Source organism: Lagopus muta, chromosome 2 (assembly GCF_023343835.1).
Source record: "Lagopus muta isolate bLagMut1 chromosome 2, bLagMut1 primary, whole genome shotgun sequence".
Classification (NCBI taxonomy): domain Eukaryota; kingdom Metazoa; phylum Chordata; class Aves; order Galliformes; family Phasianidae; genus Lagopus; species Lagopus muta.
The window spans coordinates 63,525,054-63,669,232 of NC_064434.1; the positions used below are offsets into that span (position 1 = coordinate 63,525,054).

General features: G+C 37.7%; 2 protein-coding genes across 5 annotated transcripts; both read right to left on the reverse strand.

Moving 5' to 3' along the window:
• Window positions 1-13,674: 13,674 nt before the first annotated feature.
• Window positions 13,675-87,655, reverse strand: ADGB (androglobin). 4 transcript variants are annotated; one of them, XM_048936745.1, is made up of 36 exons: window positions 84,725-84,760; window positions 78,542-78,706; window positions 75,611-75,746; window positions 73,929-74,021; window positions 71,972-72,043; window positions 71,194-71,382; window positions 70,571-70,710; window positions 68,369-68,455; window positions 66,516-66,703; window positions 65,260-65,388; window positions 63,353-63,447; window positions 61,335-61,512; window positions 60,299-60,389; window positions 59,079-59,223; window positions 55,536-55,566; window positions 51,880-52,048; window positions 50,865-50,928; window positions 49,504-49,606; window positions 47,762-47,903; window positions 45,678-45,792; window positions 44,086-44,253; window positions 42,731-42,869; window positions 40,104-40,238; window positions 39,673-39,766; window positions 39,106-39,240; window positions 38,749-38,902; window positions 33,845-34,032; window positions 32,730-32,914; window positions 30,327-30,523; window positions 29,007-29,118; window positions 24,645-24,832; window positions 22,859-23,014; window positions 20,841-20,949; window positions 19,469-19,577; window positions 17,971-18,154; window positions 13,696-16,382 (listed from the first exon to the last, which is right to left on the reverse strand). In XM_048936745.1, exons 2-36 carry the CDS (start codon window positions 78,610-78,612, stop codon window positions 16,188-16,190), a joined length of 4,686 nt encoding a protein of 1,561 aa, XP_048792702.1. In that variant the 5' UTR covers window positions 78,613-78,706; window positions 84,725-84,760; the 3' UTR covers window positions 13,696-16,187. The 4 variants fall into 4 exon arrangements, with proteins under 4 accessions (XP_048792701.1, XP_048792700.1, XP_048792702.1 ...); XM_048936744.1 differs by lacking the exons at window positions 78,542-78,706; window positions 84,725-84,760 and adding an exon at window positions 87,422-87,655 and having other exon boundaries at window positions 13,675-16,382; window positions 51,880-52,045; XM_048936743.1 differs by lacking the exons at window positions 78,542-78,706; window positions 84,725-84,760 and adding an exon at window positions 87,422-87,653 and having other exon boundaries at window positions 13,695-16,382.
• Window positions 87,656-96,249: 8,594 nt separating this feature from the next.
• RAB32 (RAB32, member RAS oncogene family) lies at window positions 96,250-113,833 on the reverse strand. The gene is made up of 3 exons (XM_048937073.1): window positions 113,460-113,833; window positions 99,287-99,564; window positions 96,250-97,783 (listed from the first exon to the last, which is right to left on the reverse strand). Exons 1-3 carry the CDS (start codon window positions 113,686-113,688, stop codon window positions 97,634-97,636), a joined length of 657 nt encoding a protein of 218 aa, XP_048793030.1. The 5' UTR covers window positions 113,689-113,833; the 3' UTR covers window positions 96,250-97,633.
• Between the last annotated feature and the right edge of the window lie 30,346 nt (window positions 113,834-144,179).

Below are 144,179 nucleotides of genomic sequence, written 5' to 3' on the forward strand. Positions count from 1 at the left end.
CCCCTTTAGTCTTAAATCTTGCATGCCTCGTGCAAGTTATTCTATGTGTGTATGTATAGACACAGAGGGAGATCTAGACAGATGTACACAGGCTGGTTCCAGTCATCTCTGATTTTTCAGGCCTCTGGCTGGTGTTACAAAGTGAGAATAAACAGCTTTTAGTAGGGAACAAGTCTGGTGGCCAACTCCTTATCTCACTTACTGATCTGTGAGTGGATACCAGTAGGAGCTGTGAGCAGCTGTTCCCCTGATGTCCCACAGGTAGCAAATATAGATGCAGTGGATGGGTTTCAAGATTTACACCCTAGGCTTTTTAAGGATTGCAAGAGGGCTTTCTTCACTAATAGACAATGAACTGCTATAGTCCCCAGCTGCTGGGATGGAAAGCCCAAACACAGCTCTGCTAAAACCGCTCACTGTGCACAGGATCCACAGCACTGGTTACTCTCACACTCTTGGATACTTTGGCCCAGTGATCTAGAAGGACACTGGTGGCCAGCCCCATCTCCACTGCATCCTGTTCTTGCTATGCCAGCCACTGCTTGTCTCACTTCATGTCCATCCTGAAAAACCTGTTCTTCATACTTTCAGTCAGTTACCTTCTCCTCTGTCAACTGTCTTGGTGCTTAATTTAGATGCAGATTTAGGTGACTGGATAACCCTGTGGGATCTGACTGAAACAAAGGGTCCTGCTAGGACTTTGCTTTTATATCCAGTTACTGCGTTTGTGAGTAGCAAAGTCCCATGGGAAAAAATCAGCTGAAATAAAAGAAGAAATGTGTTAGCAGCTCTTGCAGGGAACACCTGAAAATGAGAAGCTTCACTCCACATCAAAACCTATGCTAGACATGCCTGCATTGTACAACAAAAAAGCTTTCAGTTGGATCCAATGAGAACACAGCTAAATCTAGATTTCTCAGAAGACTTCCCACAGTGAATTCTGTGGCAGTGAAATGATGATTAACCAAGAGACGACGGAGGGGCTAGACCAGCTTTTGAATTTCCTGAACAAAAATCCAAGTCAAGGAAAGAAAAGCAACCCAGAGGTTATACAATGCTAAGCCTCCATGATTACCTAAAGACCTCCTGTATAATATGAGAGACTCCTGTTGTTGAAGCAAGATGGCTGTGCTGGTAGCCGGGGAAAAGTTTTCTGCTCCCAGCCCCAGATGCAGCAGAACCACCCCAGCCAGAGGCAGATAGCAGGCACTGGGGCTGGTCCTTGCACAGAGGGTGTTTCTGATGAACGCAACTTTCTTTTCATATTTGTGATACCCAAACAGGTGTTCTGCCTGGAAAAAGGCTTTGCAGCACACAGTCAGTTATAAAGGATCAAGCAATAAGGTACAAACCTCGGTGATGAATTTTATTTTAAGTAGTCTTATAAATGGCAGAACAACCAGACTTGCTCTGCCTTGACAATTTATGAGCTAGCTGACAGGCGATAGCTTAATAATATTCCTCTAGAGGGCATGAAGTGTTTTTTTTTGCCAAAATGAACAGTCCTTCAGAGGTTTTTTAACTTTTCTAAGCAAGGCTTTTCCTCTCAGGCTTATTAGCAAAGACTGCCTGCCCACTTGGGGCATACTCTAAGGGCAAAAACATGGTTTGGGATAATTTCTGTATAAGGATATGAAATGCAATTTGACTGGACAGCACGATGCCAGGCAAAATAACTCATTTCAAGGGAGGATTTGCCATGACAGCAGTTGAAAATTTAAATGTAACCACTGGACAAAAACTCAGTCGAGAGAGTATCCCCTTTCTGGGCTTACTTTTCATATCATATGCAGAGTGCAGGCATCTTTCCCAGGCAGTTTTCCACCAGCCTCTGAAAATTCAGCTAAAATTTTTTGTATTCAGCAATGGCTTAAAAAAAAAAAAAAAAAAAAGACAAGTTTTTGTTAAATAATCTTTTGCTGATGAACTCTGCAAAAATTTTGGAGAAAGAAAATACACGTCCCAAAGAGAAGCTCACTTTGCTGTCACAGTTGCTCCTTCCCTGCTTCCAGGTGAGTCAGCTTTCTGAACTGACCCTTCTGACTGCAGCCCCATGGTCAGCCCAGGGCTGGCACCCCAAACAGGCGACATTCCTGCAGAGGTCCCTTTGTGGCATGTGGGAGATCCATGCTGATGTGTTGTGCATGAGGCAGACCAGGCACTGTGACTGTGCATGCAACCCATGTATCTGGAGGTCTGCACAGCATTTGTAGACAGACAAACAGCCTGATTCTGTTCCTACATATAAATAGCATAACTTATGTGGATGAGTTGTTTCTTCTTTTTCCCAAGCTGAGAGCACAATCTGTTGTGTCTTCAGGTCCATTTAGGCTACAAAGATAAAGACCTTGCAAAAGAGCCTTGAGCTAGCCACAGCATTTTCTCAGTCTTTACTGAATTTCAGTGAAAAGAGACATACTCCACTGGGGAGCAAATAGGAGTAGGAAAATAATGTTGCTCTCATTCTAACAGCAGGTAAAATGCTGAAGAGGAGAAAAAAAATCAAATTGTATTTGAGCTTTACAGTAACACAGGAACTGATTTAATGTACACTTTCTTTGGATGTAGACCTGTGTTTGCTCACTCTGCTGATGAGGGAAGTATCAGGGACTGCTCCTCATATCACCAGGAACCACAGTTTCAAGCAGTTGTCATGCCCTCATTAGCAGGGTCCTCACTGGATAGAAGCATTTCAAATCTCAGCTGGGTAGTGTGGGACCAAGCACCTGTGACAAGCAGAGCTTTATGCTTTGGCTCAGATGAGGGAAAGTCTGCATAGTGCCTGCACGGTGCTCCTGCATTGCCTGTCTCTTGCCACATCTCATCTGCAGACAAGAGACTAGCCCAGCCACTTAACCCACCCCCTGAGTATCACTGTAGCACAGCTGAATGACATCTGCCTTGTGGCAACTTCTTTACAGTAGTCCTGAGCCAAAGTCCATAGGGGATGTGCTGTTCCCACCCAGTACTGCAATGGTCCCATCCTTCTAAAAATACACTCTTTTCTAGACTGAGAATACCACTTGTGAGGTGCTGTATTTTTTTGTGGGTGGTTTATTCTTTTTTTCCTGATCTCATTTATTTCCCATCACTGTGCCTGTGATTACTTTCACTCCAAACCCTCCCTCTCCCTCCAGCCAGCTTGCCTTGCCTAATTCCTCCCGAGACATTATCAGCTGGGATGATGAGCAGCTGAGCTCCTGTATTACTGCTGACGCAGGCAGGCTGGCAAACAAGGCAGTGAGCACTAGGCTGGTGGGGTTATGGCACTGAGTGAGGGAAGGAGGGAGGCTGATAGGCTGACACACAGCAAGAGCCTGTGGCTCCTTGTCACCCCTCCTTTGGTGCTTGGGCACGGGGGGGGGGGGGGGGACCTACGTGCTGCTCTGCCTTCTCCATGCCAAGCAGCTCCTGGATCCCTGGCAGTTCTGAGCTCTGTGCACTCTGTTACGCTGGCAGCTTTGCAAATGGATTCAAGGCCTGTTATTAGTTGTTTTTTCCCCCTTGCGCACTCCTAAGATAAAGAAATGTGTGTAGCTTAAGTTCATCAGGCTGCTCTAGCAGAAAATGCTGTATGGCAGTGGGAGGTGAAATGCTGTCTGAAGCAAGATGGAGCATGCCCTGGGCCCTTTTATAAGGGCTTTGATTGGATCCTCAAATCTTTGCAGCACGCATTCTGTGATAACAGTGGCTTTGGATCCGGAGAAAAAACAACGAGCAGCCAGAGATGTGGTTTACCTCAGGAGCCTCACCAGCATCTGGCATGCAATGTGTTGCTGACACAACACACCAAGAGTTAGAGCAGACCTGAAGATGGTGGTGGCATGCAGCGAAAGCACAACAGTTAGAAAAGAGCAGGGTGATGACCCAGGCTCCCAGCTTCATGCACCTCCAGTCTGTTTCACTGCTTGACTGTAAGCATTTGACACTTGATTTTGTACAGAGTAGTCAGACCAAACAAACTCTGAGATTAAAATGATGATATGGTTCCAGATTAAAACAGTCTTCACTGTGGCAGAAAACTATAAAGGATATGTGAAGGTGAGGAACGTGATCCTTAAGGGCGGTTGCAACCACTTGAAGAAATGGCTACATCCTTCCAACCTACCAATCAGTGTAGATGAGCACTCACTGATACCCCAATAAATACTGAGAAAACAAAAGGGTGCAGACTCTAACTGTTGCAATACCAGGAGAATTCAAGCACAGCCTGGGACGGCAGCCCTAGCCCCTCACCCCCTGTCAATCTGAACAGGCTGTTAGGGCTGTGCAGCATCTCCTGGGATTGCACTTCCACTGCTGTGGTTGTAAGAGGAGAGATGGTTTTTACAGCTTAGCAACTGATTATAGAGATAATGGGAGCAATTTGTCAGCAAGCTAACCTTTATAAAAACTTCCTAATGTGAAGATCTTCCTCTCATATAGTACATCTTTATATGAATAATAATTGTCTCATGGATTTCACTGTTCCGGTCTTTCCCTGGGTTACAGTCTTTATTTCCCATTTTTCTGCAGAAATTGAAAGCTCCTTCCCAAACACATCCCCTCCCTGTAGGAGCCTGCAGTGCTGGCCAGGCAATTAACAACTTCATCCACAATCGATACACACAGTTTTTCTGAGTACGTGATGCCATGAGCAGGGAGATGAAGATAGATTTTTCCTAGGTAAGCTTTCCACAATATACCTGAGTGTTTACATGTCTCACAGTAAATCTACTTACTTCCTTCTAATCATGACAAAGAAATCAATTAGTGATATTTTACTTGTCCATTCAAAAACTAATATGGAGAAGATTTATAAGCAAACAGATTGTGCTTGACAGTGAATTACTGAATGGGAACTCAAGAGACTCGGGCAAGCCCCTGGCTCTACCATTCTGAGAAGCCTAGTTAAGACTTCTACTGCTCTGGACAGGTGTGAAAATACTCCAAGCTGCCATCAGTCCCCTGGGCTTTACTTTGTTCCTGTGGCAACAGAACAAAGAAAATGCTGTGTTTGATTAGCACTATTACCATACAAAGGGGAAACCAGTCCATTTCAGGGAGCCAATTTACAGGAACAGTTGGTTTACTTCCTGACAAGCAGTACTGCCTCTGAGAGCTTGGTCTCAAGCACAGCTCCTGCTGACTTCAGTAGGAATGTGGTGTGAGTCAAAAGAGATGGCTCAGTTGTGCTCTATAGAGAAGCACGATCATAATTATAGTAAGCATTATAACTGGAGATTTCCAAAGTCAATCCGACCACTTCTGTTAACATCAATAGCTATTTGGTGGATAAATTCCCAGACTAATTCTTTTTTAACACTTCAGCCATAAGATTCATCGTTAGACAAATGCCATATCCTAATATATACTACTTCTTAAACACAATGAGAGCTTCAATCTGTTTTATAATCTCTATGATATTCTTGTTGCCCACATACTAGGGAAGAAAATTTTATTGTAGGCAGAAGACTGCACGGATTGTTCCGCATCAGAAGGTTCTTGGTCTTCTTGTCTCTGAAAAGTGATAGGCTCATGCCAACTTCTGCTGCATGATGATATTTGTAAAATAAGTACTAAACAAATTTAAGAGATCTGCTGCAGCTTTCAGTGCAGCAATTTTTTAAAAAGTGCTGAAAAAAAAAGCATACTAAAACATACCAAATTCATAAGTTAAAAGGTCAATAAGCTGTTCAAAAACTTAAGTAGTGCAGAAGTTGATGGTCACCAGCCAACCAAAAAACCTGTTATTTTCTTCCATGAAATCAAATTTGACAAAGTTAACAAAGTCCTTCAATCAAAGAGTTAACCACAAATGAAAAAACCTATCTCCCTCCCCCAGCAACAACAGAAGTCCCTGCCATACAGTGAAATGTGTATCAGGGAATTTTCTTCAGTTGGGTATCATGGAGAAGCACAAGGCATAATTTGCTGTGGAAGAAGGCTGAGTTCCCAAGCTCACAGATCTGAGGATTCAATCCTGATTCTCAGGATTTAAGTAGCATTTCTCTACTGCTTTCTTTGCTCAGCCTACAACATTTTAAGATTTTTAGATGTTGATCAACGTGCCCTCTGTCAATAATTACTTATGAAACCTCCTAGGTTTCAAGGGGTAGATAGCAAAATGCTAATGTTACGCCACTATGGACTATACCTACATCAGTATCTCATGTCTAAACCCAATGGCACAGCATGGCTTATATCCAACCAGTTCAACTTTCTTTCCCTTAGAATCATAGAATCATAGAATCACAAGGTTGGAAAGGACCTACAAGATCATCTAGTCCAACTGTCCTCCCATTACCGTTGCTACCACAAACTAAACCATACCTCGCAGCTCCTCATCCAGATGCCTCTTGAACACTGCCACTCCACCACCTCCCTGGGCAGCCATTGCAGTGCCTGACCACTCTGAGAGAAGAAGTTCTTCCTTATGTGTAATCTATACCTCCTCTGGCGCAATTTGTGACCATTTCCCTGGTCCTGTTTGTTGCCTGGGAGAAGAGGCCAAACCCCTCCTCACCCCAACCTCCCTTCAGGAAGTTGTAGAGTTCAATGAGGTCTCCCCTGAGCCTCCTCTTCTCCACACTAAACAATACCAGTTCCCTCAGCCACTCCTCATAAGAGGAATGCTCCAGACCCCTCACCAGTTTAATTGCCCTTCCCTGGAATCGTTCCAGGGCCTCAATGTCTCTCTTGTATTGAGGGGCCCAAAACTGAACACAATACTCAAGGTGAGGCCTCAGCAGTGCTCTGTACTGGGGGATGATTACCTCCTTGCTCCTTCAAATGGGTTAACTCTACCCAAAGTGCCTACCATCCCTCTGGGTACTTTGAGTACTGCCCCTGTCATACACCAACACCTTAACCATGTCAAGATGCTCTCTGGCACAGCACTCACTGGCTTGGGTCAAAACCAAGCCAGGAACTGGACCAACAATACAACATTACACATGAGGGCATAGCTCTGGTGCAACTGAACTTGCAAGAATTAATGCAAAAGAACTGACCTTTGCTTATGCCAATTCCCCATTTTCCTTTTTAGCAAGGTGCAGAGTGTGGACATGGTGACCCCAAATGAAGAACCTGTCCACAGCCAAGCAGATGCACATCCAGTGGAGCTGGTACCTGTATGATGCCTTCACTACAGAATCATAGAATGGCCATGGTTGGAAGGGACCTCAAGGATCACGAATCTCCAATCCCCCTGCCACATGCAGGGCCACCAACCTCTCCATTTAATACTAGACCAGGCTGCCAGGGCCCCATCCAATCTGGCCTTGAACACCTCCAGGGATGGGGCATCCACAACCTCTCTGGGCAGCTGTTCCAGCACCTCACCACTCTCATAGTAAAGAACTTTCCCCTGACATCCAACCTAAATCTTCCCTCCCTCAACTTAAAACCATTTCCCTTGTCCTGCTGTTATCTACCTGTTCAAAGAGTTGACTCCTCTCCTGTCTGTAGGCTCCCTTTAGGTACTGAAGGGCTGCAATGAGGTCACCCCACAGCTTTCTTTTCTCCAGGGTAAACAAGCCCATCTCCCTCAGCCTGTTTTCATAGGGGAGGTGCTCCAGCCCCCTGATCATCTTTGTGGCTCTCCTCTGGACCCTCTCCAACAGCTCAAGACCCCAGGTCCTTATCTGCAGGGCTGCTCTCACGGATGTGGTGGGGGACCATGTCGAAGGCCTTGCTCAAGTCCAGGTAAATGACATCAGTCGTCTTTCTCTTGTCCACCGATGCTATCACTCCATCATAGAAGGCCAGCAGATTGGTTAAGCATGAACTTCCTCTGGTGAAGCCGTGCTGGCTGTCTCAGATCACACGCTCATTCCTCATGTGATCATGCATGTTGTCCAAGAGATCTTCGTTCATGGCAAGGGCCTTCAGCTCACGTTCCTCACTGGCACAGAAAGGTTCTCTGTCACCGAGCGGCACCCTCAAGTTCTCTGGAGTATTTTTATGCTTATTCATTCCCTGGGAATGTTTTAAAACAAGAGCATTAAACTCAGGGATGGCAGCCCATGTTTTCAGAGGCAGACTCCCCAGTAGTTAGTTCAAAGTAGCCTGATTTTTGATGCCTCAATTTGGAGTGAGTTCCTCAGCTTCTCACAAAATGAAGCCAGTTTAGTTAGAGACCTAACTTTCGGAAACTGATTGGGAACATCACGATGTGACTTGAAACTGTAATGTGTTACAAAATTAGAGGGGTGATTTATGGGACAGCAGATCCTTCCTTTTGCGAGTTCCTGAGTCTCTGGTGCATTATATCCTTGTAATGAGTCAATAAAACAAGCCACAGCTACAGCACAATGAATGTCAGGAGACGCAATGGACAGCAGGTATTCCTAACGATTTAAGTCTATTAGCCTCCTGAACAAGCACCTGTACTTTTTTAAGTTTATGGTACTACACTGAATGAGGCAAGCAATTATTGGTATTTTAGCTGCACCTCTTGTGCTGCAGTGAGATCAATACTGTGTGCCATTGTCAACCCTGCTGGAGGAGAAGGGCTGGCAGAGCCATCATCTGGCCCAAGGGTAAGCACTGAAAGCAAAACATGCAGAAATCTTCCAGGACTCAAAGGCTCAGGTCAGCTAACTGCACACAGAATGTGTTTCATGGGGGGTTGTGGCAGCGAAGCTTCACTTTCTGGCTGGATTAACTTTGCTTGAGATTGTTTGCAGAGCGGTCACACGTCCTGCCTCTGAACAGACAGAGGGGCTGAGAGCCACGCAAAATCCTTTCAGTTCACACAGATCCATTCTCCTCCAAAGAAAAGTAGGGCAAGCTGAGGTGCAGGTTTGAAGGCCCAGCTGAAGGCACTGAGCTTTTGTTATTTTGCAGACCAGTGCCTTTCAGTTATTATTTCTTATTTTATTTATAGCACGACTCCAAACTGAGTACATATTTTGCTGTGGGGTAAGTAAAAGACTAAAGAAGCGCCTCCGAAACCAGCCGGGGTCAAGCACAAACCCAGCGCTTCCCCAGCGTAGCTCGGAGGGGAAAGCTGCAGGGCTGCGTCACGGCTCTGGCCGTGCCCCCCTTCCCACAGGGAGGTGCCCACAGAGCCGCACGCCCGCCCCCGCCATGAGGGAGAAGGCCGCGCGGGGGGCTTCGGGAGCAGCCAAGCTGCGCTGCCCGCCCGGGAACCCGCAGCCGCGTTCCCGCTCCGGCGGGCGCAGGCACGGAGACGTCTCCCTCTGCCGAGCCGCTGCCGCAAGTGCAGCTGGTGCATCCGGCCCAGGGTCCCGGCGAGCCGAGGGCTTTTTGCAGCCGCTCTGGAAGAGAAGCGCTGAGAGTGCTCAAACGTGTTGCCGCGGGACTAGGAAACAGCGAATATGAGCGGAAAGCGTTTTGCAAAACGGCATGTTTTGGTTTCATAGATACAAGGTTTTAGATTTTATGCACAAAATCAGCAGCGTCCACAGCGCACAAAAAACATACAAATGATTTAGTAAAATACACACTCTCAACTACCTAATTCACAACACTTATTACCTGTTGGCATCAACACAATCCAGGCTTCTCATTTTAGAAATCTCTCCAGGCAACAGCCATCGTTATGAATTGTTAGAACCGGCTGAGTGACTCAGCATCCAGACTGAGTTGGCCAGTTCTGCATTGCCCCCATACTATCACTGTGTGCATGAGAAAAAAAAAAACACAACTGGGGCACAACTGTTCTATAGGCTTCTTTAAGAGTCAATTAAATACTTAATTTACACTTTATTCATATTATTTTCCCATCTATCAACATGAAAGCAGCAATAAAACCGCTGGAAACCATGAAAAGGAATAGAACGAGGCAACCTGGAGTCCTGTTATATCTGAAGGCAATCAGTCATCTCAGTACCCTATCTTCATGCATGCTACTGGTGAAGTCCCAGAACTCCAGCAATACTCCAGCTGAATTTCCCTGAGCAAGGACACAGCCTAACAAAATGCCTCACACCTGATTTGCAGCATTAACCTTGTTTCAGTGTGCTAAATTATCTGGATGATAGCAACACAAGTGCTGATAGGTCCCTTGGGGAAAATAATAGATTCTTCATTTTTGCTAAGGTCAGTGAGAAGACTGGAGATAGAACGATACCTCATCTTGACTTGTTTTTCTGTGCATCTCTTTTATAAGTGATGTGACAAGGAAGTACTTATTCTTTTACCTTAGCCAGATTTCTGGTGAATAAATCAGATTCATTAAGAGAAAGCAGATACATAAATAGACATACACTCACCATAAACAGTGCTTGAATTTATCCACAGTCTATCTACAAATGGTATTTAAGAACATCAGTTGTCAAAAAAGTTTCCAAGTTTCCATCTGCAACACAGCTGCTGCAGCGTTAAGGCTAATACATGTGGGGAAGAAAATAATGAAGGGGCAAAGATACTGATGGAGTCTTTGAAACTGCACCACTGATCAAGTTATGTGAAAGTCACTCAAGCAATTGTGAGAGATGCACTGCTAGGAAAATCACCTTTTGCACTGGCACAACAGAAAAGTAAGGGAAAATGTTTTCAGCGATGACAGGCAATTATGCAAAGGTGAGTGGGAGCAGCTTCTGATTTCTTCATTAGCTGAAACTTACACCTTATGATACATTTCTGTATCTGAAGAAAGATAGCTACAAATCCAGTGCTTATGCTAATTCCTACTCTCATTTTTTTTTTTTTCCATTTTCCATGAGAGGTGTTTTTAAAGGAATGTGTACGACACTGTGACGTACAAGTTTGGATTCCCTTGTCTACTGAGGTGGGAGGTTCAACTTCTAGGGTTCTATCTTCTGCTAACCACTATCTCCAGAACCAATTCAACTTCTAGCTGCAGTGCAAAAACGCTTAAAAAACTGAAGAGTTGGAGCTGACTGGCTACCATATGGACAAAGCAGAGATGAGGAAAGATAAATGGATAGATTTATTTTCCATTTTCCCCTTAGGCGGTTTATACTTTCTGTATGTTTGAAGCAGTCCTAATGATGCCACCGCCGATAGCTTTGACTGCTTGTAGCTGATGTCTTCTTCTAGTATATTTTCCATCTGTAAAATATCCAGTTAGTTTTTGCCCTTAGGGAGAACTGTTGGGCAGAGGCACCCATGTTTAAGGAAAGAGTGAACATCCTGACCTGACACAACAGGTCCTCACCATGCTCATACCTGTGCCTTTGCTCAGTCTCAGATTAACCTGCTAGCTGCTGAACCGCCAATCCTAAGCACATTCTTACTAAGGTCCTCAGTCCTACCTCAACCATGTGCACACCCCACATCTTCTCTGTTATCTCAGCTTACAACATCTTCAAAGCATCTTTCCTTTATGCTACTGCATTGCTTTCCATCTTTGTTCTCCTTTGAGATGGATACTACAATATTATCTTTTTTTTCTGCAAATAACAAGAATAATTAAGTCATTGAAACATTACCTGAACATTGTTAGGGCTGCATTCATTTCTTGAATCATGGAAAGAAGAGCTCCAGAAGTGAGATTTCTCTAATTCTGCAAGCTGCTGTGTGATTATGCAAAGCTATTCTCTTATGTTTTCTGCCAGACAAAATATGTAGACACTTTTCTTGCCTTTTGGAGAGGAATTGCTGTGCATGTGCATAAATGCTGTATCTCTTCCTTGAATTAAAATGAGACCTTACATAGCTGGTAAATTGCACATTGCTGGGGTGAGCAGACTGGAAACTCAGCACTGAGCCTCATTTCACAGCACATCATTGCTTGTCTCAGCAGTGAGGCATCCTGTAACGGACTTGGTCTGGTTTTTCGTCTGTAACTCATCGTGTAAATGCCAGCCAAATTAAAGCAAAGCAGATGGGACCAGTCATTTGAAGATTAATGAAGCTACTTGCATTATAAAGTAACTTGAATATATGTATTTTAATGAAAAAGGATCCTCTCTGGTTCCTAATAGCTGGTCAAGAGAAAAGGATCAAGCAGTGAAAATAGCTGAAGCTTAGCAGAACACACCTACAAAGAGTTATTAAAGTGATTAACTCGTTACAAAGTTAATCCCCATTAAAAGGAATTATCAGTCAGGGACTGATAATCAGTCGTTTCTTTTTCAGGTGCCTACATGACTTTTTGAATGCCACCATTTTTCTTGAAACACTGAAGTAAAGCAAGCAAATGTGGAAGAAATCATCAGGGATTATTCACCATCACGTTGAGAGGCTTTCATTCATCTGTGGCATTCAGAGTGTCCTCTGAAACTTTCCAGAACTTTAGCTGAACGGAAGTTACTGAATGTTTTCCTCTGTATGATGGCTATGGAGGAGAACAGGATATCAGAAAATAGTACAGCAAACAATTCTTTTTTGTTTTACCTCTTCAAAATGAAGCAAGCCCCTAAACAGGCCCTGAACGTGTTCCCCTGCACTGTAGAATCACTGGTTATCTTTAACCAAAATTAAAACCAATCACAAAGAATAACTACAAAATATTTCCAGTGCTGCCCTAAGCTCTGAGCTCACCATGGCTCTCAGTCTGCACAGATGATCCATACATCACTGTGCTGACTCCTCAAACTGATTCCTCTTGTGCAGCCCTCAGGAATGAGCAGGTGCTAAAAGCCTGTCCAGCAGCTTTTTAATCAGAGATTAGAAGGAGCTTTGTGTTGGTTCATTAGCTGCAGGTGCTGAAGGCACATACAGCTGTGGCTATTGCCATACCCTTCCTCGGGAGTAGGACCTGGCATTTCAGAGAAGTACACGACTCTTTAAGTCATTTAGACAAATCAACTGCAATGTTGAGAGATCAGTGTAGGTATCTGGGCTGTTCTTCATATATAGACTGTACCACAAACAAAAATTGTAAGCTGAAGAAGTAACAAACTCAAGATTTCTAAGTAGCATTAGAAGGAAGTTTTTAACAAGAAATAAAGGAAGTTTCTTTAACAAAAAAGCAATGAAACCTAAGCCCACCCTTCTGTGTCTCGAAGCCAAGGAGCTCTGACTTGAAGTCAGATAGATAGTGAAGTATCATTCCACGCAGCCATTTCTCTATTGCACTTCTAAAAAGAACATAATCTGGAAAGATCAAGCAATCATGCCTTGATTCTGTAAAGGCCTTGACCCCACGTTTCAGTCTCTTGCTGAAGTCCTTTGCTGAGTAAGAAAGAAAATAATTTAAAGCTTGTTCTTATGCCTCTACTGAATCCAGCACTGAAGGTCGAGGAGAATATAAACAGGAGCAACTGCCCATATTCTAGAGATTTTAAATTTTATTTATCTTTTTACAGGAAACCTAGGTGTAACAATCGAAAAGACCAATGCAGTGGAACAGTGACACAGGAGATACAACGACTTTCTATCACTCCAGGCCCTTTGTTATTACAAAGGAAAGGTACTCACCCATCTCCAAAGACCTAGGCTCACAGGGAAAACTCCACAAGGGAAGGACCTCTAACTACAGACCCTTCCCCAATTTCTGTCAGCCCTTAAACCAGGTCTAAGAGAGGTGCAGCCAGGCTCCACCTCTTCTGGTCACACAGCTGAATTGCCTTCACCTGTGTTCCCAGGGCTGACTGGGTCCTTTCCCCACAAGTACAATCAGAGGTTGAGGCTATGACTCAACAGTTCCCATACACTAGGGGAAATGCAGATGCTTGATGAAATATGACATATAGATATGATATAGATATACTCATATAGAAATATGAGTGCCATCTGTAAAAATAGAACTTGAACTACTGTACTGAATACAGGCAGCAAGTTCCTTTGATATAAGGGCTAATTTCACAAAACTGTGGTACTTAAAAGCAGTCTTCCTGCAGAGGGTAAAGGGACAAAAGTGCTTTATCCCTGTATGAGCACAGTTTGACTTTAGGACAACTTAGGCTAAAAATGAGAGGCAAAAAAACCCTCATTTTATACACATCTGATATTTTTTCTTGTCTTCCTTACAGTAAAGTGCTAAACACGATGGCTTCTTGTATTATTCCAGAGAGTTTCTTTGAAATACAGGCGTGTTTTGTTGTAATTTTTGTTCTCATCTACCCACTGACTCAGCCTGCAGTGTAGTGCACGATGTAAGCTGTTGTGTTGATGTAAAACTGAGCTTTTAGAAATTCCATTCATTGCCTGTTTCTGGGTCCAGTGTATATGAACTCTTTGGCACAATCTGGACAAGGCCGAATGTCTTCCTGGCTCCACTACAGAATATGTGGATTTTTTGTTGTTGGCTTTTTTGTTTGGTTGGTTGTTTTTTGTTTGTTTGTATCTTTGTTTTTGTTTTTGTTTTTCTGGACTATCCACAGGGATTTAATAAAACCACAACTGTGCTTTTCTTAAAACATTGCATGCTCCATAGTACATGCAATTAAACGGTGTGACCTTTTAATCATCATACCCACATCATTGAATAGACAAATAAGCCAACAGAGACACAGCAGATTCTGACTATGCCACATTATTCTTTATAATGAGGAAATTATGAAGCTTAGAATTGTGAATAACGGCAGAATTACTAGATTTGTTAATACAGATCTGAGTACACTGTGTCTGAGTTCAAGTCAGTTTATAACTGTTGTGATCATGCAGATTATTAGCTGCATTTTTTGACATTTAGATGTCAATTATGCTGGCTTCTGGAATTGGACTGATTTTTACAACAGAATGTCATTATAGCACTTGCAGTGACATCAAGAACAGAACTTCAGCTTGATCTTCCTCTACAGAAGCTCATTAGAGATTCACATAAGAAGACAACCAACACGTGCTATTGCCATGGAAACAAGTTGGAATATTACGAAGCAGTATAGCCCATATTCCAAAATAGAGAGGACAAAGTCAGAGCAATTATAGCACAAGACTGACAGGCTTTTTATTTGCAGCCTGTATGGGTCAAAGCAAAATCTAACTCCTGCTCTTTGAAATAAACATCATCAGTGCAGTTTTAGGATTCTGGTTTCTGTCCTTTATTTGCAAACACAAAAACAATCCAGTGAGTTTAGTTTATGTTTTATGGGACGGAGGAGGCCAAATGAAGGAAGATGCATCACAGCAGGTGTGTAGGTGTGGCAGTGTACAAAGAACAGACATCACAGACTGATAAGAGAAATGAGTCAAGTTCAAGTCAAGCAGTGAGGTTCTAATAAAACGGAGGTGAGCAAGACCAGCAGAAGCTGAACCTCTGGTGTGTCATTACGATTCAGAAGAAAGACTGGTTTCAAATGTGATGGCTACCCAGTATCAGTGGCCAGGACACAAAGGGTAACATTCCTTGTGATCTGTATTAAATAGGTGACTCACAGTCTCCGATGTTGCCTAGATAGTGGAATGGACATATTGTATGTATACAACATGTAGGCAGTCTAGCTTCCCAGGCGTCTGCATGTGAATACGAAGACAGAGAGTTCTTTAAGCCATTTATAACAGCTCCGTCTGGACGAGTTTTCAGTGTTGTAAGAGCTCTAATCATTTTCTCTGAGTATGGAGTGCCAGCTATTGCACATGTATTTTTTTTTGTTTGTTGACAGTACTAAAAAGTTTAAGAATTCTGAGCAGAAGTATTTTATCCTTCATGCAAAAAGCCACGATTGCCACTTCATTCACATACAGGTTCTACTTTTAGGAAACACTTAAGTTTCAGCTGAGCAATCACTTCTCCAAAGACACTGTAGGGAAAAATAAAGCTTAGGAAAGAGAGTAACAGGATTTTAGGGAGCATTCGAGAAGCCTTGAATGATTGTGCCATGAGTTTTCCACTACAGAGAGTTACTGTGAGATTCAAAATCACTTATCAGAATGACGCCACATGTGAATGAGAACAAATACTATGGTACAGGGATAGTCCATGTCTATTAAAGCAGGCTTTGGGAAGCCTTCTAATGACTGCATATGACATATGTGGTATGCTGCTATTTAATTAATGACTTAAAAAACGGATAGGTTACATTCACTGTAACAACTCCGGCTTGTTTTTGACTGGATTGGCTGGAAAAAAGCAGGATAAGAACATGATTGTGGGAGAAAATGGAATACAGTATAGATATCTGTTGCAAAATTTTATTTCCAGTAAAATGTACAAAAGTTAATAGCAATGAGTACCACTTACGAAAAGCAAAATATCAGATACTAGAGCCAAGCAGAGAGATATAATGTGATACACTTGACACAAACACTGGAAAATAGCAATTAGTCTTTTTAATCTTGGCATATAAATTTAATTTCCCAAACAGTTAAGTTAAATTCTGTAGTACTTCCTACTGCTTTCTTTTCCCCAAACCTTTTCCTTGCTTTTTTTGGCGTGCATCTTGGCTTTTCTTCTCTTGCTCTGTTTGCAGCATTGCTTCATGAGCTGCCAGCTCTTCACGTTTTCTGAGTTCAGCCTTTAACAGCTTGCTTCTGTATGCTTCCCGAATGCTGTGAACTCTGCCTCGCATTTCATCTAAGGATGCCTAGGTAGGCAGAAACAAAAAGCAACATCCTCACTCTAACGCATGAAACTGTGTTTCATCACAAGCAACTGCATCATTGAGGTTGTATTTCACTGTCTGACAATATAAGTACAGGTAAGGCACATCTCCTTTCCCTTGGAGTTGGTAATGCATTTTTATTGATGGAGACATGGAGACATAGATATGTGTCAGTCTTTTCACAGTGAAGGAAAAAACAAAGTTCATGAAAATTCTTTTTAAACTGCTGGCTGAATAAAATAATTATGGGCAAGGAGAATAGGGCAACATAGTTACCCATTTGGATCAAGTATAGATTCAGTCACTGACTCGTTTCGTTGTCTTAAGCAATTTCCTTAAAAAATAATTTTCAGAAGTACTCAAATGGTTTAGGAGATCGCATCTCATTTTCAAGAGACTCAAGGAGCCTAAATCACACTGACCTTCAATGAGACTTAGGCCAAATGAGACTTGGACACACAATTTTTTTTTAATGTTTCCATCCTGGGAAATGGGGATACCTGAAGACATTTAACATAATTTTCTGCAGTCTACAGGTGAAAAAAACTGTAAAAGTACTAATTAGCACAGTATGCATATTCACAAGTAACTCACATTTTAAATTACTACTGTGAAAGATTGTAAATGCGTTTTCTAGAGAAAGCTGAGAAATTACTTAAGAAATATTTGCCTATAACATATGTTTGTCATCCAAAATTACAGCAACATCTGAAAACTTGGACATGTTATTATCAAGGATTAGGGATCAGTCAGTCACTGGTAGAGGACTATGGGTTCTTTCAGGCTTGTAGCTAAGTATTACAAATGAAGCCGGGTGTTTGTTCAGGAGGCATTTTCAAGTTATTTCTGTTAAGAAGTTGATTAAATCCAAAATTATTTTTACTGTTTACAATTTTATGGGTTCCAAAGAGTTACTAGACCATTTTTATTAGTTACTGTATCGCCTCTATGTGGCAAAACATTTTGCTCCTGTCAACAATCTAAGGTTAAGCCAATTTTGTTAGGATATTTGTACCATGTACGATGCATTGATCAAGTTAATCTTAAAAATGGTGCCTTCACTAATGATACCAGAATATCGTGTCTGTTGGTATCATGCATATTCCAAGAAGGCTCTATTCTCCAACTTTGCTGTAGGACATACAAGGAGAAGCTCACTCTCTTACATAATTATCTTCTTTTTTTTTTAAACTACTTTTCCAAACCTCACAGTTCCATAACAAAAACCAATCAAACAACAGCAACCACCACCAAGCAAAAGAGAGCACTAGTCATATTATAAAACACTCAATTTATTCTCACTTTAAACAATACTATTATGGTGACAGTCTTAAAATTACACATTTGCAAGGAACTATAACAAGAATGTACTACAAATATTTAGAACGTTGTATAGTATATTAATATATTTTTTTCTTCGAGGCTTTAGTTTTAACCATTGTTCAAGTTAAAGCTTGTATACTAATTACTGATACCAGATACAAATGTTTAAAGAATTGTTGATCAAGATATTCATGATAGTGGTGGATATTACAGGAACAGTTACTGGAATGTAATCTGGAAAACTCACCTGTAGATTCTCATACATTTCAAGCAAATTTTGCTTCAACAAAGCTCTAGCATGTTGATCCATTTCTCTTTGTTCCAAAGCCAGCTCTCGAAGTTGCCTAAAATGGTTAATTTTTTCCACTTTGCATTTCTCTTGCTGTTGAATTATAGATTCATTTCTTAGCACGGATTCAGACGTTGTTTTTCTGAAGGAAATAGAAAGATATTTGTCTCATTTCAAGTACAATTTCAGATGGTTTATATTTACCTATATGCATATATTTGGTTTATATCAAGCAAAGTAGGCACTGTACAGTTCAATATGATTAAGGGATCACTTTTCCTTTCTTGTACATAACACTGATGAGGAAATATATTGCTGAGGCCAGGTCTTCTTATACTTGAATGTCTACTTTAAAATACTGGTAAAATCATGCTCATCTTTGAGCATATGAAAAACTCCTACATGTGACACTTATTTTTAATTTGCAAGAAATATCTTAGTTCAAGATGTTTTAGATATTATAATTTAGCACTAAGACAAATGTATTTTTTTTCCATGGGCATAATGGCAGTTAACTGGATAATATTTTGCAGTAATTTGACTCAAATGACTCGTGTTACAGTGGAGGAGCTGAAGAAAAATTAAATTCTTCCAAAACTCGAGCCCATGGAAGATATTTTGACATATTTTCTGATCTTCTAGTGTTATTAATTTCAATATAACACCATTGTCCCTTTAAATTAAAAACTGAACTTGAGGAATTTTTCAGCACATTCTGAAGTCTTTTAAGAATGAGTGAGTTGCATAAATGCCACACTGAATACAGATGGACTTAAGCTTGAACTGGGTTCTGTCTGCAGAACAGCAAACATACAGGTATATGCTTATGAGGTAGATCCTGACACATGCAATAAAGAAAGTATTTATTTTGAATAAGGAATATACTTTTTCAGTTATTGAATAAATTGCATTTGTTAAATATCTTATTAGAATATACCATCATATAATGACAAACTTCATATGTACTGCTTTCAAGATAACCCTGAAATAAACATATTTGGCTGCATATGCGTTTCCTTAAGGATTTTACGTCACATTTTCATTACAGCAAAACAACTCCTTTAACTTGTGTAACCTTAAAGAAGGGGCATAAATTATAACAGGATGTAGGAAAGCAGAGATTTAAAAAGAACCTATGTCAGGTAAATCAAAGTGGAAAACGACCAGGATGCCATCTACACTCACTACTACATGATTCTTTGTATACAGCATAAAGGACAGACAAAACGCAGACTGGATTTTCACAAAAGACATTAACAAGAATGTGACAGCATTGTTGCTTATGCCAATGACATGTGAGGGACAAAGTCTAAATTCACATCTATTACATTGTATTCAAATATGAAGATATTGTTTATAAATACATCGCATTTACTAATTTCTATATATTGAAACCCTTAGTCAGCCTTTCAATTTGGCATCTCACAGCCATTAATTTTTCCTTGACACAGGGTACCTCATGTAAGGACTAAGATCTATAGGCTCCCACTTTTTTTGCTCCATTGGTAAACTTGAGTCAATTGCTGTTTGTGATGCTGTCTTTTCCACAGTAAGAGAAAAAGAACCTACAACAAACGAGATTCAATTGGTTACTCAGTATTCCAGGAGGGTCCACCTAAATTGTAACACAGTCATTTTTCTCTTTTGGCTCAGCAAAATATCTTACTAAATGAGAACATGGATTGGACATGTTTTTTACTTCTAACACTTATAATAGACTCAAAGATACTGGAAAAAAAAAAAAAAACAACTACATATGCTAGAGTGAAGCTTGTATTTGTACTTTAGATAAATCAACACAACACATGAGCGACTAAGACAGAATTATCAATTTTAAATGCCTAAAGAATAAATTTTAATCAGCATGGAATCACATTATTTTATAAACAACAACAATAACAAAAGATCTATAAAAATTGGATCACTCCTGTCTACAATTCAAAGAAACTGTATTTTCTTTTGGGCATGTTTTGTTTAGGAAATGCCAATCTCCAAAAAAAAGTCCCATGAAAATTTGTCAGTCTTCTTCTTAGGATGATTTAACCACATGGATGGTAACTGATTTATATTTTAATGCAGACTTCTCAAAACACAGTGACACATTTGATACTAAGCACGCCACGGAGTTGCATTGTGATTGTTCCAGCACTTTTGTTTTCCAGTTCACTTGGCCGTATCAGAAAAGCCTGTGAAATTTGGTGAGATTTTATGATGTCTGAAGTAGATTATACCATGAAAACTCTTATTACTCTATTAATTGTAGTAATCAATTGAAACAACTACAAATCATTTAAAAGATATTTCTATACTAATGACCACTGCTTCCAAATTTGAAATTGAATGAGTATTTCCCACTGAACTTCCAGAAATGTCAGCTTAGCTTAGGGTTGGAATTCTAGTGTGAAAGGACTGCCTAAACTTGGCTTAAGGGTAACTTAGCAGCCTATGAGGGCTATGAGGCTGTATCTGTGTCTGAGGCTGGAACAATGCAGCAATTAAAACAGAGGGTATAAAGAAGGCAGAGACTAAGCATGCAATTGTGGATTTGGACTTCATTATTGAGGCTGCTCTCTCCATTTACTAACAGTATTTAATGCAAATGCCTTTATTAAAAAACTGAATGATTTATGCAGAATGCTTTAAATTATATTTAATTTCACATTAAAACACTGGTTGTGATATGCATACAGTGCATTTGAGACCTCACAGTAGGAAATCCTGTATCATGGACTTTGTTTGTTTTTTTTTTTAAAGTGATTAATATCCCTTTATATTTTAAAATTATAATGCTCAGAAGGAAGATGACATGCTGAAAGTTACACCCTTACCTCTTTCTTCTGATTTGGATGATAAAGTGGCAATGTCCATCCCAGCTATGGGCTCCTCAGAATCTTTCGCAACATACTTATTAATAAATTGCATGCGTTCCTGAAAAGCCTACAGATCAAATTTTTAATTGAATACTTTAATTCCAAACCATTTTCTGAAGTAGGAATCTTTAAGTGATCAATGGTGCAGTAAATCTTTGAACCCAGCACATGTTGAGATATGATGCTACTTTATTATTGCTAGTGAGTACACTTCACTGGTTGGATCTATGACTCTATGATCTATGGAAACATCAGTTTCAACAACATGAATAGCATTAGTGAGACAACAGATAGGAAAAAAAAGATAAACACAAGAGGACTGTGCTTCGTGTCAGTCATATTCAAGTCATCACTGCAGTAGATTTTTTTTCTGAAATAATGACCTGTAAACATTAACCATCTAATTTTTCCAGCTATAGGTAGTAGGTATCCCAAATGATAAAACGATGCTGTCACTAACAAACCTAACACCAAAATGCACTATACAACTCTGCCTGAGGCAGGAATTAGAAAGGATGCTAGAGTTCCCATTACAAGAGGCTTTGAATACATACATTAAAGATCACAATGAACTACTGGAAAAGCCTTTATCTCTCAGTAGTTTAAAATAATGTTTGGATTTTTAAAAATAAAACTCTGAAAGTAGGGTCTGTTCCCTCATAGCATAGAGGTTCAGAACTCCTCTCACTGCATCTCCTTAGGGAGCTAGCACTTCCTCCTAAGAGCTCCTGGTGACTTGGACTTCCTCCTGAGGAATGGAAGCTATGGGTGCAAACCCTTTCAGGCTCAATTGCTTCTGATGCTTAAATACAGACATCACCACTCTGCTTGTCCTTTCAGATGGTGATTTGGGCTCACTGGGCTTTCTCCTAAGGGTTCAGATTGTCAGAATGGGCAGAGGAGCCAAATGTTACCCTGGAACCAGGGAACCAATTCCCAGAGTGATCAGGTGTGTGATGTAGGAGACAAGCGATCAGGAGGAACAGAGAAAGGAAGCTACTTAGAACAGCAGACCCTCAAGTTAAACCTTTTTTCATTGCATTAGATGAAGTTGCCAAAATTTTCTTAGCAACTACTTTGGAATAGTATTATAGACCTAAGAGGCTACTAAAATAGAAACCTTTAGCTGTAATTAAGTTGATTTTCAGAGTAAATAAAAGGCAGTGAAGATAGAACCACTATTCTGGAGAGACTGTGCACATCAAAGGGGAGACATTTCCAGCTCATCTTCAGGAAGCTGAAGATTTTCAGTCTCAGCACAGCCAACCAAATCTGCAGAGTAATGCATCTCTTCTTAGACCAGAATGTATAAAGTAATTTTGGAACGTTTTATGAACTTTGGATATGCTGAAAAGAAATGAGAAAATTTGCAAGCATAGCTAGGGAAGACTCATGACTGAGGCTTCACTTCTCAGAGCTAGATACCTTTAACACTGTTGTGCCAAAGGAGCCAACTTGCATTTGACACATTTGAACTAGTACTGCTTCTCTAAACAGTGAATTCATACAGAGCAGTATATACTGGCTCACAGGTACCTGCAACTTGGAATGAATTTGGGAATTCTAAATGTAGGAGACAATTAGATTGATGATGTGACCAGGTGCCAGTTTATCTTTCTATTACATTTATAAAAGCGTATTTCTTATTATATTCTCATTATGTTCAGCTTGCCACAAGTGACAGCTTTGCAGTTGTGTAGAGGCAGTGGGTGTTGTAAAGAGAAACATTTTCTGTTCAGTAAATAGAACCTTAAAGTCTCAGTAATGTCAAGAAATCTAAAGTAGACAGTGTAGATTCCTGCCCACAAGTCATGCACTTTTGATTCTTTAGGCTGTGTAAAATTCCCTGTCATCCACAAAATGATGAAGAGAGGAATCATATGAACTCGTTTCTCTGTTGTGAAAACTGCTCTGTTATCACAACAGCTCCTGCAACTTGTGAAGACACATTAGCATGCAGATTGCACTTTGATTACCTTGACAGCTCTTCCTGGCTCTGCAGACTCCCATGCTTGCTTCATGGCTTTGATCTCATCTGCTCGCTGTGTGTCTCTCTTCACCTCCAGAATTTCCATCTCTCTCTGCTCACTAACGAGACGTAAAGTCCAGTATGGCTTGTTTATAGCATCTTGCTGAAAGTGGAAGTACCATGGACATGATTATTGGTATTCATTGGTATTTACCTATGACCACTATTTAAGATGAAGCTTTGTACTCTGGTAATTTTCATTACTGGCAGACATTATACATCAATAGAATTTGTCACGCATTGCTAGACAACAACTGACTGCCAAAGGAAAGGAAAGGAAAATTTCTCTGGAATACTCCAAACTTCAAGATCTTTTGTATACTTCTTTTCCCCTCTACCCATACCCGATACAGCATGCTCTACACTCCAAGCTCTTCTCAACTGTCTGAATAAGAGTATTTGCAGCAATTTTATTCATGCAGTTATCTGTCAAGCTTTTTTTTTTTTTTTTCCCTTTCATTACTTCCAATTGCTTTTCTTTTTTTCTTGCCAGAAGTCTTATTATTTTTAACCAGAATTTTTGTGTAGAGAAACATCTTGTTCTGTCTTCTCTAATATCAGTTTCTTTCCATTCACTTCCCAAATTCTATAAATTACTTTGATGTGTGGTTTCTCCAGAATCATAGGATACAAGTAGTACTCAAAGGGTAGGAGACTGTCCTGTTGCCTGGCCAATGAATGAAATACTGTGCTTCTCATGCTTTTGGAAAGTGTAGTATCTCTAGAAGCTTGAAGCCCAAGGCTTAGAAGAAGAGATGAATTGCTCAGCTTTGATTTGAGACTAAAAACAGGCATCTTCCTAATATGCGGGCAGTATCCTCTTGAAACTTGCTCCTGTTTTGGCAACAAACTGAAGAACTCATGCAAGCTATCTTCCCAGCACCTGTAGCATAGCCCATCACTGGAGCTGAAGGCAGAAATCTGACACAGCCTGAAGTTGTATGACATTTACATGGCCAGCTTTCTCAAATGCAGCCACTCTGACTGCTCTGCCAGAAGGGTTAAGGCACTGTTCCTGAAATGTGTATAATTAGGTGTGGATGTGAATCACAGAGAAGCTTGCTGTTCAACAACTTAATCAACAAAACAATACAGTGGAGATTTCTTCATGAAAAAATCTATGGAAATGCCCTCTTCATGAACTACTTCCCATGAACCAGGAAAAATAAAAAACAACCATGAGGACCTGTAAATTTCTTTGCCTTTCATTAATCTCTTTGCAATCCATAAAGTCAATTACTCCTTTAAAAGCTGGTCAACCACAGCACAATCAGATCATCCTACCACAAAGTGACGAATTTGCAAGTAGGCAAGTAAATATCAATTTTTATGCCACAATATACCCACAAAATAATGGCAATTGGAAAGACCTATTTTATTTCTCTGATGATTCTGTGAAAACCAGTACAACCAACTCCAATTGGACATAAATATGGCAAATTAATGGAATTTAACAAACAGAGATTAGAGACAGAAAATAAACATCCAAAAGAAACACTCAGTGGTTGCTTTATACATTAGCAAAGTAATGAGCGCATCTCTAATGTAGGATATAGGTCTTTTGCATCTGTCATTCAATCATCCTCAGGTGCGGAACATAAAGGTGATGAAGCAGGGCATAGAGAAACACAGGAAATACACTAGAAGTGCTAGTAATTCTGATCTGCAGAAGCTTTTACACTTAGTACAATGATTTCACATTCAACAAATCCAAGTTTTTAGATTTTTCTCACCTGAAATTCAGGTTGAAATACAAGAGACATAACTGATCCTTTTTCTTTATTGGACTTCTCCCTTTCTGACTTCTCAGTTGCTTTATCTTTCGATTTTTTGGTTGATTTTGGAATACTTGCAGACCTTTGTCCTTCAAAACGATTGAGCTTTAGGAGAAAACTGTGGTCCTCAAGCTTTTGCCCAGGTGCTGTTCACACATTTTTATGATGCACGATGAATTAGAAGATACCATTGTCATCCATAAGTGTATTAACCCATGTAATATCCAGGATATAACAGCACAAAACAGCCACAGGAAAGACAAAGAAAAGTCTTATGTAATTAGCTGACACTGTTAAGTACTACACCAATATTAATTGTTGGAGCAAGAAAGAATCTGGAGACAATAAAGCTTTTGAAAGCAGGCTTCTGGAAGTAGACTTATTACAACAGCTTCCCTTGTCCTTAACAGCATTTTACCCAGGAATTAATTATTGGTTTACCGTGGTTCATGCATGTCAATAACTGCCCTATTGTTCTGTGTATAAACCAGTCCAAAGAGGAGAATGATATTCTGTAGCTAGCAATCTGATTATTAGTTTTCTTACACAGTCTCTGTCACAAAGGTGAAAAGCTCAAAGTAAAGTCAATGTTCTCACTGCCTCATGTCCCTGTAAGCCTGAAAAACTGAAGAGCAGAACACACACACACGAATAAAAATCGAAAAATGTAAGGCAATTAAGGCAACAAAACATATTCAAGACTCAGTGCACATCTGGGAAAATCAAAACAATCATTCTCGGATCAATCAGAGAAATTTTTAAAATTAATTTTAATTAATTAATCAGTACATGCATATGCTGTATGTATGATCTTTGTTAAATTGCATAGTTGATAGCTAACATACCACTTTCATTCTTCACTGTCTTAGATGGTAAGAACCATTAACAAGCTTTTTTTTCATGCAGTGTTCTTTTTATAAAAATAAAAAAGAATAAGTAAAGCCTGCAATAGCAAACAGCTTTAATAGCATGGGAACACAGCAAATGAAACAAGCTGGACTGGATTCACAACAGTACAGGATTAAAGATCAGAGTCTGAAATCTCTATTTCACTTCACCTTCATGCTGCTTGAAACATTAAAACAAATGCTGAAAAGTGGGATTTGATCTATGCAATCAAACAGGCAATTTCTCTTGGAATAAAAGAGAAAATGAGTCTGAAGATAATAATGAGGTATCTTTCACTTAATGCTGTGTTTCTAACCTCTTTCCACTGAGGAAAGATCACTGTGCTGCTTGATTTGATCAAAAGTCCGCTGAAGATAATCCACTGGCTTTAATGAGATTTGGATCAGATATTCAATGTCAGGGTTATACGAAAATATAAAATGGTAAATTTGAAAGATATACTAGCAAATTAATAATACACTTATACTAACTACATGCACAAATACATATGATATATATGTATATCATATCATACATTATACACATGTATATGTATACTTTACATTCTTACCTCCTTATGTTATTTATATAACATACATTGGTACCAAAGAGCTATGTTTAAATTCATTCAGTGCAACCAAAACATACAATAAAGAATGAAAGCAAAAATTAAAGCAGTCCCCCCAAGTACTGAAAATAATAAAACATCTCCAGAAAAAATGCAAATATAAAATAAATACTGACGGCATTATCTGAATACCATTATATAAAAACCTTTCCATTTAATTTCACATTGCCATAACATATTAGGAGACAAAGACTATCTGTGTAAAGAGATGCTACAAACTTTGGCTTCTATAAAGATTTTGTAACTCTTTTAAAATTTTGCTATTCTAGACTTCCATACATTGAGGAGTTATTAAATAAATAACATAGGAACAGATGAAACAACAGGGATAAAATGATAAAATGCCAATTTCTTAGTTAATGCCTTTTTAATGTTTTGTTTACACAAAGTGTTATTTAATAAAACATGTTATGAGATATCATATACAAAAATTGTGATTAAATATTAGTAATGAAATAACATTGCAAGCAGTTTGTCTTACAAATATTGTCAAACAGCAATATTAAGGGTTTATGAAAAAAGAAAAAGGAGAAGCATCAATAAAGAAAAAATACAAAACTATTATTGGATAACTTAATTTCTACCAATTTTTTTTAATAATTACTTGTATTACCAGTGAGTAATATGAGTCTTCTAGATGGAGATTACAATTAAAAGATTGGTAAAGGATAACAGAAAGCAGAAATATGTTTTTGACACAATAAATCAGCTTTAACACAAAGCTAACTCCAGATGGCACCATTGCCTTACATGAAATATTAGTGCCTGAAATTTGAGATTTGCTCCAGGAATTTTCCACTTGTCTCACTGCAGTTTTCTTAAAAATCACACTGAGTGGACATTGTTTTAGATAAGCATCAACACTGCTATAGTACAAATTGTATGGTTGATAAGTGATGCTGACAGCCTTCAATGGTAAATCTTAGTATTCAGATCACTTTAATTTGAAAACTGGTTCCCAATCAGCACAATATTCAGAGATTAAATGTTGTTTACTCCAAAATATCAACCTGTACAGTAAGTGCTCCAGATAATATTGCTGCTGGTAGGGAGTACATAACATAAGTACTAAGCAGCAAGTACAGTAAGTGTTGAGATATGTTCTCTATAAATTCTCTTAGTGGCCTGAACAATCTAGTTTTTATTCCATGTGAATACAGTCAGATTGTATTCTTGTATAAAGATAAACATTCAGTTAATCTGAACAGTGAAATGAGTTTTGTTTACTTTGAAAAGCAGCAATTATAGCAGGACACAGAAATCACAACTTTAAAAACATCCTACTAGGAAATTTCTCTTTTTCACAGATAGTGACTTGAATCTAATTGACTGTATATGGGACAAAGTACCAGTTCAAATGGTAAGGGAAGCTATGAATAGTAGTACTGCTACTGGGAAGCAAAGATTAGAGTACCCATGCTATTGACAAGCTCCAGTATCAACAGCTGAGAACTAGCAAATTAATTTAGTGATCAAATGACCTCTTTTGAGCTGCGGCTTCACAGACCATTGTGGTGGTTGTATGAAAGGGTACACATCAAAAGCATGGCTAGTATGTTATGTGCAAGCTGCAGCCAAGTCAGAAGAACAACTGTGTAATAGAGTGTGATTATGTGAACAATGCAACAACCTAAAAGAGGGTGAAGCAACAACTGAAAAAGCTGCCTGTACAATACATCTGTGAGGCACAGCTCCTTGAATATTATTATACCCGTAACAGAATGCAATCTATCACACTTGCAACTCATGCAGATGCCTCTTGCCATACCAAAAAGTCAGATATCAATCCACATTTTTGGTGCTCTCTCTCTCTACATGTTATGAAACTGATGTTCTGTTAGCTGTAGTGACAAATAATGTCTAGTACTATCTAAATTGAAATTGAATGCATGAGTTTGCAAGCCAATATATTATAGTGGAATATGTATTCTAAATGCCTTGAGAAATTTGCTGTGATTTAGAAGCAAGTACAATAGATCTTCATTTCAAAACACTTCTCAACTAAACAAGAAGAATATGAAAATAACAGGTCTTCATTTAGGCCATTTAGTAGGATTTTACACACATACTGGTGCAGTTAGCACGTGGATGGCAGGACAAGCCCATTGGTGCTGTCTGTATTCACATCAGTGCTTCGAGTGCCTGTCTGGTCTGCCATGTCTGTACATAGCATCAATGCCATGTTCCACCTGTGCATGCCTGCTGGGAGTGCACCATCTGCCTCACTACGGGTTGGACCTGGGGACGTGGAGCTCCTGCAGCCTCACCTCACTAGCTGACGTAATTTCTTCTACAGTGTTAAAAGTCTAAAATGTGTGTTGACACTGGTAAAAGGAGAAGCAAATATACAATATTTACTTAAGACTCCTCTGTCCACTTCCTAATTTGTACACAGAGCACTTTCTAGTCTTGTCTCCTGCCTAAATTCATCTCCCAATACTACAGAAGTAACGCAGATGTGGAAAGAGGCCTTTTTTTCCTCCTGCTCATTTTCTTTTGTCATAACACTGTGCCTTTATATTTACACTTCATTGGTCTCTTAGACTGCTTTGGCAACTGTTCTAAGAAGTTTAGGTACATTTTGCAGAGTATCCTTTTATTTCTGTATCTCTTGTTAACTGAAGGTATAGAAGTACATAACCAAACCCTAGTTCTATGAGCCACAGAACAAAAAAGCATTATTGCTTAATTATTTTACTCAGGAAGCAAATAAAAGAAATGCTGTATGGTCTTAGTTTTTAGCTATATAAAAATTTAAAAATAAGTAATGTGAAGCATCCAAGTACATACTGAAGGTGGCATACCTTTGAGTTCAGTTTTCTCTGTTTCTTTCAGTGACTGGACAAACAGAATCTGGCTCTCAGTGAGTGGCCAACTATTATATAACACCAATGCCTGTATGATATACCTGTGAGGCTGTGAAAGAAAATGTGATACGTGAACATGCTGAGGACATAACAATTACAGTAAGTATTTAAAAGTCCTGTAGGTTAGTAAAGTGGCAACTGTTGAACTCAGCAAATGAAACACATGATTACTTTACAAGCTTGTACATAACAGTATTCACAAGAAGCTTAAAAAATTAGTGTTAATTCCACAGATTTTATTTTAATTCCTGTGAAATTAAACAATTACTCATGTGTTTATCAACTGAAAATAAACTGAGCTGTACAATAAGGAGCTACATTCTTTAAAGACTTCCATGTAACTTTCCTATGTATGCCATGTGCTAAGACAAAGAATTCTGTCTTTCATTTTAAGTCCTACTACAGAGCTTTGAACACTAATATCAGCACTCAATGTCTTGAGTTGAAGTAGAGGTGACAGGGTCATTCGGTTATTTCAAACATTTTATACACTGAAAAGGAAATCATACCAATACTTCTTTTAAAAATTGTTTTCCAAATTATAAACCAGATTTAAGTCAAAGGAACAACTTCAGAAATTGTCTTTTTTTTTCTTTTTTTGTTTATTTTTAATATAATGTTGCAGTTGAACCTAACAATCAGGAAGAAAAAAAAAACAACACAAAAACACCTGGAGACAGAGAAACAAACAATGCTTGAGAAACAAAACACTATTTTTAAGATAGACAAATAACACCTGATGAAGTCAAGGGAAATGCATGATTCTGACAAACCTCTCTAAGGAAACCTAAGGGCTGAAGAAGCAAATTCATGTGTTAGCAAAGCATTCAGCTGGCTGGTAACAGGTACATCTCTAGTAAAACTACTAAAATTGCCTTTCTCTTACTCTGCGTTTCAAAGACAACTCAGACTGAAGCATCAGAAATTTAAGTTGTTAATGGTGTTTTTTTGGCCCTTATCTGCAAGTCACAGTACACTTGCATTGAACTTTGCAAGTGAAGACTGTCTGAAGACTTAATATGTCTACCTCAATTTGAAAATAAAAACGAGCTCTTGTTAGTTGATTATTCATGTAGATATGTTATCATTTCTCCATGGCCTCATTCACCAACAATCTTAATTTTGGATACTCTGTTCTTTCCTCCAATTATCAGATCTTAAAATGAATTGAAAAAATTATCAATACACCTTTATGTTTTCCTCACACACATACACTCTCCAAATCTCCCCAAGTTCTGGTAATTTAAAATCTCTTACTTGTTGTGGACTTCCCTGATTATTTTCAAAGTTTTCCAAGGGGAAAGATTCTTCTTCTAACACAGACAGACGTTCTTGGGAAATTCCTGTCTTGAAAGAACTTTTGGTATCCTTTGGAGCTGAAACATGACCTCTTCTTTTAAATCCACTTTCTGATTCCTTCTTTCCAACGCTTCGAATAATCTGGCTTTTACTTGCTGCAAGATTAATAGTATCAGTGTAAATTTCCAAACGTTCTATGAATTATTAGTATGAGGTAAGCAGATTTCCCCAGAAAATATACAAAAGAAGAATATTTTCTCATGCTGCATTATCATCATAACGTTCCAATTGAAATTATGGTTATTAGAACTATTATCCTGCATTCATTCAGCACACAAATCACAGATCACTTCAAAGTAAATAATGAGAAATTTGAATAACTACCTAACTGCTGCTTACCGTTCATCATAATTCTAGTAACTTCTGTCCTTACAGAAGTCTCTTATGTCAACATGAATCATCATATTTAACTAAAGCCAATCTTAACAGGAGCTAAAGAACTATTTGTGATCTATCATGTATAACATTACACCCTGGTCCCTTATAGAAAATATTAATGTGTATAAACTGTGAAACCAGAAATGCGCTAAAGAAAGGCTATAATGGAAACACTAATCCAGAAAACTTGAACTTAGGCTCGTTCACATGAAAGGAAAATCTCTCAAAAGGGAAGTGAGCAAGAGTGGGTAATTATTTCTCAGGCTAAAGAATTCAAGACCGTTGTGGATTTAGATGAAATTAGTACATAACTCTTGTAATAGATGGAAATAAAATAAAAGCCTAGGAATTCTGAAGGTAGCTGAAAATAAGTTACACTAGCTTAAGACTCAGATTGAAAATAGGCTCTGAGGCATATAAGGATAAATCTCACTGTTACATGTGTTACACGTCTTATGGTTTTTTTTGTTTTGTTTTATCCTGTCATCACTTTGCTCCATGTTATCAAATGTGTAATTCTGGGGGAAGTATTCTTTTGTCTTCTTCATTTGCTTATAATCAAATTTACCTGGCTATAACATGTCACATCACTTCTTTTACAATGGTTTCTTCATCATGCAAACTGCTAATGTGCCTAACAGCATGCATGATGATCTGTATGGCCAGCTGTGTGTGCGTGTGTATTGTCTCACTGAACACCACTGAGAAGAGCCTGGCTTTGTTCCCTTTCCTTCTCTGTCCTCTACCTCAGGTGTTTACATGCTGCCAGGTTTGGATTCACTATGATGGTTGGCTGGATTACACAGAGACAGTTTTAATTAATTCCAGATGCATTTATGTAAAGTACAATCAAGAGTTTCCTAGCACTTTGAGAGAATATGCAGATTTTAGCACATTTATGAAAGATGACTTTTGAACTCACCAATAGCAAGAGAAAAGCTGATAAGCCTGCAGTGTAACGTGTAGTAATACAATTTTTATATAGAAAATGCATCTTTAGTAAACAAACTTCTCAGATTCAGTTGTTCTGACAAAAATGAATAGGGTATTGGCTGTTAACTTTCAAATACATTTGTATTACAGGAAATTTTATTTAAAATCAAATATTCCCTTAAGGGATGATTTTCTCACCATCTCAGTTGCTATCATAAAGACTTCACAAAAGAATAATCAGCATTTATTAACTTTGCAAGTCATGGGGAAACAGTTCTTCCCTCATTGAGAGGAAAGAACAAAAAAGGAAGGAGGGAATTTCTGTGAGGATCATTGTGTAGTTGTAGGAGAGGCTAAGTAAAAAAAAAAAAAAAAAAAAAAAATTTTTTTTTTAAAGCATGAACGTCATTGTATTTATTCATGAATGTTTTGCTTATCTCTGTTTATATGACTGATGACAAGCCAATAACACATGTGCTTCCATTACAGAGTGATGATCAAGATGGTGCATTTAAAGCACAGAGTTCAGTGTAATCTGTGAATTGTCTACCCTATCCCATGATTTGGGCATCAGTTTCTTGACAACCAGTACCAAAACAAAGTTTCAGATCAAAAAGAGGCAAGATCTTGAAAATAGAGCGTATTTCTGTTCTCAAGGACAAGGCAACATGTGCATTAAACTTTCAAAACAGAGAAGCTACTTGAATGATCCAAACAACTCTTCAGACAGTTACAAAATGAGGCCAAAACACAGAGGAATAAAGAAGTGATTGACACCTTATTTCAATCAATCATTTCAGTATATTTCCTCATTGCTGGAAACCAAAGATTTCACCTCATTGCTCAGGAATTTCACTTAATTGCAAAGCCACTAAGGATTTCATGGAAAAAGCAAGGAAAAAATTCTATTTTCTTTGTTTACATAAAGTTATTGTAAGAATGTATGCCCTTCAGTAAATAAAGTTGTCAAATATTGAATACAATACTTACGTCGGGAACTCAAAAGTGTTTCATTACTCAAGAAATTAAAAGCAGGAATGACTGCATGGCCCTTTCCAGTGACATTTACAATTTCCTCCTCATTATCTAGGACTTGTAGCTTAATGAACACATCTGATTTAGAGGTTTGTACCTGCACTGTAGCAATATGTGATGCTGTGACTTTCACTAAATACCTAAAGAAGAAAAAAAATCACAACAATATAACCAACAATGCCAGATATTTCTTTTCGAGGGAAGTATTTAAGCATTGTGCTGACATGGAGAAAAACACTTAAAACTGAGTTTTTAGCTCACTGTTTTCTTGCAATCTGGTGAGCTAAGCATCCTTTACTGCAGTTCAGTGCAGTGAATCTACAATTAAAGTAAACATGGGCAGCTACAAAAAGTGGTGATATTGCCATTTTTTTCCCCGTTTTATCAGATCTCTATATTATTGCTCCTCCTGTAATAAAATTTGTTGGAAAAATATGGTTAGTGATATGATTAGTTTCATTTAACAAGTAATCCAGTAAAAGTTAAAAAAAAAAAAAGTAAAAAAAAATATAGAAAAAGTAAATAATCACATTCTGATTGAACATGCTCTTCTAAAACAATCACATGCTCATATAAAATCAGGCAAAAAATATACCAAATTCCACACCTCCTCACCACTTGTAAAATCCCAGTTTTAATGCATGTTTAATCTCTGAAAGTAATATGGAATCTCAGTCATTAATATGTAGGTAAGACTGAGCTTAGAGAAATGTGAAATATTATTATGAGAATTTTGAAACTACAGTCTGCTTATTTCACAACCATTATTCATTAAGCAGCAGCAGTATTTCAGGAAAAAAAAAAAAAAAAGCAACAAAACATTTATGAAACGCAGAACCTGGTTTTGAGTATCTATGGCTAAAAAAAAAATGGAGATGTTAGTAGCTTGTGGTTGCAGTGGTAATGAGAAGACGGTTGGACTAGATGATCTCATAGGTCTTTTCTAACCTTGTGATTCTATGATTCTATGTTTACTTAAACACCTTCCCCTTCTAGGAAAGAGGAAATAACATACTTTGCTGAAATGGACATAAAAAGCAGGATTTAATCATTATTATCTCAGTATTTACCTGAACATTACACATTTGTCATTGGGGATGTAATACTCTGTGATTTCTTTAGTAGAATAGACGTTATTTACAGCCTCACGAGAGAGGAATGGGAGAGGACTATGAGAACTGATGAGTCGGAGCCTCCATCTTCCAGCTGTCAAAGACTGGTTACCAGTATGTGCTTCAGCCATAAATGTATATCCTTTCTGAAGAGAAAACAACATATTTTTACTCAGAAATGACACTTGCTAGTCCTGGAAATGCAGCTTGCAATGCAGAGTACCAATTGAAGGTAAAATTGAATAAGTATTGAAAAGGCAAGTCAGAGATGTAAACTGTAAAACTACATCAGAGATAGTAAGGCTGGAGTTAAGAACTGCCTAATGACAAGTGAGAGGAAATAGAAAGTAGTACATGAGAATAAAAAAGAATAGTCAAAGAAGTTGGTGAAAGAATAAGTGAGAGGAGAATAAAAAGAAATGTAAATACTTAAAGTAGTAATTATTTTAAACAACATACAATATAAAGCACAAGAATTAAATAAATAAATAGTTAAAAGAGAAGTACTACAATAAAAACCAAACTAAAAAAAACATCTAACAGAACAGAAGATTCTGGACCAGCATTAACAAGCTTGGTGCAATTAATTTCCAAATAATTGAATCAGTATCATCTACTGGTTTTTAATGAAAAGGGAGAAAAAAAAAAAGTAGATTATACTATTGATAAGAGCATTCTATAATCTTCTTGAAATCTTAGATTTATTTGTTTTTCTCCCTGCTGATGTTAAAGGTTCTTATCATTACATTCTGACTCCTCAGCTGTTATTATTTTCCAGCTTTCTTGAACTATTTAAGCAATTAGGACAGGTTTGGGGTTTTTCTGTTACATTTTTTCCCTCCATTATAACCATGCTGAATGGCTCAAATCACTTCAGACTGCTCTGAAGAACAATAACTGTTTTTTCACTTCTGAACTAACTACTTTAATAGGTCACCTGCTGTCTGGGGAAGGGGAGGGGGGGGATAGTCAGGTAGAAGCAATATTCATACTCAAATGGAATAAAGAGACAGATAACTTGAATGCTTGAATGTCCACCCTACATGACATTTCCCAACTGCTAATTCTTGGCATTACAAGGATCCTCCTTAATGTACTTGGACTGGGTACCATCGCCCCTTTTCTAATCATCACTAAAGTGGGCTGTGTTTTCTTCTCCTACTGGAACTTCTAAGAGACTATTGATAAACAGTGTTCCACACAAGCCTGTCAAATTCAAAATGACTGGCCCTTCTCCTTCACAATATTAACCATACAAACAAAAAAAGTGTAAGACCTTCCCCCCCCGTCAGGTGGGGAAGAGTAGAACCAGGGAAAAAAGAAGAAAAAGTTATTTGACGGAAAAGAAAAAAGAATACTGACTTCCTATCAACACTAAACTGAAGTGAGTTCCATACAGAAAAAGTATTATTCTATTAATTTGTGACTCTCTAATGGTACTGAAAAGTTATTTATTGCCCTATCAAGAAAAATTTGACATTTCAAGTTCTATAGAATAAAATTGTTACAGATTCTCCAGGGAAAAAGCATTCCCTATAGTTCTGAAAAGGAGAATTACTTAGAATGGCTAATCTGTATGCTTATGCATGCGTGCCATGCACATGAAATAAATGTGCTTTCAAGTGTTAGTGCAACATGAAAGTTGCAAAGTAATTTTAAAATTGTAAATACTTTTAACTCCAAAGGTGACCACAGCTGAAGATGAGAATATTTTGGCAATTCATGCACAAGAGGTTTAGCAAGTAGTATACTAAAGCAAAATTACATAAACATGAAATAAAAACGTGAAAACTTCTTCATTCATTGATAAATGAAAATCTCTCTTCATGCTGGAGGCAGTGGGAAACTGTATGCGAATACAATTTGGAGATTTAGAGATCAGATTCAATCTACGGTTAAATTAATAACACTCCAGCATTTAATAATTTCATTGCAAGATGTTAAATATCAGTATATTAATCTTATTTAAAGTCTTGTAAGAGTCCAGCACACAGTTAGAGAAGTGCGTGGTAGACAAAAAGTTTGGCATGAGCCAGCAGTGTGTGCTTGTAGTCTGGAAGGCCAACTATATCTCAGGCTGCATCAAAAGAGCAGTGACCAGTAGAGCAAGGGAAGTGATTGTTCTCTTCTAGTCTGTCCTTGTGTAAACCCATCTGGAGTACTGCATTCAAGCCTGGGGTCACCAGCACAAGAAAGATGTGGAGCTGTTGGAGTAGGTCCAGAGATGGGTCACACAGGTGTTTAGAGGGTTCCTGAGCGTTGTTCAGCTGATGCTTGAGAAATGCTTTTCTGTCATTTTTGGCTCTGTTAAAAAAAACTTGTGTATAAGATAGTAAAAAAAGTAGTATAGTAGCAGTATACAAATAAAAAGAGACTAGAAGAAATAAAGTAGTAACTTGCATTGCATTTTTTATTTAGACTGTAATATCTGCAGAAAGCAGGCAAAAGACATTATCGCTAGTCTGCAGATTTTATCCCTACTTTAATATTAATTTCTGAATGATTGAAGGCACTCCTAGAGCAACCCTGTAGCAAATAACAGTATCTACTGATAAAATTTACTTTTGCTCTGTTTTAATCTGCTGAGTCTTAGTTTTGCAGCAGAACAACTAACTGCTAGATTTATTCAAAAGGAAAAATATCTTGTTTTATATTAATACATACACTTAGGAATTCAGGCGTACTATATTTTCTTGTTTTATTATTGACATTTCATATAAAATACTCTTAAAAGAAAGGTAACAACCAGATTAAAATGACACTACCATATGCAATTGTCACAAAAACAGAACAATTGTCTTGTCAAATCATCAGTCAAGTTTTCAGTGGTGTTGTATGTCCACTGAAACATTAATGGACCATTTGCAAAAAGGAAGGTAAATTGTTTGGCATAAGTGCACAATTGTATTGAAAAACTCAGTAGCAGAGATTATGTAATAAAACAAGTGGAAAAACGCAGCATACACGTACAATTCTGTTTTAATACTCTCAAATCAAAATCACTCTTTACTAATATTAACCATATTTTATAACATTAAATATAAAATCATAGGCTTAGAGAGTAAGAAAAGTGGTTATCTGCAATAATAATTACGGTGGAGAGGTCTTCAATAAAGAAGAGAAAATAATGATAGTAATTCTTTAGTTTATGACAGAATCACTGGAGCTATCACATGGTGTATCCACGCAATAATAAGTAGGTGGGGGTAGGGCATACCAAAATGAGCATCTCCAATATTAAAGCCATAGTACCGCACAAAGGTTGGCAAGATCTTAACTGGAATACTGTGTGCAATCATTGACATCTCTATTCAAGAAAAGTGGGAAGAAGTCCGAGGGAAAAAAAAGCCCATAAAATTGTTTCCATTCCACAAGACAGAAACAGAACATTCACAGTCTGCTAAGCAGGACAAATGCTGAGATGAGTTCTGAAATAAATCTGAAGTTGTGATCATTCTTTACACAACTCATCATTATCCTGAAAGGCTGTAAGTGGTGTTTATTACTTGGATTTCTTTTCACATCCTGCCACTTGCCACTGTCTGAACCTTCCTTCCTGATGGAATACACACCCCACCTCTGAAGATTCCAAGTTAACTCTGAGAACTTGATGATATCCCTCCAGCAGGAGTAGTCCTTACCTGCCACATTCAGCTGGCATTACTGCATGCCTTGGATAAAGCAAGCTCATTCTATTGGAGGGGATGGGGAAAAGGTATGATAATACTCGAAGTAAAGCTACAGAAGAAAGACAACCAGAACAGTCCTAGACTAACATCAACTCCTTGCTACCGACAGACAAAGCTAAAACTTGAGCTTATCTTCACTAAAAGGATCAGCCATGGGTAGCTGTGGCTAGCACAGACAATATTAGGGGTAATGCTGAAGAGTTTAGAAGCAGGCTAGAACAGGAAAAGAACTAAAAAATAATAATAAACTAACTTCTGGATTAGTTCATTCTGATGATCTTCTGAACTATCGAACCAATTAAGCTACATGAAAACTGTATGGGAATAGAGAAGTAGTCAACACTTGCCACTGATCATACTTTTAAGTCCAGGGAAATGTTGTCATAACGAAGAAACTAGAGAAGGTAACCACATCCAGTACACATCTTGAAACACAAGACTCTAATTAGTGAGACTTCCTGACCTGGAAATGATTTCATTTAGTATTTTATCAGTAATGTGCATAGTGAAACAGTGATCTACGTTTAATTAACTGGTACCACAAAGCTAAGGGTTATAATTTTAAAGAAAAAGAATTCAGTGTTACTTTAAATAAGGAAAATGGTCTGAAAGAAAAACAGCACTCAAATCAATAGTGAAATACACCACATTTCATCAAGAAAAATAAACAACAGGATTCAGTTATTCAGGAAGGCACTTAAGGCTATAGCAGTATGAGTCAACAAAGCTCTTGCAAGAAAAATAAAGGGGGGAGAGAGGGGAAAACAAGCATCAGAATCAGTTTAATAAGTAGTAAAGCCTGCCCAAAAGACATATAAACTAATCATTCCTTAGTCATCGTTTGTTTCATTTTAAGTTAATCCTTGCTGCAAAGTTTTCTGTGCTCAGTGTTGCATATCATAAACAAAAAAAATGAGAACAACTGGGAGCAGTCCAGAGGAGAAAGTAATCAAGAATGCAGGAAACCTAACTAGTGAAAAAACGACTGAGCAAGCTGTCATCTTTAGCCTAAAAACTGGAAATCTGGGTAATTAGGAGGTCAGTGATAGTCTATTCGAATTTTTTAATAATCGTGGCCATGCTTCTAAGCAGAACATTAATACGTAGCTGAAAATGTCTACAGAATTCAGCAATCATTTTTATTCCAATTATTTTTATACTCCACACATTTACCTTATTTTTGGGGTAAATATGAGGTGCCACTTTCAAAAAGACATGTGGCATTTCCTCCAGTGTGTCATTATCAATTACATGAAGTCTACAGGAAGGAATAGCGGTATACATCTTTGGCACTATGAGCATGTCTTCCGGGACAAAAAATATTTCTCTAAAATAAAACAATGAAAAAACAAATTAAATTCATTTTATTTTCACAAACTGAATAATCTGTGTGACAAAACAGAAGTATATATTAGAATTTGATGAAAACAAACTCATGTAAAATCATGTGTTTTGAAACATGTTAGTGAAAAGCAGTGTATCATTACTTCTTTCCAATAAGAATCACATAAAAGGCTATACAAAACTCACCTAAAAACCACAAACCAAATATTTGGTGGCTGATCAGAATATGTTACAGCATAGTCAGCGAAAGAGATCTTACACCACTCATCTTCATAGCAAGGAAAATTTTTGATTGAGTTACAGTTTCTTTTAAACATTTCTCTGGAAAATAGTAAAGCAAGATAAGGATTTAAATCTACTCATAATCAGGATCAAAATGTGTTTCTTAAATCTGGATAGATGATTAACTAAAGAAACATTAGGTTCCTACCTATGAAACAACCTACTGGATATTAAAAAAAAAATAAAAAAATTACAGAAGACAATATTCCAGCTCAAAGAAAAACAAAAAACCCCACCAAACAACTGTATGGTACCATCTTTACCTAATGGTTAGACTTGATACACTTTTACTCATGCAAACATATAATAAAGCACACCATATCTCTACAGAAAGCATCCTATCCTTTCTGAGCCAGTTTTGTAATTTTAAAACTAATAACACTCTTTCCACCTTTATTGTGTGCACCAGCAATTCATGGCAACTCTGTGGAAATGGCTGCAATAAAGTAGTATAATTTATTATATCATTACCTTAACAGCACTACAGCACACTGTTCAAAATTTAACTCAATAGAAGTCCACAATTTTTGCAAGATTTCTTTTACAGCAATGTTTTCCTTAGTACCTAGAAATAATAAAATAAGTTAGAAAATGTACATAGTACCTAACTTTTGTATTGTTTTAAATGTACACTTATCAAATATTTGTGAAAAACATCACTCAGAAGTTAATTGTCTTATGAATGCTATCTTATTAGGAATTTTACAGAGGTGCCAGAGAGCTGACAACTACTTTCTCCTTTCACTATCCACATTATCATCACCTTTATATTTTTCAGTACTTTTCCAGCTTAAAAAATTATGTGACTAATATTTTCCATTTTAAATACCATCACAATAACATCTTGTGTTGACATGAAATGCCATAGAAAATTAACTAGGTATTAATTAAAAAGGACACACCTGGTTTTCTGCTGTTCAGTACTTTTCTCACATAAACCCCCCTCCAAACAGCTTGGAGTTTAAGAGCTGCTGCTTCTTCTTCAGAAGTGGGAATTCTTTTCTGCCAGCTACTTAGGGAATTTACTTCACAACTCTCTGAAAGAAGAGGAAGAGAACAAGCAACACTTTATTAGTTTACAAGGCTGGAAGCCTTGTAGCTGCTTGCTATAAAGTGAAAATACAAAGGAGAGCTGAGTTACAGAAGTAATAGTTCCTGCATAAAATTTCCATTTATGGCAAAAATACCACTGTTAAAATTTTCCTCTTATTATAAAAATAGATACTATATACTGTGTGTATACTATTACAAAGTCAGCATGCAGCTACTATGCTAATGCTGAATACCAAATTGTCATATTTTTGCTTCTCTCTACAGATAGGTGTTGCATTTTATTTTTTAAAATCAAGTCTTGTAATGAAATCATCTTCCAAAAATAAACCAACATAATTTCATGCATTAAAGTCTGAATCTGAATAAAGCTTAAAAGAGCTTCACAAGATTTCAAGTGTTTCTATCTCTGAATCTGATTTTACTAAGTGATAATTTGAGCACCAACAATATTCAAAACATTGCATTTGATATCTGCTAAAGAGGTACAGAATAAAGGTAAGACAAATGATAATGTGGAATTTTGTTTATCTGACTGTGACTCTCAGTTATCAAGGAGTTTTTGAATGGAATAGAAATTAGAATCATAGAATCCTTAGAATTGAAAGGGACCTTTGAAGGCCATGTAGTCCAACTCCGCCTGCAATGAACCGGGACACCACAAGTAGATCAGGTTGCTCAGAGCCCAATCCAGCCTCACTACATCTCTGAGTAACCTGTTCCAATGCCTGACCACCCTTATTGTAAAAGCCTTTTTCCTTACATCTAACCCAGGTTTACCCTCTTTAAGCCTGAAGCCATTTGCCCTTTTTCTATCGCAACAGAGGCTGCTAAAGAGCCTGTCCTCTTCTTTCCTGTAGCTCCCCTAATAGGTAGGTTCTGACAGGTTACTAACAAGAAATTTGATGGAATTCTTGCCCAGAATTAACATCCTTGAAGCTATCAGCACAAGGGTTTACCTGGGGAGATAATGGGGAGTAGCACCACAGGGAGGCAGTGTCAGGAAACCAGCTGGGAAATGCATTGATGCACAATGAGGGGAAGTGAGCTAGAGGGAGAGGAAGGATAATGCTCCAAAATGAAGTACTATCAAACAAAAAGGAGGATGAAAGAGTGACGCATGGGGACACAGTGGGACAAATTAGATTAAGAAAATATATTACTTTCATCAGAAAGAAGATCACACATTTCAACCTAATATATTCCATTTAATATTGATAGAATTGATTGCTTCCAACCATTATTATTATCAAAAGTCTCCTTAATACTTAGCAACTCTGAAAGGTTACACAAGTTCAGTCCAAGAAAGAACAGTTTAGAACTCAATATGGCACACCACAACCACTTTTTAAAAGATGCATGCAATCATAGAATAAAGTTGGCCGGAGAGGACCATTAATCTAATCACATATTCAAATCAGGATCAAGTAGAGCACATCGCTCAGAGTGTTCAGCATATGCCCAGCTCATTTTTTAATATCTCCAGGGATAGCGACTGGGCAATTTCTTTCAACATTTGACAGGACCGACAGTGAAGAATGCTTACCTAAAATCCAACTCAAATATCCTGTTTTTAACTTGTGTCGTCAATGTGCACCACTGAGTGAGATACATATTTGAATTTCAAATAGTTTACACCAATAAGATTATAGCAGATAGCTTGACTTCTAGACAAGTTTCAAATGAAAAGGTTCATACAGAACCTTTATCTACTCTGTTTCCAGGAAAACACATAACAGCCATGCCATTGAAAAAAGCATGCAGCTTCAGAAACTCCCATCTTTATCTCACATTGTATGAACTTGTCTCCTATGGATCCACTGCTAGCTGTTCCTTGGGGGTGAAGAGGATTTGGACAGATCAACATCACTAGATTGTTTTCAGGATGGCTTCTCAGAAACTGTACCAGACAGGACTGCTAACTGCAGTATGTCATAACAAGACTTGTCATAGACAAGTCGAGACAAATTCAGCACAGAGGGCAAAACAGCTATGCTACTAAAAAAAAGAAATGGAGATAGCATTTGAATTTCAGACTTGATTTGACTCACCCTCATACACAGACAAGAAGAAAGACGTCATTCATCTGTTATGGTACCTTTCAGTGATTATTACTGATTTTCAAAGTCTGGTAAGATGCATGACTAACCTAACAATTCAACAGTGCTAATGTAGGCCAGTCCTTCTAGGCATAAAGCAAATCTACAAACCTTACAGATTTTAGATTTGTAAGTTAACAGAACATAAATATAGTTTTTGGACCAAAAAGAGCATAAATATAAAATGTAAAAACATTTATAGATACACTTTTTATATTTTTATTCTGAGATATGTCTCACTGAATAATTTAAGAATTCTGCTAACGGTAGAAAACTTGAGTACCTCATAAGAAATGAACTTTGGTTATTTGATCAGGATCAGTGAAGATCTAGTTCCCTCCAAAGTATGTTTGAAGTTTTTACCGATGCCACTACAGTACCTGAAGACACACTGTCATCCTCAAGTAGATCAGTGCATTTAAAATCTAAAGTGAAGGACCTGAAGGCAAATTTATACTCATGAGGCATCTTCTTGTCCAATACATATTTGATCAAAGACCATAATGCACTATTGAAAACCTTAAATAAAAAAAACGAAAACATTTGTCAGATAATTATTCATTTATAAAAGCCAACTTATACTGGCTCTCATTAACATTTCAAGAACTTTTTACCTGTTTTCATTTTCATGTGATGCTTAACTTTCTCTCACACATAACTGACAGTCCTTACTGTGGAACTCCAATACTTCAAGCAAGCAAGCAAGAGAAAACTATTTTCATGCCCAGCTTTTAAATACAGGACAGATTCCAGAGCACAAGTTTTCATTACCTAAAAATCTTTTAGTTTATGTGAAGTAAGCTGATTTTCTCAGACCAGAGCATAGAAGAACATGATCATTACCATTATGAAATGGGCATGACTACTGAGTCAGTAGATGAACCCCATTATAAAAAGTAGGAATATACTGATGGGCAAACAGGGAAAATTTGGTGTCCTACTTTCATGACTGTACTGATGTCTGTTTTTATTCTTGTCACTCTGATGCTCTTTAGGAAGCAGAAATCCTAAAAGAGAAAGTCTCTTTCTGCATCTTTAATTAGATTAGAAATTTCAGACTATGTTTTTCAGAGCCAGTTTCACAGTCTGAATTGAAAAATAGCTAGGACTTAATATAAAAAAATTTATCAGTCTGTTTTTCATTCTCCTTATTTTCAGATTTTTAATTAGTTCTTGAGTTACATATATTAATATTAATAAAAACTTACTTTATTTTGAAAACAATTAAGACTGATGAAGGAAGAATCCACTTTAGCACGTGCCTATATTCAGAATCTACATTGTCTACTATTAGACAGATCATTTCCATATTTTCCTTCTTGAATCACTGTTGGCTAATTCAAAGTGTGCCTTTTAAAAAAAAATCCTTTGCTACGATACACTAACCTTCTTGTGAGAGCAGATGAGATACATATATCTACATCTACTGAATTTTCCTACAAGTCCCTAAGTTACTGATGGATTGTGACCCAAGGAGCAGCCGGTGAAACAGACCAGAAGAGAGATTCAAATTTAAAGCACAGTGCACATATTAAGACATGTTCATAATAAGAGAAGATAATTACAGAACGCCACTGCAAGTTCCATTATGCATTGATTCTTAATAGCAAGTGCCACATTTGAAACATTCAGGAGGCCCTTTGTAAAAACATAGCCACTGGTTTTTAATGACAACATTAAGCTGTTATCTCATCTCTGCAGCCTCTAGATACGTGTTTACTGAACAAAGTTTCACCTTAAAATGTTCTTCAGCCATTTCAGTACCATGGATGCCAGGAGGACAGTGAGTTAGTTCCAAATCCTTCAGAGCTTCAGATAGTTTGGGCTTACTGCTGAAATTATTAATCACATTTCCAATAGCTTTCAGGATAGCAATAGCCTGCCCAATAAATCGGTAGCTCTCCTGGGGAAAGAGGAGAAAAATTAGCTGTTGCTATCTAGATTGTTTTAAGATTTTGTTTCCTTTTAAGATCCCGTTTCCTTTCTGAGCATTGACAGGACATTGGCATTTTTTCCTGATGCTGAAATACTAAAAATTCCTTAAATCCTTATAAACTATAAAATCAATTACGTATTCAAAATTCCAAATTTTCAAAATTCATAATGTGCAAAATTTCACCAACTTTAGCTATTGAAATGAATATATGACAATGTTCTAACAAATAGTATAAAATATATCTGTTACGGATTTATTTTTCTGTATTATTGGTCCTAGAACATTTAATCAAAAATAAGAGGAACATAGAAACTTTCTGCTGCAATAATAAGATGACTGCTGTTAGTTGAAGTGTACAACATTGTTATAGAATAGCATAGGTGAGTATTTGTATTCATCTGAAAACAATGCCCAAATACATGCTGCCTAAGGCATCTTTAATCTCCCCCAGCTTTTCTGTGCAAAAAAATTAGACACTTTCCTGCAAACGACACACTTTAGACAAAGAGATAGTCCAGCAACAAACAATTTTTAATGTCCCAACGTCTCATAATTAATCTCATAATTAATAATTAATTCCTTGCTAGAATAAATATATTTATATGTATATATACATAATGCTGCTTTAATACCTAATCATCAGGTTCCTGAATCTGAACTGCTACGTGGATTTGCCATTATGCTCACCTTCCAATTTATTTACTTAACTTTTGCAGAACTAAGTTTGAGAAGCTGTATTCCCTCCCCATATGCTCATGCCAAATATTTGGGCATACTGCTTGCCAAAGAAATCTTGAAAACATTAATGGCAGTGATACCCATCTATGCTGAAGGCAACAAAGACCAAAAGTTGTAGGAGTTGTAGGAGGATGCTCCCCACGGCATCTTGCCCCAGCTTTGAGAAATTGTTTGAATCAATTTTTCATTTTAGGGATAAAAGCTACTCTGTGACCTAGTTAGTAATATGTGATCTCATGGGACAAAACAAAATTTATTGATGTGACAACCTATTTTACCAGACATGTATGTTTAAACATAGATTATGTGTACTTTTTTACATGCCTCAAAGAGAGAGCTTATACAATAACTTGGACGTACGTATCTCAGCGAGAGTATTTTCTGTATTCTACTTTAACCAGTTCTTCAGTGTGTACTTCCTAATGCTTACTTGCACATTCATACAAGTCAGCTATTGCAAAATTCATTTAAATGTTTCTAGTGTCCAATAAAAACATTTTCTCTACTCATTTTCAATCTACTCACACATTTCATATTAAAATTAATATTATATTCTCAAACATATTAAAAGATCAATAGTATTCCACTTCAAAACCAAATAACAGTCAGAAATAACTTTAACACAATACTTGACTAGCTCTAGACATGCACACCTTTTCGAGATTTCGCATTACAGCATCCTCTTCTCCAAAGACACAGGGCACCATGCTACAAAGATGAATATGGTGCCCTACAGCAGAACTTACTGTAAAGAGAAGTACGTGTCGTCTGCATTAAAAGAAAAAAAGAAAGAAAGAAAAAGAAAATTTAAATTAAAAATAACTTTTTTCATTGTTGGTAAGTCACAGTTATTGTTAAGCTTTTCTTTTCATACCAATGTTTGTTACAAAAGATACCCTCTCGCAGATTCTCTCACTCTCCAAATCTTCCTAACTCCTTGCTTTGCTAAAACTTCCAGATACAGGCAAATACAAATAGGCAAAATCAGAAAAATCATTATTTGCTTATATTTAGATTTTACTTTTTCTGCAGCAGAATAAGTAATTCCACTATTTCGGATGGATATAACCTCAAAGCTTTTAGGTCAGTTTGCTACACTTAAAAACACACTTGCTCTAGGAAACTTCTACAGGAAGTTAAGTGCTCTGGTCATATAAATTACATCATAATTTCTGTGTTTACAAAGACAACTACCAGAAAAATTTCACACATGCACTTCATCTCATCACAATCTTCTATCATTGTCAGAATGGCATTTAGACAAGTACATACTAGCTACAACTTCATATTAAACAGAAGTAAGGCAGCAAGAGTTAGAAATTGCTCACCCCATCCTGAACTTCTCCTCGTTTTAACTACATTGTCTTGGGGAGTGAAATATAAGACACTTCTCAACAACTGACAAAGCAGAAAGAAGAAAGTACCTTCCAGGCTGAACAATCCATATCTCATTTGAAATAAAATGGGAGAGTGGTCAATGAGCCCGTTTCCTACACTTGCTGTAAATTAAAGCTTAATAAAAGCCTGCTGGCCTTGGTAAGAATAAAGAAAATCCAAGGTAGGAAGCTCATAGTTTTGCAGGTGCAAAAAAATGCACATTTTAATGTTTCTGTAGAGAACACAAACATGCAAATACAGAAACTATGCCAAGGAGGTGTGTGTACTGATAAAACCAATCTACAATCAGAATCACATCTTTTCTATATTTTAGTTTGAATTTATTCAATTAGAGGTCTCTAGGAGAGAGTTTATTTTACTACCAACACGCTAGTATTATGGTATGTTCTTTCTACACCCGTTCATTTGAAGCCTGACACAATTATGTTTTATTTTCAAGACATTTAAAATACTGGATGGACATTCTCTGCGTGAATTTTCTAAAGTACATTTTCTTGAACTGTGAACAAGTAGTGCAATATTAATTTATATCTTAGAAAAAATAAACAAGTTGAAAATTCAGTTAATTGCTTACTAAATAAATTTTTGAGACATCTTTTTGAGATTAAACTGGTGTATGTCTCTATTTTCCAGCAAAGCAAAAACCCCCCAATGAATTCACCAGCAAATATATGCTTAGTGCATGTTCAAACGATGTCTTTTTTCATTTAAACCATTTCCAGAAACTAGTAAATATTAAAGGCTCTTGCCTTTTGTTTATTAATTTTAAAAACCTGGAAATTCTTTACACCGAATGCATGGAGTTATATACATAGAGAAATAAATTTTATTGTCTGCTAATTATGAAATTTTGTAAAAATTTCACTTATAATGGAAGATAAGCTATGCAAGGCCTCAGAATTTCTCATCTCATGATTCACAAATCCTATTTCAAGAAAAGCTATGAAGCTTCCTACAGTGTCATTATTCTTTCACAGTTCCACTAAAAATCCTAATATTTTTTTATTTTTCTTTGTCCTTTGACAAATGTCTCAAAGTCATTCTCATTAGAAATAATTTTAAGTAGATTTTGTACTCTGTGACATTTTCTGTATTTTTAAAAATTTTTTTTCTTGCTAATTGCTCTTAAAGAAGAGCGAGAAAAAAAATTATAAATGTTTTGGTAATTATTTTAAATTCATAGCAATTTTGCAGTTTTACCAAACATTAGCTATCAAAGATTTTGATTTAAACAAAAACTTCAGTTTTAGAAAACAAAATCTTAGATAGTGTGCAAGGTAAAGGATCACCTGAATCCCTAGGTAAAAAAGAGCCTTCAGGAGCGAAGCCTCATACGTACCCAACAGGGAGATTTAACACAGTAGCTTTGGTTGCGTATGTATGCATCTTTAGCACAAGTTCCCCTGGAGTCACACATTTCCAAGAGAAATGTTCAACCTTCAGCAGTGCCTTTGAAATACTAGAACCTTCTCGTTTAGCAGCTATAATAAGAAAAAAGGGAGAAAAAAAAAAAGGGGGTGGAGTAGGGTGTAGACTATAATGGCAAAGTTACCATAAATACAGAACTCGTATTTACTTACAGTCTCTGAAATCTTCACATAGGTTTTGGTAATTCAGAGAAAAGAGACAGACAAGAAAAACTCATAGGTGACAGAGAAGATGTCACTATTGTTTTAGAAAACTATGGTTGAAGCAAGGTACTGGAAAAACGTGTAAATTAGACATCTTCCAAGACACTTAAGTTCCTTCTAACACTCCTTAAAAATGCATTTTGTCCACATGTAAAGGAAGAAAACATCCATACAAAGCTTATGCTCATATTACAGATACTTTAAGTATACTTTTGATTATATTTTGATTAGTTTTTGTTAGGAGGGTTACTTTTTTTTGGGGGGGGGGGGGGAAGAGGGGAGGGGGTTCTATTTGGTTCTAGCTGCTTTACTCCTGAAGTAATACCTGACATTTGAATGTCTTTCTAACTTAATCTGATTGTCGTAACAACCAATAGCTTTATTGTGCGCTAATGTTTGTATTCCATTGATATAAACAAATGTATATTCAAACCATCTAAGTTTCTGAATCTTGAAATAATCTCTCTTTAAATATAATTAAGAGCTTACAGTACATTGGTTTAAAAATCAGTTCAAAAATCAACTCTAGTCATATTGTAGACTTTAGTGCATTTTAATCAGTTCAGACATAAAGATTTCAGGAACAGAAATTATGCAGATAAGATAAATAACACAAGGAAATCCATAACAAAAAGATATTGATGAAAAACATGCAGCAAACCATAACAGTAAGGAGATCCTTTCAAGAATATATTCATCTTCCATATGAACTAACAATAACATGTTGCTTGGATTTCAAATACATTTCTAAGAATCTGTTTGCCTACTTAACGATAAGCTGCCAAACACAACAGCACAGACATTAAATTACACACTTGCAGTCTGGAAGGCCAACTGCATCCTGAGTTGCATTAAAAGAACCGTGGACAGGAGGATGCGGGAGATGATTGTCCTCCTCTGCTATGCCCTTGTGAGGCCCCATCTGGAGTACTTTGTGCCTAGACCCCCAGCACACAAAAAGATGTAGAGCTGTTGAAGTGGTTTCAGAAAAGGACCATAAAGGTGACTAAAGGGCTGGAGCATCTCTCCTACAATGAAAGGTTGAGAAAGCTGAGCTTATGTGGGTTGAGGAGGAGAAGACTCTCGAGAGACCTCATTGCTGCCTTATAGCACTTGAAGGGAGCTTACCACAAGGAGAGGAACCAGCTCTTTACATAATAGTGATAGCACAGGGGGGAGTGGTTTCAAATGTAAAAAGGGAGGATTAGGTTAGATGCCAGGAAAATGTTATTTAATCAGTGGGTGGTAAGGCACTAGAACAGATTTCCCAGAGAGGTTGTAGATGCTCCATTCCTGGAACTGCTCAGGGTCAGGTTGGATGGGGCCCCAAGCAGCCTGATCTGGTGGGTGGCAGCAATGCCCACAACAGGGGGCTGGAATTTTTAAGGTCCTTTCCAACCAAAGCCACTCTATGATTCTATGAATATTCACTTTTCTGCATTGGCCTTACCTGCAGTGTCATCCCAGCATACTAGTGCAGAAAAACAAACCAGAATTTCAACAGGTGTCAGACTGTCCACAAGTAAATAATAGGAGACTCGATCATCAGTTGACTGTATAGAGAAAGAATAAGTTCATTTTTATTTTTTATTGAATGTTGTCTGCTCACGCACTTTTCCATTCTCAACTTTAATACGGAATTCCTATGCAAATACAATAAATTATAAAGATAACTCTGCTTATTCCTAGAAATTCTTCAAAGTCTGATGGTGAATGAGCTCCTTTGCTACTGATCTGTCTTAATTTGTGTTACATTTTCTCAGTCGTATCAATATATTTTTGGTGCTTCATCCTAGAATGCTATATATTACTACTTCTTTCATAGGATAATATTAAAGTGTTCTTTTGTAAATTTGAAACAGAATTTTCCTGTTAGCTTATACAACTCAAACATATCAACTTAAAAAAAGAAAACGGTGTTTCAGTAAAAGGTGATTAGGTACGTTTTAGCACAACAGCACACAGTGTCACGTAGACTTCAGGTTAATTATAGTTTGTGAAAATATATCATGAAACGTTTCCAAAAAATTCTTATTATGTGATCATAAATATAAAGAGGTATAAAATTGAAGGTATACTATAGTTATGAAGCATAAACTATGTAGTTAACCTTCTCAGTATAGAGTTTTACATTAAATTCATGCCTAGAGTTTGCACTTCAGAACTCTATAATTACACTTCAGTTAGAGTATGAAACTGGAGCTGGAACAGGATATTCAAGCATGTTGAATAACCCTCTGATAATAGAAACTAATGGCAGGTTTAAAGAAATACTGTAATTTTATGCAATTAAGGATATTTCTAATCCCCACAATAGAACCTCATGCATATCACCATAGGGCTTAGCATGTACAGAGAAAGTATAAGGCTAAGCTAAACAGACTTCTGATTTGGGTATTAGATGACAGGTGAAGATGAAGGAAGAGAATTGAAGAAGGGATTCTGAAGCTGAATCATCACTGAATTTAATTGCTGTTTTCACTGAAGATTTAAAAAAAAAAAAAGATGGAGATGCAATTCAATGTAGTATATACTCTCACTATTAATGTTGATGAGTTGCATACTCCATATTTTTGAATTTATTCTGTAATGGCAATTTCTAACATTTTGTTCTTGATTTGAACACAGAGAAACACTTCCAGATATTTGCTAGGAAAATAATCTGTAATAATCCTAACACATTATTACATTTTCAGTAATAGTAGCTCTACACAATGTACCAATTATGCTTAGGATATATGTATTATCTAATTACCCTAAGTTTTTACAAAGACAAAAAAAAAGTACACAAAAAATTCAATAGTTATGTACCTTAAAATCTGTCTTCTGATAGTTATAAGCATATGTATGTGGCTTATGAAAAACATATAGGTTCCTAGGAAGACAAAATACATATATTATGTATTTCAGATAAATATCTGTTCCATTACATAAGTTTTTAATTAGTACATGCATTATAATCTTCCATAAGTCACACAAAGCTATTCCTCACAAATGGTTCAGAATTATTAGTTTCATTAAAGGTCAATACAGTTCAATGACAATGAAATCAGCTGATAATAACTTATACTTTTGCTGCATTTCTACAGTGCTGTATTGGAGGGCAGGCCATTGGTTTTTCTTATTAACCTATAAACTGTAAGTTGTAACAAGTTAGTATTTTTTTAAGAATTTTCATGCTTAAAAGCTACTGCAATAAGTTAATAATGAAGTGTCACTGTAAGGAAGAACTCTTGTAAAGTTTATTAATGCCTATTCTCAATTTTCTAGTGCTTTCTTACTTACAGAAACTTTTTTTTAAGTCTACAAATCATATCTGAAATACATTAATATTAAATAAACTACATGATTTTTGAAATAATAGATTTTTTTTTTTAACTTGGTGGGAGAATATTAAGTTTCTTTTTTGGAGCAAATGCAGAAGATTTAACCACCTTTATTGCTTTGTAATAGTGATGTTCAGACACAGAGTTTGATCAATCAGTGGCTAATGCATCTGACATAGAAGCACCTTAACTGCTATGTGCTTCAAGACCTGCCATCTTCCACCCACGTCACAGTGTGGCATATGCTTTGTGAAGCAGATGGTTATGCTCTCCAGTACTCTAGAGGGCACATGCAAGGCACCCTAGTGCTGCATCTACAGATTCACTGTCAATAGGAACAGGGTCTGAAGAGAAGCCTTGGAACTAAACTGAAAGGCAGGAAAACTATACAGAAAAGGTCTGTGAAATGATGCAGGTTTAATACAGTCACTTTTCATATTTTATCAGTTACACTGTTACTGTTATTGTATGGAAAAAGACATAAAATTTCTGTTCCTTACTGGAAACAAACACAGAAGTCCTCAACGCTAATCCAGGTTTCCTTGGAAACAGAAGTTTTTTCTGACTTGATTTCTTCCTTTAATTCATCCACTGCATTGCTGTTCATAACAGCATCAGCTGTTTCTGACATTTGTTTTGCATTAGAACTAAAATTCTCGTGCAATTCTTCTGCAGACATAGGAAGACACACAGATTCAATACACGGGCAACAAATACATCAAAGTAAAATCATTCTTATATAAAAAAATTATCCTAAAATCACCAGGGTTTTTCCATACATCTCAGAGTTTACAAATAATAACTATAACATTAACCTAAAAAGATCAAAAAATGACTAAAGCAATTCTGTATAGCGTTTTGTGGCTTCCATCTGAAACTGCTTAAGTATTCTGTCTCATTATACCATTACAAATGAAACTGTGCACTGGAATCTTTAATATGAGCATTAAAACATTGAATCCACTGCTTCTGTTCAGTGAAAAGCTAGTGTGGCATTGTAATTTTTATAACCCACAGAAAACATAAAGGCCTATCCTTGCTGCTGGAACTCAGAATCCCTGTGATGCTACTCACATTAGTCAGTCGAACTACTTGTTAATAGAATTTAATTTCAATAATGTTAATTAATTTTCCTGAGGGAAAAATCAGAAAACTCACTGTTGTCAGAATCATTCCAAAATACCTACACAGAATATCGTGTATATACATTTTGTAATAAATCAATAACATTTTAAGTTGCAATGTAATTTCACAATCTCTGCCTTTACTCTATGAGATTCACATGAATTGTTATAGATGTTACTCAGTCTTCTCCATAAAGTTTTAAGCATAGCCCAGAGCAGCTGAGAATAGTAGAATATAACAGTTGAAACATTAGCAGCTGTTAACTCAGAATGCTAAGAAAAAAGCTGAGTTAATACCCAAACACACCCATATGACAAATAAGAAAGCTAATTAGAAAAATGTATAATTTATTTTTGAGTATGCGTTTTAATATTTCATGTTCATAGAAATGCAGTGATCTTCTGGATAATAATGAGCTTATAAGATGGAAGTGATTGTAATTATTTTGCAACTATTTGTCAAGAATTGAAAGGAATATAATGGAAGGAAATGTGCTATAGTCCCTTTTTTTCCCTTACGGGAAAAGTGCCTGAAAGCTGTAAAATGTAGGCTTCTCCTGAGGTTTGTGTAACGTGGGTTTTGGGCCTCCAGTGAAATAACCAGTATTTGTCTTAGAAACCTGCCTGTTGTAGAGACTGTGAAAAGGGGATCACTGGAGTATAACTATATCCTATAGTTCAGGAGCTATGTTAAACAGTGTTGCTCCTCTGTTCATTCTGAACACAGGGACTAGAGTGCTATCAATAGACATTGTTCAAGATCAGCTGAGTCAATTGATTTCTAAGCTTTCAAATAGAAGATATGCTTCACCTTATTTAAAAGTCAACAGACAAACCTTTCTGTTCTGTTTCATTTATATAGACTGGGACCAGAGGGAACATAACTTTCCAAGGGCAGCTAAAGGAAAGCAAAACCAAAATGGCTGAACTTCCCCCACTTTTCTTTGAAGAAACAGTGAGAATCTTGTGAGAACGTCATCAAAAAAATGCATTTTTTTTCCATTTTTTTTTACTACGTATACCAAAGATAATGCTGTTCAAAGCATTATTTCCTGGAATCATGCAGAAACACAATTCCAAAAACTCTTCATATGACTTGTATGCAAGAAGGGGTACTTCCAAGTATGAAAAACTGCAAACACTAGGTGATATATTGAAGATACAATTTCTGGAATAAAACTTTAACTACATTTCAGCAAATCTGAAGAGCTGCTCTGTACAAATCAGTATTTTAAGGCTGACATACGGAAGATAATTTCAGCAACTAATTGCCTGTAATTATAATACAATTTATTCCTTGAAAAAAATGTAAATACTAAATACAGAGGGATATAAAATGGGGTAAGTGGATGATTAATTGAAAGGCAAAATAACTTGCTCCAGGCAGAATGTCAGACTAATTTAGGATTTTTTGAGGAGGTAGGATTTTTTGATAAAAACACTAATTTTTAGATAACGAAATGCAATAGGTATAACTTAGCCAGATTTCAGGAAAGTAGCTGATTTGATATCATGCTGATATTTATTAGCAAAATTGAATATGATGAGATTTGGTATAAAAAGTGTAAGCAGTGTAATAAAGAGTGCAGTAATACTTATGCAAATGTAAATGCTTGCATTAGGAACACAGTTAGAAGAATTCTATTAAGAACTGGAGGCATATACATTGGAATTGATGAGTAAACTCAAGTTCTCTGCTCATTAATAAATTACAAAGTGACATCAAACCATCCTTATCTCACAAGCTCAAAAAAGCATATTGGTTCTCAAAAAAAATATCAGCATATACAGAGAAGTGCCACTGCATTAGTAGCAATTCATCAGGGCTCCTGTACTAATCAGGGCTAACCAGGAATGTGGCAAAGGAATATAAACTGCAACATCAAAGACTGGTCAAAAAACAGCACCATCTAATTATGCACTTAACACACACATTCCTACTACTTTCCTACAATGTATCTATTGACTGTGCGATCCCTTGGATCTTGGACTTCAAAGGACTTGGATGACCTTTGGAGTGAAAGAAAAGTTTGCTCAAATTATTAACATTATGTTGCATCAGTAAGTTGATAAAACTCCTCCTCTATGATCCATATGATCACGGATTCTGATGCAACAAAAGGATATGGAGACATTTGCAATGATACTAATATTATAAAAGTGGATCATTTTATTATTCTAGAACCAATCTGTACACTAATTTGTAATCTTTTCTACAAGAGGCATTTCCTTACTAGGCTTTCAAGTAAACAGAACATACAGCTGTTGGCTACCAAGGTGCACCAATTTTAGAATCAATAATGGCAACAAATAGTTCAGCATTCCAGCATACGTATGGCAGGCTTTAAAGAGCCATCTATTGCCAACTATTATATTTCCATTGGGTTTTGGGCCAGAGCTAAAACAGGTACTGAGCTGTGAGTTAATAACTGAAGGATTACAGTTCCAGCTCATTAACTTATAGAATTTTGATACAGTGAGATTTCCCTGTTTTGTTTCTATTTCCTGAAAATACGAAAATCCTACAAAGAAATAACAAGAAAAGACATTCTAGCACTACAGTGGTTGAAACGATTAAATGCTTTTACAAGTACAATGTTAAAATAATGTTCTTTGCCTGTACTGAGCATATGTTTCTTGCTTATTTTCCATCTGCACACTCTTCAAACCCTAACAGACTAAAAACAAAAATGCAACATTTATTAAAATTGAAGTTGTCCTTTTCTCTTTTACCTCAGAGAAAACAAAAACAGTTCACGTTGTTCAGAAACGGAACTCTGTGTACAAAATCCAGTATATTTTATTGGAGAATAACATTCCAATGTGAAAAGTGTAATTTTTTCAAAATATTCCTGGGAGTTAGGGAATTTTAAATACCAATATGAGGACTCCAATCTGCAGTTACACCCATTCTTTGAAGTGTTTACGACCAGAACCCATAGACTGATTATATTCTTAAAATGAAGATTAACAGTGAAATCAAATAATATGAGAATGGCAGAAATCTGAATATGAATTTCAAAAATATTTACCTCCAGTACGTCTCTCTGTTTTATGCTGCTCCTATATGAGGGGGAAAAAACATAGTGATTCTAATTTTGCATCATATTTTTAAAGAAAATATTTCCATTCTGCATTAGTCCTTTCTGAGATATAAGAAATGAGCTAGCACATTATCTCTAAAGGAAAAGGAAAATGAAAGCTAAGGGTATCCTTTCCTAGAAACATACGTATGGGATAAAAATGATCAACGTGCCTACTCCTCTACTATTAAAAACTTTATCTGACACTACTGTTCTTCAACAAGTTCTATTCCAAGAAGTAATTAATTGCATTCTAGATGTGGTTCTATTCTATTTTGTTCTCATTCTTGGAGAGTTTATAAAGGTCTCTTCTGACAAGAATCTCTTGTTGTGCATCTACAACTGCCAATTGAAACATCATACTTGATTGCTACAGTATTTTTGGTTTTGTATCAGCAGCATAAATAAAAAAATATCTGCAATTTTTGATAGCTTGTTTGCAAACAACTTTAATCTGGCCATTGCCTTTTCAAAGCTAGAGGAGCTGAATTAACATGACTGAAGATGAAATCCAGTTAGCCTGCCTTGAAAGTCCACTTTGCACTAAGCTATCAGTGGGTTAATTGGACTAACTTTACCTTTGCGAAGGAAAAAAGTGAAGCCTAGAATGTCCGTTACAGATTTTGCAATCATCTTTTCACTCCAGCTCTCCACTTAACAAACACTGTCACCTCCCCTCCACCCAAAATCCTCATCTACATTCATTTCTGTCTATGGCAGAAGTGCTAATGCAGAAGTTGACAGCACTGAGCATCTACATAAACATGGTAATTTCTTGCTTAAAAATGAAAACAAAGTTATTGATGCTCAGTATAATACAACATGAAATTCTACAAACTGGCAATGAGCTAGTTATTTGAGGATACCAAGGTTGCTTTCAGCATTTGCTATTTCTAATCAGATATGTAATTATTTATATGCATATTGTTATTTTCAGCTTCAAAACTAGAGAAAGAAAACCCTCCAATAATAAATCTCCTAGAGATACCCATAGTTTTTTTTTAATTAAAACATTCAAGATGGGAAACAAAGAAGATTATTCTGCAAGTTAAAAACTTTTTCTTTTTTCATCAGTTCAAATGCAGTTCTACCTACATACCACAGCTATTAATGGCCTCAACATTTTTCAGATAGTATTTAAACTGAGGCAAAGGCAAGGTTCAAGAACAAGTTAACTAGCTGCTCTAACTTCTACTCTAACTAACTTCTTACATTTCACCTCTGAATCAGACTGCCCTCAGACTAAATCATATTCACGTCTTCTTACCACTCTTTTTTTTGATCACTATCTCTCTTTCATATATTTTCTTACTCATCCTTGAATTTCCTTGGTTGCACGCCCTACTCTGACAGAGCAGCTTTCTACAATCAGAATGGCTCTTAACTCCAAGACCAGAGGAGAAAAGCAAGGTGATATTCTAAACTGTTTCTATGCCTCTAGCAAACAGATGTCTATTACTTTACAATTAACTAAATCTGTGTTTGTTCAGCTATAGAAACAGAAGTAACCCAACCAATAATTATAATACTACTTACAGAACCTTTTTGTCCTGCTGCTTTTGTAACGGTTTTTGTAATTTGCCATAATTAAAAACATTTCTTTTAAAAGAACATGAAATATGATTACATATATTGTTTGTAAGTGAGCACAGAATGCAGAGTAGCCAAAAACATCTTACTGCAAAGAACTTTCCTTCACTATAGCACTGCCTTATTTTTAACTAATAAATACCCAATAAATAATATCTAAACACATGTACACTTTCTATACATACAATGGGCACAGAACAGTGTAAGAAGAAATGAGTTTCAGATCTGAAATATAAAAATTACATTATAGTATATTCTGAAGAGGAAACATGTAAATAAGTACTCCAAAATTATATAGCAAAATATTTTCCTTTTACTTCAAATTCTACCAGAATTAATAATTGAGTTTTCCTTGTCTATGAAGATACCTAATACTGTCTTCAGCAGTATGCCTGTGGTCTTCAAACACATTATGCAACTCTATACATCAAGTTACTGTACCTCAAACAAATTTCAGAAATATTACTGCATGCATATTTATCAGTTTGTCCAAGAAAGAGACTGCAGAAGTTTTAAAATAATTGAGTCATCTTTTCTACAAGCTTGTAAAGATCAGCATTTTGAGGCTGTTTTCCCTTCATGTAGCCCTTTGGATGGACATATTTTATAGAGTCTTTTAAAGAATTTTCTATACTGTAATCATATTGAACGTAAAAAGCACTCCTTGGGACAGAAATAAAAGCAGACAGGAATAACTGCAGTAAACACAAGTTGGGAGCACATATTTTCCAAAATATAATTGTTTTTCTGGTTAGATGCAGATTTTTAATTGTATTGAAAGACATTTTTATACATACTAGGCAGCTTTTCCCCTTCAGTTTTCTAAAAGTCAAAGGAAGAAATGCTATCAGATGCTCTTATGTCCACTGTTTGCCACACTAAGTATGAAATTGATGAGATAATGGCACTGACAATCTGGATTTGTTTGTAGATGTTGAGCAAATGAAACTACATTCATCAAGCTTTGTTTGTTTGAATATTTAAATCTCTATTTATCTTTGCTGCAAATCAGTTTTCTGTATAAAGTATTATACATGAAATAGTGTGTTATCCAGAAAGTCTTTGTTTGAAAGCATCCTTTGTTCAGAACATAAGGTTTAAATACTACATCGAGCCTTCTGTTGGAGGCTTATTTAAAAGCAGACTTTGGTAGTATACGTGAAGAACAAGGTACAAAGCAATTTAGAACAAAAATGACAACAACAAAAAATAGCGGTTACATCTGCCGAAAGTAATTCTAGTAACATCCCACTGATATTAGGTAAGATTCATATTGCCTGTCTTGGAAAACTACAGTGGAGACGAGTAACTAGTAATCCTTAGCAACCAGCATTTTCCTCTGTGGAGGCACTTGGCAAGCAGTGCTGAGTGTGCTGCCTCTACCTAGTGAACTTTTGGAGGAACGTGGCTTTCAATGAAGAATCATGTAAGGATGTGATTTAAGGCATGTGTTTACAAAGTTTACATTTTTCAAGTTGCCACATATCATCCTTCACTGCAGCTGAAATAGCATAATTGAAATACGAGTCCATGAATTAAACACTTATAAAAGACATGATTCTCACTAAGACTGTCCCATCAAATGTATTTTAAAGTGTGAAATCAAAATATTCTATTGTATTAGCATGTTACTTTTAAAATCTAAAGAATTAGTAATAAAAAATGAGTTTTAAATGAAAAGTATTAGCAAAAGATCTCCCATGCATCAATAAAACTAGTAACTGGAACAGAGGGAATTTACTGAAATATGGCAGGGTGGGTGAGGAAGCTTACAAAGGTGTCTTTTAAAACCTATGTTTAAGAATCAAGTATTACCTATTTCTTCTTTCACTGTCTTTAGGAACATAAAACTAGGCCAAGTAAAAATAAGTAAATAAGAAAAAAAGAAAATTAAATGATTACCTGAGAATAATCTTCCACATTTGAGCGTCTCCCACTTTGATTCATTTCCATATTACTGTCATCTACATTTTCATTGCTTTCAGTGACAGAAGGGAGATGGGTCATCAAATGAAATCCTTTTTGGATGGTAGACTGTGTGAAGGAGCTAAATAATAAAAGAAAGCTCAGATGCTTTAACCCATATATTTGCTTTCAAATCGCAGATTTCATAACTATTTTTTTTAAAACAGAATTCTATCAGAATAACTTGTATCTCCTTTATTTCAATAGCTTAATAAGGCAGTACAAAATGTATATATGCATATATTCCTTATAGTTACTGGCTTAGTACCACACACATACACGTGTTTGTAAGATGTGAACTGTTGCCTTCTTCAATAATCTTCAACAAAACAAAATCCGTGCCAGCTGATGAAAACCAGATGATAATACCAGAAATGAAAGCCCGTAGAAAGAAAAACAAATACAAAGATAGAGCAAAAAAGTTTGAAACATAAGGCCAACTCTGGCCATAATAAAAGGAAATTCTGCCTCTGGGTTCAGTGGAGGCAGAAGCAGAAGCAAGAGAAGAAAAACAAGTTCAGCCCCAGTTATGTATAAAAGTCCTTCATCGTATCTAGGTGGCTATGTTACTTGAACAAAATGCCAATTCCTGCTACATATTTTTTGTTACTACCTTTAATTAAATCACAAGAGACTAAATTAGAGGATTGCCATGGAAACTTAGACTGTCTAATAAATCATCCTCAAGTAAATAGTGTAAATTGATTATAAAGGAACTCTTTAAATATGGAAAATAAATAAAATATGCTAACGTACAAATATTACATCATCTTAATTTTTACTCTCTCCTTCCTTCAATAACGCGTTTATGCGTACTGCTTAAAATATTTATGCGTCTTTTTTCCTACAAACAACTAATTTACTGTATTTTAACCAGCAAAAAGCATCTGAATCAGCAAAAGAATATTCCCAGAGTATTTCATAATAATCCAAAGTCATTTCTGCAATGGTCATATGTTGCTCTTCAAAAAATATCTAACTGATGTATTATCAACCCAACCAATCACTATGACCGAAATGCAGACTATGACAGAACCTGTCAAATATGCAGTTTCTTCAGAGTACCTACAGCTGTATTTAACAAAAATTGCACATGTATTTTTACAGCAAAAATTACTAACAGTGTAATGTTGCTGATAAAACTATGGAATACTTACATATCTTTGGGTATTTTGATAGGACTGAATTTATGATTTAAAAAAAGGCTAGCAATCTCAACATACTGTTCAGGTTTCTCTAACACAGGTTCTAGGAAAAAAAAAAAAAACAACCTTGTTAAATATATATTCACATGAAATATTTAATACTTGACACATGATTTCCATAGGTGATTACTCACCCCTAAATAATTTTATTAGGACTTCAGGAAGTAATATCCAAGCACCATGGCATGGTCTTGAATAGAACCATAGAATAATAGAAAGGCTTGTGTTGGGCCCATCCAGCCTGGCCTTGAACACCTGCAGGGATGGGGCATCTACAACCTTTCTGGGCAGCCTGTTCCAGCACCTCACCATATAGAAGAATACGTCATATAGACATAGAAAGTCTATAGAATGGAATGACCAGGGTGGTTTTAGCTGATGTATCACAGGAAAATAATGCACTTAACACTCTGACCCTCAGCTTGCAATGTATTAGAAGTGTGTTCAGCCTACCTGTAAACGTATAAAAGTAGCTCGGAACTAAAGCAGGACATTCTACCTTTGTTGATTTCCTGCTTCTTATGCCAGTTTATTTTGTTAGCATGCCTGTAAAGCCTTCATATTCAAGCTAGCTCATACTATGTACTTAATTCCATTGTGCAGAACAGATAAGTCCCAGAATAGATTTAGCCTTAAAACTATTAACAGTTGCAGAAGGACAACTTTCATACTTCAAATGTACAAAAGGTATTCAGAAGCTTTCATGGCTCTGCGTTGGAGTTTCTGCATTGCTCTGATAACATTCCCTCTTCATTTTCTCCAGTACCAAAGACTAATTTCTTGGAGACAGATTAGACACTTCTCAAAGCATTTAAAGAAATAACAGATCTAAGGTGAAGTATTATAAAAATAGCAAAAAATAAATCTAAAAAAAGAGAGAAAAAGTAATCCCTAACACAGTTCTTTATAAATTATGCTAACATAACTATGTCCTTGAGAATGTTTATAATGACAAACATGTATTTTAAAATTGATTTAATAGACAAACCTTGAGGTTCAGATTTTGCAACAGTTGTTTTTTTCTGACGGAAAAGCTTCCAGGGAGCAACTGGTAATGCTGGTTGCTTTGCGGCTTCCAGGGAGCAGGATCTAGTTCTAGTAACCAAGACGGGATGGCTGTATGCTTGTGAAAGCCCATACTGTCTCAGCTTCTCTGAAGAATCGGTCTACAAAACATGGAAATAAAACCTGATTGGCAATAGCTCTCCTTTTTCATCATCTCTCATGAACAAACAGAATGCACAGAGAAGTATCCAGTGGTTTGGGTAACAAATGAAATGAAAAAACGGCTTGCCTGACAGAATTATCCAAAAGCAATTAGGATTGATATTCAGCATAAAAGGTATAATTGATTACTTAGAAGTGTTTACATATAGTTTACTTTTTGTGAAAGATTCACCTCATCTTTGAACTTCTCTGTACAATTGTATTCCTTTAGGTGCTACAGAAAGCACAAGTGGAGATAAGCATAAGTAAGAAAAGTACACTGACAACATTTTGCTTTAAATAAACATGTCACAGGTAGTTTTTCTTTTCTGAAACAAGTCCTTACTTCATGCTGAATTGATAAAGAAGCAGAATTCTAAAAGTGACAGGTCTTTTAGATAATTTGTGATGTCTTCATAATGTAACATCAATTTGAACAAATATGCCATTAAAGTCAAGTGTTTTATCTCCTGGTTAATTTACAAAATGCATTGAAGGCACTACAGCTGAGCTTTCTAAATGAAGCCCCTAGCAAAGAGCTTAAGAGCAGTTATAGATGTGGACATTGAGTGGTGCTCTTCCCATTAAAATAACAATGCTTCAGTACACAAGTTTTTTTGTTTTTTTTTTTTCCTCTGCAAAAAGTTCTGTTTCAAGTTTTACATAGCTTTACTTTGTTTTCAAAAATACACCTTATTTCAATTGCTAAATAAATCAGTAATTTCCTGATTGCTCCTTCTCATTACCACGTGTTCCTCAGGTGGCACAATTACAAGCAATGCAGAGCAGACTGTGGTTGTGATTGTCAGAGATATTTAAAAGGAGAGGATCAAATAAAATTACATTAAACGCTCTAAGGTACTCAGGCAACATAATTCTGCATTTATAGAGGTATATTATGAGTGTGGTGACTAGCTACACACACATCCAAACAACTTAAAAATGAAAGCAAAAACATCTGAAATTAAAAAGGATTTGAAAGAAGACCAGATAGATGCTGTAAAGGAAAACTTGTCAGTTGCCGAGTAGAAGACACAGTTGAATGAAACAAACTATTGAGGGCATATAAACTAGAAAGCTCAGCCACAGAGGAAAAAGCAAAATGTTTGGAGTGAAATTCTGGTACAATTACAGACAATAACATTTCTGCAACAATTATTTCCTTTTTCTAAACTGTAATTTCCATTGTTGAAGCACTTCTCAGCCCCACAAAGAAAGCCTGAAAACGGGCTTTATTAAAGGAGGACCACAGTAAATCCACTACATTTGTATATCTACTCTTACCTTCCATCTTCCTGTCAGTCTTTACTGAAATACTGTTTTAGACATATAGATTCCTCTACCTCATCCTATTTGGTCTGCCATGATGAAATAGTCTTTTCCAGAAATCTCTGTACCCTAAAAAACTGCAGCCAAGTCTGAGAGCAAAGGCCTCAGATGGCAGGAAATACATAACCCCCATGTCACTGTTCCCCATTTGCTTTTTTGATTACTAATACCCTTTCCATTCAGAAGCATCTCATCATGATGCATTTTTTCATTCCATGCCTTGCTGTCCAGAGACTTCAGCTCTTAAGATGTACGTGGAGTATAACTGAAAAATAAGCAGGGTCATGGCAGGAAAACACATGACCAGAATCTAAGAGGATTTAAGCAAAAAAACTGAGTCGATAATCACTACCCGGTGTCCATTTGACTACATTAATTATTATCATTATTTTTTACAGTGCAACTGTCACAAAATTAAGCATTCTGATAATAAACATATAACGCTTATTTTCCCCAAGGGTACAGGATTACCATCTGAACTAAGGAAAAAATCTTCTCTTCAGACAAATGTAATGGTATACAAACAGCATAGACTGCCATTTCTGGATGGGTTGGCACAGAAGAACCTACGGAGAAAACAAAATGTCTCAGAACAAGTTCAATCATAAATAAACATTGTGATCCATCCGTTATTCAGCTTTCTCTGCCTTGTTTTCATTATTCTTCTTTCTGACAGTTATTTCACTCAAAACGAGATTATTGTAAAAATAAGAGAATGGTTTCGGAAGAGAAGCCATGGATGGGAAAAAAATCCAACAGCATCATTTTAATCAAACAGCTCTTACATATTTTACAGTTTTTATAAAAATGAATAACAAAAACTACAGCTTCAAAATATAACAGGTCAGAAGTTGCTCTTGTACATATTCTTTTATTTCTCTTCAAAATTTAAAAATACTGGATACTAACATGAAGTACACTGATTGGCAAGTACTCGCTAAAGGCCTCTCAAAAGTGACAAAAAAGACTGATTTTACCAACAAAAGGATCGAAAACCTGAGCTCTAACACTTCCTACTGACAAGTTTGAAGAATGAGGTAACATTTTGAGAAACAGTGGTCAAAAGCTGGAGTTACTGCCCTTAATCTGCCAAGGAGATAGGAAAATTAGGTAATTATAGCTGGTGCTTCAGGAATTGAGGGGGTCCCCCATACAGTTTGTTACCCCTAGACATCTCTTGTACTAGGCAACCACACAATCTTCTTACATCTATAACTGAAAGAAGCCACTATTACCTCAGAATGATAAAGAGAAACCAAGACTGGCTGATAGCCCAGTACAAAAATGCTGAAGAAAAATATTAGAAGTCTAAAACCTATAGCATTATAAATATGGATGTGCACTTCCACCTGAAGGTCATCTCATAAAGAAGTATATCAATTTATCCACGTCTTTCCTTAGTCAACTAAGGAAGCATGCAAAGACAGCATTTTAGTGTAGGCACTGTGACACCTGGCATAAGGTTTTATTTTTGCTCCTTTCAGTTCCACTTCAAATGTTGGATAACTATTTCCTAATTTTATGTATGCCTATTGAATGTCAAACTGGAAGTTGCTTTAGGAATAAGTTCCTTTATGTGTGTGAAATGGAATAACACAATGCTGTTTGCATACAAAGAAAAAACAAATGGAAATGAGAAGAATGGAAAAGGAGAGTCGGCATGTGGCTGGAAAGTACAATTTATCAGACTTTTAAAAAGCCATTTATTTAGAAGATATCAACATCTTTTTCTCAAAGCTGTAACACATCAGCATATTAAATACTTTTTTGGGAATTCCACTTCTTGATAAAATATATGTTGATAGTATGTCAGAATGCACAAAGCAAGACTTTACTTAATTTTTAGAGTACTGTGAATGTAACAATATTGAAAAAAAAATTGTAATCAAAATGTAATTCTCTAAGGAATTTATTTTTTATTTACTTTTCTTTAAGAAGTTACACAGTAATTTCAAATGAATATTTCTGGCCACCCAGCCGTTCAGCAAAGAACATTCCTAGTTGTTGAAGGAACATTTCCCAGTTATGATCTACTGACTAAAGTAGAGACTGAAAACAAATTACTACAGAATAAGCTTTGCATTTTTTAGTAAAAAGACAGTTTTCCACTAGAAAAAAATCTTGGTCTTACAAGATTTGCCTGGAACTTCTGATTGTTCTGTTTAGATTTGCTTTACCTTTCAGCATCAAATACATATTTCTGCAATATTTTCATGTCATAAGTTATATTCATATGTTAGAAGGACTTCAGATTTTATCACAGCTCGTGAAGGTTGCATCAACAATTTTAAAAGAAGTATATTTAATCTTCCCCCAGTTAAGATAGAAAACAAAGTCTCTTTCTTTACATTTATATTTTTAGCTTTGATAGCACTTACTCTCAGCTAAAGATTGAGGAGAACACTGCACTTCTGTTGATGGTTCTGAAGCATGAAGCACTGACTTGTTTTTTTCCTTTTCTCCATCTCTACTTTTCTTCTTTCCAGTTTCCTTCTGCTCTGCTTTTTCTGTGAATCAGAATAAAGATGAAATAGATTTTCTCTTTCAGAGGATTCTGCCAGGAATGTTTCTAACATGACATGGAAGAAGCAAGAGGCAAAACCTTGGACTATAGGAAAAAAACCCCTCAGATTACGGGAAAATATATCTCTAATTCTAGAAATTTGAAAAGTTTAACAGAGCATCCAAACACAGTTTGCAGCCTCAAAGATGGACATTACAGAGCTTTACTTAACATAGCATTTCCCTGATCCTTAGCTATTTCAATTACTGATACAATTTCTAAATCTTAGGCAGCACTATATTCACAGAAAACTTTGTAAATTTACTACCCAGCCCATTGAATGAATGACAGTGCTGTTCTCAGCAACTGCATCTTGCTGCATGTCCATTCCTAACTCTGAAATATCTTCTACACTAATGGGTGAGCTGCAAAATAATAACAAGAGCTCCTGAGTAGAGATCTCAGCCAGGTCTCTTTAAAATATTCCTAAAACCTTTGACATAGTATTTGGGATTCAAAGCTAGCTAGGAAGGTAGTTTTTTCAATGGGAAGAAATAGAAATTTCAGAGTACGATTTGTATTTTTCACTAAAATTAAGTGAAATTGCATCCATGCCTAACTTAAAAGTCAAAAGCAGAAGATCAGAAAACTCAGCCTCAAGCATAAATGTTACAGGTACAAATACATTTCTAAGCATCAGTATTTTCATTTGGCATTTCTTGAAGAAAATTAATACCTAGTAGCATAACAGAAAAGTTACCATAAATAAAAATGTAGACAAACATTAGTATGTGGATGTCAGTACACTCTATATGCTATTACTCTTTCTGACGCCCATCATGAGATATATATTTTCTGGATGGCCTGAACAGCTGTCTTTGGGGAGACTAACCTCTTCAATTATAATCTCTCTGCAAGGAACATTGTATTCCTTCTGTGAAACACCACTTCTAGTGAGGTCCATAGTTAAAACACAGCTTCTTTGAATTCACAGCATTGCAAAACATTTGGCAAAACAACAAACCAACAGACTTTCAGGTGGCATAATAAAGATATATAAACTTGAAGACAGGTTATGTTAACTTCATTTACGCTCAACCTGCAAAGATAACACTACCTACAACTACAGACCTTTGTCAGATTTCTCTGCTTTCTCAGGTTTATCTGGCTGTTTGTTCACAGATGAAATTTCATTTTTCAACACTGAGACTTTGGCCTCCTTAGGTTTTGTATTTGCCTGAGAAGTATTCTCATCTGTCCACTTAAATTCTGGCACAATCATTTTCAGAAGGTCCCAGACTTTATCCAAGTATCCAAGCCTTAAAATAAAAATAAACATATAGATATATATCACTGTTAATGATATTTGGAATAAGAATGTCTGATCTTCATTTAGACAAAACTATAATACATCTGGCAGTCCGACTCTTGGAAAAATTACCGAGTGATTTTAGTAAATAAAACACATTTGCCTGATTTTGTGTGGCAGCCAAGAGGGAAAAAAAAAAGTAAAACAACAATGACAAAATGATCAACAAAACGCCCAACACTTTGTTAACAGACAAATCCATAAGGAAAGAGATGGCGTTTGCAGAACCAAGTAAATTAGGCATCTTTTCCTCGAGCTTTCTAGCATATAAAAGTTGTGGCAGGAAAATTTGAAGAGCATTTTGCAAGTACACTGCATAATTATCTGATTCTGGCTCTGTGCATTAAAAATGTCTTCTTGAAGGTACTTCCAGAAAACATTTTCCTAACTGTCTCAACACAGGCTGTTCTACACCTCTTCCACCGTTTCCACCATCTACAACAAGGTTTTGACAGGACATTGCAGTTTCTGCTGCATCAGTTCACCACAGAAACACAATGATTCCAGAAATAATCTAAAACTGAAGAAATGATAAATAAGTTTAATGCAAGCTAACAGAAGGAAACTTTCTTTTTACAAGTAAACAACTGATTGTACAACAAGCTAGACCCATTTTTATATCACTACTGCAAAAATTCAATGGTATTCACATTTTCTTTTTGCATAATTTAATGTTTGCTTTACATGTCAGATTCATGAATACTGTTCTTATTGTTTCTATTTTAAAAATTAACTACATAAAGAAGCAAAATCAAGGTTGTCAGATTTCTACGTCCATGGAATGCAGACACACTACCAGGTAAAAACCTAAATACATAAAAAAAACCTAAGCTGCAAGCATAGCCCATGAGTGCTGAAATAACAGATGAGATTGAGCATGACTGAACTTATTTAATTTTGAAATATTGTCATAAATAAACAATTTTACCTAAACATAAATAAACCAACATTATTATTTCTATATACTCAGAGTGTATCTGTCAAACAGCAAAATTAAAAAAAAAAAAGCATAAAAAAATGTCTAGATGGTTAGAGCAGGCATCCCCAGTTATTCATTCGATAAAAATATAGTGATATCAAGCTGTAAAAAATCAGAATGCCATTATGTTAATGGCCTTAAAACTTAAGAAACAAGGAAAAAAAATACTGTTATAGGTTGGAAATACTATTTTTGGAAATAAAAGTGTAGCAAGTATTCCAATTTAAAATAAAAGAAATCACATCAGATGGATTACTTTCAAATTCAAATTCAAGTAGTATACTCTTAATAGTACATTAATGTATAAAGCTATCAGTATTACTGGCACATATTTTATATCTTTTTGATCTTGTATACAGGTATCTCTCACCCTGTTTTCACCACAGGGTTTGTTATTAATCCCAAATAAATTCATTTAAGAAAGAATAATAATCATAAATAAGTTTACAAGCAACTGAATTACATGCAAATAAAAACACAACAAAACTGCATTGCTTGAAGGCAAGTTCTAGAATTAAAACCTTACAGTCCCCAAAACTGAGACTGAAGGACTTCTAGGACTCAGCTTAATTTTCATTATCCTTTATAGAACTATATAATTAACAAATATATGAATTGTTTAATATAAAAACTTACTGGAGAGGAATAACTTCTGGTATCCACCCAGTCAGTGCATGTAGAACTGTAAATTCCTCCAGCTCTCTTTTCTCATTTTCACGTAAACTGTAAGACAAAAACAGACATTACATAGACCTATATTATAATCAATTCATAGTAAACTCTTAGCCTACACTGAAAGATCATACATAATCAGAAAAGGGAACTGCTTAAAATCAAATAGTTAATGGCAATTTTCCAGCCCACAGGTGACTGGCCTACAGGTTCTATTTGCTCCTGTGCCTTTGCATTAAGACTGTTCTATTAGTGCTCCCTCCTGTACAATGGCATCATTTCAACATAGTTAGCAAGTACATCTATACCAACACACAGAAAAGTCTCTTTTTGCAGTGTTGGAGAACTGGGTCTGAAATCCCATCATATCCACAGGGGATAAAAGTCTAACACTTCCTTTCCCCGAGCAACTGCTCTGACTGCCAGATTTCCATACAACATTTGGATGCATTTCCAGTAGAACACATATAACTCTCAAATGGATCTACGCGCAGAGTGGAGTACAAGAGGCTGGAAAGCAGACCCATGGAAAGGGATCTGGGGGTTCTGGCTGAAGGCAAGTTGAACATGAGCCAGCAGTGAGTCCTGGTAGCCAAAAGGGCCAACTGCACCCTGGGGCAGGTGAGGCCCAGTGCTGCCATTGAGAGAGGAAAGGAGTTGTCCTCTCTGCTCTGCGCTGTGTGGCCTCACCTCAAGCAGAGTGTGGGTTCATGTGCCACAATGTGAAAAGGACATAAAGCTTTTAGAGAGCATCCAAAGAAGGGCTATGAAAATTTGCACTTTAAAGGCCTTTTTCCTATCAGGCCAAGCATCTTTTTTTTTTTTTTTTTTTAAATAAATGCTAGCAAAACATTCTGCAAGCATCTTTTATATTACTGTATAATACATTTTTATCTATAATGCTTACTATTGTTAAAATAAAAGCTCTTTGGCATTCCACTGTTTGATTAGTTCATTTTGTCTTTCAAAGTGTATGTAACAATAATATATAAAAAAAGTTCTTAAACAAAGGAAATATCCAGCAAATAACCTAGAATGTACACTAAATGATTAAACTTCCATGAGACTTAGTTCAATAAATCTAAAACATTAGGCATAATAAGGTGCAAGACCTGACCTTCAGAATACGCTGCTAATAAAAACCCACCAAAAATAAAATATTGTAACATATACAGTGCTTCATGTTGAAAAACACCACTCCATTGCTTTCCCTCTTTATTCTATTCAAAATTATTAATATTTGAAAGGGCAATTTTTAAGCTAAAACAAAGTATAATTTTTAGAATTTTAAATTACCCTGAAGTACTTTTAAACAACTTCATTTGTCCACAGTATATTTTTTCTCTCCTACAGCAATAAGCTTGAGTGCCTCCTTTTTCTCCCTCTTCTGCTTATGTATTTTGTTTCAACTGTGAATGTATTCTCCTTCAAAGGTGAGCTGGAGAGCCAGAATGCCCATCAGGATGCAGTACTGCTCCTCTCGAACTGCATGAAGGAGACTTTCCTTCCTTCCTTTGAAAACAAGATACCTTTTTGCCTACCCCAGAGGGACAAATATTCTGCCTCCATAGTCCTTCAACTTTTCCATCTCACCAAACAGGACAACCATCAAGGACATTGCAGATTACCATCTTCAGTCCTCTTGGATCAGATTCCATTATGTCATTTCTTGTAATTCTAGAGCAACTAGTAACTGGTTGTATCAAAAGCTTTTTTTTTTTTTTTTTTTTTTTTTTTACAAATAAGCAATATATTAACTGCCCATATTACATCACAAGCACTACTTCACTAAAATATCTTGAATATTTCCATTTGACAGAAAAAAAAACCCACATGTTAAGAGGTTTGTGAACAATGGCAAAGAACTAAAACAGATAAGGAGACAACTCCAGTTTTGTTCCTGTTTTTTTGTCTGTTTTGTGGTGTTTTTTTTTTAGTTTTCTGTGCATAAGTACACAAGCACACATTTTAAAATTTAAAAAAGTACCTTCTGTTCCCACAGAGAGCCTCGCTTTACTGATGTACTATTTCAACTTTCAGAAATGTATTTCTCATTATAAAACTTTCAGTGAAATATATTCCCCACATGTACTAATTTTTTTCCAAATCCCATACAATTTCACACACACAAAAAAAAGCAACCTGAGAGAGTTGACTAAAACATACCTAGTATTTGCCAGCTTAATTATAGCTTTAGACAGCAGCATTGGCCAAAGTTCAGTTTGACATGTTGTAGCTGGCAGTAACAAATTACCCTCTTCACTAAAGGGCATAGTGTCATCCACAGTGATCTTTCTCCAGCAGCCCTATGGTGGAGGGGAAAAAAGAAAAAACACTGAACTTGTAGTCCAGAAACAGAACATGTATGTAAGAGAATTCTGTTTTCCCACAAATTGAATTCTACTGTAATTTGATCTATATTATGGATTTTCATATAATATCACAGAAGTAATGAAACAGTCTCATAGCATTTTATTACTACTCAGACTTTTTACAGTCTGTTTTACTGAGCTTAGTCTAATTGCAGCTATTCTAATTGCATCTATTCTACACGATTTGCAAAAAAAATAATTTTTCCTTATCAGTTAACCACTGGTTCTATCAAGTACTCAGTTGTAAAAAAATAAATAAATAACTGTTTAATGAATTTTCATTAACACGCACCAAAAATTAATTGACATTTCTCCTCCTGCAAAAGTCTTTTCAACAATTATACATTTTTCTCCTAATGTATAAATGTATGCTGCTAAATGCATAAAATTTATACACGGCTGAAGGTAAGTACTCACCATCCAATACAATTTCACTACGTACTTTCCATAGCTATTGTACAGAGGCATGTGTCCCTTAGCAGTTTTAGTGGAGGGATAAATATGTTCCCACGGCCTCCAAAACAGCATGGATGTTCCAATAGATAAGGCCTTTTCATTAGATATTTTCCAGAGAGCACAAATCTCACTTACAATCCATCGCATCAGCTGAAAGCAAATAGAAAATATAAGCAGAATTTTTTTTTGTTGATGTATTTCTAATTAAATTAATTTACATTAGAATGATGAGCAAATAAAAATGACTCCCGCTTTAAATGAAGAAATGACACAAAACCATAAGCAATGGCTTACTGAAAAAAAAAAAAAAAAAAAAATCAGATAAATTTTTCTGAAAATCTTGTTTAACAAAGAATTTTATTACAGTGAGTACAGGCACACAACAAATAATGCTGCTTGTCACTTGCCAAAGAACAATGGGAAGATGTGTTTTCACATGGTAACAATTTTTAAAATTTCAAATTGAATTTTAATTAATTTAATTTTAGATCCTGTTTTATTTCTTTTTAAGATACAGATCTACTAAATATGCTATAGCTTCAAAAGTATTACCAGCCTGGTAATATAATGGTTTATATGGAAAAAATAAGAATACCTTTTTACAACAACAAACTTGTACTAAATTGGTGATTCTGATTGACCACAAAGATTAAAAAGAGATGAGAATAAATAAAGATAGACAAAGAAATAAACAAGCAACACACAAATAAAAACTAAATATTTCTGTATTTCCACCTACCTCACTACAAAATAAATGTTCATTTGCTGAAAAAAGGTCACATGAGATCTCATTTTTGACCACCACAGGAGTCTAGGAGAAAGTAGATTAGTTAAAATTAGTCTATAGCTAAATTATCAGAAAAAAATTGAACAGTAATGACATAAAAAAAATCAGATATTTTGCAAGCTTTTATTAGACTTTCACAAACTAAAGGCTACTGGCTTAGAAGTCTTTTAGCTGTCTTGGTGTTACCGTCTTTAAATGCAGACGTTCAGAATTAAAACTACTAATTGTTCTTATCAGATTTAAAAGTAGAAACAAAAGCATATAGAGATTTCATCAGATTAGTCACAATATTAGCAGTTCTGCACTTAAATATCAATGATAACATTGTTTCATACTCCAAGATTTCCCTGAACCTCCAATGTGATGCAAAAGTTCATTTAGATTGTTTGCTTGTTTTCTTAATTTCCTATCAAATGCTGAAAGTCTGTCTACATTTCATACTGTAAGGGGCAAAACAGTAGAGAGTAGAAATCAAATCATTTCTTTCAGAGCAGCCCATCCATAAGTACTCAAACTTTTATTTGTATTACATAATTTTGATTACTAATACTCATGTATGCAGTCGATTTCCTCCTTGCAAGCATTTTAGAAATACTATATTAGGGTTGTATTTTACTGAACTAAGTATCCCTGTGCCTCTCATCACTTATTGGTGATCACTGCTTGATTCTATGTTTATCACACTAAATAGCACTTAATAGCCTTCCATCACTTCAGATTCACATTAATTTTTAATAACTTACAATACTCCTCATCACTATCACTACTGGATCCAAAACACATTGAACTATAACCACCACCTAAGTTTAATCAGCTCTTAAAGCCAGCCTCTTCTTCACAGTGGTCTAAATATAGTTTTGAATTTATTTTTAATATAGAGACATGTTTCCATGGCTTTCTGTGCTCCTGCCCTTATCTTTTAGATCCCTCTACTCAGTTTATGTGTGTTGGCAGCACTTCTCATCCAATCTTCCAGTCTTGTCAGTTACCTCCCTGATTTCTTCCATTCCTCCATTACAAATGAATCTTGGAGCTGCTTAGTGTCTAGTTAATAAGAAATAAAACTGACAAGCTGATAAAAGGAAAAATGACAACATTAAAAATGTTTAAAGATGATCACAGTGCTTAAAAACTTCGTTTAATTTGAAGAAAAAATGCTTTAAACCTAAAAATCAACAACTGCACTGGAGAATGCTCCAACCTTTGAAATTGGAGGCTGCTTGTTTTCTTTGCTATTCATTTAAAAATGAAAATGAAGAAAAGCTTTGCACAATTTTAAAATATTCTGTTTACCTTCCAAACAAGTACTGTCAAAGATGTAGTCACATTCTGAATGCATACAGTTGAAATGCAATATTTAAGGTGGGACAGTGAGAAGTACTATGTTAACACTAAGTTAATCCATGATTTCAGGAAAAGATATTTTACTGCTCAAGATGTCTTAGCTGGAACAAAGAAAGCTTGTTTTGTCATAACACTGATGTTTAAAAGTGAGAAAACAGGAACACAAAACAAGATGACATCTCTCTCATCAGGTGCTTTTTAAAAGAACATCGAGGAAAAAAGCAGAGCAGAGATGGAAGGGTACAATACCATGTTGTTTTGTATCAGGAAGTGCTGGTGCACTCAGACACTGTAAATTATCATTTAAAACATTATGTATTACAGCCAACACTATAAAGAAAGGGATTAAACTTTACATCCCTTCAGATGCTGTGAACCCTAGGATGCGCATGCATGTTAACCACTGTGCAGATTAACAGGTCCTGGATGCACAACAGACACATGGTCAGGACCACTACACATGATCATGTGGATACAAATACCTCCATCTTTTGAAGTAATTTCCTCTGCTCTTGTGACATAGCTGGGTAGACTTTGTTTCCATTATGATTTGATTATTTCTTACCTCATTTGCTGAAAACTCTTGTGGTCGTTTCCACGAATGTACTTTTAAGGATGCTGGCAATTCTATTTTTCCTTCAGGATCATCAAAGACAAGCTATGTAAAAAACACACACAAAACAAAAACAAAGAAAAAGTAACTTAAAAAAAAATTAATTAGCCTATGGTGTTTTCCACAAGATGTAAGTAATTTTTTGTTCACATGATATCTATAACAGGACTAAAACAATGTAAAGTCCATACTGACAATTCAGCACAAAAACTGCTTATTCTGTTCAGAGAAATCAGTGTGGTATGCACTGTCAAACTGTTCTACACTGAATGTTTCCACTCTTTCCCACCACTGAGAACCCCCTCCCTCCCCACCTGAAATGTTTAAATGTTTTATTCAAGACGCCTATCTGTCATGTCATTCCTAAGTATTTTTTCTAAGTCACTATTTCTGAAGTTTTTAAAGTTGAAATCTGAAAGTAAATTTCTGAAGCAATCATTTATACATGAAGCAATTGAAATTGCCATAGAAATGAGGAGAGCTACAACTACACACCCATGAGTTAATTTACGAAGTAACCACTGAAGAGAAGGCATCATATACTTTTCAGATTTCCATTTCAAAGTGATACTTACTCTCCGCATAACCAGAAAGCATCAGGATACCTGTTTACCTAAGAGCACAATGTAGGACAAGCATGTGCCTCTGATACTGATCATATTGCCTGAGAAACTGATCAGTTACACAGTTACTGCATTCTATTTGTGCCAAAAATGTTAAATAGATTTAGATTTACTATACGTTCCTGTGCGCTTCATAGGCCAAATCATGTCTTTTACAGGCCAACTAAGAGAAAGAGTTTCTAGGGTGGAAAAACAATGCTTTGAGTACTTACTGATCAAAGGAAGGCAATTGAAAATACATCTCACAGTCATGAAAAAAAAAAAAAAAAAAAAAAAACAACAGGTAACCAAAACCTAAACTAAAAGTCTCCCAAACTATTTTTCCACATTTATATCTCATTTGCTTCATTGTGTAAGTTCCTTCAACATACCAATCCGCAACACAAACTCTATAAAGCATATGAAGGAAGTAACCACACTTTCAAGCCCAACTGATAGTCAAACAAGATTCAAAAGACTTTCTAGAACTGGAAGGGCTGAGGATTTTCTGTGTCTGCTAAATGTTTTACTTTATGCAATGTAACAGCAGATCCTCTACACTCCAGAACTGCAAACAGTTTAGTACGTCCACAAACTGAGGTGTGCAATAGGAAAGACCTCAACCTGCAGTTTTTCCACATAAAAACACTGCTAAGATAGGTGCATTCAAGCTTTTGAATCCAAAGAGCCTGCATAGAAAGGATTGTGCATGTTACAACAGTTTGCCGTCTTCCCACATCCTCAGCTTTAATTGTGCTATGAAATAGATTTGGGGGGTTATAAGTTTTTAAACCATTAATGTGATACTAGTATTAACATTTCCTTTAAGATGCAGCAAATGAACAGTGCACAACATATTTATTTATTCATTTATTTTGTTATGAAACTTCTTAAAGTTATAGAAAAGAAATGTTGAAAATATTACCTGCAAAAATTAATTTTAATAGATTATTTCTCCTAACTTTAAGTACAAAAACTGACAAGGTACAAAAAACAAAACAAAACAAAAAACACACAGGTCACACAACTTACAGAGATAGGACTTTTCCCAGCCTTTTCTTTCTCTTTTCCAACTTTTGCAGAATCCCATTTTTCTGCACTGATGTCAGCTTCATTCCATTCCGGCCAAATGGGAAATCTTGAAGCACCTACGTGGTAGATTGGTACACTGGAAAACAACCAGATGCATGAACAAAATTCTGCTGTGCAAAGATTGTTAACAAACAAAGCATTCACTTTTTTACTATAATGAAATAATAAAAATGTAGCGTTAGTAATTGCAGTAACTTTTTGTCACTAAGATAAGCAAGATTATAAAATTGCCTGATTTTAGAGGTTGTGAACCAACTAAAATATTTCAAATGACGAATCCTGCCTTAAGTTAACGGGACAGATGAAGCATAAAATGAGAATCCTGTTGACTGATTTCCTCCTTCTTTCCTGCTGCTTCAATCCACAATTCTCCTTTCTTTTCTATGCAAATCCCAATTTATGGGATTCACAGCTTGAGCAAGAAATGATGCACAGTGCTGTTGCTCGCCACCAGCAGGATGAAACCCAGACAGTCCCTGAGCAGCCCCACTGGCCAACTCCATCCGGTTTTACTGTTGATCACGATGTCTTATGGTATAAGACATCCCTTTGGTCAGGTGTGGTCAGTTGGTTCTGCCCACTGTCAGCTCCTTGTGCACACCCAACCTCCTAACTGGCATGGCAGTGGGAGAAGCAGAAAAGACCTTGACTCAGTATTTAAATAACATTTTCTCTCCAGCTTCTTCTCCCTGGGCTTCTTTGACCTTAGATAATAGTAGTTTTGTGACTCAGAAAAATAATTGATGCTTTATGTAGGTCTTTCACAATGTATTAGTTCATCATTCTTTCTACTTCTTACTCTCCACACACATTTTCCATTTATAAATTAGCTTATATATTTAGAAACAAAATACTCTTTTCCTAACCTCCTCCTGTGAAAGTCATGTCACTTATCATCTTGTTGATGATATCACATTCACTAATGGAAAAAAAAAATGAAGAGAGGAAAGAAAAGAAAAAAATGCCACTATTATAATCAATAATCAATATCTCTATTGCATCAAGTATTTGGTTTCAGCTGCCCCAGTAATATAATCAAAAATTTAGATATTCAGTGACAGGCAACAGTTCAGAGCATGGTGGAATATCAAAGTATAAATGTGCAAAGTAATGAGTAGTATAGAAAAAAGTGAGCATGCCACTCTGGATCTCAGTTCCTTTCCATCTGAGCTCTGTGTGAAAAACAGAGGAAGCTGAGGATCTCTTTTTAAAATATTTCTTTCATATAATCATACCTGATTCTAAGAAGCAACGTGAAGTCACGTTTCCCCAGCTACTTGTACATCACCCAAGAAATTACAAAACTAGTTACTTTTCTGAGTTTATTTTTTGCAGTGTTTCTTCTTGCAAAGACAAACCTGATCTTAGATTCAGCCACAGGAATGCTGGGAAGATTGCAAAACATCTTTCCAATACTTCTAAAAAACATGACATGAGCTTTGTTCCTCTCTTTGGCATTTCTACCACGTTGGCTTCCATAAAATAATTTTGTGCTTTCTGTATGGCACCTGAGTAATTAACTAAAAATCAAAAATCTCTATGTCAAAGCACCTCAATTCTGTGAATTTAGGTCAACCCATTTGCAAAGTACTTAGCAAGCTTTGATAAGAACACCAGGAAAGCCCATTTCTTCAGTGCTGTTACACAGATCTCTCAGAAAAAGATAAAGACAGCTCTGCTTAAGTAGATGAATAACCTGTGGCAAACAGAATCTAACAGGTTATTTCAGGAATGTTTTCCAGTGCCAAAGCACAGCTATTACTATTTTTTTCTTTCTGCTATACTGTTCTTCTGCATAAAGATGTTTCCTGCAAGATTGCTCTGAGTTACAGAGAAAAACAAACAAAAAACCCTGTAAATCTAAGACCAACAGGGAGTACAGCATTTATTGTGACATCGCCACTGATAAATTACTGAATATTTTCTTGTGTGTGAGTCTATGAAATTTGAAGGCTACAGATTGCAGCAGACTGAGCTCTCAAGGAGTTCATTGTTTTAATTAGAATTAACAACAAAAACCAATATGAATACATATTCTTCTAATTAAAATGTAACCTAATCGCAAATTCAACATATTGGTTTGCTTCTATGCTATTTTAATAAGTTTATCATACTTACTTTGGAAAGAATGCATTTTTCTATCACAAAGCATGAAACTATGCAAAGTTATAGGTAGCAGATAAAGAATTGCATTAAGAAATTGACTACACAAATAAAAATTAGGCAAAGATCCATTATACAGAGTATACACTGAAATATTTCAAACAATAGAATATTTCAAGCAAGCTCTCCATCTTCTTGGACAGAAAATATTAACTCAGAAAATTCTAGGTGTATTTCACTGTACTTCTGAGAATAGTAAAAATACTGGCTACAGAAGTGAGAGTTATTCACAAATACAATAAGATACACAATAAAAGACAATAAATGGAAAGCGGATGCTTTATGCTCTATCACAACACCACATTCTCCAGAAATACCTCTATTTTTGGTTGGATTACAATTTCATATTAATGAAGTAAGGGTATTCAGATGCACACTGATGCAATGAATAACTTCTCAAGAACATTCACAAGCCAAGCAATTTCACCCAAATTGAACTGAAATTGAATTGAATTGATTGAGAAGATCATGATGCGCGCAAATTGCTCTGAAAGTAATGCCTCCTATATATTTCCATGGAAAACAGATACGAAGAGATATATAACACTATTACATAGGCAAACTCTCACCTACAAAACATTATTTTTCAACACCATTAGCAATGCATTTTTTTTTCTATCAATGAACAAGAATCTGCATGCCATTCTCATTAAAATGTGCACCAGCAGAGGTGGCCCACTACTGCCACTGCCGAAATGCACCACTAACCATCTCACTTCGCACGCTGTTTGGTCTCCAGAAATTTTCAGCAAGCTTTGATGAACGTCAGTGGGTGCCATTATTTCCACGTGGAGGAATTCAGTGACACACCTTTTGCTTCATATGCACTTCCATATCAGATGTCATTGTGTCAGACTGCCCCTCTGCTGCCATCTGTCGCACAGCAACAACATGTAATCAAACATCGGTGGGAAGGTTCAACCTCTACTGCCATACCACCATTTCCCTCTGATGTTGTAAGCCAGTAAAAAAAAGTAGACTGCATTACTTCTGGAGTAGCCCTTGTATTTACCCAGTAACGTTTCTATGTCTAGGAAAAGTAAGCAAGTACATGGTGGTGTGCTTTGCTCTTTGTTTCAGATAGTTAAAATTCAATTTACAGAGACATTTCTGCTCATTGGCTCGGCAATGCAAAGTCAAGCCCACTACAGATTTAAATTGCTTCTAAGTTATTTGAGAGAACAAGAAGCTCCTTGTCACATTGGTTAGTCAATAATAAAACAAGCCCCTCCAAAAGGCTCTGGACAGCCATTCAAAACAAAAGAATTCTGTCCATCTTAGGAGTGATTGCAATTAACAGAATACTAAATGAGATTATGATCTCAAAACACCTATTCCTCAGAATAATCAGGAAACTAGCTGCACATTGGAAATGAACAGCTGTTACAGCCCAAGATAAACTACAGCTCAAACATTATTTGTTATAATCATAACCTCAAAACTATTTTTAATGGCAGCCCAATTCCAACAAATATGGTAGAATTAACCCTTAAATAGATATGACTAATCCAAAAAAAAGCAAATGTAGAGCACTGGAAATAAACTGGACTAGTACCCTGTCTTAGTTTCAGCTGGGACAGAATTGCTTTCTCTTCACAGTGCCTGGTTTGAAGCTATGCTTTGGTTTTAGGGACAAAACAATGTTGATAACACACCTATGTTTATCATTGCCGCTAAACAGCGCCACACAGAGCCAAGGACATTCTCAGCAAAGGGCCCAAACAGAAAACAGAATTCACATATATATTTTTGCCTTTACCTTTCTCTAACTTAGTATATAGTTTTATCACAGCCCACATGTTCTACTTTGTCTTTTTTTATTCTCACTGCCATCTCACTGGAAAGGGGTGGGAGTGAGCAAATGAATGTGTGGTGCTGAGTCACCGCTGGGTTACATCACAGTATATCCTCAGCACCTTTTGTCTGAAATTTTAGCCACGCTTTAAGCCTCTAGCAGAACATAATTAGAAATCACCAAGCCATATTCATCCCTGCGGGATCAAGTACACTTTCATCAAGTTTGTGGATAACACCAAGCTGAGTGAGGCAGCTGGTATGACAGAAGAAATGGATACCATCTGGAGGGACCAAGACAAGCTTGAAAACTGGGTCCGTGTGAACTTAATGAGATCAACAAGGCCAAATGCAAGGTGTTACACTTGGGTCAGGACAAACCCAGATAAGTGTACAGGATTTGAGAAGAAGAACTTGAGAGCAGCCCTGCTGTAGATTATCTGGAGGTCCAGATAGACAAAAAGTTGGACATGAGCCAGCTCTTGCAACCTGGAAGGCCAACGGTGTTCTGGGCTGCATCAAAAGAGGGGTGGCCAGCATTGCTGCTCCCATGAGGTTCCACCTGGATTATTGCACCTGGGCCTGGAGCCTCCAGCACAAGAAGCATACATAGTTGTTGGAGTGAATCTAAAGAAGGGCCACAAATAAGATCAGAGGGCTGGAGCAATTCTCCTGGGAAGAAAGGCTTTTCAGCTTGGAGAAGAACAAGCTCTGGGAGATCTCATTGTGGCCTTCCAGTACTTGAAGGGAGCTTACAAACAGGACTTTTTACATGGTCTGATAGTGACAGAAGAAGGAGGAATGGTTTTAAGCTAAAATAGGGAAGACTGTGGGTTACAGATAACTGGAACAGGCTCCCTAGGGAGACTATGGAGTCTCTTTCTCTGGAGATATTCCAAACCCATCGGGACACTTTCCTGAGCAACCTACAGTAGGGAACCTGCTTAGTAGGGGGGATGAACTGATCCAATGGGTCCCTTCCAACCTGTACAGTTCTGTGATCAGATTTTAGGAAGAAATTTTTCTGCTCACAGGGTGGTGAGGCGCTAGAACAGGATGCACAGAGAAGGTGTAGATGCCCCACCCCTGGAGGTGCTCAAGACTAGGTTGGATGTTGGATGGGACCCTGGGCAGCCTCATGTGGTGGGTGGCCATCCTGCCCATGGCAGGTGCATTGAAACTGGGTGATTTTTAAAGTCCCTTCCAACTCAGGCCTTTCTATGGCTCTAGAATTACGTGATCTCTGACTGAGGCTCATGCTAGGTCAAAAGCATGCGTAAACATGTACAAACAAATTTAAACAGTTTAAACTACTATAACAATCTCCTCTCACCACAAAATGTGTCACAATGCTACAAAAATGGAGTACTGAGAATAAGTGTAAACAATAGCCTGATACCATCTCAAGCAATACAAAAAACTGAAAACCTCTAGGAGAGCATAAAGGCACATGAAATATATTTCTCAAATACTTTGACAGTCTCCAATCATTTTTAGTTCAGACACTTTCTGAACTAGTTATGGTTGCAATGCATTCAATAATATTTAGTATATGTAATTTTCATAGACTCATTCCACGCAGATTTTTAGCACGTATTACATTTATATTAACCAGCAGTAGCATTCCAATGCAACACTAAAAGCAGCTTCAAGTTCAATCATCACGTACTTATCCACAGGACAGTTCTTCCCATTCTTAAGCTTCAGTTAATCTAGTGGAGCCCTCTCCCCAAACCAAAATAAAGAAATTTAAAAAAAAATTTTTTTTTTTAAATCATCTGTTCAGACTATATTCTCTGAACCACTGCTGCAATTTATCTTATGGATACTTACCTGAGGAACATATACTGGCAATGGATAAAATTGCAGCACTGTGCTTTTGCTGACTTTTTATCCTAGGCCTTCAGGAACTCAAATATGAATTAGCAGTAGAGCTATTTTTCGTGTTCTTACTGTCTCAACCTTCAATCTTAATAGAAAATATGAGGTAATCCCAGGCTTTGGTGCAGTAATCCATTGCACAACATCAGTGCAGCTACCTGCTACTTAAGGCAGTCAGGTACATAGCTAAACAAGAATAATTTCTTCCAGCCAATCTGGGACCCAGCTGGTCCCAACAGGTGCTGAAGAACCCACTGGCAGTTAATAATGCTTTTGGCTGCTGCTCTACCTAATAAAATTTCTAATGCCACTGTGAGCTTTGTCTGCACACTGGGAAATCATGCCTGTGCTACAATTATCCCTAACCTACTCCCCTATCTTGGCACTGATCATTTAATACTCACTTTTGTCTCTGATAACCCAAACCCTAATTCAGATTTTTCTTTGTTCTGGCAGATGCTGATGACTCAGGCTTAATTCAGAAAATTGGGCTCAATGGCATAAGAGTTTCATCAAATTCATTTACAAAGCATTTTAATTCATTATCATTGTTACAAGCCAGAATCTTCAGTGCTGACAAAGACATCAATCCACTGAATCACTATAACTGTTGAAACCTGGGAAAGATCAGATTCTCAGTAGCCTCTAATGATGCAATTAAGAAAATCTTTAATGACAGCTGTTCTTTTCAGCTCTTCAGCCTGTCATCTCTAAATCTGCCTAGGTCCTGAAGAGAACTGTTACCTAATTAGAGAGCAGTAATGAAGGGATGCCCAATGGAGCATCCTGAGAATAGACTTAAGTGAAGTCTGGCTTATTGAGTATAAAGGAAACTTCATATCTTCTCCCTATGCTTCCAAGCTCCCCTTCCAACACCAAAACAAAAAGTGCCAACAATATGAATTGATTTTCCACAGTACATACTGTGCTGACTACTGCAAGCATTTATGGGGAAAAAAAAAAAAAAAAAAAGAAATCTGATCTCACTAGAAATCCATTTAAGTAATTTTAAGATAATCAAAATTCTTTGTCCAGATATGTGTACACACTACTCTCAGAGGGCTTCTGCACTAATTTATCTGTAAAAGTTATTATTATAACACTATCGTTCCTGGCAGTAACCACTGACAGTTCTTAGCAATTTTAAAAACATTATTTTCAAAAACTATTAACCTTCTTTCTTTTTTCATACTACTGACAGTTCTGTTCAATATTTCAGTGATTTGTAGACACATGAAAACAAACTCAATTTGCTAGAAGGAAGACAATATTTCAGAAAAGACAAAATACTTTTGACATTTTTATGCCTGCAACTGCAAGATGTGCTCAGAAATAAAACAGATCTTAAGGGAAAACCTACCTCACAATTACAAAGAGCAGTGAACTTACGGGACAACATTCTCTCAGGCAGCATGCGGTCTTTCATTTCTTTGTCTGATACATGGATAGCAACATTCCTGAAGTTCTCATAAATAGACTTACGTAAAATTTGTACGCTAGAAGGTGTACAGAACTGTGCTGAACAAGGTTAGTAACAGAAGCCACATGAACAGATGTCAAGGAAATAGCTATTAAGCAACTGCCATATGTCCAACTGCAGCAGCTCCAATCCCATAGTATATGCATAAAAATATTTTCTTTTAACCCTCCCAGCCCACTAAAAAGACTTGGTAAGCTGCCGTTAATAAAATATTCACAATCATTACTACCACTAGCCTACCTTTAGCAGAAAATCATTATCTAAGGGAACAGATCAATCCCTCCATCACAGGGATTGCAAACAAAGTGAGGATTAAGTCATAGGGTTACCCAGAACAGTTGTATTACCCGTGTTCAGCAACTTTTACCAAATAATACTATTTACCAAAATAATAATAGCACTAAATCATTTTGTCTCGGGGTGGATTGCTGCAGAATCAGCTCTAGTGATTTTTTTAATTTTTATTAAACAACAGTGACACAGATCTACAGCATATCTGTACTGTAACACAGATATTCTTTACTGCACACAATCTACTTCCACGTGAAGATCCATCATGGATCTGTCAACCTGTCTGCTATCAGTAGCATTCCCATAATTCTGGCATCTCGCATGCACAAATCCTGTGGCAAAGGGGAAAGCATTCTAGAAGCAAAGTGAATACTGACAAATAAAATGTTGCTTCCATTTTGCACAAATCACAGTCTACAGTTCTATGTTTTGACCAAACGCTGATCCAAACAAAAAGCTCTCTGTTAACAGACTGCAGTTCAAAATGCACATCTGCCTGCTTGCCTGATATCTCCATGGGAATTTTGTGGCTTACAGCAGTGCACTGCAAACTAGGGTTTGCAAACAATGTAGAAAGTACAGGAAGTTGAGTACTGCATGTATGTGCCTTATAAATATATAAATAAGCTATTCTGAGGGAAGTGTACTCAAAATTATTTGCAAATAGTGATGTGCAACCAAAAAAGTTTGGAGACCCGTTTGCTTACAGCATGACTACAGGAGAAAAAGAGATTCCAATATTTCAGCCATTTCAAACGGACTGAGAATGCCAAAATATCTTTTTGTTGGTGGGCTTTGGGTACAAATTCCCATCTGGGAAACAGAGGAACTTACCTTGTTACAAAAACAAGAAGAAAGGCTATTCAAGGTATCTTAAGCATTCTCAGGTAAACTTTAAGCCCTGCTGTGTTCAACTCCCAACTTCCACTGATTTTAACAAGACCAGACCCTCACTCACCTCTTTGAATAGAATACAAAGATGTTTTCAACAATGTGAAGACAGTATACAGCCTACAATCAGCTTAAAATGCACTTACAGTTTACAGAGCACACAAAACAATAGTATTAAAAGTAAAGCAAGGCTAGACTTCAGGTTTAGTTTTCAAATGTTTCATAGCAGTAGAATCTGCGATTTCAGAAGTAAATGAGGCTACTTTTCTTGTAAAATGTTTAAGACAAAAAGCTTAGGCCAAAATTTAGAACAACTTTCATTACTAGCTTTTCTTGACTCATTACCTATAGTTCAAGAGATCCTGAAGAAAAATTTTCCCAACGTCACAAACAAGATTTATTTTGTAGTTTACCGCTTGTATAATCAATGGATATCAAGATGTTACAATCACAATGTATAATCAATGGATATCAAGATGTTACAATCACAATATAAACAAGAGAGTTAGGCAAAGTGGACTACGATAACAAAAGAGAATAAATGGAAGGGTTACCCTTAGTTGGGCTCACCACAAAACACCAGAACGAGGGATCTCCAGACAAGATCCTTCCCCACTGGCAGCCAGCTCTTAAATAGGTCTAGGAGCCCAATTGCCTTCACCTGTGCTCCTCTGGCTGACTCATGGCTCGCCTCAGGTGATCAATCAGAGGTTCAGGCCGTGACTGAACATAGTTCCCATACACCACTCTTGGCCAGACACGTAGTGCCCTAAAACAATACTTTATAATCCATCCATCCAAAAGACCTGACTGATATTTCAGGATGATAAAAACTGAGCAGGGATAGGTTAGTCGGGAAACCAATACTAGAACTGCTATAACATCCAAAATTTTAGTGCCAAGACTTGCTCTAGCTGGAAAGAGCACAACAGCAGAACAAATAAGCACAATAAAACATGATATAGTTTAAACTGAAATTACAGGCTTGATGAAAAAAACTTAGTACAAGCTATATATTCTGTGTTGTAAAGGTTCCACATTACAATCAAGCGATTCTAACTTCTTCTATAGTCTACTAATTCATCACTAAACAACCACTAGGACATGTTCAAGCTACTCCTCCCTGTGTAAAACAGTCCCAGTGAAATGAGTATATACTCCTGTACTAACACTAAATTAACACTGGCAAGACATTAGCTCCATTACAATTACCTGATAATTGCAGAGTGAGATGAAGCATGTCTATTGCCTATTAGGTCCAACAAGAGATTTTAAATATTTTGTGAACATTTCTCCTATTCACACTTCAAAGGTGTTTCTATAAAACTTAATGCCATTCAACCCAATTGTAATCAGATATTCTCTAGTCTCAACCTGACAAAGGGAAAAGGATTTTGTAATCTCATTGTGGTCTTGTTTAATAAAGTCTTACACAACAGTGTAATAAAGAAAAATAGATACTGTTCTAGATATTCTAATACAAATAAATCATTTCATATGACTGATTCTTTTACCAGTTATTTTGTATGAATGAGAATTAATCATTTTACTATACAAATATTACATATATTTATAACCTCAAAGAAAAAAATATCTTACTGTAAATATGGCTATTAGGGGACAAAATATTTTGGATGACAGCCAATCAGTTTCACACACAGTGCAAGGCAGGAAAACACTACTTTTGCTGTCTGTGCTAGGAAATAGAACTGTTCTTGCCAGCTTAGATACTGACTGATTTTTTTTTAATATTCTGTTTGTAGCAGTAAATACAAAGGGCTGCATGGCTGTAGCTAAACTAAGAAAATAAAAAAGAGTTACTAAGCAAAGGGATGCAGAGTGGAAAAGGGGAGAATTAGAGATACTGGCTGACCACCACAACAGAAAGGATATCAAAATGTGAATGTGAAATGTGAAACGAGTATGAACATGCAAAACAAAATATTCTGTTGAAAAGGCTGGGTGGATGGATATGAAATAAGAAAGGGGCATCTGAAGGCTGATTTCAAGGGAGAAATAAGTGATATATCTGATACCTTTGTTTATGGCAGTAAAGGGAAGAAAAGGGCATAAGCACATAAATATCGGTGCCACAAACACCTTTTGTCTGATTCCTGACAGCGCTGTGCATGAACAGTTACAAAGTTTTTACTGAGAAGGTTTCAAAAACCATAGAAATAAGATAAGAGATCAAAAGTGAAAGTAGTGAAAGAAATGTTACACTTTCCACTTATTTAGTGAAACTGACGTGCTGCGTCATTAGCCATTTTGCCCTGAAAAGTTCAGCTTAATTCCTCTAGTCAGTATCGTGTATGAAGGTTGTTATTTTCTGAATTATTTTCCAGATTCAAAGTTCTCAAGTTTTTTAAACCCCAACAACTCTTTCAGTGAAAACTCTCTTCTGTCTGCTTGCTACCTTAACTCCAATGCTTCAGACGCATCCATTGAATGCACCTGGAGCCCAATGATCTTCAAGGTCGCTTCCAGCGCAAATCATTTTGTGATGCTATGATTCACAGTATGAGCTGTGACCAACATTCTATCCCTCATGTACAGTACGACATATCACAGTGAGAGCACCTGCACATTACGTGCACTCTGTGGTCTCAGCCCTATGGCCTTCTCAAGGTCCAAGAACATTCTGACATTCCAGGATTCCATTACCTAATAGGTACATGAAAAGTATCATAGGAGGAAGGAAGTACAACTTCCACATGAAGCAGTGGGCACAATCTGGAACACAGGAGGCTCCATCTGACCATCAGGCAGCACTTAAGCTCTGTGCAGGTGACAGAGCACTGGACATGCTGCCCAGAGAGGCTTGGAGTCTCCTCTTTGGTGATCTCCAAACCCTGCCTAGACATGGCACCCTGTTCTGGGTGTCCCTGCTTGAGTAGGGGCTGGACCACATGGATCCAAACTCATCCCGTCTACAGCTCTGTGCTAAACCTGAACATCCAGCTTAAAGAATGAAAACAAACAAACAAAAACAAAGCAACCCCTACCTTGCCTATGGACCTTACTTTGACTAAGCACCCACTCAAGCAAGCAAACTTTCTCCGCACCGGCTGTTTTCACGCCTGGGATCGCAAACAATCGCTTCCTCCATATCCGCACCTCTGTCTCCGCGCGAGCCGGGGCTGAACTCGGGGACGGGCGGGCGGCTCGCGGGGACGCGCTGGCGGCAGCTCCCCCTTCCCCGGGGCCGTTACCGCCCGCCGAGATCCCGCGTTCCCTCCTGCGGCTCTTACTCTTTGGCGGAGACACCCAGGATCCCGGAGCTACTGCGACTCCCGAGTTCCTTCTTCTTGCCGCTCTTAGAGGCCATCCCGGCAGCGTCCGCCGCGTTGCCGGGCGACCTGACGCGCCGCAGGTAGCGGCTCAAGCTCCGCCCAGCGGCCCAGGGCCCCTTGGGCCAGCCCACGCCACGCATGGCGCCGCTACTGTGCAATCGGGACGGGGAGAAGCGGGCGACGGCGCTGCCGGCCGGGAGCTGTTGCCTCTCCGCGCGCGGCCTCGTCGCGTCCGAGGTGCCGCAGGGCGGGAGTGCAGAGGGTCACGCGGCTCCTTCCGCGCGCCGCGCCCGGCCGGAAGGGGTCTGCGAGCATCGTGGTTCAGGGGCAGAGGTGGGGGCAAATCCTGCCGTGTAAGAGAGGGGCAGAAGCCATCTCAAAGGATGCGGGTATTTTGCCGGGTATATTACCCTTAAGAAGGGTATGGCTGCAGCCGAAGAAAAAAGACTTGAAAGTGAAACGGTATTTATAGTTATTTGTTGTAAAAGGTGGTAACCTAAACTCCTGTACAAAGCACCTCTGTAGAAAAAGACTGATTGAATACTTTTTTCCTGAATCTTTCCAAAGACAATAGTTTGGAAAAAAAGAAAGTCTGAAGACATGTTGGAGAGGGTCCAGAATAGGGCCATGAAGACGATCAGGGGGCTGGAACACTTCCCTGTGAAGACAGGCTGAGAGAGAAAAGAAGGCTGTGGGGTGACCTTGTTGCAGCACTTCAGTACCTAAAGGGAGCCTACAAACAGGAGGGGAGTCAACTCTTTGAAAGGGCAGATAACAGCAGGACAAGGGGAAATGGTTTTAAGTTGAGGGAGGGAAGATTTAGGTTGGATGTCAAGGGGAAGTTCTTTACAGAGAGAGTGGTGAGGTGCTGGAACAGGCTGCCCAGAGAGGTTGTGGATGCCCCATCCCTGGAGGTGTTCAAGGCCAGATTGGATGGGGCCCTGGGCAGCCTGGTCTAGTATTAAATGGGGAGGTTAGTGGCCCTGCATGTGGCAGGGGATTGGACATTCATGATCCCTGAGATCCCTTCCAACCCTGGCTGTTCTGTGATTCTGTTTACATAGAATCATTAAGTTTGGAAAAAACCCTAAAACTCATCTAGTCCAACTGCCAACCCATCCCCACCATGTCCCTCAGTGCCACATTGCCCCTTTTCTTGAACACTTCCAGGAACAGTGACTCCAGCACCTGCCTGGGCAGCCCATTCCAATGATTTATCATTCTGGAAAAGAGATTTTTCCTAATAGTCAACCTGAACCTCCTCTGGCGCATCTTGAGCCCATTCCCTTTGATCCTATCAGGGGAAAGGAGGCCAGGTCCTATCTTGCTACAGTCTCTTTTCAGGCAGTCAGAGAACAGTACAGTCTCCCCTGAGCTTCCCTTTTCTCCTGACTTATCAGCCCTACTTCTCTCAGCCACTCCCCGTAACAGCTGCACTCCAGACCCTTCATTGCCCTTCTCTGGGCACAATCCCAGGCCTAAATGTCTTTTTTTGGAGTGAGGGGCACATAGCTGAACACAGTACTTAAGGTGCAGCCTTAGCACTGTCACATAAAAAAAAGTGCATTTTGTTATGAATATTATAATCACATGAATAAGTTTCTGTTGAACAAATAAAGAGCAAGAGTAACCAGTACTTGCTTCAAACAGAGACATTTTTGGTCCACTACATACTAGTACATAAAAAGCACAAAGACAAGAAACCAACCAACCAAGTAGTTCTGTACTTTGTAGGGCAGTCAGAGATGGAATGTACAAGCATTTACCCTTCTCATATCAGAACAGAAGAGATAAGCTCCTGACAGGAAGCCTACGATTCCTAGAGCGAATAGAGTTTCACCAAAGTCAACTGCTTTAGGATTCAGCAGACACTCACCTCATCTAACTAAGGTGACTTATTCAGATGCAGTCCAGAGATTACATTATTCCTAACAACTCATTTCTAAATAACTCAACCTTATTGCCATTCTCCAGTCTGCACTGCATAATGAAAAATCCTCCATAGAACATATATCTATTCATTTAGTTTTATTCAAGCTAAGCCTTCCTGAAATATAAAAATCAATGAAAATTTGTCAAATCATGAAGGGCAAGAGTCTCAAAAGACAAGGCAAAATACGTAATGCTGCTACACCTAGAGACTTTAGAGAAATATCAGATCTTGATTTAAATCAAGATGACAGAAAGCCAAACATTTTGCAATTTAAAAGTATAAAGTACTTCAGCATCTTTGCATTTCCTTCAGTATTATGTCCAGTGGCACTCATTTTGAATAAGGTACCTTGAGACACTTCTGACTTGAGAATCAAGTAAACGTCTCTGATTTATTTATTTTCAGTCTGAACAGCTGACCATCAGCCAATTTTGCTATCAAACACTGATCAAGACATACAGATGAATGCTCTCAGACAGTACCAACACAGGACTGTCAGCCTCCCCCATAGGATTCAGAGGTATCTGGGACAGTTCTCCTCTTCAAAAAATTTGGTCCCTGATCCCAAGCTGCAGGGGACTAGCAAGGTTTGCAGCATCTGAACAAATATAGTTCTTGTAGTACTATTATGTGAAAGACAACAAATGTCAGAACTTTGGTGTGTCTGTAAGCATTTTTGGGTGACAAAGAAGGAAGGAAGACCTGAAAGCAAGAATGTATTCAAGCTACAAAACTCTTAATTCTTTGCTCTATTAAGTAATAATCACTAAATATAAAGTTAAATATATGCCTTTTAACATGATATTTTACAATACATTTATTTGTGATAGCAATGGCATTAAAAGCATGTACCCGTGTGGTTTGTGGGGAAAAAAAAAAAGCTTCTAAAGTTTTACATCAAGGTACTTTTGTACTTTTTTTTTTAAGCCCATGATTTCATGTGGAATGCCCTGTGAGAGCAGTTGGTTTGGAAAATGAGTTAATCTGAATTTTTTAAAATGCTTGTTTCCAGTTGGCCAAGAATCTGTAAGGTCAAATCAGCTGTTTCACTGGCCGTGAAGCATGTCTGACAGATAACTCCTGAAAGGAAAAGATGTTAGGCAAGAGGCAGTCTTACAAATGGAAACAAATAAATTTATGATTAAAAATGAACAGTGCAGTTCTGTCAGAAATCCATAGCAATAACTGAATGGATCCTGAGGTAACGCATACTTACCACAGCAATGGATGGGTCACATCCTGAAAAATGTTCTTCTAGGATGCAATTCAGAACGCTGTTCTCTTGTTGTCAGCATTATTTTCTATTGTTCTTTAAAACATTACACAGTCAACTGCTGTTGTCAATTCATTTTTAGTCATAAGCATTGTGCATTTTTTTTTTTTTTTTTTTTTTGTAGCTGTAAACACTAGTTGTAGAGAACAGGAAAACAATAACCATTAACAGGAACACTATCAAAGTTTCTCTCTGAGCTTTTGGGATGCAGACTTAACTCTTCTCCGATTTTATCAAAGGCATAAGGATTCCAGAATAAGACAGGAGACATTTTCCATCTTGAGAATGTCTGGAAATGTGGTAGTGAGCAGATTTTATTAGTGTGCTGAAATACCTGATGGGAAGACTACAAATGATACCGTGCAAGTCAAAACAAAGTTCCACTTAAAAATACAAGGGCTGCTTGCTGTTTTTTTCTTTTTAATGAGGGTAGCCAAACACTAGCATTAACCTTCCAATGGGACTGTGGACTCACAAAACTGAATGTGGTCATGACCAACTCTGCTGGAGTTAATGTTGCTCTGTACAATGCCCTGATGTCCCTTCCAACCACAGTTACTCTGCAGTTCAGCAAAGTTTAAGTTAGACATGCAAGGATGAAGAAGATACACTGAATCTTTAGGTATAAGAATGCTACAAAGCTCAGCTCAATAGGATATGGAAGGAAGGGTACAATTATTTTGATTTTTTGGAAGGGGGAGGCGAGGTTTTTGGAAGGGTTTAGATTTCAAGTTTCTTTTTCTTTTTTTGTGTCAGTTTTTGAATTATTATTAAAAAAGAAAAAAAACACTAAAAAGTTTTAGGCTCCCATTGAATTATAAATAAAGAAAATTGCAACTAGCAACCAAGTACAAAAAGTAGAAATGCACAATCTTCCACCCACTGCCACTTAAAACTACCTAGTAGCAATGTATCTCACTTGATATTTTGGGGGGATATTTTTTATACTAATCCAAGCTGCACTCCAATTCCATGCGGTAGAAGATCTTGATGAACCGTAGTGTATTACCAATTCCATTCATCTTCTCATTGAGTTTTTCGCCACAGTACCTTTTGATAGCATGATGCAATCTCATTTTTCATGCTGTAGCTCATTTAGGGGAAGACAATTCCAAAACATGGAGTAAAATATTCAGCAGTAGTGCAAGCCCCACACGTGCATCAGGCCCAGCATTGCCACTGACCAAGGGAAGGGGACTGTCCCACTCCGTGCTATACAGCCTCACCTCAAGACTGAGAGCAGGTTTGTATAAGACAGACATAAAACTATTAGAAAATGTCCAGAGGAAGGCTATGGAGGTGATGAAGGGTCTGGAGGGCAAGGTGTGTGAGAAGTCCACTGGTTTATTCAGCCCAGAGCACAGGTGAGGGGAGGCCGCATGGCAGCCTACAGCTTGAGGGGAGTGGAGGGGCAGCACTGAGCTCTGCTCTCTGCTGGCAGCAACAGGGCCCAAGGGAACAGCATGGAACTGTGTCAGGGGAGGGTGACCTGGGGGTTAGGGACAGGTGCTGCAAGACTGGGTGGTTGGATACTGGTGCAGAGCAGTGGGCACAACCTCAAGCTGCTGAAGTTCAAGAAGCATTTGGAAAATGCTTTCAGACATAGGGTCTGCTGTAGAGCCAGAAGCTTCAGTCTTTGCAGGTCTCTCCCAACTCAGCATATTCTATGATTCTAAATATACCAATACCACTGAATCTCACTGAACATCTCAGGGCATGTTAACTTTTATCCGCTCTCTACTTTAGTATTGAGAGAACAGAATTCAGATAACCAGCAAAGGAAAACAGAAGTAGATTAAACAGCTATGCACTGCCATATCTTTGTTCTGTAAATGTACACTTGGTGATTCATTATAGGAATATCCACATCAAAATGAAAAGCTTCCTGGTTTTGATATTATATGAAAATCCCTATCTGAACTTTGAAGTTGAGAGCACTTGTTGTACTCTAGCTACCCGAAATAGGGACATGCAGAGGAACTACTGTTATCTTCCTAAGAATTTCTAAATCTTCAGCCAAATGCTATTAGGAATTCTGATCAAATCCTGAGGGATGGATAGATAGTTGTGGTTTTAGAGTAAGAATGCACAATGTTAATGCAGTATTAGCCACTGAGCTGCAGAGACTACACAATCTCTCAGAACATGATTTTATTTTCGTATTTTGCTATTTAAAGTTAAGAGGGTAACTCTGCAGCAGATTTATAAATTTAAATCTTGTTTGTTCTAATTAAAGGCAAGCTGCAAATCACTGCAAATCCTTTTTAATGGTGATTGACTTCAGTGCAGTTTTAAACAAATGGTTTAGTGCAGTTGCAGTTCTGCATAAAGGCTAAAAGTAAAGAGTTACTAGAAAAATGCAGAATTGCTAGACAAATTTCAAAACGAATGTGATTACTATTTTTCAAGAAAAGGCAGGAACAAGGCCATTGATAAAGCTGTAAACTCTCAAACTTGCTTTTCACCCTACAAAGTTAAAAATTACCTTTTTAAGTAAAAACAGTACTGCAACACTTTACACTCCTCAGCATATGAAGTGTGAGAGTGGCATGAATATTGTGAAATTTGTGCCATCATACGTATGATAAGTATGATAAGCCATGATAAGTATTTGAACTATAGTAATCTCATCTAGTTATGCTCAAAAGCAATAACCTAAAGAAAATAACTGCACCCCTTCTTAAACAAGTAAGTATTAGAAGGCAATGATTTGGGGGTTCCTTGGGGAAAAGCACAGTTGAACAAAGCAATTCTTTAAATTCTTTTTCATGGGAAAAAAAAAAAAAAAAGAAATTAAATACTGAGATGGTGGCCCTTTTACTTGCAGAACTTCCAAGCCAAAGCTATCCAAACACCATCCCCTCCCTATAAAGTTTTTCTTAAGGTAGTTAAAGCAGAAAAAGTTCTGTGTGTACTGAAATAACTATCTAGTAGAATTTATTAATAATGAGCCCGTGTAAGGAACATAAGATGTCTAAGCTAGTAATTTCTCACTGAAGGAGCATGTTTTTAGATAGCATTAAAAGGATTTGTTATCCCGTTTAGTTAATGCACTGAGTACTGTCCCCAACTTGGAGATGTTTGTTAAGGCAAAAATGGAAGCAAAGAACCAATCTCACAGAGCTTTCAAATGACTACGTGCAATACAGGCACAATGCCTTCTAAATCTTCACTAGATAGACCTGAATCTGGCATGTTCCTTACTCCTCTGACTAGATTTCTGCTGCAGAACAAAGAGCTGTGAAGTGACCTTTCACATGCTGCCAAGTATTTCAATACAGAATCATTATTTATATCACTGGCACTTTCACTAATACATTTCTCATTCCTGTGAGGTATGCTGTCATCTCTTTTTCTTACATTTTCCAGTAACTTATTATACAAAGGATGAAGGCGTATGCACATTTAGAGAACTGTTTCCATAGCAAATAAAGTGTATCATAGAAGAGGAAAGCAGTCAGTTCTCCATTTTAGAATCAAAGTCAGTAAGATATTAAAGCTAGAAGGTAGATAAGGGAGCAATAATATAAAAGCAAGTTCTTCAACATTCACTACCATGATACCACTTTAAATATTTCTACTTCCCCCATCATCATCTATCAAACAGCCTATAAGAACTATTTTCTAATAATAAATCACTGCATACAAGCAAGGATTTATACAGTTTAAGAGGACTGAATGCTACTAAGACTCAACAGCTAACTGAACTAACCAAAATTAACAAAAGTCTTCGGAGCTGGAAATAGCTTATTTTCCTTCCACCGCACTTAAGTTGCACCTGGACAATTACATACAGAAGGAACATCAATTTCTCCAGTTTTCATAATTAACCTTTTTAAGTGAATAGATGATACTTTGCATAACCCACACATGCTGCACAGCTACAGTGCAGAACTATATGCTATCTCCAACCTTTATTAAATAAAATGGAATCAAGCCAAGTAAGACATTTTACTTGAAGAACTGACTAGATTTTTACCCAAGTTGCTATTCCAAATCATTCCTTCAATATGGGGACTAAGAAACCAAGTAATTTATTTTATGAATGGCATATTCTAATTTGCAAAAGATAATAAAAAGTAGCAAAGGACCTCTGTTCATATGAAAATACTGAAATGAATCATTTTACTACATTATATCCTGTACACATAAAATAAATGTTAGACACTTTAACTTATTAGCTTGCTAGATGTTGTCTAAACTTGCAGATATCTTTCCAAGCCAGAGATTGTGTTAATTAAAACAGGGTTCCATATCTACTATGATTGATTTTTGTTGTTGGTATTGCCTGAACATCACTCAGGCTCAATTTCTCCAGTCAGTAATACATCAAAACTACTATACAGTTTGATACTCTTTGTCATACTACATTCATTTAGAATTTCAGAAGCTAGCTGGCTATACACAGGAGAAGGAAATCACTTAAATATAAACAGCAGTAGCATTTCAAGCACAAGTCTAGATCTACAAAACTAACCTACTCAGGGTTATATCGTCACTGACATGACAGTGAAGGTTCATGCATCCAGGTAGAGTCCCAAAGCTTCATCCTGATTTTCATTCTGCTATAAGATTGAAAACTAAGAATAAGAAACAACACAGTAGGTGCATGATTAAAAAAGACAAAATAAAACCAACAACCTGACATCCACTACATCTAGCAATTCCTGCAGTCAGGTAGGCATTCAAGGAATTAATGTTACGAACAGTCTAGTTTTAAATACATTAGATAAAGAACTGGCCTTTTTCTAGTAGTAAAAAGCCTTCCTGTCATTACATGGGTCCATTAATCCTACTGATTTCAAGCCAGTTGAACATGAAATCCCATTTTATCAAAAGTTTTTAATCACACATTTTGATTTATACAAGCATGAAGCCAACAGGCTGTGCAAATGCTCCACTAGTTATGTTTTAAGTCCAGAAGACAGCATGCTGGAGATTAAGTGGGCTTAAGTGGATTTACAGTCCAAGTTAACTTGTTGTGGAGAGAACAGGAAAATTACAGTAGTTCCAGGTTAACTAGGACAGTTAACAACCCCAACAAGGAGCAAAGTCAGCAAACAAAGAACACAGATAGGGTGCAACTCACTTTTTGAAGCTTTGCTACTTTCAGCTTTAAAGAAAGTTTGTAATTAAACTTGAAATGTCCAGCTAATCTGCACAAGCAAAATGGATGTATTCTTTGTAGTGCTACACAGTGGGAAGATGAGATACCATGGACATAATCAGACTAGATAAACGCTCATGAGGACAGTCAGGCATTGAAACAACTTCCCTGCAGGTCATGTAGTCTGCCATTGAATGTTGAAGACCAGAATACTACACAAAGGCCTTAACAGCCAGGTATGGCCTTACTTTGAGGATGATTAGAAGGGTTCTTAAGTTCTTGTCTAGCCTAAATTAATTTATAACCCTCAACAAGTTAAACCTTGTTTTAGTTTATGCCATTCTGTTCTGTGGTAATCTAAAAGCCTATAACATAACTATTGAAATAAATATTTTCATTGATACTTGAAAACAACTTTATTTAAGGTGGCACATATGATGTGAAGATTCATTCAAAAGCATACACCAACAGGAGAAGATGCCCAAATATATTTATTTGTCTCTTAAAAAATATGTTACTGTTTAGAAAAGACAACAGCCTAGGTAATTTCAATACAGATTAAAGTATATCCCATCTGGCAAATACTTCATGCTGATGTTTACTTAAACATCAGTACCAGACAAGCAAGCAAAGAATTATTTAGTCAGTAGCAGTGAAGTACCGAGACAGAAGAAACCCTTTAAAATTAAGAGGAACTCTAGAGTGTTTCAGCCTAGCAAAGCCAAAATTCCATGAAAATGACCAAGAACTGAAGTTCTCTACTCCTTTTAATCTTCATCTGCTGCCAGAAATACATGGGTTATAACAAGGAAGTAAGCATCTCAGTAAACAGAGCTACAAACTGGTAAGTCAGTTCACAAACTCCGAGTAGTCAGAAGAGTGCAGCACTGTTCTAAAATTAAAAAAAAGGAGGCGGGGGATTTTTGACAAGCTAGAAAGATCCAGTTCAATTATTTTTTCCAAGGCATCTATTCTTATTCAAAATATTTAGAACCATCTCCAGAAAAAAGGAAAAAGCAAGTTCATTGTCATAGGACAGCAAGATATTTTACCTAGTCTTGCTAAAGTTTTTTTGTGTTAATGCATGAAGACGTCTGTATGTTTATTTCTAAATGTGAGTACGAGTGAATTACCATAAATATGACAGAAATCAACAGTATTGATATACTTCACAAGTAAAGTATTAGCTGAAAGTAACACTCTTTAAATAGCTGAAGATGTATTTTTGTTAGTATCTACATAGCAGTGCCTTTCCATTAAACACAGTCATTCACCTTTACCTATCTTGTTCTTACAGTGGTGAAAGCAGCCTTTTCCACTTGATCCTGGTGAACACACCAATGATGATATTGGCCCCTTCAAGACTTCCAGAAGGTCTTGATCCAAGAGAGCTAGCAAGGAGACAGACCCTCATAGTGGAGACAGATATGTGCAAGTATAGGTGAGAAATCAGGCTAAAGCAGGGCATTATTGGTGACAAAAGAAAAATATTCAGAGGTGCAAGTGACTGTTCAGCTAAAGCCATGAGTGAGTCTTATTTGGAATGTAGCATATCCTAGAATGCAAAGTAGACACTGAACGTTGCCTTTGTTCTTTTTTAGGAGTGTAAACACTACCTTATGTTCCCAAGTAAGCACTAATTAGATTTAGATGAAGCCACTCAAGCAAGAAGAGTGAGAACTCACAAGATACTCTTACTTAGCATGAAACTGAGTATGTAAGCACCCACAAGAATCACCTGTTCAGATAATACCAGACACCCCACATGGATTGTCACAATGCAGCACCATAGCAGCAGTTTGATTTAAGGAACAGTCTTGCTGCTCATTCCATCACATTTGTCAAACAGTGGTAGTATTAGCAGCACTGCGATTTACTCTCTGCTTTCAATGGGTCTAGGTCCAGTTTTGGTTTCCCCACATCATTCTCTTCATTAGGAAAGGTTTTATAGTTGGCAAGGATGTTTTCCACCAAGAATCGAGCAGCTTCATCTATGTTGATGTTGTCCTAAAAATAGGAATGCAAATAAGTTAGTTTGTTGGATTTTTTTTTAATTTTTTTTTTCTTTTAAAAAGTCACACTTCCCTGTTAGAAGCTGGCCAGATATAAACTTCTCTAAAGCCACCAGCAGAACACAGGTAGCTTAGATGCAACACAACTGCTCAAAATTTTGCCTTTTGTAGAAAAAAAAAAAATAAATCATTGGAAAAGTTTAGTAAAGCTATTCATCCACCACCATACATAAAGGATAGCTCGACTCCAAAGTATTGTGTAGCCTGGGGATAAATCATCTATGTTCAAACAATTCATAAGTGCCAAGCTGCATTTATGCATCAGGAAAGATAACAGGCAATTACACTGCTTTTAGTAGTGCATGGCCTTTTGGGGCCTACTCTTCTTTCTACTGCAGTATGAATGAACTCATTTATCAAAAAAGATCTTTTGAATCAGCCCCAAAAACCCAGAAAAGAAAAAAAAAAAAAATCAAGGTGCCTCATCCACAATTTCCTTATGCATGCTTTGAGAAGTATCTTAACCTACACTCCAAAAAAATGTGTATGCAGAATACCTGAAGCTATATTTCAGCCTAGTACCTTAGTCAGTGTGCATCTCTATTCCTTATTTTAAGGTGGTCAGGAAGAGATTTGTTTCTTGCCATTCCTCTTACAGATCTTTGAAAAAAATGCATCATCAGGTGCTAGAAATGCCTCTGACATAAGTACACTTTATGCCAGTTTGTCAGCAGCAACCGAAGGAAGCACACAACTCAAGGGAAGAGAAGTATCTTGAAGTTTATCCTAATATAATGAAATTATCAGCCAGTAACTGGCCCTGTCATACACATCGATGCTTGAGATTAAAGGTTTTTCAACACGAAGGCAGTCAGGTTAAAAAGCTGTTGATTTTACTTCCAACTAAGCTACTGTAAGCACATATGCACATTGGCTGAGTTTGATCAAAACATTTGAAACTACTCAAAGGTAAGCTTTATTGGAGAAAAGCCGCTGTCCCTTAGATTGTTTCTCTTTAACTGGGTTATTAGATTTTCCCTAGTTCAGTCTTGCCATTACTTAAAAAAGTAGAAAGTGGTTTAGTGTCATCATCTAGGTAGATAGTAGCAAGTGAGCAGATAGCTTTAGCTGGAGTCTTACCATTTCCTATATGCACCAGAGAAGAAAAAAGCTGCAATGGGAATTCTTTCACTCAAAGATGCAGTGGTTTTTTTTTTTGTCAGATCAAAATTTATTAGCACTGACATCTAAAGGACAACACTGATCTTAATGCATGCAAGACCAAAAAAATGTATTGAATTCAGTTAATGTTTCCACTTTACTGTTGTCTGAACATAAGATGCAGTTCAAACTAAAAATGCTGTAAGCCTTCCTTAGCAATGAACTATCCTGAACACCACTTCTTCTGAACTGTCACTTCCTACACCTGATAAATTTCCTTTCAATATGACTATATTCATCTGCTTTCATGCCAATAGGAAGCACACTTAATGCTTACCTTGGCAGATGTTTCAAACCATCCAATAAAGCCACCTTCTCTGCAGAACTGGTCCATTTGAGAAAGATTCTGGCTGCCATCTTTCTTCTGGTCACACTTGTTTGCAAGAAGAACAGCAGGGATGGGGCTGCCATTGGGAAGAAGTACTTTACTGTCCAAATCATGCTTCCATTTTGAAACAGCCTCAAATGTGGAGCCTCTTGTGACATCAAAGACCACAAAAGCACCAACTGCTTCTTTGTAGTAAACCCTTGTCATATTTCCAAAACGCTCCTGGCCTGAAAAGGAAAGAAATAACAATTTTTATGTACTTGCATTCACCACAGTTTATGCTAAAGACTATCAGGTTAGTACATACAAGTTCACAAGTTCAGTCTTTAGGTCTTCTAACAGCTTACACATTGTCTCTTCCATCCTATGTAAGGTCATAGCAACAGCCAGTATGTACTCCCCCATGTGACAAGTTGCAATTGCATGTGACATGCAAATGACAAGTAAGCTTTAAAGTATAGTTTTTAGTAGTGCCCTTTGAGAAGTAATGCCTAAAAACACTATCAGCACAACTAGACATAAGTCATTCTTCTCACAAAAGAATCTTCTTTGTGATTTAGATGTAAACCTAGCCATTTCAAATACACATTTAAGAAAACACAACATTTTCCTGGAAGGCAGACAAGGCTTTCTGCAAGCACCAACGCAAACAACTTTCAATGAATCCTCTGAGTATCTTTTGAAGATATTTTCCCTTAGGGAAAGCTTGAAAGGAGCCAGTTTAGTAGTTCATAAGCTTTTCTTAATTATTTTTAAGTCAGACCTCTCTGTAGTAGTTTCTAATTACCGAAGCCCCAGGATTTGGTACAAGGTGAACAGAATAGTTAAGGCACAATCATTCATAATAAAAATTTAGAAACAAACGAACCATCAGAAGAAAAAGCTTTTTTTTTTTTTTAAAGTAACATACAGTTCTTGTTGTCAGTATACTCAAGAAGTAGAATTAATGCCAGGTTCACTATTTGGAAGGTCAGATTTTCACACTAATGCTTAAGTGAGCACAAGTGTCAGGTGTGATGTATGAGCATGTCACTTTAAATTTGGACTACTAAAATGGTTTTCTGCTTTGTTCAGAAGCCTCTACTGGCAGAAGTGATTCCAGCTCTATGTTTTAGTTTTACAGTATATTTTCACTTCAGCTGTTAGCATGTATTCTGTATGTTCTAGAATACTAAATAACGATTTTAACTTGGAACATCATTGTCCTTTCTCCCCCCACAATGACATTCAAGTTTACCTTTGATTTGCAAAGACTGTCACCAAAAGAAATAGGCATTATCTGCTCCAAAATGAATCAGAAGTCACTAGATGAAGGAACTTAACAGAGTACACTATTTTAAGGTCAGTATATTTCAGATTAGCTCATCCCCTGCAGACACTTTCAGTGAAGACTAAGTATCTGATAGAATTGCCCAGAATCAGTAGCAGCTTCCAGAGAACTATGAAGATCTAGGAAGAAGACTTCCATCCCCCGTACAACCTCAAAGTACAATGGTGCAAGAAACAACATCACAAACCAATATTTTAGGGAACAGAAGCTAAACAGGAATTTAATCACTAGCAGCTGAGTATCTCTTCTGTGATCATAGGAAGCAAGCACAAAAGAAAAGCTCTTCCTTCCACACTCAAATCTCAAGTTTTGATGCAGGATTTCTGCCCAAGACTTTTAGGACCAACAAGCTGGATACCAAGCATGTATCTATGACTGTCACTGGATGAGGTGCATTCTTTCTGAAGTGTCAGAAAAGTTGTACAGAAGTAATCTGCCATAGTGGAGTTACTATGTGTGAAAATTGTGCCAAATAGTACAGGAAAATGATCGTACCTTAGAGATGAAAAAGCTAAAAGTGACTAGATGAAACTAGACTTAGTGTCTTGTGCACAGAACTGTGGGAAAGGCCTGGAGTGTAACAATGTGGTTACTACAGGAGTATGGAAAGAACATAAGGATTAGTCATGCTTGTAGGTGTACTGCTTCGATTTGCCTGACAGTAGCACAGACATTTTTCTGTTTCAGAGGTTCAGGCCAAGCTACAGTGCAGTCGTGGACAGAGGTTATGTCTGGGGGTACAAAAGTGGCTGCATACAGTGCAGAGTTCTGTATTCTCTAACCACAGAGTTTTCACATCTAAATGACTCGGCACGCATCACCATATTTTCCAGTAATTGCAACAGCAGTAAGTGAAATAATTGCATAATGTCCTGCACTGGCAACTAGTTCGGTTCCCTACAGTAGCATCACAGGAATTCAGCTTAGTTTAAACCTGTATTAAACTTCAGGAGCTTTTCTTGATTCCCAGTTCAGCTCTGTTACAATATCAGCTAAGTCAAAAACTACATTTAAGAAAAGACTTATAGCCTAATCTGACAATAGAAACTTTAATTTACTACAAGAGATGGGTAATCACTAAGAGAATCAAGAATTGCCATCCTTTTCTTGAAGTTTATTTATGTATACATAAGCACCTATGTTCCTATAAGTTTTTCCCAGTGAAAGAAATACACAAGGGAATCCTGCTTAGCAGCATGACTTACTGTGGTTTGGCTTTTCAGTGTGCTCCTACTATTAATGCTGATCTTAATTACTGATTACAGGATGGAAACTGAAGCTAAGAAAAGCAATTTAAGCGTGCAAATGACTGCTGGATATGCACAGTATTGGGTATGTGTGGGTTCATTCCTCCAGAAGGATTCTCCTATACCTAAAGCCTTAATATGCCAGAAACCAACTTACTGACAGCAAAGTGACCTAAAATTTTTCCCAGCTATGCTCTGTGCTGGGAAGGTAGGTTTTGGTTTATCTGACAATACCAAAAGCATAGAACAAGTCCCCCCTACTTTGTATGATCTAATTTTCCTAGTCAATTCTGAAGCAATGCTACTCTGAGAAACCTGGGCTGTGTTAGATGCAACTAAGCCCTTTTCTTCACCTAGAGCACTACTACGAGAAGTAGTCTAACTTCTCTCTTGGAAGAAACTACCAGTTATGACATTCTCCAAAAATTGTGTCATTGGTGAGGAAGGAAAAGATGACCATGTGTTAAAAAGGTCTGACAACTGGAAGAATTGTGAAACAAATAGTTTCTCTTGCTGAAGGCAGGCTATTGACAGACTACTCAGTGAACGGCCAGAATTCAAAATCTGATTTTGAACACATCTGGCAGTTCAGCATCAAGTAATCCTAAGCTATACAAGTATGAGTGAAGTGAAGAGTACCCAGAATTGAAAGCACATCTAGCTGAAGAGTTTTGCTTCCAGTCCGCAAGTAACTTTGAAGATCATTCCCACTAGTTTTACCATTTTTTCCTCACTGGACCCAGTAACAGTTGTCAATATCTGATAAATAATTAAGTACTCAGCTTGTAAATAAAGCCAAGCAGCTGTTGCTAACATTGTCCTTTAGAATATTGAAAGGCATTTTAAGGCAGTGTAATAAGAAATAGCCCATATAAGAAATAATCTATAAAACCAAGCCAAGAGATCCAGCTATACTTCTTTCTTCACAGTAGTGAAGAAAGTCAAATGTTAGAGTCCTACTGAATCAATTCAGAAAGTTCAAGATCCATAGAAGTTCCAACCTGCCAGAGAGTTACAGTTATACTTTTATTTCAACAGTAAAAATCTCAAGTATAGTTTTAAATATTGCAGACTTCAGTATCACAGAATGCTTATTAAATCATAATGAGCAGACTAGTGTTAATCTGGGAATACCTGAATTTTCTCCTTCCTTTGTGAGAAGGATCGACCGTTCACCATGACTCTCAAGAGTCAATGCGAGTCATGTCACAATTTACAAAGGGTGACACTACTGAAAGCCTAGTTTAAAAAGAAGATTCCTTAGCTGTCTTGTCTGTAAATGCTGGGATAAAGCTCCTGCAGGTACAGAAATACTAATTTTAATCCCTATAGAAGTTTTGAAAGAACCTCCTGCTCAATGTTTCACAAGTCAACACATTTGGAAATACATAAGTATCTCAAAGTTGATACTCATTCAGTCCAAAACAGTTCAGTGCTAGTCACAGCAGGAATCTCTTAGATAACAATTCTGCTACAAAATCAATATTGATCACAGTGAGCAGTACTTACGAAGGACAACACTTGTTTCCTCACAGACATCCAACTTGCACTTCCAGAGGCATTACCCAGCTTCTAGAGTACAAAGCAGTAGACAACTTCTTCCAAGGAAAAAGCTTGTACACAACTACCATGATATGATGTATAAAGCAGAAATGCATCAAGCTTCACTACAGTACAAGTTTGTGTACATGCATGAAGAAAATAGATCAGTGCAAGTAAGCATTCTGGATGTATGTAATAAAAAGCCTCCTTTAATGAACTGTGAAAAAAAACGGTAAAACCAAAGTTCTGTGAACATTTAGAATAGACTCAATGAGACCAGCACTATGCACAGCCTTTGGTAGCTGAGCACACCAGGAAGTATGGTCCTACGTCCTTTTAGACTTCACTGAGCATCATCTCAGATCCAGAACACCCATCACCAAGCCAGAAAAGCTCTAATGCGACTGTCAGCACCATGGCTCACAGGTTCTTGCTATCAACTATTCTGACTACAAACCATGTAGCATGCTAGCCAAACATGTACCTGTGCTAGTATGCTGTATGGTACAGTCTTCAGTGTTGAACTCTACAAATTAGTTGTCTCACTAAATTGTCCTTAAATTGGTTTGAAACATTTGTTTTTACTCAACCCAGACAGGAAAGAATTGAAAAAAAAAAGTTTACAGCAAATGAAAACCTTTCTTCCTTGTCTTCCCTCTCCTTGAAGTAATGAACACTTTCTCTCCTGCTTCAGCAGTGCTGCTGGAGAGATTAAAACCTCAGGCTTTCCAGATGTCTAGGTCAAGCTCTGACATATTATCAGGGGAACATCTCAGTGGCAGCTCCTTATCTAGAATGCCAACTCTCAGCACAGTTCACATCACACAGTATGGTAGATTTAAGTTACAGCACCATCCAAATGGGTTGGGCATGCAGCCCAAACCCATCACTAATAGGTAAGTTTTGAATGGGACAGCAGTTCCAAGTCCCTAATGAGATGTAGGCAAGAACAGACTTCACTTTGAATGCCTGTTGGTCTTACAGCTAGATGCCAAATGCAAGATAAGGATGAGGATGTATTGCCCCATTCTCCAGACAGTTGAAACACATTTTAGCACCACCAGATCCAGGTATGTGCTGACTGGTGGGGGTATTCTCTAGCAAGATATACAAATACATTACTTCCAAGCCACCCACCACTGCTGATATTATTTCCCCCCATTCTCTCTCCACACCAGGACAGCTTGTCCCAGAACTGTCTCACTCAATTAGAGCAAATCTGTTACTCAGCAAAAAGTAGGTTAAGCAAACCACTATCAGTTTTACAGGACATGCTCAAGTGACTGCCTGCTTTTTCACATAGGCAGCAGCTGTACATTGTGAGAGAACAGGGAGCCAGATTCCAAAATGGTCAGTACAGGCTGTCTTTCCATTCCTCATTCTTACCCACATAAGCTATAAATGCAAGATTACATAATGTTTAAACTAGATTGGGCAGCTCTGGTAGATATTAGGAACCTGTAAGTTATGAAAGCTTCACTTTTACTTTTCACCATTGCGAAAGTAATATTTGGTATTTGTGGTTCTGATGACAAATGTTAAGAGGTTAAAGAAGTGAGAACAAGAATATTGCATTTTCTTATATTAGGCAGTACTACAAAGTTTAATTGCCTGCAACTCCTGCATTTTACAAGAAAAAAAAGAAGTCCCAGATAATTTTTTGAGTTTGTGGTACCTTTTCTTACTAAAGGTCTACACTAAACTACTGATCACTGGAAGGATAACTCCCTGAAAGTAAGCAGACCACACCCCTCAGAGAAAGGCTTTCCAATCAAGAAATAACCAACCAGTTCACCCCTACTCATCTGACACCAATCTTAAATAGAAGAAATGACCTTTGGTACTCTAGTTATGTTTACACTAGACAGTACCATGTTGCAAAGGAAGTTGCAAGGTGTAGTTCTGTAGAGCGAATGTTCTGATCTAATAACCAGAGTATACCAGATGCTATATGTATACATAGTATGTATTTGAGAGATTTGATCAGAACTACTTGCAGTCATTGAAACCACTGACTGATGTCAGTTCAGGGGTAGCTGCATGTTGCTTAGGTCATAATTTGATGCGTTTTCACATGTTTTTAGGAGTCTGTTTCATTCTAAAATGTTAGGAAGTAGTTCACACTAAAGTTTCATTGCATAGTACAGCCAAAAATCTGAACTAGTCAGACATTAGCCTTCCCACTTGAGAATTCTGGTAGATAAGCAGATAGGTACAAATGCCAAGAAGCTAGACACCCGATTTCTGTCAGGAAAATTGATCACATCTACCATTCTTACAGATAGTAAAAGCACACTATTCTCTTCTAGAAGGTAGAAAAGCTAAGTAGGAAGAATTCTTCCTCAAAAAATTTCACAGCTCTCACAGGGAAGTTTACAGTAAGACTGAAGCTTCTTTGCTGCTTGTAGTCCTTGGATAATCCAGTGAGTTAATATTGCCTGAGATCGTTCTAATAGCTATCTAGTAAGTTTTGAGGCAAGACCTTGCACTTATGATTCAGCTAGCTTTATCCAGCATCAAATACAGATAGGAGTTTGACAGTTTGTACAAGAAAGCCTAACAGGCTTATTTTCACTTCCTTTGCTTACATCTTTGATGAACAAATTGAGACAAGGAAGTTTCCAACTAAGCAGTAGGATTTTGTCCCATGAAAAGTATAGCTCAGCTAAGCTAATTTCTAACTAGACATCAAATATAGTATATGTAGAAAAATGGCTGGTTTCTATTTTACTCTAACTAGGCTCATTAAAACAAGTTAACTGCTAGAGTTAAGCCCTCCCCCCCCCCCCCCCCCCCCCCCCCCATTTGTCTCCTTCAGTGCACTGCTATGCACTGTGTAGTTAGCAGTGATGCTGCATGGGCAGTGTGGCATTTCACAACGCAGGACAAGTCTGAAGTCAGTTTGTTTCAAGAATGACTTTATCATGAGACTAAGAAATTGTAAATCCTAAACCAGCCAGTGTGTCATGATACAGTGTGCCACTGGAATTCTCTATCAAGTAGCTGCCACTTTGCTCTACCCAGCTCTCTATTCCAGGAGCATTTAAAGAATAAGTTCCCATAAGCTCTTAGTAGTGACACTTAAAGGCTTTTTAAAACATTACTTGATAAGCTGCCAACATTCACACAATAAGTAGTATTTGCATTTACAGCTAGCCTAGAAGCTATCACTACCTAAAGTATGCTACACTTTCTTAGCCATAGTTAGAATGTTTATTTCTAAACAAGCTGTATAAAACCCTGACATCAAAGATCTTAGCACCACATCTACCTTTATTCTGCACATCTGTAGCCAGATGACAACTTCAAAAATTGTCTTACCAACATGAAAAGCACGTTGCACCTCCCAGTCACTGCTTACTGCTGTTCATACTAAAAGTAATACTTTCAATAATTTCAATGTCAATAATTATTCCTACTTTCATAAGCAAACAGATTCCTTTATTGCAAACTGCTTCCTCTTGACATGGCATGTCACACTTTGGAACTTCTAGCCTGAGTATTTGAAGGAGACCATTCACAAACTGTAAAGGCAGATCAGTGAGCTCTGCTGGAGTTGAAGGAAAATATTAACAGCTGCTCTGAAATTTAATTCCAGTGTCCTTGATTGCTACTGCAGGGAAGAAACATTTTATACAGAACACCAAAACTTTTTTGAGCCAGGCTGCTAAAGTCACCCATCTTATAAAATAAAACAAAACAAAATTAGTTTTGAACACATCTGTAAAGCACTTGCTAACTTAAGTTGTACTTGTGTACATCCACTGCACTAACAGCCAGATTTGGTGGGCACATAAAAGTAAAAGGCCAAGTGGGTGTCAGTAAATAAGGCAAAGTTACAGACATTCTGAAGCTGGAACTCTACTGTAAGGTAAGTTGATAAAAGTCCATCTGCATCCCTGCAAACTACACAAAGAAAAATGTAGTGCAGGCTACACCAGTTTATTGCTGGAGATTAATACAGCTGACTTGTCAAATAGCTTAATTTCTGAGCAGTATTACATGAATGGCAAGAACTTAACCAACACTTGCCTCAAAAAAACTTAATAATTTAAGTTAGTGGATTTCCACAGATTTATAGCTTTAATAACTTGACCCAGAAATTTGTTATGTTATGAGACAAATGCTATTTTTCTTCCCATTTGCTTTCTCCCCTCCTTCTTAATGAATCCATCCTTTGTTCTCTTTGAGTGCTACAGAAGTATTTTTATTATGGCTTTGTACCAAATGTAAGACACCTGAACAGCTGCTAATATGATATGAACTTTATCTACTTGAAAATAAGACTGAAGTTTTATGTATTCCACAGTGATTAGAAGATCAATGACTAAAATTAAGTGATGTTTTCATTGCAAATATAAATTAAGAGTGCTTGATGAAAATCAATACAGTAATCTTGGCTTTAAGCGTGTACTAGATCAGCTGGACTTTTAAGATCACATTCCTAAACCTATTACTTGCAGGATAACCAGAAAAGCCTATGAAGAATTTCTAAGCTTATTTCCAAGACGCTGTGAGAACATCTATCAAGTTTTCCATTTAACCGAAACCTAACTGAACAGTCCTGTCTTGCACAACCAAAGTCACTGTGCCCAACTGCCTAACCCCAGCTTCAAGACTAACATTTCCCACGTGCTTGCAGAATTTCTACTTTTAAAAACCAGCACAGAGGCTTTTACAAGTTTAGTTTAAGACAACAGAAGCAGTACTTTGCAGTGCTATATAATGTACTCAGCAAAAGAACCTTCAGCTGTGAATAACCAGTATTCCACCAGCAGAGCAAGGAAATAGCTTTATTAGCAAGACCAGCATCTGTCACTCATGTCACTTGTTTGTGGTGCACAGGGAAGTCTGAAAGCTAGTAGACGCAAGAAGGAACAAGTTTAACATGTTTAGCACTAAATTGGACTACTTCACTGCAGAGCTGCAAGTAAAGCAAGTCATTGTCAAGTGAAAGTTCATAAACCTAATCCTGCTGTACCAGAGGAGTCACAGGAAAGGACACCCACACAAGATTTCCCACAGCAGGGTGGTTTCAGGAAGGAAATACACAGTGTATCTTCAGCTCTGTTTCTTGTCTCTACTGCTTCTGAGAAAGCATTTCAATGCCTTTACAGATGAGCAGGTCTACATTCCCCCTAAAAAATTGTCTGCTAGCCTTTCATGTCTTCAGCCAACAGTAAGTAATTATTCTTTCATGAAATGTATACAGGCAAGAAGCATACCAAGATCAGTTATGGGTCTTTCAGACCTTTCTGACTGATTAGTCTGAACTTCATCACAGAGTACTCCTGACAGCCTTCTGACCTACCTCACCTATTCCAGAGTGCTTCCATCTTCACATGAAAGCAGTTGTATCTGGAACCTACATCACCAGGTAAATCAAAAAATAACTTCAGACCACTTGCCAGTTTTTTAAATGAAGCTCTAAGCTCCAAGTTTTGCATCCATTTCTGATATTACTATTTATGTACTATTTATGTATTCTCTTCCTTACACTTCCTTACTACACTCTTCCTTACATGTTCCTCACTCTTAGGAATATCTAATGAATGCAAAAGCGCAGTTATGGGCAGGTCATGCCTAGACTCTCAGCCTCCACCCTAGGCTCACTTCCAGACACGAATAAAAAAAATTAGTTTATACTGCAAGAAACAAGCTTGTGACCTAGCACCTTGAAACAACCCGGCGGTCCTTCAGCACCTCAATAGCACAAATGCAAAACAAGAATAAACTAAAGCATACAACTGCTCAAAGTTGAAATATTTTTCACATGGCAGCTTGAACATCTTTTAAACACCACCAGCAAAACATGTAACAGTGCAAAGTTATAGTTCACAGAACACGTAGCTGCAAAGTACATCACCTCTACAGAGGAGAGATCTAACTTCACTGGGACAGTTTGATAATCCTTGGTATCTAGACCAGAAGGCTTGCATTTTGCCTTTGTTAACTCGCTCTGCAAATCCTTCTTTTAGGTCTCTCTTCCCCACTGTGAAGTGTGTTTAAACTTTTCCCTTTCTTTCTTCAGCATCCATGGATTCCTGCACTCATTTTCCCATTTCTCATGCTTTCCCACAGATAAAAACAAGTTAACTTCCAAGTAAACTGAAAGCTTAACATCTATTCATACACTTAAGATCAACTGGTCTTCATTGGAGAAGGGTTATTTCAGGCCTTCAGCTTAGCATTTAAGGAAAATACTTCATGTGATTTCTCTATCCTCTTCAAGTCAGAATTCAAATGTTTTCAAGGGTACAGACAAGATGTTAGTAACAAATTTGCATGCTACATGTCTTACCCATTGAAAATTTGTACCTAAGTATTCTAAGCATGCAATAAACAACTGTCCCTATTCTGTTCTGACAGTTCCATTGCTACACTCTTCCAGAATTTTGAACTTTTTCAGAGAAATTTTAATGATTTCCTGGAAAAAGGATACCATAGCCAAAGCTAATGCAGAATGCATCAATGCCTCGGTGAAAGCTATTTAAAAAAAAGCAGCTTTGTCTAGCAGATATTATTAGTAACATTCATGAAGGAAAGTCAAGCTCTAGTGATTACCTACGACTTTTACCATTGCTACCCTCCAGACAGTTGGACATTTTTATAGGCTGATGTGAGTGACAGTGGTAGCCAACACGATTATAAAGCTAAAGCTACCTAGTCACAGCTCTTACTATTTAAAATCAAAAGTATGATTGATTTAGAGGAAGTCCTTGAAGTCATTTTTCAACGCAGTTTAAAGTTTCATCGGTATGCTGTATTCACCTCCTTCACTGTACTGTGGTCAGGGGAGTATACTGATGAAGACAGCATGTTCATCAAGTATGAATCTCAAGCATACTGAAATAGTTTAAAAACTTCCCTATCATTAAGATGCCTTTGTTTTCGTATCTCTTTGCCACAGTGACTCATCTCTATCTCCTAGATATCTCATGTATTATGTCCTTTGAAGAAGAGGGTTAATCTTTTAATACTTTCAGAATTTATCCTGAAAGAATTGCTAAGCATAATTTAACATGCTGGGATGAAAACAACACAGTAATGCCCAAGGGCAGCTAAGATTTAGAAGTTTTGCTCCTGTACAAACATGCATATAATCTGAAAGAAGCTGAACAGAATATTCCATGCAGCAGACAAGATCATTTGACAGTGACTGACAGTAGTCTCTCAAGCTTTCTCATCTCTATTGCTGGAAAGGCTACAACCTGTGTCTATATAAACAAAAATGCCTGAGTATTTACAGAATATGGAAGTATAGGTACAACAGCACCCTTCTTCCTTTTAGCACCCAAACCTGCAGGAGTCAGCCTTCCCGTTGTAGGATACAAAGTAATGCAATTTTCACCAGAAGAAAAGAATTGGCTGACTATAAAATTGTCGGGGCCTATCAGGCAATTACATGGATTTATGAATAAAACCTGAGCTAGCACAATAAATTGAAAACATTCACAAACCTGCAGCACTGCAATACACAGTGCAACATTCATCAGTTTGATGTCTGGCTACATTCACACCGGAAGCCAGCACTGTAGCTGCATTATAATCCTTAGCTGATGGAATGAGCAACACAATTCATTTCTGCCATTGATTTACCTACAGAACACAGCTCTGAGGAAAGCTTTTGATGATGGACCTAACTACAAGCTGACCTAAGGAAAAATAGCATACTTTGCTTAAGGGCTTGACTCATGTTCAGAAGCCTTTTTAAGTACATCAAACTCAATTCAGAGCACCAGCACCACATTGCTTGCAGGGAAGTCACATGAAGTGTTACTTAGCATAAGATTTAGATCTGTTCAAGAGATCTAAAGCTGTTTGTCTGCATATACCAGCAGACAAAATTATCTATGAGCTGTTGAAAGACAGAAGACAGTTGCACTAATGAGTTAAGAGGGAATGACTATCATATGCTCGGATACTTTGTGACACGTGCTTTAGGCAACATACCCTAGGACAATATAGAAGCCATCTTCAGCCCAGTTCTTTCTAATCACTTCCACACCCTAAGGTCTTTAGAAAGACTTGTGAAGTACAGACTGAACTGCAGAACACCTTTCCAGCTCAAGTACACTTGCACTTTTAGGACTATGAAAACCCTCACAGATACTAAATTCCCCTTCTACTTCAGTGGTTAATACTTAAATGGAGACCTTGAGTTCTAGAGAATTCTGAACTATTGCTGTGAAACTGCCTGTACACAGTCCAATTAACAGCAGTAGGAGTGCTTTCTTGTATTCTTAGTCTTCCAGTGGAGAAGGGCCCCCAGACCCTTAGAAACAGAACAGTTAGCCTACAAGATTCAACACACAAGTCTGGATTACAAATAGAAAAAAAAAAAAATCACTGTATTTTGGGTTATTTTCGTAAGGGAAAGATTAGCCAGGAGCCTTACAAGAAAGTAAACATCACACCAAAAACATCATTCAGCTTAGTAGGACATCACCTGCATCCATTAGCAGCTATTTTTTTCCCCTGAACTGTAGAAATCATACCTTAAAATGATAGTCTTAGTATTCCAGTTAGCCATCTTAAAGGGTTTAGAGGTAGTGCCTCTTTGCAGTAGGACTTTCCCAAACTGAAAGTTTGAAATTTGTAATATTCGTTACAAGTACAGCTTTGTTACATGTACAGCTAAGTTTCTGCTTAGCCTGTTGAAACAAGTCATTTTGGCAGAGCACGGTCTACCCCAGTGTCAGAAACCAAGGGCTGAGAAGAATTTAAACAGCTGCCTGCCAAAAACCAAGACCCTGGAACAACATTATCTTCACAACTCCAGACTTGCTAAAACACAGCCAGAGCATTGCAGCAGCTTGCACCAATACTGCCAATTTATTGGAAAAACTTGAAGTGTGATTTGCAAAAAAAGAAGCCACAAGAGAAGTCCTTCCAGTATTTCCCCCTCTTGAAAACAATTAATCTTAGTTTTTCCTACAGCAGAAAGACCTACCATGTGTTTCAGCACATTACAGTAAGAAGCAAGCCTTTCAGCATGAGAATCATAGCTGAAGTGTTTTAGGATGATTTTTAAAGCAGAAGCAGCTGATGCAGACTTGCAGCTGGCTTGGCACAGAGATGTATCAGCTGTGCATTTCCCTTCCCTTTCATGAGCTTCCACTTGACAAAGGAGTGTGTTCGTGGAAATAGCAATTACCAGTTGTTAGCCTAGTATCTTTCAGTGCAAGTTTAGAGACAGTATCTGAAATAAGGTGTTTTCTTATGTAAGGAAGTGTTCTTAAGACTGGAAAGAGAAAAAGGGAGCTGCAGGATAAAGGCCAGGCTACGTAAAAAGACAAATGCAATGCCAACTTGAAATGGTTAATGAGTCGAGAGAACACAGGCTTCTTAGGAGACTACAAAGCAAAGTTACATTTGCCATCTGTCATTTAACACTTAAGCATAAGCATTTAACTATGATATGTACACAGTTTGGTTCTTTAAGATGCAGTGGCATTACAGAGTAGTTCTTATCACGCATAGGAGAGGAAACAGGGCTTTACTGTTCTAATGCCTTCTCAGTATCTTTTTGACACACATTCAAGTGCAGAACAGAGCATAACAGAGATCCCTCACCCCCTGCACAAGCCAGGAGTCACAAAATTAAATTTAGATTAAGTATGCTACCCTAAACCACTGAAAGGGAAGCACAACCTTTTGAGACAAGTTCTAGTAACTGGAATAATTCCAGCCTGCAAGGTGAACCTACTGAGCACAACCCGCTTGGAGGAAACACGTTTCCTCTAGAAGCACGCAGAGCAGGAGCCATGAGACAGCAGCTGTGAGCAGCCAGAAGTAGAGCAGCTTTTTGAGGAGAGCTGTAAGAGCTCACAGGGCACCCGCAGCCTACCGAAAGTCAAAAACTCCTTTTCCCGACGGAAACTGAGCACTACTCATACCTCAAAGGCAGAGCTGAGCATAACAGGGAAAGGAAAGCCACGGCAGCAGGCTTCAGAGCCAGAGTACACCTCTCTCCTCAGGGGCCTCCGTCCCCATCCCTCACCTGCGATGTCCCAGAGCTGCAGCCGCACCAGAGTCTTGCTGTCCCAGTTGATGACTTTGAGAGCAAAATCCACCCCTATGGTGGCCCGATAGTGCTGGGAGAAGAGCTGGTGCACGTAGCGCTTGATAATGCTGGTCTTGCCCACGCCCAGCTCCCCGATCACCAGCACCTTGAAGAGGTGCTCCCGGCTCTCCGCCACACCGGACACCGGCCCTTCCCCGCCGGCCATGCCTGCACGGCCCGGCCGCGCTGCCGGGACTGCGGCGCTCCGCCGCAAACTTTCCCGGCCGAGAACCAGCCTCCACCAACGCTACCGCAGAGCCGGCCCGCGTCGGACGGGGAAAACAGAAAAAAGGGGAACCTCGCAACCACCTGACCACAGTCACAGGACGCGGAAACTCGACGCCTTATAAAGCCCGGGGAGGGGCAGAAGGTGGGTCGGGCCTCCGGCTGGGGCGGGTCGCACTCGCGGCCGCGTTGGGCCGCTCCTGCTATCCCGGGCCGCGAGAGGAAAGGGGCCTCCTCCTGCAGCTCTCCCGGCGGGCCAGGCGCACGGGGGGGGCTGCAGCTGGCAGCGCGGCCGCGGGCCTCGGTGCCCGAAGGGCTTGGGTCGGTGAGGGGACAGTCTGCTGTCTGCGGGACAGCGCCGAACAGCTGAACGATCTCAAACACCGACAGCTGAACGTGTTGTGGTTTCTAATTTAATCATGTGTCGCGCTCTGGGAACGTACAGCAGGACAAGGAGTAAATGAGCGCACGCATTCTAAGAAATCAACATAAAATAGGTTTTCTGCCTTTCAGACTATGTAGTGTCGTCTGCAGGTGGCATTTTTTGGGAAAGGAGAAAAGGGTAAAGTGCGGGGGTGATCCTGTAACAGCGTGCAGCTGTCATGTGTGCACTGCAACTGCTGCCATGAGCAGCAGGGAAGTGGTGCTTGAGCATCCAGACTGCATGCGCATGCAAAAGAAAGAGCCCAAGTCAAGGCAGGATGAGGAGCAGAGGGATGACTCCAGCCAGAAGCTCAGTAGCTGCTGAAACACAGAAACGACATCATTTGAGTTGGAAGGGACCATTTAAGGCCGTCTAGTCCAGCCTCTCCGCGATGAACAGGGACATCCACAACTCAGCCAGGTTGCTCAGAGCACCATCCAGCCTGTCCTCGAGTGTCTCCAGGGATGGGGCATCCACCATCTCTCTGAGCAACCTGTTCCAGACCCTCACCACTTTTATCGTAAAAAAACCTTTTCCTTAAGTCCAGTCTAAACATCCTCTCTTTTAGTTTGAAGCCATTTCCCCTTGTCCTATCACAACAGACCCTGCAGAAGGTTTTGTCCCCTTCTTTTTTATAGCCTCTCTTTAGATACTAAAAGGTCACTTCAAGTCTCCCCAGAGCCTTCCAATTACCATTTGACCCTGCTTTGATAATACTTCACTGCATATACTAATTCCTTTGCTATACTTACAATTTGTGGCTTGAATAAAATAAACCAGACATTCTCACTTAGCTTGGAGTATGTACTTTCTTATCATACAAAGCTGATGCATTGAATATAAATGGAAGCAGGTGAAGAGACCGGCAGTATGCGATGAAAGAGCTAGAGGCTCTGAGGAAAAGTTGTATTTAGAGATTTGGGTTTAAAATTACTAATTTAAACTGTCATGCTGTATTGACTTCAAGACAATTTTTCTAATTAAAATTTACTTTCCAGCAGCAGCAGTAACATCAGAATATAAACTAAGGACAGATTCTTATACAGAAATGAGAGATTTGTTTGTTTGTCTTTTTTGGTTGGAGGATGGCATGGGCTAGCTTAGATTCTCTGTCAAGAGATGAGATAGACAAAAAAACTTCATTATTATTTAAGAGGTGGATACTGAGTATAGGAGACATTACTTCAGGTACATGTGTTTGAACCAGCATGGGTTCTAGTGAAGCTCTCCAACCATGTCAAGACTGACAGCTATCTGTGTGCATAGCCACAGTCCATGCAGACTGGAGTCTTGGCTGAAGACCTCTCTCTCCATATGTGCCCAGTTTCCTCTCTTTCTTGCAAAAACAAAGTGGGATGGAAATGCATTGTCACTTGTTCAGGTACGGATGTGTATGGGGTTTAATATGCCTGCAGAAGCCTTGTTCCCAGGTGAGATTTACACTTAGTTTCTTAGAAACATAGAATCACCAGGATTGGAAAAGACCTCTAAGACCATCCATCCAATCATCCACCTATCACCAATATTTCCCAATAAACCATTTTCCTCAGTACAACATCTAAATGTTTCTTGGATACCTCCGGGGTTAGTGACTCAACCACATCCCCTGGCCTTCATTCCCTACATTTCAGAGAGTTGTTATAGTAATCTACTACTGAACAGGAGCATGTCATAAATTGATTACTAGGCACGTTCTGCCGTTACACAGCACAGACAATTGTATATTACATGCAGTGTTCTAATTGCAGGCTTCTGATGCCATCCAAAGAAACCTAGACAGGCTCAAGCAGTGGGCTCAGAAAAACCTCATGAGGCTTAACAAAGTCAAGTGCAAGTTTTTGCATCTGGGTCATGGCAAGTCCCACTATCAATTTCCTTGGAGGCATTCACTGTCAGGCTAGACTGGGCTCTAAGCAACCTGATCTAGCTGTAGATGTCCCTGTTCGTTGCAGGAGTGTTGGACTAGATGACCTGTAAAGAGTCCCATCCAACTCAAAATGATTCTGTGATTCTGTAACATTATATTTTATTTTTTAATTTTTTATTTTTATTTTTATTTATTTATTTTTTTGTTTGTTTGCATAGATGGCAAGGAACTTTTAGCCATTTTCTCCCACTTTTTAAAGCCTACCTATATGCCTTATTTGTCTTATGTGCCACAGAAACTAATTACTGCCCCTACTTTCTTCATTCCTCCTCACTGTGTAAAATGAAGGGAACATAGATCATATCAGACAACAAACTGAACAGCTCTGCTATTACTAGTGAGCTGAATACAAGTATTTCAGTGTACTTGAAATTTGGTATCAACAATACTATAGGTTATTTTTTCTTCTTGCATACTGATTTTGAGAAATTAGAGCCAACATAAAAAACAAAGGAGTCTGTAAGTCATGCTCTGCTCACAGAAGACTCAGAAACAGAAACAAGAAAAATGTGACTGATAATTTTCCAAAATTAATAGTTTGATCAGTTCTAATTACGTTACAGCTCACCAAATAATATAGCAGTAGATCTTGCCTGAACCAGTAATTTGCCTTAATTTCATTATTATTCATTTCATTCAAGCTGGCGGATATCTGTGTGGAACAGCTTGGTAAAATCCAGTCATTCTCAGTCCTGTTATCACTGTTCTGCCTCTCTATGGTGCAGTGTAATCAACCGCGCATGAGGTTATAGAATAAAGTATAATCACCATCTGCCTAGCACAGGGGAGATAATCTTTATTCTGTCAGCTAAATTTTGGTGTCACTTGGTCTTTTACATGTAATTCTACTTTTCAACTGGCTCCACATTACCAGCTGAATGTCAGCAAAAATCCCCTACTGAGCTGGAATGTTGGCATCATGGTATGGTAATTGGGACTACATTATATTATATTGTTGCTTTCAATTGCTTACACTGGGAGACAAGGAAAAGGTTATTATTGTGCTCTTTTAACTAGCTTAGCTAGCTGGTTGCCTTTAAATAAGGTGCCTGTTTCATATTTCAAATAGTGATTGCAATTTTTTTTTCTTCCTTTCCCAGCACTGGAGATATCAGGAATGAGGAAGAGAAAATGCTAACCTTACAAAACAGGATTTTGGTCCCTTCTCAACCTGAATGCTGAAGGCTAGTCTGAATAAAATCTATCTAACATTTTAAAATTGCTGTCACAGGGCTTATTTGCTAAATTATCAACTTGTCTGCATTTCAGAACATGGGCTTCCCAAAGCAGCTGGATTTGAGGAAATAAAAATGTTTCTGACATTTAGTAGCCCAATGATCATTACATGATGAATACCAAAGGACGGTTAAAATAGCTTTTCTGTAAGAAGATATTTTAGTTTCCTTATCATTTGATCCCCAATGGTTGTTTTTTGTTTTGTTTTGTTTTTGTTTTTATCTCTTTTTGTTAAGACTGCCTCTTCTAATCTGTCCTGAGTTAGTCTATCCTCTACTTCTTCTACAGCATGATTTCTCCTTATGTCCATTCTGATTTCATCATACCAACAATAATTCTTTAATACCTTTATTTTTGTTTCCTTGTTTTCTACTTCTATTTCCTTTTCCACTAAATGTTTTGTATTTCACCTCATTTTGGGCCTTTCTTTTCATACCTTCCAATTTTTCTGAATTTCTTATTTCCCACAGTGAGTAAGGGATTCCTCATATTTCTTTTTGCCAGATGGTGATTAGTAAGGGGCAGAAGGTTCACTCAGTCAGCTCAAGAGGGCTGCTTGTTACCTGAAGAAGTGGGATGCATTTTGTTTATTCTCCACTGTAGCTGCTTTAGAAGTGAAATTCACAGTTGAAGGGGCAGTTAGGAGCTTGAAAAGTGGGATCAGTATGGCTCCTTGAAGATTTCTCAGAGTCCAGCAGAGGAAGCACAGCTGCTCAGCTTCTATAATTGAGTAGATTTGTGTGCAATGTGCTCTCCATGTACTTCTCTGATCAGGTATGAGATTATAGCAAACTTCCTCCGTTTTTTGTAGCACTTCCCAACAGACACAGAGGAAGAAAATTGGCATTGTGACACAGTGTTTTTGTAAGAGACAGATTGTACTACCTGGAGCAGTGTTGGAAACAGTACTTTCTTTTAACTGTGTTTTTCTAGGGAAATATCCCTAGAAATATCCTTGTCCTGTTACTATCCCCAATTTTATTGATAGCAACATACAAATACTAGACATTAAGCAAGCAAACAAGGTTGGGAGTTCCTTAGAAAAATACTGTTATGGCCAATAAAAGCAACAAATAATAAAACATGTGACCAGAGGATTGAATTAAAGTTACACTAAACTTATGTATGAGTTTGCAGTCTAATACACACATGCTTAGGTTTTACCCACTAAAAATATTCTGCTTCAGTTATCTGAGAGCACCCATGAACATAAAACTAGGATGTGTTAGCCACTCTGAGACTCCACTTCCTACATGTCGTTATGATATACTGTCATCTCCTGACAAATGTAACTGTATTATGTAGACTTGAACTTGTAATGTGCACACAGCCTACATATAGGACAATTCTACTTGAAAGATGTGGTTGTGGCAACACAGATGCCATATCTCTGTCAGTTGTAAAATGTGGCGTGGATGCCTGCAGGCAAAGCTATTGTTAGACAACCCTAAATACATATGGGAAAATCTAGCAGAATTAAAGTGTTGAGCTTTTATTAAAATCTATAAAATAATGGGCTATACAATGAATTAATAGCTGAGTGCTTTCGTCTGGAGGAGGAATAGAAACCTGCCATGAGGAAACCATGTAAAGCATAGTCTTGGTAAAATTCTGGAGAGAGACCTGGTAGCCTTGCAGAGAGGAAAGGATATTCTCCCTGAGACCAATTCATTTGTAATCTGGGCAAATAAAAAGTGCAGATCTTGGACTGCCATTTTTAGAAGGCAATCAACCTTATTTGTTCCCCATTTACAAGCTTCTTGTTAATCAAATTCTGTGCTACTCATGTAATCATGGATTCTGTTCTTTTGAAAAGGTTCTTTTGCCTTTGCAATAATCAGGGAGAGAATGAATACAGTACTTCTGGGGGTCAAAAAGTGACTGAAAAGACTGTATTTTAGTAAACCCAAGTCTAGATTTTCTCTACTGTCTTTTTTTTCTTCAATTTTGTGTATGAGAATCCTTTGCCTTCATTACAGCGCTCTGAGGAAGATAGTAGCTCAGTTCTCTACAACCAAACCATTGCACTGCTCCTAAATGCTGTAGACAGGCAGACTTACGGCAACATAGGAGTATTTGTAGAATATCATTGCAGGACTGAAGACAGAGAGGACAACAAATGACTGGAGTTCCGGGAAGTAAGACAGAACCAACTGTGAAATATTGAAGAAAGTATTGTTGTGTGTAGGGTCAAAAACCTCTTTCTTCCCTCAGCAGTTGTTCACTCCAGTTTGTCAGGGGACCTTATTTCCTCAGATTCCCTCAATACCTTTTCCAATCTTCACTAGTCATCCCTCACTTTGTGCTAAATAATCTTATGTCATGTGCCGGAAGAGAACAGTTTTTCCATGTAAGTCTCTTTTATCCTTTCACAGGGCCTCTGTCTGGTGTCCTCCATAAAGTCAGGGGCATTTTCATCTTTTTTTTCAATACAGAAGAATAGGCAATGGCTACAATCATGGTAATTAATGTCAACTACATCCGAATTCCAAAGCAGTGAGTAGGTGAATTTTTGGGGTGAAATGGAGAAATTTCACTCCAACAGCACTATAACTTCTCCAGATCTCAAGAGAACTGCCCTGGGAACACTTTTCATATGTATTAAACTTGTTCTGAAATTTGAAGTACTAGAAATCAATAGAAACTTCTAATTATTACGCTTACATTGTTGAGTCACCATCGTAATGTTTGCATCATGATCTAAAATTCTTATCATTCTTAGTTTAACTTGGATGATAAGTGTACTTTTCTTGAACTACACTGAACAGTATCTACAGCTACAGAAGTATGACAGAAATAAACTCTGTCTTAGATACACAGGTACCAAACTGCATAGGTAATGTGACAAGAGAGAAAACTGGACACTAGTACAAATAAATCCATATTGAGACATATATTTTGTTTTAATTAGTTAAAACTTACTTCATTGTAACAACCTTATAAAAAAATTGAAACAAAAAGTCTGTGACTTTCCTTAAACTGTGTTAAGCTAACTCCCCATTCTGTTTGCACATCTAAATAAATGTGGAACTTCAGACTCTGTGAGTCATCCCCTCTACTTCATTTTCGTGAGGTTAATCATGTGCATGAGATTCATCACATGCAGCCAGCTTCTAAGTTCTTGTGGTGAAAAGATCAATATTACATAAGACCTGCAAATACAGCTAAAAGGTGTATAAGCATAAATACACATCATACTTATTCACTCACAGGTTCAGCTGAAAATATAAAGGTTTCCTCTGCATCCTTTGCTACACAGTTTCACAGCTGTGACAGGAGAGGTGAAGATGTCCTTTACTTTCCGTACATCCATCCAACAAGGCAGGTTTCTCTGGCAAATATTTTGAATGAAATATATTTATAATATTTGATTTTGGACTGTTTTGTGCCTTAAACAGGCCATAAGCACTCATAATGGATCAAGTCATATTATGACTGAAATAATAGCTTTAGTCCAATTATGATGGAATTTAGGCTATTACTATGTACTTTTCTTATAGCTGATTTTAACTGATAGTAGCTAAAATAAATGTTCAAGCTGAGGTGTCTAACAGGCATCTGACAAATTTTAGCAAGATTTTTTATGTGCTACCACTGTGTCAGTGTTCAAAATCCTGCTGCTTAGTGTGAGAGTTCAGACTTTTCCAGTGAAAAATGTTTTTTCTTAACTTGGGGTGGTCATTTTTTCCTGTAATTAGTTATTGAGAAATGGTTGAACAGGTCTTGCTGACAAGTTGTGGGGGTTTTTAGCCTAAGGCTGACACCCAACATGGATGATGCTTGCTTACATTTCAAACAGCCTACACTGCAATAATGAAGATTGCCAGCTTTCATTAATGTAGTTAGTAGCTTCTGATGCAATACTGTTACCTTCTCCCTACTGCTTTTCCATTTGGTAGGTATTTAGAGCATTATCTTTTTAAAATCTGTTTCCATATTGACATATTCTCTCTGTTCAAATATTAGATCTGGTATTCTTTCTTCTTAAGAGACCCCCAGCATTGAAGTATTTACATTAGCAAAATGACATTGAATTAGCTTTTTTTTTTTCTTTTTCATTCAGCATTTGTTAAGGGAAAATGTGGAAATATCATATTTGAAATACAAATGAAGTGTGTGACTACCGTGTGTGTGTGAGAGTGATTCTAACTTTAATTCTCCAATCACTCTACCTGTATTTGTAGAGAAAGTAGTCTTCAGGTTCTTCCTCATTCACTGAGAAAAGCACGTCCTTTTTAATTTCATTTCCTTTGTTCTATTTTTCTTTTCTATGAAGTATTAGAGAGTCCTTGAAGCTATTTTATTTCTTAAGTGCGTCCTCCATCACAGTGCTCCATTTCTTGACCTGCCCCTGGCTATATGTGCCTTGCCTGGCAGATCCTTTCTGAGTGGGGTTCCTCAGTCCATGGAGAGCTGGGAGATAGGAAGGCTGAAAGCTTCTGTCAGCTGGCTGGCAGCTGAGAGACAATAGCAGTAGTTTATCTATTCTTGTTCCCTGGACATCATTGTCTTTCAGATTGGGTTGACTCTCAGAACCATGCTGACTTTCATCATCACATTGCTGACCTATCTACATTTTGCTCCTTCTTCTAAGAGATATTTATAATTTTTCCATGATTTTACTTTAATCTGTGGGGGCAACTTTGAACACTGCTGCCTTTCATCTACATTGTTACAAGAGATAATTAAACAGAAGCTCCAGTTAGTTCAGACTGCTCAATGTATAACATTATTCCCTCAACCTCTTATTCATTCAGTGGAGAACTCACTGCCTACATACTACTGAACACAGCAGAAAATAATGTATTTACTCTAGACAGAAGTTTTGACAAACTGAAAGTTGTGTTTAATGTTTATTTCTAAAAAAGTAGATGCAAGATTTTTTTTTTCCCAAATAATAGTACTAAGGTGGTACACTTTTTTTGTTTGTTTGTTTATTTTGCTGGGTTTTAATACACTGTACTAAATAGTAAGAGGGGCAAATTAATTAAACAAACAAGATTAATTTTCAAAAGCTGAATAACAATCCAAGGCCAAACATTAGGATGGAGTTATTGCTAATTCCATGAGCAGTAGTGAGCAAGAGAAGGGGCATCTGGCTTATTGTTTGCTATGAAGCTATGTTAGAGATTGTTAATGATTGATTATTTATGTTAGTTTTCAAACTACTGCCAAGAGAATACATAAAATTGCCACTGAGTTTCATTGTTAAGTTTCAGGGTTATTCGCTCAGCTGGACAATTTGGAATGCAATTAGCATCCTGACCTTACTTTCAGTCTTACAATAACATTAGCTATGTAGCAAATCTGTTTACTTGATAATATTTCGCTTTGTAAATACTGTCTCCTTATGTTGCAGCTTTATTTCTGTGACTAATATCTGTTACAGTGTCATGGATGGAAACAACAACACTATATACTTCAGTGGTAAGATAGAAGCAGGATTATATATTTTTTATATAATGTATTGATTTAACAGCAACTTCACAAGATTTGAGGTGACAGGATGCATTTGATTATTACTATGTAGAGGACAGGGTTAAACATACACAAGACCCTACTGCTGAGTCACAAGATTCATAGAAGACTCCCTTCCTTTCTAAACTCCTAGAACCACAGAGGTAAGAAGCCTAGGTGCAGCTGAATCCATGCTGCAGTCCCCAGATTGGTCAACAGTTTACATCTAAGGGATTACACATGGATAATCAATCTAAGATATAATCTTAGCAAAGTTTAAAACAAAACACTAGTCACTTTTCCAAAGATGGCAAGACATCCTGACACCAAAGTGAAAGAGGTCTCTACGCAGGCCTCAAGGTTTGTCCCTACTCAACGGGAGATTTTGTCGCAGCCCACTGCCATACAGGAGAGCTCAAGGTGCTCCTGGGCTGCTCACTACATATGGGGTAAGATGAGTGGCAGTCATACTTTGTTTTTAGGCACATGCTCAGCTGGTCCTCAGCTGTTGAACCAGGTGTCTGCTATCAGTTCTTTCAGACCCCCAGTTTGAGACAGATTTGTGGTTGTTAATCTGTTTTAGTGAGAGTGTTATTAATATTGTTGCATGTTGTCTTCCTGAACAAGGCTTTGTGTGCAAGGCAAAGCCAAAGGAGGAAGTTGGGAAAAGGGGAACAGAAGGGGAAGCACAGTCACGTGGAGATACTATGCTGCAAGCACATGGCTTCCAGATGACATACATGTTCTTCCTGACAACAAGCTAACTGATCTCAGGTATCAGCCCTTCTGAGCTATTTTTGCAGTCTCTTAGTGTGATAAGTGCAAAATAAAAATAAAAAATCCAGTTCTTTTTGGCTAAACAAAACTCACATAAGAACAAAGATTTGCACATCTTCCATATAGAATTTCCATTTATTACTGAAGATGCATATTTAAAATGTCCCAAAGCTACAGTCAGTATTACTTCCTTTTCCTGGACATAACAAATGGCTTCTTTCTTATATGTGCAAATCAGAGAACTTTTCTTGAAAAACTGTTTCTCAGATATGTGTGAAGTAACAGCCATAAACAGTCTTTTCAAATAGCAGCTCATCACATGACACTTCATAGATACCAACCAAGGATTTTTTCCTTTTTCTTCTTTTTCTCCTAAATGACAACACTTATTCTTGCAGTCTTCTATTAACTACTTCAAAGAAGACTTCTCAAATCCTTTTTTTTTAATTATTATTGACTACTCTTCAACTTCTTCCCTCCAGACAAATTCTGAACGTGTTTGAAATGTGAGGAGTTTGACCTAGTAGTAATTTTGATTTTTTGAAAATGTAAAATTAAAATTTGATTTTTGTTCAAATTATTCTTCCACTGATATCTCTCAACTACTGTGAGGATCCTTCTAAAAAAAAAAAAAAAAAAAAAAAAAGGTAATTGGAGCAAATTTCATAGCCTTTGAAAACTACAAAGCTAACGAAAACAATCTTAATAAAAAGAAGTATTCAGAATATGCTTAGTTTCGAATATGAGATGGTCTAGGTGAGCTGAGGTGTTACATGAGACTCACGCTTCAGAATTTACATATGCTTAAGTGCTTTACTAATTGAGAAAGCAAAGTCTTCAGGTTAACTGCAGCAAAGTCTTCAGGTTAACTGCACAGGCTGGCCATGTGCAGCAATATGCTTTCCTCTTGCTTGCCACTGAAGAACCTGTCAATTAGGGATATCTTGTTTAATATGACCAAGTAATGCTAATTCTGCATAATTCGAATTCTAACAAATAGGATAGCTTTCAGTAGACTTTTCTGCACAGTACAGTTTAATGAAATGGCATTTTAATGTTGTATTATGCAGAAAATCCACACACACACACAAAATAATTAATTACTGTTTTATTTGTAAAGCAAAGCACTGAAAAGTTGTGAAATGCCAAAAATGAGGCTGTCCATCTAACCTTAATTTAGCACCATCTACACTCCTTATCATATATACTTTAGCAATAAAACTTTCTCCTTTCCTACCTTCCTTTGTTCCCAAATTCATTCAGTGTAGTAGGGTGTTAGAGAACCCAACATATATTCAGTGCTTTTATCTTCTCACTTAACTATTGGGTACATCACTGAATGCAGAATTATTCCTTTTCTTGTGTAGAGCATTCCTCACAATAGTGCCCAAGTGAGTCATAAACTTTAATGATTACACCGCGTCTATGAGATGGAATGTGTTTTGTTATCTCTATTTTCTGTCCATCAAAATGGAAGAAAATCCCTCTCTGGAGGCCATGCAGGCAATCAGTACCAGAACTGGAACTGTAATTTGGAGGACAAATCCAGTGTTTGTCCCCTTGGATCAAACCACTTTGCTCTTGGAACCGCCAAGAAGCTTCAGCTCACACTGACTTCACAGCTTTGAGCATTCATAATGCCTGTTGACACTCAGAGTGCTGATAATCTAAAATTCAACTAGAAAATAAATCCCTAACAAATAAAAACTTTTGTACACAAGTAATGGAAATAATTACTTAGGTTGAACAGTATTTTCAATGAACTGATTGAAACCCAATGATATTCCATGTTGTCACCGTCATTTCTCTCTTCTGTTAGTGCCTTTCTTCATTTTGACTCTTGAAGCATAACTACTGAGGAAGAAACCACATGTGCTACACTTCTGCTCTAGGGCTAGATATATGACAACTGACCAAAACCCCACTGTCGAGCTGAATGTAGTATGACTTTCCTATTCCTTTCTGTTTGGGTCTTGGTTGTGTAACCTGAATTCTGTTCCTGACTTGCATAAAACTTTTCAGAACTTGAGTTATCTCTGCAAAATTACTTTGTCTTTCTCCATGTATGTATGACTAAAATGAACATTCTCGTTCAACATTTAGTGTACTCAATACCATGGGCAGATGAATATGTAGATGATGTAAACACATAGACTATCTTTCCTTAGCAAAAGAGAAGAAAAAGTCCTCAATAAGATGAGTTTCTATTCCTGGGAAGGCAAACATATCTGCAGTTACATAAGGAGATTTTGCTTTCCCTACCACATTTTCATGAAGGCTGCTCAGATATGTGAAGGGATAATGGCAAAATAAAATCTTTGGTAGGTAAATTAGAGTTATCTTTCAAATTTTGTTGTTAAACTAGACAATACTGTGTTAATGGTTTTCGCACACACACACACACACACACACACACAAAAGACATAAATTGCCTGAAAAAGACATAAATTGCCTTAAAAATAACAATCTAGAAACAAAGATCTCTACACAATCTCTACACTTTAATACCAGTGCTTGGTGTCATATAGCTTCTTAACTTCAGAATTTCTGATAAAATACACCTTTTTTTTTTTATAATTCACTTCAGCTGAACTTGTAAAAGAGCAGAGATAAAATCTCCTATGATTAACTCTGTGTGATAAATGTATGATGATCCTTTTTTTTTTTTTTTTTTTTTTTTTTTTTGCTAACATGCCTTCCTCAGTGTTCTGGAGTGCATGTTTTTCAAAGTAATTTCAGAAAGTTGACACATTTCCTGGGCTTGTCTAGAATTTGTGTATTCATGGCCTAACAGCTCAGTCAGATAATTAGTCAACCCTTCATCTTTTTGAAAGCAGACAATTGGATTTGATATGGTATATGCCCCAGAGATTTTTGAGATGGGACATTAAAACTCAAAACCAGATCGTGTGTGCTTTGATTTCCACACATTTTGAGTAACCATAATGGTTACATGAAAGGAGCCTTAGTAGAGATTGGCAACATGCTATACAAATTCTGCCTGAAAGATGTAACAAGGAATGAAGTCAGCTGGTGTGCCCATTTGCTGTCTCATGCTGTGCTTATTGCTATTCCAAATAGTTTGCTACGATAAAAAAGTCAGAATCCATCATCATGGAATTTAATTCTGAATTGAGTGCTTTACCTGCCATTAGATGCTGCTCAAAGTTTAGATGAGAAATCTGTCTACCTTAATCTAGCGCTGTATTACATCTCTGTTTTTCATTTTTCATTTGTCACACAATGAGAACTCAGAGCAGCATGAGAACAATAATTCGGGGACTGCTAGTGACTGCTGTAAGCAGCACCAAAATGAAATACTTCAATAATTGTTTTTTAAGTTCCTTCAATCTGTGTACAAAGACTGAAACGAGAGACTGTAGCATATGTATGGCTTATAATTAAAATTCTTTAGAAACACCCACAGAGCTCTCAGTGGAGAAGCACCTAACAGTTGTGGAAATATTTGTGGTTACAGGGGGAGAGTACTGCCACTGTAACCACCTAGAACTTGCAGAGTGCTTGCACATAAAGACAACATCAAGAAAGGCCCATCTCCTGCAATATGAAATCTAAACAAGAGCAATGCACAAGTCAAATGGAAGTTCAGAAGGATTCCAAAATAAAGCATGTCATCTATTATAATCTAATTTGCCTTCATTTATATTTTTGCAAATGAATAAAAACTCACTCCGTTAATTGAACTGGTCTCGTGTACATAATAGTGAAAAGAGATCTCTAAGGAGGAAATGTTCTCAAAGAACTTAAGTAGTGTATTATTTGAAGACAGATTATAAAATGTAAATGGAAGCATTTAAATTAATTCTTACACAGCATGACATGCTAAGTTGTTCCATGACAGCTCTGCATACTTGCAGTGAAACAAATCCACTGTGCAGCTAATGAGCAAGATGTGGTTGTTCTCACTGATAGCAATGACTAGCAGGGTTAGGACTGACTTTTGCTGAATTATGGAGTTTGCTTGACATTCTTGCTTGGTTGACAATAGGTTTTTTGAATTGTAGGGTTGCTGTGAAATGTAATGAGCAAACTGCACTGATGTGAAACCTCAAGCCAGAGAATATAATTCCTTTATGCAATCACTCATTTCTTCAAGCTTGTGCTTGTACACCATGTTTCTCAGATTTGTAATCCTGAAATAAAGAACAAGTCTGCAGGGACCTATTTCTGTTTCATTACCATGTTCAAAGTTTATGTGCACACATCCAGCCATTGAGTTGTAGTAAAGGTCTAGGCTAGGAAAGCTTCTCCCCTGGGAGCAAAACAATGTTCATGCAAAGAGCAATGGTAACATTACCCACACAGCACTTTTCTCCCATTTTGCCCATCTTTCGTTCTGAAAGTATAAGGCAGTTTTTATTTCTCCTAGACCATTTGGAGATACTCTGAGTCCAGAATTCTGATTCTTTCTCCTATTCACTCAAAATGCACACAGAGGGGTTTCCTTGTGCACACAATAAAAAAAGACACAAGATCTTCAAAGAGGAAGAAGGTTCCATTTTTATGACCAATCATAGCAAAGACAGCACATCCATAATGTTCTACTGTATGTGTTTGACAAAAAAGTATCTTTTGTTCCATGCTTTTTTTAACCACCACTTTTTGGCTTTATTCACACAGCAGTATCAGTTTTGGAGAAAAGGGTATCAAAATTTCTGTTTGATTAATGAAAATATTTTCTAAACTGTTTTTCTGCCTCCTCTGAATTCATACACTTTTGCTAGATCATTACAATGCTAAACAGCTCTTCCTAATGGTGCATTTTAACAGAGGCTTTGAACAGAACACTTGGCTTCCTACTGGGGTACGTTCTAGTTTCACAACAGTCAAGTCAAATACATGACAGTTAGTTTCGAAATGACTAATCATTTATGGTTGTTGTTTTTATAGGCTGACTTACTCTTTTGCTGTGAGCTACCAAGGTTAAAGACGGATCTGAATCCTGTGGAAGTGGAGATGCATCCAGATTGAGGGTGTCTTTTGGGGAGGATAGGTCTAGCATGTGGACAGTACTGTCAGCTGGTGCTGCAGAGTTATGCCACCCTTCTGGGTAACCGAACACAAATCCACTTGGCAGATATACAGAAGAAAGATAACTTTTGTCAGCTCCACTTATGCTGTCTGTCTATTTGATACAACCAGACCATCAGGGAAGCTATTCATAAATGCTGTTCCCTCTTACGGGCTTTGAAAAAAAGCCTTGCTCACAATTCAAAAAATTTGGTGCTGCTTCTCCCATCAGAATCTGGGTGTGTGAAACAATAAGAAATGTCATATCTAATCACATATTCACAAAGTATTGTTTGCATACATAAAGCCATCTGTTCTGATCAGCTTTTTCTGCCCATACATCAATTCAGAGCAAGACAAGGTTATGATTATCATTATTTATAATATTACCCTCATTCTCTCTAGCATGCTAACATCCACTTGCTGTCATCTGATTTCCCACCATGTAAATTAGCTAGAGAAGCAGAAACTGTAGTTTGAGATACTCACCAGATTATTCCCAAGAGCTGAGGAGTGTGTGAGGCCAGCTCAGCCACTTCTGGGCAGCACATCTGGAGGAGAGTTTTAAGGGGTCACGGCAACAGCCCCCAGGTAGCCAGGTAGCATATAGGAATGAGTCGGGAGCTGGGTTCTGGGTGGCAAAGACCTCAGAGACTCAAGAAGGCATTTTTTAGATGAGGCTAAGCTATACAAAGACAAAAATCAGTAATCTAGACAGCCTTTCAAGTCATTGCCTTTCTTGCTGGTAAAATTATTACTTAAATTTTGCAAATAAAATTGCACAACACCTTCTGTGAGAACAAATATTGGAACTTTCTTATTTTTAAACAATCCAGTTGACTTATTAGTTATGGAGTTCCTGGACTGAGTGAGTACAATAACAGTAGTTTCTGTAGGGGATAAGGGCCACAGACAGTTGGAAACAAAATGGGGAGTTAAGACGTGACAAGAAACAAGTACTGGACAAATAAGGTTGTAACTGTATGAAAGAAGGGAATGGTTGAAAGGTTTCTACAAAGATTCAGAGTGCAACCTAAAACCAGTGCAGTCAGTTTTTGCACTGAGCTAGATCAGCTTTGGACCATGTCCAAAGAGGAAAAATGTGAACCAAGTTGACCCCTTCCAAGTTTCTTACAGGAGCATTTTGATCCACTTAGTGAATAAAGTAACCCAGCAATGTCCTTTTCACTGCTGGAGTTTATTTTGCAACATACTGTGTTACTCTTACTGTGTTATTCTTACTAAGAATGTGCAAAATCCATTCTAGTCTGCAGACACTCAGCGCACTGCAAGGGGCTCCTTAAAGGATCTTAGATACAGTCAACAAACAAAGACTTCCATAGCTGATAACCATACATGATCAGTCTTACTCTTTCACACGTGATTAGATCGGTGTCTAAAAGCAGAATAAGTCTGAAGAAAATTTGGGAACTAGACACAGCTCTGTATAAGAATAACTGCATAAGAGTATTCATGGCTAAGCAGCACTCATGTGTCTTTGGGTGAATATTGTATGTATTTTTAATATTGCAACTTTTATTTCCATAAGAGGTTTACTGCTGGAGCTTACAGGCATAACAGGACTGGATTTTTTATCGGTGCAAAGAATCTTAAAGTTCTTAAATAATAACATACTGCTCAGAGCAAAAGAACTTTGATTAACATGGAAATATTGTTCATTCCTTGTGATTTCTGTATCTTTTAAGATAAAGCATTCAGTTTAGCAAAGAGAAAAATCCATACTGTTCAGTGAAAACCAGTATGACAAAGTCCTTACTACATAATGAAAATAAGGTCAATATAAAATATTTTTTGTCTGGAATGGCTGTCTTACTGGTAAAACAAGGACCTGAACATGTGACTGAAAATACATCATTCATATAATTATTAAACAAAAGAGAAAGTCTGTTTTATTCCACATTAATGTTACTGAATTTGTTATTCTATGTATATATAGATCAATAGCACTTGAAAGTTGAGCATCCCACTGTGCCAAGTGTGATTCCTGGGTGTAGTAAAAGGGAGTCTCCATCAAAAAGCCAGAAAGAGAAAAAAGGTTACAAATAAGGTTTGTTGTTTTCATTTGATATGAAGAACAGAAGAACAGATCGTATTGTTTGGAGAAGATCAGCTCTCAGCAGAACAGCAGTGGTAAAATGGATTTTCAATTCACCTGCAGTTTGGGCAAATTGAAAAATATTTTCCAGAAAAAAAAAAAAAAAAAAACAATATGAAGATGATAAAAAATAATTTTGAGTATTCTAGACATTTAAAAAATTAAGAAGAAAAAACTTAGGGAAAAGACCATTACTTCAGAAAGTCAAACCATTTAATTATCAGAAAGTTAAGACAACAATTAACTAACAATTAACTAACAGTTGAAGATTGAATTTTCTTCTTGAAAATGATTATGTAAAATGTGTTTGTTTTTTTTTTTAATTATTTCTATTTGCTTTTTTTTTTTTTTCTTGGAACAAATAGTATAACAGTTAAGTCCATATACACTTATGTAACATGGATGTACCCAAATTGATAATAAATTCATATTCTTTCCACTGAGGAGAGAAGAAAGTTTTAAAACAGAGAGGTCTGGATAACTCAGAGCTTAAGTAAGCACAATCTATAGCACTCCCAGCTGTCTGCCTTTTTTGCCCAGATGTCTGCTGCTATCTAGGTCCTGCTGGCTCCCCTGAGCTTGAAAATGTTGTGAAATGTAAATGCCTTTATACTCAATGAAAATGATGCAAATGAGATAAGGCATAGATAGTGCCTGAAACTAGGGCCATAAAAAGGCATGCACAACGCAAACGACCATCTGCACAGCCCAAAGAATAGTAACACTGAAGCGTTAATCTGTGGATTGGTGTTGCTATCTGCTGCAGCTTCCAGCAACCTTCCATTGAATTTTTCACTGCAGCTGATACCTATTGTCATGTATCCTTTGAAAAAGGCCAGTTATTAAGCAGAAATAAATTTTGATTTTGAGCATGGGGATAAATGCAGAGCAAAGCAGAGAATATCATGTTCCAACCACTAATAAGTTGCAGTTCTGTGCTCAGTCTGCCACAGTGATTTTTGCATTTTCTTTGTTTGCCAGGCTCGAGTCAACTAATATCAAAGATAAATAATTCCATGAGCTGGTCAGTTTTTGGTTTTTTTTCCTTATGAAAAAAAAAAATAAAAATTAAGGAAGATGTCATTTCAACAACATTTAATATGAAAACTTCTGGAAATTTTAAGGATAGTATCTTTTTCACATATTGGCCAGTGTAAATGAAATAGTTTCACACAGCTTTTCAGCATGAGAAAGACTTCAATTTCCTTTGAAACTTCCTTTATACAGCAGTTTACAAGCAGCTCAATTTTTCTGTCTAGCAGGCTCTGACAAGACTACAGTTCATTCAGTCTCCTGTGGAAGTTCTTGAATGTAATCTGCAATGTATTTTACTCAGCACACCTTTAAATTCTGGCTTCCATCTCTTGCTTGGCACTTTTAAAAGAGACAATCTTGTACATCTGGAATCACTTCCTGACATTACTGAGCAGCAGCCAATGCTTTGGTAACTTGTTTTTTACCAGCAAGACATTGATTTCAATAGGTTCTGAGTAGGGCTGAGATTCCTGTGGAGTTGTTTGTGCTGAGAGACATTAAGGAGAAAAAACGGATGTAGCTGTCCTATACTAAGGGAAGGGAAAATGGGAAATAGAAGTCTAGGAGCATCCTGGCTTGGAGCCATGGCAGATGACCCTGTATCTGGAACGGCAAAGATCACCCTGCCTCATCACCTATCTGAGCAAGGATGACCTGCCCCTCACCTGCCTGAGGAACCTAAGCATAGACTGTACCATTTTGTTGTTCACACTGTACTGTCCCGGCTTGTTTTTGGCACAGGAGTCATCCTAACAATCACTGGGCATGGGCCAGCATTGTCCGGGAATCATATCCAAGGGCAGCCTGAGTATGACACCTCTCTTTTGGACAGTAAGGAACTGTAGTATGGCCACAGATAAGGTCTGATTCGCTGAGGACCTCTGCACCCCTTCCTGGGCAGAAACTGCCTGCCTGCTACATTCTTCTGCTTAATACTTGGCCTACAGTGCTTCTTAGCTTCAGATAGCTTCTGAAGGCTTCTGGCTGGCTCTGCCCAGTGATTGTGATGGGAACAAAATTAATTATGAAAAGTTAGATGGTGCCACCTACACTAAAAGCAGATCCCCTAAGAGTGGTTAACCTCAGGTACTCAGAAAGAAGCAAGATCTGACACACGTGGTGTTCTGGACCTCCATGCTGCAGGGGCTGTTTGCCAAGGAGGGCTCAGTGACACTAATCTGGAACCTGCCGCCCTCTGACCTGAAGCAGACTTTCTCTACACCCAAACCATGGGTGGAATCTGAAAAATCAGCTTCCAACCACAAGAGGAAATTGTCATTTAGGGTAGCACAGAGGGAAGAAACACAACTAGGAACATGGGTGAACTCAGATTCTGTGTACATCTAGGAGTTGGTGTGTGAAAGCCAATGACTTTTTTTTCTATAAAAGAGGATATTTTTGTTACTTGCTACCCTATGCTCTTTGAATCCTGTTTTAAATTCTTCCTGTGTCCATATTTGGAATTGGCATTCAGAGGACACTGGCACTTAATTACAACAATATTTCCCATCACTGTTAATCACACATGTACTTTGATCAGTGGCATTTTCATATTAACGTTGCAGTCTATTGAACTGACGTCATAGGGACAAAAAATTTTGACAGCTGAACATTCAAATGAAACAGTGTTTTATTGACAGCCCACTGAGATCTGTGCCTTTCTCTAGTCCATCCATGAAATTGCCTTATAGCTAAGCAGAAGCCAAATTCTGACCTCTACAGTTCTTTTTAATCTGAGCACTGAAATAATGGAGTTGCTGAATCAAAAATTAAATGCTTGAATTTGAATCCAAATGAGAGCACGTTAAGCTCATTCACTTTCAACGAGTCTAGCATTAAAACAGAATGCTAATAATTTTCTTTGTTATACTGAGCGATTTTTTGAATTATTTAATCTAAACAACATCAACATTTTGAAATTTCACTTCTTAGACTGAAAGGAAAATGTAAAACGGAAAATGTATTTCTCCTGACTCATTATGCGGTTTGTAGACAGGACATGTAATATTTGCCTTGGTAGTTCTCACCATCATGTGTCAGTTTAGAAAATACAGCCAAGAATACATGAGGATCCCAGCACCTCTAAGCTAATATCCAAAACCAATTCATTTCTGTCTCCTCAAAACGGTATTCTAGCTAATATACTGTCAATATTGTCATTATAAGAAAACAATTTCCAAGTGTTAACACAAAGATCACAAGCATCCTACAGGTTCTTATGTACCACAGATTTTTGCTGACTTTTATTTTCTGCTAAATCCATACAGCCTCCGTAGACTCTGTAAAATAACTGCAAATGGCGAGATAGAAATGCAACATGCCTTCTTCATGCTACATATAAGGTGGGAAAGAAAACTATGGCATATCAGGAAAGCCCATGTCTACATATGAGGCTTTGTCTACAGAGGAAAAAGGAAGCTCAAAGAATACACACTACACATGTCATCAGACTAATAATGAAACCACTCTAATGTGAAACACTGGTTGTTTCTCCGTTTAAAATGGAACCCCTCAGTACTAAGGAATTGCACTGAAAATTATCTTTCCTCAAATTAACCGAATTTCTCAGCAGTTCTGCCCGCAGACATTCTCTCCCCTGTGCACATTGGCTGAGGCTACAATTAAATATCTTAATGGAGCAGCCAGTGGTCTGCTTGGCCTGGAGCCAGGGAGAATTTTCTGATTTACTGGTCCTCTCATTTAATTTTTTTCTAGCTATCATGTGTCCTATCGCATAACAAGGTGGTGAAGCAATGCAGCAATATCTCCAAGTGTTACTATTTCACAGACTGCTCTTAATCTTCCCTTGAATGTATTCCTTCATCTCTTATAAAATCACCAAAACAGAAAGTTCTGGTTTCCGTTTGTATGCATTTTAGTCACAGACCTTGATCCAGCCTTCACCAAATGAGTACAAGCCTTGCTAAACTCATGTTTAACATTTTGTCTTATGTATATTATTATATTTTGATCCTGACAGAATTCCTCCTATGGCACTTTTCACAGAAAATCTAAATAAATTATTTGGAATAATCTAGATTACTGGGAAAAAATGTGAAATTCAAATCTCCTGAAAGCCACTCTTTCCTCTTTCTTTGCTGTTGTTACAAGCAGCTGTAGAAAAGTCCATTGTGTTCCTTTGACAAGAGGCGCTTACCAGTGCAAGGATCATCAAGCTGTGCTGCCTGCACCAGCAGCTTCGCTCAAATTGCTCACTGTGCTTCACAACAGAAGAGCTCAGATTGCAGAACACTGCCTGTTGTTGAATATTCAGAATATAATTGGCTACAAATAATGTTCACCTATAGAAATAATTATTATTTTATCAGCCTTATATATCAAATGGTGAAATTCAGCTCTTATTCTTGTCTCATCTCAGTTGCTCTATGCAAGGTATTTAGTGTGGACATCCTGCCTGCCCCCATCAGGTTCCAGCATTTTATTAAATCATCATTTGACTTACAAATCATTGGGTGGCATGAAGCTTCCAGTAAAATATTTAGTAGGAAGGAAGAAGTATTGCCTCATCAGTCCTACCTCCTTCCCTTCACTAAATCCATGCTTGCTCTGTCACAGGTGCAGAGGACAGCAATTTAATAAAGAATAAGGTGATGTGACACCAAGGGGCAAAACAACCCAGAAACAAGCCAAGCTGGGCAGTTACATGCTCCACCCAAAGACTTGGACTAGTCACCACAACCACACTCACACCTGCTATGTAGCTTCATCTTTACAAATGGAAGAACCACCTCTGCCTCTAAACAGAATCCCTTTGGTACTGCTGGTATTTCTCAGCCCCTTTCCAGGCCAACAGGGTTTTTTCACAAGTGTCATAGTAAAATGGCACCAGGAACTGGGTAGTGAGAAAAGCAACAGCTGACTTCAGAACATATTTAGCAAATCCAAATCAATTAAGAAACAAACTCAGACTATACATCTGGCCTACATTTGCATAGCAGTTATAAGTCTTACTGGAAGAGATGTCTATAGTGTTGTGGTAGCAAGGCAGGAGACGTGCTCAGAGCTTGGGTTTTCACCAGGTCCTCACTTTGGTGAAGTTTCCACAGACCTCAGGCACAAGGACAAAGCAATACTGCTATCACAGGATTGACAGCTTCTCTTACAGTTTTCCTAGTTGTGCCAGTTTGAATCATTTAATATTGTTTGAACAGGATTTTAGATATATATTGGATATTTTTGTGTGTATGTGTGTGCATAGATATTTTTATCTTACTGGAGACTTAATCCTTTGGCAGTCAGCTCTGAAATGCTTTGGAGTGCGGCCAAAATATTACTTTCTGAAAATCTTTTTTGAAGTTCTCCTTCTTTTCAGAACTGTGAAAGTATTTCAATTTTTCACTTCAGACTATTTTTCGTTCTTATTTTTTTTAAAGGACACTGGCAGCCTTGTCAGCTTTGCATTACATATCACCGCGCATGCTTTGTGAAAAGCTCCAGATGAAAAGAGGTCTGGTGTTCAAGTGCACGTGTGCACTGGCATCTAATGGAGAAGATGTGTTCAAGGACTCCTTATGGATGACTAGGGTATTATCCTGACTGAGCATCAGGATAATAAAGGCTTGCTGCTTTAATGACATTACGAGACCAGAGTGCCTGACAGATGACGTCTTTATTAAGATTAGTGAATTTTAGTGATTTACCTCTATCTCCCACTGACTTTATAGATAATATGCATCAGCTAAAATGGATTTGTGCAAAAGACTGTGTTTTCTAACTTCCAGAACCAGCAAGCCTAGTTATTTCATAGAATCATAGAATCACAGAATCATAGAATGGCCTGGGTTGAAAAGGACCACAATGATCATCGCCCCTGCTATGTGCAGGGTCGCCAACCACCAGACCAGGCCTCCCAGAGCCACATCCAGCCTGGCCTTGAATGCCTCCAGGGATGGGGCATCCATAGCCTCCTTGGGCAACCTGTTCCAGTGCGTCACCATCATTTGAGTGAAAAACTTCCTCCTAATATCTAATCTAAACCTCTCCTGTCTTAGTTTAAAACCATTAACCATTCTCCCTTGTCCTATCACTATTCACTCCTGTAAACAGTCGTTCTCCCTCCTGTTCATGCACTCCTTTCAAATATTGAAAGGCCACAATAAAGTCTCCCCTCCCCTCTCTTATTTATGCAAGAGTAATGTATTATGTATTAATGGAAAGTGTTCAGTGTATGAGATACAAAATTTGTCTTTCAGGAAGGAGAAAAGAAGTAAAGAAGCACTGAAGCAAAGGGTCACATTCTGGTCCTTCCTAATTTCTGCCAGACCTCTCGGTTGCTCCCAGCACTGCTTGCTGTGCTCTTGCTAATTATTCTTTCCTATTAGTTGATGTCAACACTTTTTTTTTCTTAACCTCAGAAGTACAAAACAAGCAGAGTTAGAATAATTCTAAGGAGATGCAGCTTTTAAGCAAAATACTGTAAGAATACAGACATTTTTGTCCCTTACCTCAGATAAGTTGCTAAAGCTGTAAGGAATAGCTTAAGGTAGTGAGATTTTAAAGGATTTTGTAATTTTTTCTCCTTTTTATTTTTCTCCAGTCAGACTCTTGGCTGTCTTAGTAAACACAAACATGATTTATTCCATTTTTGACCATAACAGAAATGTATATGAATTTTCCTGTTTCCAAACTGCAGATGGGAAGCATTTTTATTTGCTACAAAGAAGTTCATTGAATTTTATTTTGGATATGAGAAAAGAACAAGCTGGCAACTCTTATTATTTTTCATTTGTAAATGATTCATTGAGGAACACCAAAGCCTGTTACATCTATCTGTTACATCTATCTGCATCTGATATGTAGCGTGTTCTCACAAATAATATGAATTATAAGTTGAAATAGCACAACTGTTTGTTGTCCTCATAAACTGGCCTTTTATTCCACCCCCATGCAGACACCAGAGACCTGACGGCCCTTTGTGGCTCCTTCCCTCTGCCACCCACAGCAGTTTATGCTCCCTTCCAGAGAGAAGAGATCACAAAACACCAAAGTCCCTCCTGCACAAGCACATGGTTAGAAGAAAAAACAGACCTGGCAACAGATGTAGAACTGGCCATTGCCTGCATATGCAAAGAAATATTGGAAAGAAGGAACTCTCTCAGTTGTTGTTGCTATTTTATGTATCTTCTTCATTTTGTGTCTTGTGTATCGTATCTGGGAATGTGACACAATTAAAAGCTGCCACAGGACTATCTTTGCTATATTGATGAAAGCTGACCTTAGAACAGAACAGAATATCAAAATCAGCACCGCGTAGCAAAGGATGCTGCCAAGTCCCTTAGATGAACTGTAGCATAAGTAAAAAATGGGATTGTCTTTCATCTGATTAATTGTAGTGGCAACAAAAGCCCAAAGTAACACCATTTATACTGTCAAATGATTCCCTGATGAAAAACTTTCCTTTCATCTAAATAGCACACAGTCACAATAAATGTCAGGGAATAATGGATGCATCTAGATTTTCATCAAGACAGGCTGCTTGGTAGTGCCTTAGAGCTGCAAGAAATATCCTCCTGAACAGAAATCAGAACAGCAAAGGTGCTTTTCCATGCTTCTGAGCCTGGCAAAGTGTCCACACCAGCTCATCACTGAGAACTGCTGCCCTGACACAGCCTGAAAGCCTTACAGCATCTAGTGCTTTGCTATAAGGCTTTGTTCGCTGTTGCTTGAAATTTTATTGAACTGTTTGAGATCTGATTTTTTGACAGTTCAGTGAACCAAATTTCTAAATTTTAAAAGACAGAATAAAATATCCCTTTTGTCAGCTAAAAGGAAAGCCCAGCAGCTCCTTTAACTAGCACTGAGATTCAGTCTGCATTGAGGATGGGGAGAACGAATCTGACAGGGAGATCACTTCTACAGTGAGTGAGAGGCCTCAACAAACACCTGTAAACTCATTGACCATGTTCCACCATCTGTAGCCACCAGGCTGGAGAATGCCTTGTTGTCACTTGGTGACTGTGAGGGCTCTACAATGAGCCAGGCTATTTCAGGTCATGAGCAGCAGCCGCTGAGGCTGTCACTGCTCTGCTGGGAGGTGTGTACTGCAGACTGTGCTTCAGCTTGCAAAGAATGGCAAATTCTGCCCACAGGAACAGCATTAACATGCACCATCTGCAAACTGAAGCTCTTAAAAGACATAATCCTGTTTTGCTCCCTTTGCACATACATATGGAGACAGCTTTTAAGGACGTAGCAAACACCATTTTCCCATGGGCAATTTTTCTATTCAATAACAGGATGAACTTGTTTTAGAAATGAATAAGGTTCATGTGGTGAATGAAATGCATTTAGTAAATGAGGAGAGAAACTAAGGGTAGAAACACCATCTTTCATCAGCTTGAAATTCTAGGCTTGATTTCCAGCTTTCGGCAGTCATATGAGGTACTGAAGAAACTGGAAGTTATGCTTTTATATTTGACTTCTATATGGCATTATAATGGTATGCTAATTGAAGTAGGCTTGTCAAACAAAGGATCCAACTCAGTTAATGGGCTGACCCTCCCCTCTCTCTCCATTTCACATACATCTCTGTGGGACTAAGTGTCCCCATGTCTCATGGGAGACCTCTGAAATAGAAGTGATTTGATTAACTTGAATAATGCTGAGTAAAGAAAGATTACTCATCTCGTCTGTGAAGAGCACCAAAATGTTGAGAAGCTGCTCACTGTCTGAACACAGTCTATCTCCTGAACTGATTGAGAGATCCTCTACAAAGTAGCTGGTTAAGTGGTGACATAACTAAAGGCTTTGTGCTAATGAGTGCCTAAAAAGAAATCAGAACAGTAGGGGAGTAAGCAGTCTGACTTTGGGCACATCCTGTTTAAAATGCTAGATGTGGGGTCAGATAGTACCAGGCTGCATTATCGTAGCTTTTAATGTTCAAGATCAATATTGATAAATAATCATCCACAGTATAGAAAGAGAAGGAGGGTCCCCACTTCTGTCACCAGATCCTTCCTGTGGAGCAGTAGTTTTGCAAGATTTCTTCATAGAGGCAACTATACCTATTAGAAATTAGGGAAACAACAACAACATTTTATATAAGTGCATCTGCTGCTGCCACTAACTTATGGAGAACATAAAAAATATAGGAATCCTGTTTCAGTTCTTAAGTGTCAAAATAAGAATTTAATGCTTATCTTCAGGAAAATATTTGCAAATGTTGGTGTTAGTATACGATGTGCCAGCCTCTTCACCTGCCAAACAGGGAGGACATCACACAAGCATTCTACATTGCAGATAGACTGACCTCATGATGGCTTAATGCTCTGTAAAGCTCTAAGAGAGGAGCATTTATGGCCTTCCAGAAGCCAGGCTTTGAGAAGCACAAGTAAGAGATGCTCTTTGAGACTGAATAATGGCACAGATCTCAGAGGCAGACAGGACCTGGGTCTAAGCTGTTTAAGTGTGAGCAAGATGAAATCATGGAAGATGTCATGTGGTCAGTTTAAATATCTTCAAGTCTTTCTCAGAGAAAACACTGATATTCGTGAGGCTTAAATTTGACCTGAATAACTTCAGTGCTTCAATGGACACAAGAAGGTATTTTTGCTCCCTCTTACATATTCCAATACAAGCGTTGCTTGCTGACAACCCAAAGGTGGACTTGTGTCTACCAGTGATTAGATTAAAATCAGTAACTATTCCTTCTGTATGGTTTGAAGTGATTGTCGATGGCGAAGACTGAACAATTCAACAAATCTGATATGGTCTTACAATTGTTAGTCTTTCTGTCTTTAGTGAAAAATCTCTTTCCTCCCAGGGAACAAATTTTACCCTATTTCTCACTGTAGGACTAATATGTTCTGGAGGTGGTCTGCTGTTGGTAAACATCAAGCACACTTCTAGGCAAAGATGCAGAAGGAAGTCCAAGTATTCTAGGAGTTCACACAGGGCTTTCCCCTCAAAATAAAGGAAGTTAATCAAACATCACCTTCTGGTAAAGATTATTTTTCCTTGTCTGAACCTGTTTAAATGCATATCAGCCACTCGTGACAGTTAGGATTTGCCAGTAAGGAAGCTTCCATTGGGAAAAGTTAGCAAAACTGGCCTGACTGGCTGAATCATGTCAGGCGTTAACTCACTGAGCCAGTCTCTGCTTGGCAGCACAGAAAGACTGCAGACCACATCTTTAAATGTAGTTGTTTCACTAGAGGAAGAAACGTTCTCAGTGGCCTCAGGAAAAATGCTCACAACCAGAGAATTAACTCCTTTTTCTCCTTCAGGTCAGGAGCACAGGAGAGGTGCCCAGCAGCTGATGTAAGAGCTGTGATATAATTCACATACATACCTGATAGGTTGCAGGAACTTTTTTTTTTATATAAGTAAGGAAAGTTACTAATAAAATAAGTATCTCAGTGCTCGAGTGAGCCTTTCCTGTTAGAAAGTGGCAGAAGTTTCCTTTGACGTACCCTGCAGGTGCAGCGATGCTTTCAAATGTGAGTTAAGGAAGAAAACAATATTTTGCCACTATCATTCTGTAGCTTTCATATTAGAAGCTGAACTCTGATTATCCTGTCTTGGCCACTTCATATTAATCAGCCCTATGAAACTTGGCAGATTTGGCACCACTCAAAAATTAAGAGTTTAGTTTTCCTAGAAAGCATCGAAGATGGAGAAATCCTCAGCATAGAGTTATTACAAAATCATAACCAGGCTTCTTATTCTTTGACACTCTTCTAAGCATTATTCTTAATTTTTTGTTGTCAGTGCAACAACCACAGAGGCTGGTGCTGATGCTTCCCATTCACAGCTGGGACAGTGACAGCAGACCACCCACTGGCTCCTGTGCCCTCAGGACCAAGCAGCAGTTCTGATTTCAGTTTGTATTTTGGCCAGAAAATGCATCAGCAGAGATCCTTGGAGCAAGCAAACAAAACAACCAGGTATCTTTTCCCAGAGAAGGAGAGCAGCTGCTGGGAAGGGCCAGGGCTGAAGCACAGCAGCTCCATGGGATCTCATGGCAATGCAGAACCCTCCTGAGTACTGTGTTGTGCTTCTGTGCCACCTGCCTTTAAGTACTAACAAGAAAACTTTGTTTCTTCCCTCCCCCATCCCCCTTTTTTTTTCCTCTCCCATTCAGGCTTGCCTCTTTTTGTGAGAGGTGAAGTTATTTGTGACAGAGAGATGACACAGAGCTAAGGGAAAGTCTGAGCAATTGTGCTGGGGAATTGAGGTCTAAAGATAAATATTGCTGGCTGCAGTGCTTTCTGCCAGCTGCCTGTTGTTCATGTTGCTGCACAAAAAGGTGCTGAGGTTCCTGGCAGCCAGCAGAGCTCAAAGAGATTTGGATGCAGAAGGAAAACACACATGCAACAAATTTCTCAGCACAACATGCACTGCAAGGCAGCCCCTTCTCTCCTTGGGTCTTGCTCCTGCTGAGCACTGCCCAGTCTCCTGTGGACAGGGCGTGCTTCATGTTGAAGGTGATAATGCCTATCTCAAAAAACAGCAGGAAGAGAAAGGCTCGGAATGTTTTACAATCTGTGGTATTACAGCTGACAAAGCAGCATTATGCTGACTGGGCTGGAGCTGGGACTCAAAGCCAGCATCCTGCAGGGAAAATTACTTCTCCTTGGACCTGCTGCCATTTCTGTCCTCCTGGGAGCTAGCTGTACTGTGGGTTGTGGCTGTATGTGATGGTTTATGCAGTTGGAGCACCTGTTCCAGCCAGAGCTGCAGCACCTGTTGTGCATTCGCTTTGTGTGGTCTTTTTATTCCAATGAGTACTCACAGATCTCTAGAATTTTCCTTTAATGCTTAGCATGAGGCAGATGGAAATATGTATGAAAGTGAAGGGTCCAGTGTCTGACCACTCGCAAAGTAAAGCCATATGTGCTGCTGAAAAAGACTGGGAAGGGTAACTAAGAATGAGCAAAAATGAAACGCCATTCAGATGGAGGGTTAAAGAGAAAAATAGGGCTGTGGGAACCCTAACATCTAGAGAATCCCTCTCTTTAATCCAGACAAAAAATGTCCAAGAGGGGAAAGACAGGCTGAGTCTTCAAAGCTGTCTAAAGCTTTTCTATGCTCAATTTTCATTTGTACATTTTGTAAACTTCTGCCCAGTTCCCTTTTTGAAATAACTCTGAGCAGATGAATGTCCCAAAGTCATTACATGAATCAACATCTGAACTGGGGACAGAGCTCAGGGCCATGTGGTGGTGAACTCAGCAGCATGGTTACTGCCATATAGCAGAACCACGCACACAGATCTGTGCAAAACCTGCTGTCAGGGACAATAGAAGGGCAAAATTCTCTCATTCTGCATTCATGAAAGCGAACAATTATATTACCCACAGGCAGAGAGTAGGATGAAATGCAGGGCATGCAGCACATCAACCTCTCAGAAAGGGAGGAAGAGCTCAGAAGGAAAAGCTCTTGACTCTGCTACAGAACAGCAGCCTGATGTGCATAGCCACCTCAATACTGAGGCTGGTGAAAGCATGGCATAAAATGATAGGAATAACAAGCACCAGCAGCAAAAACAGAGACAAAGATCCTGTAAAACACAGTTTGGGGTTGGAAGCGAACCTTTAGGAATCTCAGAAGTTTGAGCACAGGTACAGGACCAGTTTCTCAAGGGAAATGATGCAAATGAGGGCTCAGCATGATTCATACGCAGTGAGGATCTTAGCACTTAAAAGCTTCAGTTTCTAAATGAACATTGCACAGACCTACATGAGAATTTTGGCACAGTTACTAATGTTGCCAGCTATGCCAGGCAGTGTTCTCAAGCAGAAAGAAGAAATACTTATTGAAGTACTTGCCAAATTAAAATAGTTAATGAGTTTCGCTTAGGTGTTCGATGCATCCCAAGAAAGCGCATCAGGTCTTGCCTCTATCCACAGACAAAAAGACAGATATTTGTCAGCACCTTTTTAAGACCATAAGGTACATAAAAATCCTCCTTCACTGTAAGATTTTGAAAACACTTTTCAGGTTCAGCTCCCACAGCAGCTGCCACTCCTAGTGCTGGCTTTTTCCTTTGGTAATTTTGCAGTCTATTTGAGGGCTAGCTAACAAGGGCAGCTAAAGAACAAAGAACACTCAGTGCATCACAGAGACCCTCTGCTAAGGAAAATCGGGCATCAAAGAGCCTCTTCCACTCAGCAGGCCTCTTCTCTTTGGGACAGAGGTCTCCAGGCCTTGTCCTGGATAGACGCAGAGCAGCACAGGGTGCTGGGAGCCCCACACACCATACTGCCATGTGGGGGGAAGGATCCCACGCCACCTGCACATTGCACGGTGTGCAATAAATAAGTAGGTGGATTGAATGTCATAGACGCATACCACTCCTAAACGCTCATCTGTCTGCGCTCGTATCTATGCCAGCTGCTTCTCCACCTACCTAGAGGCCTTTTGGTTATGGAAACCCACAACGATATTTTACTTCTGTAGAGATACACG

What these genes read in the sequence shown, in the direction of transcription:
- ADGB (XM_048936743.1), bottom strand. Translation starts at nt 87,603, where the DNA reads ATGCGTGGCGTGGGCTGGCCCAAGGGGCCCTGGGCCGCTGGGCGGAGC. An exon ending in ATTAAGCTGGCAAATACTAG is followed by an intron (nt 68,456 to 70,570) that starts GTATGTTTTAGT and finishes TTTGTCTTACAG; the next exon opens with TTTACGTGAAAATGAGAAAA. An exon ending in TAATGCGAAATCTCGAAAAG is followed by an intron (nt 44,254 to 45,677) that starts GTGTGCATGTCT and finishes CTCTTTCCCCAG; the next exon opens with GAGAGCTACCGATTTATTGG.
- RAB32 (XM_048937073.1), bottom strand. Translation starts at nt 113,688, where the DNA reads ATGGCCGGCGGGGAAGGGCCGGTGTCCGGTGTGGCGGAGAGCCGGGAG. An exon ending in GCAGCTCTGGGACATCGCAG is followed by an intron (nt 99,565 to 113,459) that starts GTGAGGGATGGG and finishes TTTCCTTTTCAG; the next exon opens with GCCAGGAGCGTTTTGGAAAT. An exon ending in GGTTTGAAACATCTGCCAAG is followed by an intron (nt 97,784 to 99,286) that starts GTAAGCATTAAG and finishes TCCTATTTTTAG; the next exon opens with GACAACATCAACATAGATGA.